Genomic DNA, 123,596 nt, shown 5'->3' with positions numbered 1-123,596 from the left:
AGATATAATTTCTTTTAGCTTTTGAGGAAGTTTCCGTAGCCGTCTAAATTGCAATTACTATGTGTCATCTGCATTCACGAGTTGGCTCACAGGAGCCTTTGATTCGTAAACTTTTCCGTTTTGTTGATTTTTAGTGTTTACAAAAATCAGCTTTCTTTGGTAGTAATCATTAGTAAGAACTATATCAACCAGATCGTCAACAAGATCTTGTTTCCATAAACCCCTGGGCCCACGCTTCGCCGTCTTCTTCTTCTTTTTGGGTGGTTCTTCTTCGTCTTCTTCTAGTGATTCATCATTGTCTGCACCGTCCCTTTCTGTTTCTAAAGACCTGAAAATACAATAAAGATTTACTATAGATATTCTGATATCGTTGTTCCTTCCTTTTTTATTTGTTTCAAATCAAAAAATTGAAATAGCTACAATTAAAACCACTTCCTTTGTTTCTTCCAATAGGCAACCATAATATCAAATACACTGAATTCTTTCGTGCATCTGTCTATTTGAGCGCGTGTGCGCGTTAATTACGTACATTGTATCAACCACGAAATACAACCAAAATGGAAATAAATATGCTTATAATGTTGTGGTAGAATATTTTTACCTGGTTTCTTCATTCGACCTGAAGTTGGCGATACTCTGCTCTTCAGACAACGGCAGACCTGGCGCCGTTCTCTTTAGGTCCCTGTCACAAACCTCGCAGTAGGCCGCGCTTTTACCCGCTGTCCATCCCTCAACGTCTTCGTTTTCTTCAAATACTGAGCATTTGTTGCAAATAGGCAATTCGCATCTCAAGCATTTGTATTTGGTGTTCATAAAACACGAAAAACACATTTCCATCACGCTGTGCGATGTTAGCAACGACTTGCGATAGCTCGCCATTCCCGGTACAATGAGGCCCTGCCAGGGTAAATTCCGACAAGCGACATGGCCCAAAAAGTAGCGACAGCGCATGAAATAAATTCGCGACAAAAGACCACTTTTCTCGACAAAACTCAGACAGTGACAATAAGGTCGAGAATTAACGACAAAGAACGGTGATTTCATATGTTTTTACGCTAATTTTAGTGTGATGTAAAGGCCAACAACGGGAAAGTTTGACCAATAAAAATAAAGACAGTGAAAAATCGAGCAAGGGCGATCCAGAGGATGGCGTGACTCGCGAGTGGTGAAGCCTTCGTCCATATACTTTTCCCGTTGATTTGCATTATTAGCAGACCTTTTCACAAGGTACGCGTGTGTGGGTCTGAGGTGATAAAGAACCTCGGCTTGCGATCTATTTTCCGCATCACGCACCGTTTTCCCTAACCTTAAATTCCGACAAGGACAAACTATTTTCATTAAATTTCCGACAGCGACATGAGGCACTGACAAAACACCGACACGGGACATTTTAAAATTCAGACAAGCGACACGGGAGCCCCCCCTGGCAGGGCCTCTACAATCTCGTCCCTCGAGTCTTCGTAACAAAGACTCTGGGTCCCTGTTGCGAAATTGTCTTTGTACAGCGCATGCTCGTCAGGGGGGGAAATAGCGTTTGGCAGATGGGGGAGTCAGTATTTTTGTGACGTTTGTGCAGTCCATCACATTTGAATCAATTATTTTGTAATTTGCATAATTTATGAATTGAGTTCAGCGCGTGTTTAGAACGGCGTTTGCTGTAACGCCGAACCACTGTCGCATTATCCGACTTGGCAAGTCGAACTTATGCTGGAGTCGAACCAATTAATTTGAGTCGAACTTAATTGCGGCAAACGTCGCACCATTCATGCGCCTATTTCAAAATTAATAGGTTCGACGAATTAAGTTCGACTAAGATTCGACGTTTGCCCTAGGCCTAAGTCGAATATTCGACTGTTTCAGTCGCAGATTCGACATAAGTCGAATTTAATTCGAAACTGTCGAATTTGATTGATTCAAACGTCGCATTTCACATGTGCCGAATAAAACTCGAGAATTAACTGCATGTCTTCTTCGGACCCGGAGCAGTCAGACTCGTCAATTTCTTCCTCTTCTCTTCCGAGGACCAAACAAATGAGGTTTGTACTAAGAGTTTCAATATCTGGGTCGTCCCATTCCTCGAAACTTTCAGCAATCTCCATACTAAATATTTTTACAGCCAAGTGTTTTAAATCGCTTGACGAGAACACGGCGATTGCTCTTTGTTTACATTTTGCAGGGGTTTTTATGACGTCACGAATTTCAACTCTGAGCGACGATGCGCTGACCAGAAAGATTTTTTGGGACCACTTTTCGACCACGCTTGGTAACCGTTCACAAAAATGACGGGAGTGACCTGGGCTCCAGTTATGTTTTCTATTCAAAATGGCGGCGGCTTCGAGTACTCTCTCTTTAGAGTTCTGTTTTATCTTGATCCATATATTTTTAAGGAAAAAAATGAACAAGGGAGCTCACACTGGTAAAACGCAGGGAAATTAAGCGTCCCTGAGTAATCAACGTAATTCTAGAACCCCAAACGTGAAGATGTGGTGAACAAAAAGTGGTCCCAAAGTATGCTTACAACCACACGAGCAATTATTTGGGACCACTTTTGAAATCTGATACATGGCTTATGACGTACTTTAACGTAATATTTGGCGGGAATTTCGCGCCCAACTCTTTGGATTTTACCTTCCTCAGTTGTAATTGCTGTTGCATTCAATTCAAGATGTGTCTAACACCAAAAGGCATTCAAAATTTAAACAATACTTGCTTTGCAAATAGTATTTTGCAAGCCATGCTTTCAGTGCAAAGGTTTTCAAAGGGTCTTGACAGCATTCAGCACAACAGAGAGAAATGTTTTGCTAAAAGAACAGGTGAGATGAAGCATAATAATGGGTACCCCTGCATTTTTGTCTCTTGTGTCTCTAGGTTTGAAATATGAAACCTGACTGGCATCTAGAATTCAAAATCTCCTCTGGATCTAGGTAGAAGGTCCAGTGATGTACAAAATTAGCTACACTGACCCAAGTATTTACATAAAAGAGTAAAAAATTAAATTGTATCCCAAAAGGTGATTTCCCTTGGGTAGAAAGACAAGCAAATGCAATGACACCAACATCCATTTTTATGTTATTTTTATTTACCAAGTTGTGGAAAAGCTCAGAAGAAGCCCACAAGAAAATAAGTTCACAGTCCTTACACATGTCTCTTGATAATAAGATCATAGACTGAAATGCAATGGTAAGATCAAAATTCAATAAAGTTCACGGATGTCCTTCAACGGAATGTGTGAAAGGTGGGGTAAATTCTGCGTAGGACAAGATACAGTGCTGTATTAAACATAGTCTGACTTTTTCAAAATACAGGCTGTATTAGCTATTAGCTAGGTTACATATTAAGCACCATGATTTGCAAGGGATGTATCTTAGGTACAAATAACATGATATTTAGAGAAATGCATTAAAACACAATTTAATATTTGCTCCACTGAGAAAGTTTGGTGTTTTGTCCCCACTGAAATGAGCCCATTCTGTAAGACATCTGTCCACCCCCTAGCCTGCTATTCTCCCCCTGTAAACCAAGTAAGGCAACCGAGTAAAAGTCTAACAACAAAAAAATGCATACAGGGTCTGGTAAACGTGTCACTGCACTTGAATGTACTCTCACCAGAATGAACTGTTCTTTACTCAGTTCTTGTTAGAATAATCAACCCTTGTAACTCAAATATGAATGTAGTGGTTTCAGAGTGGCTTACAAATCACCACTTGATCAAATATACATGCACAGGAGACTGGATGATGATTACCAAAGACAGCATAAATGACCTTGATGTTGAAACGAATTCTCCAATCGCCAACAATCACCACAGGAGAATGACAACAGTTAGGAGAATGTACTTGTTAACAATGAGAAAGACAGTAGCTATCCTTGGTTGGGAACAATGGATCCTCCGCAGAAAACAATGGGAGCTAAAGTAATAGGGGACCGATGAAAATAGACTGGTCTGGAAGAGGTACTGTACTATCCTTAATAATGGGGCTCATTGTTTTCCACCATCTTCAAAATCATTTTCTTATCACCAAGTAAAAGACATAAAATAATATTAATATCCATGTACAGTATTTACAGTACACTAGCTTATAAGTTAATCAATGTTCCACAGGAGAGTCTTGCATTTTGTGCAGTACCAAATCCTTCATCAGTACCTACAAGACTGCTCCAGGATTAGTTCATCCCATCTCTCTTATGGGCATGCTTCCCAGCATTAACAGCAGGCTTCAAAAAGGGGAACAGCAGTGTGCTTCTGAGTTTTTTCAGGAATTCTGCCGAATGCTGGTTCACAGTACCAGTGAATGCCAAAGCAATGGTTTGATCTCCCAACACTTTGATCTCTCATTTCTCAAAACATTTTTCTTCAACCTGAGAAGTGAAGTGCTGTGCTTAACTTGCAACAATGTGAGTTGCAACTCTACCATGGAAACACTGCTTCCTCTTCATCTTGTCAAGGTATAACCTGTGCAATAAGTAATAAAAGTTAGTTATTAGACATCAGTACCAAATTCTGGCTTAAAAGTAGTAATTTACCAATTAAATAGCCGACACATGATCAGAAAGATCATTAGCAAATACTTAATTCTGAACTTTTGCTTTTGCATTAGCTAATTTCATTGTACCCCACCCCTCCGATGAAAGCATAAAAAAGACTTTTATACCACTTAAACAATTTTTTGACTGACAGTTGATGATACTTCATAGAAAATGCCATGAAAATGACTAATTATGTGATCAAATAAAATGTTACAACACACGTAGATGTACTGCTATTACCCCCACTGATTGCAAGTACAACACTGCATTAAATGACAAAATTAACAGTTTAAAGGAAGGAGTCTATGTATTGTTTTCCCATTAGGGCTGTAGCTTGCAGCAACTTATTGAAGAACACAGCAAACCAGTACCCCTAGAGACACTATACATATGCCACAGGTATGTCCCACACTGTGCCTTGTCTTAAAAGACACTAATTACTCTTTAGATAATAATGTCAACTATGTCACTGCAATAAATTTACTTTATCGCACAAATCTATATACATGTACTTAAACTGCAACACCTTAAACGCAATTGATGTGTGTTTGAGGCAGTGTTAGTACTGGGGTGAGCAAATTTTGTTTTCAAGCCTTCCAGATCAGTGACACCAACATTACATGCAAGTTTAACACATGCATATTTACTTAATACCCCCTAGTTAAAGAAATTGTTAATATCTACCGGCACTTTCCCTGAAATCAGAAATGTATGACAGACTTTTCATTTTGTACATATCACATTTTCATTTTCTTCATTAGCTGCAACAGCCGAACAGAGGCTTGGAAACGGTTAGTCTTTGGAAAACTACCAGCAACAATCTGTCTACAGCTGATGCGGTTCAGATCCAATGGTGACAAGGTCCAGCACATGGTAGAATATGATGAAATGCTTAACCTTTGTGAGATACACACCTCCAATCAATCTGAGTCAACAGAAAAATTGAGAGTGTCCTACAACCTTGTTGCTGTAGTGGTGCACATTGGTGGTAAGCTTTCCTCTGGTCACTATGTGTGCTACATGAAGCGGAATGGCTTGTGGTATTGTGCTGATGATGCACACATCAAAGAGTGCACAGCATTTGAGGCCACAAATCAACAAGCATATCTGCTATTCTATGAGAGAGGTAATGCTAATGACCAAGAAGTGGAAACATCAGAAGGAAAAGGGTCTTTTACTCCACAAACCAAAACTGAAAAACATCCTTTAAGATTGGAGAGTGAGGTTTCCAAGGAAACAATCCAAATCCAACGGGCCACTCCTCCTTCCTTTTATGTCATGGAGCCATGGTGTGATGTGAGAGCTCCAGCAGTGCGTAAAACAGCAAAACACTGCCCAGGCCTTCAGTATATGCCGATATGTGACTCAGAGAAGGAGCAAGCAGAACTTATTGTCACCATGGGTCATGCCATCCAACACCACGCCAGAACAAAGGGCTGGGAAGCTGGAGACCTTCGCAGGCTTTTGCCAGGACAGGAGAGAAATGGCTCCTGGCTGAACAACTTCCTCCTTAACAAGATCTTTTTGCTTATTGAGGAAAAGGCCATGGCAGCAGGCAATAAAGTGAGCACTTTGAATTCTGACATCTTTTCAAGAATGGCAACACCCTCAACAGAAACCTTTCAAAGATACAAGTTTCACCAGCTCTATCCAAATGTCCTGGATTCAGAGGTGATTCTCGCTCCATTCAACCATGGTAGGCACTGGTGTCTGGTTCTTGTCAACCTTAAAGAGAAGATGTCAGTTTACATTGACTCCCTACAAGATGGGGTTGGTGCAAAAATGGCATTTACAAGACTCAACAATTTCCTTACATGTTCTGCCTCCCTTAAAGGGCAGACTTGGAACTTGCACAACTGGAGATATTTCGCAATTCCTTCCTCCCAAATTTCACAGCAGATCAACAGTGATGACTGTGGGGTGTTTGTGGCAAAATGGGCACAACACATTTCCCTGGGACTGCCTCTTGATTTTACCCAAGATCAAATGGCCACCTTCCGCTACTCACTCATCCTTGACATAAAGAGGAATTCCTTGTCACTGGACATACAAGCTCTAACTGCAACCCAAAAAGACATCCTAGGAACCAACGTGACAAAACCAACATTGCACACAGCAAGAAGATCAAAAACACTTAAACCAGCCCCTCACAAAAAGCCGACTGGTAGCTCAAACAACCAAGCCACACCAGCCCAACAAACCTCTGACTCTGGCAAAAGGCCAACTGATACATATACCACGGCCAAGCAAGCCACACAGGCCCAACAGTCCTCTGTGTCTAGCAAAACACCAACTGGTACACATACCACAAGCAAGCAAGCCACACCAGTCCAACAAACCTCTGTGTCTAGCAAAACACCACCTGGTACACATACCACAAGCAAGCAAGCCACACAGGCCCAACAAACCACTGTCTCTGGGAAAACCCCAACAGGTACAAATACCACAACCAAGCAAGCCACACCAGCCCAACAAACCACTGTCTCTGGGAAAACCCCAACAGGTACAAATACCACAACCAAGCAAGCCACACCAGCCCAACAAACCACTGTCTCTGGGAAAACCCCAACTGGTACACATACCACAACCAAGCAAGCAACACCAGCCCAACAAACCACTGTCTCTGGGAAAACCCCAACTGGTACACATACCACAACCAAGCAAGCCACACCAGCCCAACAAACCACTGTCTCTGGCAAAACCCCAACAGGTACAAATACAACAAGCAAGCAAGCCACACCAGTCCAACAGAACAGTGTCTCTGGGAAAACCCCAACTGGTACACATACCACAACCAAGCAAGCCACACCAGCCCAACAAACCACTGTCTCTGGCAAAACCCCAACAGGTACAAATACAACAAGCAGCAAGCCACACCAGTCCAACAGACCACTGTCTCTGGGAAAACCCCAACTGGTACAATTACCACAACCAAGCAAGCAACACCAGCCCAACAAACCACTGTCTCTGGCAAAACCCCAACAGGTACAAATACAACAAGCAAGCAAGCCACACAGGCCCATCAGACCTCTGTGCCTAACAAAACCCCAGTTGTTACTTCCCAAAACCCAGCCTCAACTACAGCTACAGGCTTAAAAAAGCCAAACCTACAATCCATCATTGTGAATCCACCAACTCTTGCAACCTCCCAAACTAGCATATATGAAGATCACTCTTATTCTGATGCTATCCCACCTAAAAGGAGAAGACTTGACCAAGCAGTTCTACCTGCCCCTGTTGCTGCCATTTTACCACAAGACTATAACTATAAATGCATGGAATTTGAAGATCTGCCAGTAACAATGCAAGACAGCTTTCGAGTGCGGTTTTGTATAAAAGATGTAACATGCAAGGAAGAGGTTGACAACTGGATGACCAAACTTGCCACATCATCAAACATAAAATATAACACAGAAAGTGGTGGACGCACAAGAACTGGAAAACGAGTTTCATTTGCAAGATGGTATATATGTCAGTGCAAACGCAAAAAATTAACAACAAAACAAGATGCTGCCAAGAGGAAAGCACAACCGAAAAAACAGCTACAAAGGCAATCTCATCCAATGAACAATGAATCTGAGCAACTTGATCTCTTGTCAAAAAACAGGGATAAGAAAACCGATTGTGAAAGCAGGATGTCAGTTAAAATATTTACTAAAAGAGCACACGATGAAATGTGTGAAGTTGAGTTGTGGTGGAATCACAACCACAGTGTAAACAGCTTCCACCTGCAGAGTTTCTGCCCTATTCTTTCATCAACAAAAGCCGCATTTGAAAATTATTTTGAGAGAGGTATGTCTGCTTCAGAGGCATTCCACCACCATGAAACACAACTTATGCAAGACCCTATGTCAATAATGCTGCTAGCAGATCGAAAGTACTGTCCTTCTCTCACTGACGTGAAAAACATGTATGCAAAATGGCAACTGGACAAAAAAGGGGCCCCAAATGGGCACAGCATGTTTTGCACTCTTGCAACCATTATTGATGATTATAATAGAACGAATGCTAGCAAAGGAGGAGAATGTTTCTTGCAGACTTAGCAACAATCTGGCGAGTGTGAACAGCCTTTGATTATTGCCATATGCACACCCCTTATGAGCAGAGTACATCAACTAAAACAAGCTGGAGAAATGGCTTTCCTTGATGCTTCAGGAAGCCTTGACAGGTGTAACAACCCTGTCTATTTTATGTGCACCAATCACCCTGCATTGGGGGTGTGGATTACATCTGGGCAATCCCAACAGATCACAAAACAGTGTCTAGAAAAGTTACAAAATCTCCTACCACAGCATGCCTTTGGTGGTTGAGGCCCAAAAACAGGACCACAGATTTTTATGACTGATGATGACTCTGGACAAAGAGGAGCTCTGTCAGACATCTGGAAGGAATTTATATTACTGCTCTGTACCTTCCACTTTCTGCAAGCTGCCTGGCGTTGGCTTTTTAACTCTAACAACAGCATTAATAAAGAGGACCGCCAACATTTAATGGAACATCTTCAGAAACTTGTTTTCTCAGGTTCTACAAAAGAATTTCTTTCTGCAACAAATGATGCATTAAATGATACCATTACCAAAAAGTATCCCAACTACCAGGAGTACCTCAAGAAGTCATTAAAACGTCAGAAAGAGTGGGCTCTCTGTCATTGAAAGAATCTGATTACTAGGGGAAACAACACTGATAATTACACTGAATCAATGATTAACATATTCAAGAGTGTAATTCTACACCGAATGAGGGCATACAAATTAATTGAACTCTTCAAGTTTATTACCGAAGACCTTGAAATGTACTTCCAACGAAAACTGCTTGCCCTTGCCTTTAGCAAAACTCAAAATCTTCATCTAGCTCCAAGATGTTTTGGTCTAACTGGGTCAACAGTCCAGCTGAGTGCTGTCACACAAAGCACTTCTGACTGATGCAAATTCTTTGTTCCAAGTAGAAGTGACTCAGAGGTCAACTATGAGGTGGACTGCAGAAGTGGAATTTGCACTTGCCCTTTGGGAAGCAATGGCAACCCTTGTGCTCATCAAGCTGCAGTGGCACTTAAATATGGTATTGCAGGGATAAACTTCATTCCACAGAGAGCAGAGGAAAGGCTCAATCTAGCTAAACTTGCAATAGGAGACCATAATGACCTGCAGTTACAAAAGTTTGTCCATCTACATCAAAACAAAGATGCTCAAACTGACATGGTCAATGATGACCATTCCGTCCCCCTGGATGTTGATTCTCTATCTCCAACCCCAGATGACACTTGCAAGATCCAATCTTTTGACAAAGAGAATGAGATTGAGACAGAAATAGAATTACAGGACGTACTCAGACTCCACAGACAAGTAAGCGATGATGTTGAACTGAAGCTAAAAACGGCTGATAACAATTTCCGTGCATGCTACATGAAATATTTGAAAGTTTACAGAAACATCATTTCAAAATCAAGAGGACAGGCCCCCCTAGCAGCACAGTTGCAACAGCTTTTGTAAATTTTGGGAAAGATCAAAATGGACTCGTTCTACCTATTCTCCACAATGGCAGGGCCAGAATCAGGGTACAACCCACTTCGATATCAAGAAGAAAATCAAAGATAAAAGCATCAACAGCACAAGCAACTGGTCCAAAGCCAAGATTTAAAGGGATAAAGGGAGGAGAAAGTAATGAAAAACATCAGTTAAAGTTAAGGAAGACTGCCTCCAACAAAAAGCGCCAGCGTAATCCAGCAAAAAATGTTAAACTAAATCTTCCTAATGCTGGGCACACTCGTTAGTTCATTATCTATTCTTACCAGGGGTTAATTATTGTGCACTCTCATTGGAAGCAACATGTCACCTGCAATAAAATCAGATGGCTTTAATCAGGCACTGATAGGCATCTGATTTGATATCTGACACTTGATTGTATTGACAAGAAAAAAAAATAAGAATGAAAGTCACATTTTTAGGTTGTTGCTGTTATTTGATTACAGTATTAATAATAAAATTAGGTAAAATAACAAAATTAATAGGCTGGCATTATTAATTGTATACTGGTAATGGTTATGAAGAAAATGGTTGACTTTACTAAGCTGAGATTCAGGGTTGATATTTAGGGTTTTTCTTCAGGAGGTAACAGAAGAAAGTAGGTAGACTTAGAGATGATTTCTAGGTGAGCTCATTTTTGCTCATGTCAAAGATTCCTGTAGTTTTTATTGTGGAAAATGTGCCCAGTTTTCTGTACATTATGTTCTTGCAAATCCAGTTAGTATATAATTTGCATCCATCATTTTTCAGTGGTGCCCATCTTCTCCTCCTCCTTCCCCACCCCCCTATTCCATCTCACCCATGGGGTACATTAAAAAACTAGTTGATTTCTTTGTTCCAGGGCTTACCTTCATATTTGTAAATGAAAGTTAAGTAAGGCTAAACTAAGCCTTATTTCTTATTGGTGTTCCAGTGACCTTTCATTCTGTGAAATCAATATACCATCTCATTTTTGCCTGCCATAGACATAGGTAATCACAAAAAAATATATTTTCTTTGCTGGTGAACTTATCACCAAAACAAAGTGAGAATGCTATAAAGCAAAAATCACAAGACCGTCAAATGTTCTGGGGTAGGCTAATACCCAGGGTAGAAAATGTGGAAAATGTATTACTAATACCCGGGGGGGGGGGGGGGGGTGGGAGGATGGGCACTGCTGTAATTAATTGACTAAAGAAATAAAAAACGCGCCGAGTGCATTGTTGAGTTATATAAGCACGCGGGAATTTTTAAGAACACGAGAGAAGTGCAGAGAGGCACGAGCCGTAGGCGAGTGCCTCTCTGCACTTCTCGAGTGTTCTTAAAAATTCCCAAGTGCTTATATAACTCAACAATGCACGACGAACAAGTTTTTTATTTCTTTTATAAAATATAAACAATCGCAACTCCTCAGACAAGTGCGAATTTTAATGAATCAACATCAAGTTTCTCCTTACACGAGATAACGCGTAATTTAATAGCGCGCGCTCTTGCCGATCACGACACGATCACGACAGGGCACGGACAGCGCGCGCAATCAAGTAAAAAGTCAAACTGTTTTAGTTTTTCGTCACGTCGTAAGCAAGTTCAAGAAGTTAACTCCAAGTCAAGTTTAAGTTTTAAGGTGTTGAGAGACAAGTTGAAGTTAATTAAAAGTCTGGAAACATCAGTACAAGAGACTGTTCTTTGCGAATCGCTGGAGTGACAGCGCATTCTGTCTCTGAATTTCTCAGATTTTTCACAGGCAAAAAATCTGACGTGTGCTCCTTGCATATGTACAATTATAATGCACGCACCATACGTATGCTTCGTGCATTGTGGAGTTATAAAGAACTCAGTTTGACCAATCACAGTGCTTGCTTGACCCTGGCTATTTTATAATGATGCATAAAGCATGTTTACCTCATGTACAGTTGGAAGATTAAAAAAGTGTAATTTTTGGAAAACATTTCAGTTTAACAGTTTATTGACATAAACAGTACATTTTAGTGAGTTTCTTTTGACGTTAAAAGTTTGACATCAAAGTGGTCCCAAAATGTGGTTACGGACCAACCTTTTGGGACCACTTTTTAGCATGTTTTTTTTTAGAAATAGGATAACGTCAAATGCAATGGGAAAGGTTTGCTTACCTTGCACTCTACCAGAATGAACCTCGCTTATTCGTTTTTCCCTCATTAAAATAAGAATCTGATGAAACGCGGTGAGCAGCTGCACGCGGTGACGCGTACAGCAGTGTTCAAGAATTCGATGCAAACAGCCGCCATTTTGAATAGAAAACATAACTGGAGCCCAGGTCACACCCGTAATTTTTGTGAACGGTTACCAAGCGCTTTGCAAAATACTCTTTCTGCAGCTAGCAGTGGTGGTTGGACACGGTCCGCAAAGCATGCTGGGGCGAGTTGTCGGTTCGAGGTCAGTTGTAACAAACTTTCGTGCTGTGCAGATCTCAAGGAATGACAAATTTCCGCTTCAAAAAGGCAGGAAATCGGTTAATTCGGTAATTTATTCGATAAGTTTTCTCCGGTTACCGTTAGCGCACATCGACTGACTAATTTAACGCTCAAAACGTTGGGTTTACACGGCGCGCGATTCTAGCTATCGATCGATCGAAAGCCGATACAACCGAAACTGCTCCATGTAAATTACATGGATAATTACCACTTCCGTACAATTGCAAAACCAATCCTGTCGTCCTTCTATGAAATCCTACCTTTTGAATTATAATGTACGATCACAGGCTCGAAAATCTGGCATTGAAATATTCAGAGTTCATAACTACTGGAATCCAATTATTCTGGTGGAAATAGCCGAATATTATAGTACGAAATGAAGTTAACAAGGATTGTAGGGAAAAGAAGATTTTCACGGCCTTACTGGAAAGGAATTTCGTTTAACCATTCTGTATACTAGTTGCCAATGAGACTGGGACATGGAAAAAAGCTCTCACACAAGTTCAGCTTGCAAGAGTCATAGATTTTAGCCACACAGGAGTACTAAATATATGTTTGATATAACAAGTTCTTCAATAATAATTTGTTTTATTACATCACATGTTGCATGAGGGAAATGAAAACATCAAATTGATCTTGAATGAAATAAGTCGAAAAAACCTTGTAAACAATGCCAAATACTTTACCTTCCTTTACTGGGCAGACCCTTACTTTGTATGAAAGAGTCAGTGTATTTGATCAAGGTGAGGGGCCCTGGGTGCATGCTCCCTCTTTAATTATATATTTAAAAGAAAATAAGGCCTTTCAATACAAACATCAATACACAAAACAATGTTATGGAGATTATGTACATTAGTACCCTCAAACATAGAGAGTGTGAAAGCCAAATAGTAAGGTGATAAGGAATCACAAATGAGCAATAAAAATTCAGAGTAAGTACAAGTAGCTGCTCAAAAATGATTACTCATTTCCATAGTCCAACAAACTATGATAGCACACAATATAAAAAATATTGACTTCACAAAAGGTTCCCCCCCCCCCCATCCCCCTTTCCCATTACTACAGTGGTCCAGCCTTATGAAAAACTCCAAAAAACCTGTGAGCAATATTCTCTTTGATCTTGGAAGATTTCTAGTTCAGTTGTAACAAGACAGACTACCAACTATCAAATCTATGTTTTTATTTTATTTTAATAATAACAATCACATTAATGGAAACTGCTGTACATATTGCACATGTAATTCATAACTTGGCAAAGGGGCACAGTATTATAGTCACACTAGATGTCCTCCTCTCCTTTACATTTACTAGTCACTTTAAATCTACAACATATCCATTATAATTATGTTTACTTATTGGATAATTTGGAGAAATATTGAAAATATACAAATTGAGGGGAACTCTGCTCACAAGGCATGCCCCCACTCATAAACTAAGGGCCTGTTTACATCAAAGTGTATTTTGTACACCAATGTGAAGGTGGATGACTCGACATAGTTTGCAGAGCATACCAGAGATTTCAGCCACAGACAATAGTCAAGTACAATTCAGGGGCACAGTATTATAGTCACACTAGATGTCCTCCTCTCCTTTACATGTACTTGTCACTTCAAATCTACAACATATCCAAATTATAATATTATGTAATTAGATTGGAGAAATATTGAAAACACAAATTGAGGGGAACTCTGCTCACAAGGCATGCCCCCCACTCATAAACTAAGGGCCTGTTTGCATCGAAGTGTATTTTGTACACCAATGTGACGGTGGATGACTCAACATAGTTTGCAGAGCATACCAGAGATTTCAGCCACAGGCAATAGTCAAGTACAATAATTATTGAGATCAAACTTGGCAAAGGGGCACAGTATTATAGTCACACTAGATGCCCCCCTCTCCTTAACATGTGCTTGTCACTTTAAAGCCTACAACACATCCAATAATTATGTAATTGGATTGGAGAAATATTGAAATACAAATTGAGGGGAACTCTGCTCACAAGGCATGCCTCCCCCCCCCCCTCATAAACTAAGAGCCTGTTTGCATCGAAGTGTATTTTGTACACCAATGTGAAGGTGGATGACTCAACATAGTTTGCAGAGCATACCAGAGATTTCAGCCACAGGCAATAGTCAAGTACAATAATTATTGAGATCTAACTTGGCAAAGGGGCACAGTATTATAGTCACACTAGATGCCCCCCTCTCCTTAACATGTGCTTGTCACTTTAAAGCCTACAACACATCCAATAATTATGTAATTGGATTGGAGAAATATTGAAATACAAATTGAGGGGAACTCTGCTCACAAGGCATGCCTCCCCCCCCCCCCCCCCTCATAAACTAAGAGCCTGTTTGCATCGAAGTGTATTTTGTACACCAATGTGAAGGTGGATGACTCCACATAGTTTGCAAAAAGAGCATACCAGAGATTTCAGCCACTGACAATAGTCAAGTACAATATTGAGATCAAACTTGGAAAAGGGGCACAGTATTATACTTGTAAAGGAGGAGACATCTGGTGTGACTACTTGTCACTTTAAATCTTCAACATATCCAATAATTATGAATTGGATTGGAGAAATATTGAAATACAAATTGAGGGGAACTCTGCTTACAAGGCATGCCCCCCCCCCCTCATTTTCTCAGGGCCTGTTTACATCGAAGTGTATCTTGTACACCAATGTGAAGGTGGATGACTCCACATAGTTTGCCGAGCATACCAGAGATTTTAGCTACTGACATAGTCAAGTGCAATTGAGATCAAATTAGCATACATCTACTTTGAAGGTCATCTTGCAAATCAGCTGTCAATCCCTTTTATTAACAACACAAATTACACACAATTTATACACAATTATATATTTATACAATAAACACAGAGGTAATAAGTCAAATCATCAATAGAAATTTCATATATGCTTGACTTTTGATGTAAAATATATGCCTGAAGTGGCCAAATATTTTTTTTGTATGGGAATATATGGAAATATATATGCAAATTGTTGTACAAGCATGCAAGATATACTTTAAAAGTATAAGTAGAATGTAATTTCTGCACAACTGATTCTTAATTTAAAGAACTAAGTCGCAAGTGTTTCCCCTTTTTAGTTATTAATTTTTCTGTGGATCTGTGCTTGTGATCATAATATTTCTGATATTTTAGTCGACATCTACCAACAGTCCATAGCCCTGAAGCCTCAACATTTTTGTCCTGAGGTGAAATAGCAGGTCATTTAGAACAGCTGGCTAGAGCTTTCACTTGAGCTTTAGTCGTAAACCTAGAGACAAATCAAGCAAAGAGGAAAACGTTACAATAAATCTTTATGTTACATCGTGACTCGCTCGTTGTTTGCTCCTCACAATCGCCAAACTTTAAACGCACATAGCAGAAAAACGGTGAGAGGTGCGATAGGGTGCGATGCCTTAAAATCCAATAGCAACTCTTTATTAAACAAATGGTGTAATTTTTTTTCTTGGAACCCTGACGATATAGCGTCAAAAAGCAAACGCGTTCATTGATCATTGCACGCGGAGAAAAGCCGCCATATTGAACAAGCTTGCGAGGAAATCGAATATTGACGACAATAACTAAGGAAATTATGAGAAAATACAATCACTGGTCACCTACATACCTCGTCACTTGTTGAATCCTTTCATTTGGAAGAAAACCCGTCTACACGGTGAATAAAACAGTAAATAAGACGAAGCAATTATTCGCGTGAAGATCCTTCCTAAAAACGCTAGTGAAAGAATACGGTGATGTGATTGGCCAATTACTGCTACCATGATGCTCTTCGGACCGTGTCCAACCACCACTGTGCAGCTAGTTTCCATTTCCAGATTGGTCTGACCAATCAGACGCAGAGGGCTCTCATATGGGGACAATTCTCAATTCTCCCGTTTGAAATTACAAAATAGAGGTACAGGCCGGGGGTACAGGGACGAGCCGTATATGCGTGTAGCTGTTAAGGTTTTAAGGGTTCAAGTGATTTCATTTGTAGGGGGAACTTTCTTCTCTTCCGCGTGAAACCTCACATAAACCATCAATGAGTTTATCTTTGAGAATCGAGCTCCCGTCTCACGATGAACCAAGGTCTGAAGGATATGACGAGTACTTCGATCCGCCACTGGAAAGCAAATACGGATGTCCAATCTGTCTTTTGGGGCTGCGAGAGCCGGTACAGACTAGCTGCGGCCACAGATTTTGTCAAGGATGTATCTTACGGTCAATAAGGTAATATTGTGTGGATCTAGGATATCTTTTTTCTTCGTTGTGGCAATATTCCCTTCATGAACATAAATATATGAAACTTGCATGTCTTTTGAGCTATATGTAGTGCCTTAGCGGCGGTTTTAATATGTTGTTATCTCAGTCGGAAAGATCCTCTCAGTTAGTACTGAAAATTGTTGCAAGCTTTCTTTTCACACAGATAGGAACGATAAACACTCTTGAGAGCATTCGATGTTTGTTTGGAAATACCAAGCGATTCTAAAAATTATTTGGTTTTTGTTGTGGACGAATTTTCCAAGCGCGAGCATACTTAGCCTGCGAACAGCGGACGTATTTCCATACTATAACCTCGCAATTTTTTTGACACAAAAGAAATTGTGGTCGGATTGCCGGGCATGATCTCAATATACACAGCATTACGACAGCCACGATCAAGTTTTTTGAGAGTATTCGATGTTTTTTCGGAAATGCCAAACGATTCTAAAAATTATTTGGATTTTGTTGTGGACGAATTTTCCCGCGAATCCCAGTTCAAGTTGAGATAACTTACATGTGAATAGCATAGCAACAGGTTGGAATTTTTTAGTGTATTTGAGATCCCAACGAGGAGGGTGCTGTTTTTATTGTCTACCTGTTTTTACAAGTGTGTGTAAATGGTCACTTCGTAAAAGGAAACCACTCAAACAACAAGTAGCCTGTGTATTTCCTATTTTCCTCGGAAAACGGACGTCTGCGCAACGGCGTTTCTAATCGTGTTCCAGCGTGACACTGTGCGGGTTTTTTTAAACTATAAATTTCGCATACATGTACAACTGAATTTCAGCCGAGCATATTCTTGAAACATTAAAGGTCTCTTCTCTTTTGACCCTCTTTATCCCGAGTAGAAAGAATACCTAAACCCTGTATGCAAGCCTTCCAACTGGGTATGGGAAATCTTTGATTTACTACGCGATTCCAATCGTCGCCAATGTCGTTTTTGATCATCCGCACGGAAGCAGTTATTAAAGATCATCATAATCTCTCCTTTGAGAACATTGATGAAGGTCAGGTACAACATTTGAAGGATATCAGACTCTCATTTGCGGAATCTTCTTGAGCTGGTCGCCCAACGATAGCAGGTCGTAGGACTCGTGGTTTTGACAGGAGTTGACGAAAGCACTATAGCGACCTTTGATCGGTCGGCAAAGAAGAAACTGAATTGTCTAATAGGATTTCTTCTCAGGAGAAGCCAATGTTACTAACGCGTCGATTCGAAGTGTCTCTTCTTCTTAACAGAAAGTCCTGCCTTGAAAACTTTACAACTGTAATATTGTTGGCGCAAAGCTGTCCACGTCGCTTCTGTTGTTTTCGAAGGCACTTTTCACAGATGTAACTTGATGTTGGATGCACCGCTAACTGTAAGAAAGAATTTCCTCGTAGACATTAAATGCTCCGAGATTTCTGTGGCCTAACTCTTCGATTGATGAAAACACAGCAAGCAATCGCTCATATTGTGAAGACCTCGGTGAATCATCGGTGAATTCAATTTCATGCTGAAATTTTTTCTGCACGGTGCGCCTACGAGACCAGTTTCGAATATGGCCAATCAGAATTCATTCGAACAATGCCTGTTGTCAGGCATCCAATCATAGTTTTTTTCTCAAGATCCGATGATTCGTGGGTGGGTACTTCATGTACGTCCCTTTTCCGAGGAAGGACACAGTCTATCTTGGTGTTTTATTTTATTAGCTCATTATTTTATTGGCTAATTTTTATACTCCTTCATCAATACCATTCTGTTCACTGCCCTTCATAATCGTCATACATTATTAAAAACTGCATCATTGTATAATGCAATTCGAGGGATTTGATTGGCTTAGCGGCCATGGTATATGAGCAATTATACCATGGCCGAGAAATGGCGACCATTAAATTGCATTCTGGTCGTTCTTGCACAGCGAAATCAGTAAGATCTAGCAATATTTCTCGGTTGTTTTTAATAAAACAATTATTCCACTTGCGCTTGTTGGATATGAGATGATTATAGCCAACTCGGCGCGTATCATCTCATATCCAACGCGCGCTCGTGGAATAATTGTTTTCAGTTAGCCTGCACACATACGTACAGGCTTTATAAATTGTTATTAAAAATGAATATCCTTTAATTATTTTCCAGAGATGCTGGTCCTAGGTGCCCTCTGGACAAAGAGGAATTAGATGAGAGACAGGTAATATTTTGATATTTAATGAGCAAGAATTTTCTATTGCTTCTGTGAATATCCTTTGCCAGAATTACAGTGTGCCATTTTGGCAAATAGTATCTAACTGGAGACTCGCAGGTTTTCTTAATCTTGTTGGTCATCCAAAACATAACGCAAGCATTACTGAGGAAATCTTTGTTGTGCTCCTCTATACATCATGAAAATGCTTCATGACATTTCTGCTGCAGATTGTTTGTGCCGTTTTGTAGGAAAACTAAATCTCATACATTTAGTTTGTATGAAGCGAGGGGAGAATCCAGAGAAAACTGCTTCAACAAAGTTGGGCTACATGTGACGCTGAGCTATAAAGCAGATCTTTGGTCACAGTAGTGGTATATATGTACTCTTAGAAATGGGACTGAACCAACAATTAAGCCATTATTTGAGAATTCACTGGTTGATCAAAGGCATAACATCATAGATTTTTGTGCTGGTTGGCGCTGGTGAAAACATTTTTAGGTCATCGTTAGTTTCTGACTGCTATGGCTCTGACCAAGAGCCCGAAATGGCATGTTTTGTCATTTCATTGCATTATTTATCAGTTTCTGCCACTCACTTGTAGGGATATATGTTTGCCTAGTTTATAATATCATTTTGCCAGTTTTTGAGCATTGTGATATTTGTAAAATATTAAATATTTAGGTTACACATGGGTTTTCTTGGTGAATATCATTCTTCAATTTGCCATTTTGAGACCTGCACTGGTACAGAAGTGACTGCAATAAAATTAATGTTAGTATAGGTGGTTTGCAACCAATCCCTTGAGATCCAAAAACACAGCATGGCAGCCATGCTTGGATGGCAAAATAAAAGGCTCTGTCATCCAACATGGTTGCTACACCATTGTCTTTTTGGATCTTTAGAGATTGGTTACAAACCACCTATATTTGCCAAAAATGCCATGTAACTAATCGTTTCAAGCTGGGTGTTTTCTTGTGTAATGATTATATTAAACAGACCCTTAATCTGCCAATAACATTCCGCATCCTTTTTCACACAAACAGTTTTAGGTTCTTTAATTGCTCTCTTCCGATCCCCTAGATGGGCACTCTTTTTGAAAGAAATTGTTACGCTGAATGGGTCTTCTGGAGTCACACACAAAAAAACCTTAAACCCCTTTCTTTTTCTTGTCTAAATATCATTAAAGTAAAATATACTAGCAGTATAAATATTAAAATGTTAGATAACTAGCTAGTGTATTTTCTATTTACATGGATCCAAACGGCATGACCTGAAGAGCTCCTGAAGGGACTATCCTGAGCTTAATGAATTAATGAAGGTGTATGTCTGTCTGACAGACATTCTTCTTTCCAAATGCCTGGGAAGGGCTTGGGGTCTATGTATTGGGGTCTTATCAATTTTCTCCTTAAATCATAGCTGTATCCAGACAATTTTGTTAAGCGAGAAGTGTTATCTCATGACGTCTTCTGCCGATTCAAAAAACAGCATGACTGCCCATGGAAAGGCCCTCTTTGTGAATTGGAGGTAAGTGTGTTGCTTTCAAGCTGTAGTTGCAATCAGGGTCTGTTGGCTAATGAAAACCCTGTTGAAATAAAAAAAATGTGAGTTTATTGAGCAAAATGTTTCCTGCAAATATTTCCCATTCAAGCAATTTATCAAAAAGTGTATTTTACTCCCAGTGCAATGCCAACTCCATGCAACTTTTGATAGGAATTTTGATACATTCACATACCTGCCAACCCCTGGAGTACAAAAATCTGGAGCCGTCTAGAAATCTTCAGGGGCACACAACGAGCTAAATTTTCAGAATTCATCAGGGGACAAACTCAACACGAAGTAAACAACAAAATAGTATTTTTTAGCCTATTTTTATTAATTTTTGCTGGGAAACTTTTATCTGTTCCACACTTCCAGCAGAACCATGTCAGCAACAGCCAAGAGCCTCAGAGGGCCATAGCATTAAGGCTACATTTAGGGCTTTGGGGGGGGGGGGGGGGGAGCTTGCACTGTAATTTCAACATTTTATTAGGTTCAACGGAAAAATGTTTCCAACTGAATGTTCCCAAAGAAAAAAGAAAGGCACAAATGTTATATACCATCCGAATGTTCTCAACGTCTGTCGATTAGAACACCTTTCACCTACCATGTATTGTGCAATTTGATTGACTGATTTCTGACTAATGACAATTCATACTTGTTAACTATATATAAATTTGATTGCTCTGTTTTACGTTTTGCGATAGAGAACAGCTCAAATAAGAACACTAAATCCACTTCTTGTTTTATTTTCCTTTTTGACATCTCGAAAATAATGAAATTAATGAAAATATTTGAAAAAGGCCACGGTAGGTATTTCCCGGGAGATTTGGTGCTCTAACCGGGAGACCTTGAGATTTGAGGAAAAACTTGGAGACTCCCGGGAAAACTGGAAGAGTTGACAGGTCTGCATTCAGCTGACACTCAGCATGTGCGTGACTAAAAACCATTTTGAGTAAACTATTTAGTCAAACTTTTTAAGAAGTTATTTTGATAAATTGCAAAAAACAAGTTAAAGTAAAAGCTGTCTGTATAAGAAATGTATTTTTTCCAATAAACATCAAAATAAGCGCAAGGCAAATTTTGATGTTTCTTGTAAGATCATTATAAAGACTAATAAAACACATTAACATTGGAACACAGCTGAAAGGCTCTCTGGAATTCCAGCAGGCCACAAGTTACATAAAAAAAAAACTTTTGCACATATAATGAGTCACATCCATTAAGTTCTTGAAAAAAAAGCATTTTTTGCAAAAAATCATTGCAAAATTGTTTAACACATTGTTCCATTTGTTCCATTGTTCCTGTTACAAGAGAAACTGAATACTGTATTAACCTGGCTTGAGTATTTAATAATTAAATTCGGGGTAAAATTAACCTGACATAGCATTGGTCTATAAAGGTCTTGACTAGTACTTTATAATAAATTAAGACAGCCTGAGTCCTCATAAAACAAAAGAAATACAATTATAATCTTCCAAATGTTTCTCCCTTACCTAAAATTTTATGCTTTTATTTCAGTAACATATCATTATTGACACATTCAAATAAAGATTATTCATGAATGCTTACTACTTATCAGTTGCTTGCTGAAATATCAAACTTAATAATAAAATAATAAAAAAAAGAATGGAAAACAAAGTTAACTTTCAGGATCCTGTGAGCTAATTTTGTTTTCCAATAGCCCTTTTCACGGTTAATTTTTCTCATTTGCATTACAATGTTATCCAATGTGGATGTGAGGCAATTTCGGGCTAAAACTACAAAATAGCCCGAAATTGCCTCACATACATGCTAGATTTCATTGTAATGCAAATGAGCAGAGTTAACTGTGAAAAGGGCCATTCTTTAAATGACAATTTAATGACAATTTATCGTCTTAATTTTGAAAAAAGATGTTTGATATTTCAGGTCTTATATGAATAATGGCAGGGGTATTTTGCGGAATGCCAAACGCCGAATCCATAGTAGTCCTGTAATGTCAAATGTCTGCCATGACAACAACTAAAAGCTAACTGTCTGTATAATCAGTGCTTAACCCTAAATAGTGAGAAAAGTGCTTAGACCTAAGTAATATCGTTTGTTGCTTAAATTAACTGGCAGGGGTATTTTGCAGAATGCCGAATGCCAAACATCGCATTTTATGCCACCTATAACAGTTAAGCATTAAAGCAACGAACGAAGTTATTTAGATCTAAGCACTTCTCTATACTGTTTATACAAGGGTTAAGCACTGATTATACAGAGGGTTAGCTTTAAGTTGGTTTTTTGGCAGCCATTGCATAAAAGGACTTTTGTGGATTTGGCGTTCGGCATTCAGCGTTCTGCAAAATACCCCTGCTGGGTACCTAGTAGATGATGTACAATTAAGGAATTAACTTAAAAATCTTGCAATAATATTATTAATATATAAAGTCATTAGCTACAAGATTTAAAATACAAGAGTATAAAAATTAACTTGACTTTCCTTGCTTGATAGGATCACCTGAAGGAGTGTGAGTTTGTTGACATTAACTGTGTTAAGAATTGTGGCAAGCAGATGAAAAAGAAAGATCTTGCAGAACATTTGGAGAAAGAATGCCCTAACAGGACAGTGCCTTGTGACTTCTGCAAAGAGGAGATCATTTGGAATGGCTTGGAGGTTTGTTGATCAATGCATTTTGTTAACCATTTCTGTTCAGTGGTTTGGTGGAAATTTATTGGTGAATGGAAATCTCAACTTCAGTACAGACTAGTTTTCATGTAAGAAAGGTGGCAAATAACCAAATTATTTTTCTTTTCTTCTTCTTCTTTCTTTCAGTACTAAATTGTTTTTCTTGAATGATGCTTTAAATTTTTAGAATTGACTTCTATTTTTGTACCAGCCGGTCAAGTTATATTAGGTGATGGATAAATGTATTTTTTGCTATTATTTCTTCAGAGTCATCATGAAGCTTGCCCAAAATACCCACTACCATGTGGAACCTGTGGAAAGGAGAACATACTTAGGGACATGGTGAGTGATTTTTCACCCACTTTAGTGAAGCAGGGATTGGCGCAGGGGTGAGAGCACTTGCCTGCTGCCAATGTGGCCCGGGTTTGATTCCCAAACTGATCTGCATTTACATATGTGAGTTAAGTTTGTTTTTGTTACTTGCCCCTGCTCTGAGATCTTTTCTCTGGGTACTCTGGTTTTCCCCTTTCCTCAAAAACCAACATTTCCAAATTCCAATTTGATTGCTTTAAACATTAGACTAAAGTGTTAATTTCTGGAGACCTATGAACCAGCCTTACACAACTGAGGGTAAATAAAGTGATTTGTTTTTATTCTCGGCCTTACATGCCCATCAAATAATGAACAAGATACTTGAAAGATATCCAACATTTGTTTGAAAATTGCTAAGAGAGCAATTTGACAAACTGAAGGTGTGTGATTTTTTTCATTCACAAAGGCTTCAGAGAGTAATGTTAGCATTCAGTAAGTCATAAAAGGTGTGTATATAAATGTATGGGATCTACTGCATGTTAGAAGAATGGCCGTTTTATTCAAGAATAGTATAAACTTTCATGTTTATTTTTTAGTGTTTATGGAGCTAATAATAAGAGTTGCTTTTTAGATGGAGCAGTGAAAGATGTTGCTTTTTATTTGTCAGATGCAAGAGCACTTGGATAATGAGTGCCCTAAAGCAGAAATCAAATGCCCTTTCAACATCTTTGGATGCAAATTCATGGTATGAACACTTCTCATTGTAGATATAAGAAACTTTGGTTGTTTGGTTGTCTGAAAAATGTTTGCTTTCAAAAAAGGTAAAGATTGTGAGTGGTACTGTGTCTTAGTAATTTGCAGTCAGATATAATCCTTGCAGAGATTTAAAGTATAGCTGACGATTCAGTACAGGCCTTATTTCAAACTGGCTACCATGATTTTAATATTCTTTTTTTTTTTTGTATTCAAACAATTCCTTCTAACCTCGTTCTTAAGCTCAAAAATCAAAAGAATATTTTATCTTGAACGAGGCGAGAAAAGCTAATTTGAATGCAAACAAAAGGATACTAAAGTGGAAGTGATTTTGGAATAAGGTTTGTGTCCTGTGTAGGACAACGCCCTCTTTAAGATCCTATTTAGGACAAAGAACAACATCTATCTCTTGTTTTACACAAGACTTAGTGTTTATTTGCAATAGAAATTACATTTGAAGGCCCACTGTCACTTACCCGATGTGATGTTCCCATATTGAAACGTGAAACAGATAAAAAAATACATAACTTAAAGTGATGGTAAAAAATCCAAAATTTCGCATTAACAGCGGTGAACCTTAGGTGAAGCACTGTTCACTTACATAAATACAGACATGTGTCTCTGATTTCGGATTGCCAAATACTCGACAATAGTCTTGCAACCATACCCTGTCTAGGATGGGATCAGGACAGACTCGCTTGAAATTATATACCTTGTTCAGGGCAAAGGGGCCAAAATCCACACCCTATCCAGCGGCACGTCCCCATATAGCCCATATAGGGGAGTGCCCCGCCCCCCACTGAGAAGTAGATTGAAAAAAAAAGATGCAGCCAAGTCTTTTCTTTTCATAAACCAACTTTGAGTTGTTAAGAAATCGGATGAAACAATACTTTGATATACTCTCAAACCATTATTCTTGGAGAAATTCAAAGCAAACATTCACCAAATTTGCTAATTAATTTCAAACCCCAACATCCCTCACAGTAGTGATTTCCTTTTTTTCCTGCTCATGAATTATTGATAAGGTGGAGGGTTCATCTAATAACCAGTATAATTTCCATGTTTAATCAGGGCCTGCGAGTAGCAGTGAATGAACACATTCATGAGCAGCTAACCAATCATTTGGTGGATTTGACGAGGGCAGTAGCAGAGGCCAGACGTGAAATTGAAAATCTGAAACGAAACCAAGAGGAATTGTTGGCGATGCTGGAAGAGTTCCTGCCAGTGGATATACTCTCAATTTCTTCAATCCGGTAGTGCTTAAATAATGCTGAATTGACGGAAAGTCGTTCTGTTAGTGTAAACACCTCTTTTTAGTAAAAGCATGTTAAGATTGATGTTAAGTGATAAAAAGACAGGCAGAATGTTTTAAATTCCATAGGTTGGTTTTATGCCTTTGTAGCTAATGAAGTGCCTTTTCTACGTTTCCTGGTAGATGTGGTGACTAAACAATATTATTTATTTCCTTAATCAAATTTTGTTTAAGCACTCTTTGGTTGTAAGGAAATGGTTTGTTTACTTTGGATACGTTAGATTTGTTGTGAAAAACTTGTTATTGCGGTAGTCCTGAAAATTCTTGTTTGGGATACTTCACACCAAAGGTGCCCTTGCGTGTCAATTAATGAAGAGTGCTTTGTTTAATGTGGTTTAAAAGTGGCCATGTCTAATCGAAGGTGCTTTTGTAATGTTGCTATAGGAAGGACGTGTATTCTAGCGAGCTGTCCTCAAGCTTGTGATATATTTTCCTTGTAGTTTTGGAATATAAGCTTAGGTTTTGCAATAACTTTTAATCTGCAGTTTTTGTCATATTTAAGTAAGATTATTTAGTGTCACTAGAACATTAAAAATTGATGTACAAATTAAAAATTACATTTATTGTAATTTTTACTTTGCTCATGTTCTTTTGTTTTGGTGTGACCTGTGTGGTTGATGTTAAAATTTATTCGCAAGAGAACTTTTTGTTATTGTGTTTAAACTTGATTAAAACTATGCTAATCCTTTTCAAACAGAGGCATACTCTCGTTAGCACCCTGTCGTGTATGTGTGCGGATTGATCAGGGAAAATCAATAGCAGCAGGGCAGCATTCCTGGTCGACCATTCTAAAAACAGCATGAGCGAAGTTTTCACAGCCAAGCTGTAATCTTGAGTCATGTTGAGGCTATAAGCAGTGTTTAACAGTTAAAGTGACTAGTACAGGCTAGAAGGAGTCTACTTGCTGGTTGAAGAGTCTGTCAAGCCGAAAGAGCCTGCTCCCCCAGGGAGTACTTCCTCATCAAAATGACGGGGGTAAAATTTATGGATTGGTTCCTCCCAGGATTAAGGTTCTCCATCTAAAAAATTACCAGCGGTAGGTAATTTGTTGGTTTAGAATTGGTAATGATAGTAGAAGTAGTAGTAGCAGCAGCAACAGCAGTAATAGTAGTAGTAGTAGTAGTAGTAGTAGTAGTAGCAGCAGCAGCAGCAGCAGCAGCAGCAGCAGCAGCAGCAGTAGTAGTAGTAGCAGTAGAAATAGGAGTAGCAGTAGCAGTGGTAGTAGCAGTAGTAGTAGCAGTAACAGTAGCAGTAGCAGTAGTAATAGCAGTAGCAGTAGTAGTAGTGGTAGCAGTAGTAGTAGTAGAAGTAGTAGTAGCAGTAGTAGAAGTAGTAGTAGTAGCAGTAGTAGTAGTAGTAGCGGTAGTAGTAGTAGAAGTAGTAGTAGCAGTAGTAGAAGTAGTAGTAGTAGTAATTATTTATATAGCGCCTATTCAGTCCTGCTCTAGGCAATTCACAAAAGGCGAGAGTTAACTAAATTGATATATAAACAAACTAAAATCGGTAGGAATAATAGGCTTAAAAAAAAAAAAAAAAGCGACGGTAGTAAGCTTAGATTTGAAAAGTATTATCTCTTAGGACCTCTTAGGGGTGATTAGGAATTTGGGCCACGCCCACAAAACTAGACTCTGTTACCTTTTTAGAACTTTTTGGTAATTTTCTGATAGGATCCCATTTTTGTAGGGGAGTACACCCCCCCCCCCCCCTCCAAACATTGAATCTTACAAACACATTTCACTGTTTTTTTTTTTTTTTTTCATGGAAAAAGGTTACAACTAGTTGTACTTGTAGTATTAGCAGTAATTACATAACTTTCACAGTAAGTTTACTTTTTTCGTCATGTTAGTATTAGTTTCTTATTGATAAAATTTTTCATTGTAATTTTTGTGTTGCTCTCGCTGTGTTGTTGCACTTCAGTAATGTTTCAGAAATTTTGTGTGAAAGATCTCGACGTGGTCACGACTCCAACGGAAATATGCAAATCATCTGTAAACGTTGGCAGATTTTACAGTTGTATACTGCCATCACATTACGTTAGATTACATTTTGATTTGAAGTGTTAGTTTGTTACAGACGTGCTGACAACCAACTGTTATTTTAAATGGAACACAAGGAAAGCTTTTGTTTAGATGCTGTTGAATTAAAATTTGAGTAACTATAATAGCTTTGAAGTGGTCTTTTTTACCCAGTTGCTGAATCTTGTTGTCTTACAACAACACCTAGCTGAAGGGCGATTTTTCAAGGAAAGGGGCACTTGTCTAGAAACACGGGCACTTTGCTGAAAAATGGAAAAAAAAATCATCTCTATGCTACACGCTAACTTAAAAGGACTCCAGACACCTTCCTCTTCCTAACAAGGGTGTGTTACACATTACCAGAGTCAATTTCCTATATTCTTTGAACAAATTACACTAATGCGCCAATCCCGCCAAACCATCAACACGGTATTTTGTTTTGGTTCCACGTTCTGATTCAAGAGAAAAAGTTACACCTTTGGTGTTAACGGAAGAAAATAACTGAAATCTCTATGAGATGGCCCCTAATTTATTTATTCATTTATCTCTGCTGAAAATTGAACGTGTAGAAAATGCCTACATTAAAAAGGCACAACTTTACATGGAATGGTGACGTAATTTCTGATACGTCAAGGAGGGGGCTGGGTGCTAGTAGGCTGTTGGGGCGGGTCGTCCGATCCGATAAGGTGGGTTTACGTGCGGGGGGGGGGGGGGGGGGGGGCGTTTAGATTCCTATATAAAAGTGACGGGGGTGATCGTCGTACCTCAAATGAAGGGGTTAAAATTCGTGGTTTGGTACCCCTTACGGTACTAAAATCTAAAATGACCCGTAGGTGGTACTGAGCCCAAAAATATGAGAAGAAGTAACTGTGTCAGTCAACTGATTTGGTACCACTTAAAGGTAAAAAAAAAAAAAGCGTTCCGACCATCCCCACAAAACTGAACTATGGTACCTTTTACGGGTTCCTTTCAAAATTTCGGACGATCACTCCCATCACTGTTATGTGGGAGATCCGCCCCGGGGATTTGCAGCCCATTTCTCAATCTTGAGTGCGTCTCACTCGAGAAAGAGGTTTTGTCGAATGGTCAGTCGTGATTACTGGAAAAGAGAAACTGAGCGGTATAGAGTGTTTTCGTTCACGTGACTACCGGCCATATTGGTTTACTGAAACAAAAGAAAGTATTTACATAAAAATAGAGTTCAATTCCCAGAGGTTTAGTTTGGGACACCAACATGGCCGCCATTTTTTTTTGGGACACCAACATGGCCGCCGTGACGTCATGTGAAAACACTCTATACTGACAAATTGGTAAAAAGAATAAATAAAAATTCCACGCAAGAATTCAGTTCTATCTTTCGACGTAACGACTGAAACAGTACAGTTATGTAAGGGTCTGTCAACAGGAGCCTGGGCGCTTATTTTAGGCCCCTGAGGGGGGGCGCTTACTATCTTCCAGCTTCTTCCCAACATTTTCAGCAAGTGAGGACATCTTTAGAGAATAACAAAACAAGGGATAACAAGTTTATTTCGCTTCAACGAGCGGACAAAAAATCTAGTGCTAGTGCAAAATCTAACATAAACAGTATAAAAGTTCATTGACTACCGTATCTAAAACCAATTTTGGAACACAACTGACGCTCCTCTCACTTCACGCTGGGCTAGTAAGAAATGTTTTTTGTTGGGAGGGGGTGGGGTGGGCGCTTATTTGAGGGTGGGAATTCAGTTGGGCCAGTTCAGGATGAGCGCTTATTCGAAGGTGGGCGGTTAATCGAATAAATATAAACTTTTCGATGAGTCTCTGCCTATTACGGAATTTTGTCATGAAAAACTACCGTCAACTTTCGCCTCACGGACACCCCGATAATACGGGCCGGGCAGCAGCTAAATCCCCGGCAAAAATCAGATTTACAGAAGTTTGACCAACCTCGTTCCCAGGGTCTCTCTTGACACTAATGCGCGGGCCGTTCCCGAGGGTGTCTGCAATAAAGGGAGTTGCCTGGCCTGCTGAACCAGATATACATAAAAATTTCAGCTCGCGTAGCTGGGATTTGGGCATCACTTTGCCAGGATCCCATTTTGACCTGCCGCTGGTAAGGGGGAACGCTGGGCAGGTTATTACCCTTTCGTAGAAAAGATGACCCTCTCATATACCTTCCAAAAGAGAATAGTGCCCCTTTCGCACACATGCTTCTGCACGAGTCCATGAGTTTTCTCGTTGTCTTGATCAGATGTTAGAAAAGCTTGGTACCTGTTTTGTTTTGGACTCGACTGGCCTCTGTACAAGTGTTAAGATTCTGGGTTCTGTCCTTTTAAAACCTCCCAGTAAGCTCTCTCGGTATTCACCTGCACCACTATCGAGATCTATGCTTTGTGTTTTTTTGGGAGTTGCCGATGGTAAGGCTACATATTAGCGTTATGAAATGTTCGCCGTTTGTCTGGCTTAATTGCAAACACCCAGTAAACAGTGAAGAAATTCAGGATGAAAATGAAATATTTATGTATGCACAAATTGATCGTGACGTCACAACATGCGGGGTATCGCGTTATCACGCGTGAAGCAGCGAGAAATACTCACGCCTGGAGGCGGTTTGCCGTAGAAAATGCTCGTAGATTTGGTTGATTTTTCATGGATGGTTTGCCCACGGATGTGGTCGTCACAATGTTGTTGTGCATAAAACAGTGTCGTTGTGGATATAGTTGCGGTGTAAACTAAAAGCAATGGGCTCAGGAACTCGCAACATGCCTACAAGGCTTTTAGACTATCTTGTTGTTGTTGGTGCACGGAAACCGACTGTGGATTCTACCGAAACGCCGGAGCTTTTACGGCGTTTTCCACAGAAAGATCATAAAGACTTCGTGCTTCCGGGAGACGTAGTTTTCTTTTGCCAGCCTGAAGGATGTAGCACCGTGTCGAAAAAGTTTTCTCTTCGAGAAGCGAACTCGTTTGCTTTTACGCTGACTGAGAAAGATTCTGGCAAGGTTCGCTATGGGATTTGCGTGAATGTCTTTCGCCCTTGTTCGAATTTTTTTCCCAAAGACAGAACCGATTACAAAGAAAGAAAGCTGATCGTTAACAGGAAAAAGTCTCGACACAAGCGGGATTTTTGCATGAGTTTGACATCGTTGTGCATTATATCACATCATCCTTTCCTTCCAACATTCAGGGAGTGCCTATTTTTCCTCCGCAAGATGATCGACTCGAGAACGGGTCGCATTGGCAAGTTGGACAAAAACGACAACATTGTACCAGGCTTAAACAGCTGGTCTGTGTTTACGTGCACGGAAGACCAGAAAACAAGCCATTTGGCCGACGACATGGAAGAAGTAGAAACATGGATTCAGCGTCTTCTACTCGCACAAGCTCCCGTAGCAGGCAGAACTCGTGTACAACTGCATCTTCACTCTCCAGACGCTTACCCACCTTTAACCTTTGCTGTGCCAGAATCGAATCGATTTCCACTCATTGATTTTCCAATTCATATTCCCTTGGAACTTCTTGGAGTGGAGACATGTTTGAAAGTTTTAACGTGCATTTTGCTCGAACACAAGGTGAGTCAGTCGAGTCAATGCGATAAGCTTACAAAAACAAATAAATTTCGTAGCAGGTGTAAGCCTTAAAACTAAGTTTTGAGGTTGAAAATGCGAAAAATCCTAGCACTCGATCCGTGGTTTTATTGAATCGAAGAGTAAACTTGTCGGAAACGAATTTAACAAACATACTTGCTCGTGAAATCCCTTGGGGGATTTAACACCAAAGAAAGGGATTTGTAAACTGTCTACTTTTTTTTTCAAACTTCGGCTTCAAATTTTGTCATTCGGTGTTGTCCCGAATATAAAACTTTTATCAGGGGTTAAGTCTTCTATTCATAGAATCTTTTGATCTTCATTCCATTTAGAAATGTCAGTTTTCACCGAAGAGGAGTTGGTGTTTTATACCAGAGTTTTCGTGAAAATATAGTTTGATTTGTTGACAAGGATGTGGGACCGCTGCATTTGTTGACAAAGTGAATATGTTGATCTTGCAGAATTAAATGACCAGTATTAGTTTTTCGTTTGCTTTTATAGTAAATATTCGACTGCGGATAAGTTCTATAAAGGCAAAAAATTCGGCAGAGTTAAATGATGAAAGAAATTATCTGGGTTCAAATTTGTTACAGAAAAAAGTATAGAAATGGATTTTTTGTAAATTTCTCCTCAGTTTTAAATATGCAGTGTTATTTAGAAAGGCTGTCTGTAATTACTTATTCAAATCGTGAAAATGTTTAATGGCTTCATCAACGCTAATTATAATCTGGGATCTTGGATCGAAAACGGATATTTAGTTTTTAGTTTACCTGGCACACACATTTAAGGACAGTGGTCTTCATGTGATTGGCAGCAATTGCAATCAGCTGTCAAGAATTCTCTGATCAAGAGAAAACAAACTTCATGTTGTAATCATTGTGATTCTGAAATCCTGATCACAGATGATCACAAACAAACTCAAAAAATTCAACCATGTTCAGTATCTCTTCTGATTGTCTGCGGTCAGTTTCAATCAACTGCAACATACACTCATATAGAAACCAGTGTTTTATAATAATTTGTGTGACATTCATCCATTATTGGTTTTTGTCCAGAAAAAATGCAGGGGGGGAGGAAATCGTTATTTTTTGCGATTATTCACAATCCTTTGCGAACATATGGAAACACAGCTCTTTATGATCATTTGCAATAATTATTGAGCTGTGTGGTCCTGAGATTTATGGACATATTAAAACTATAAGAAGCTCTGCTCCGTGGTCCCAAGATTGGCGGTCATATTAAAATTATCAAAACCTCTGCTCTGTGTAAATGAGACTTGGACAACATATTAGGTGGTTTTCGTGCAAGATCTCTATATTAAAATCAGCTCATATTGCAACAACTATACAAGATTAAAAGAGCAATTAAAATCTTTCAGATCGATATGTTGCTTAGTAATTTTAGGGAGCCAATTTTCCTTCCTTAGAATGGTTTTGGACACGGTTAAAAAATTCATTTTGTGAGGTCATTGATTGTGATGTCACAAAATTGAAAGTTGAGCTTTTGAGTCGGACAAATTTTACCGTTTTATTTGTGCAGGATGTCGTGAATGAAGGTTAAAGAATTAAGAGGGAGAAAACTTGAGAAGTTAAAAAATTCAAACTGGTTAACATGCCGTTACTTTACCAATAATAATGATACTTTCCAACCTGAAATATTTGTGGAACCACTTTCCCACTCATGCAAGTTTTGTTTTGATACCCTCAATAGAATGCAGGTTACAACTTTGAGAATTCAAATACCTTATCATGCCCCTACCTCAGCTATCTAATAGGCCCATTTAGGCCAAAATATCCCAGGTGTGCTTAGAAGGATGGAAAATGTTTCCACTCCTCAGAATTCTGCTAAAATTGTACCAATTTATAAATCTGTAGAATTATAGACAAAATAATAGTCATTGTTGGGTAGCTTGTGAACCCTGGGGCATGTTCTGCCACAGGAAAGCACAATGATTGCCTGAAAAAGTTGGGTGAGTGGTGGAGAAATGCCAAAAATTTGAAGACATTTGAGATGTTTTTAGACCTATAGCCCTTCATCAGTGGTATTCAAGTGACTTTCAGGCCAGTGAAGTCACGTGAATAGCTAACCTCAAAACGTCTGGAATGTTTTCAAGTTTTTGGCACTTCTCTAACACTTACCCAACTTTTACAGCTTTTATATGAGAGCCATTCAGCACACAAGAAAAATTTTGTTTTTAACTCATTGCCCCCTGAGAGTGTGACGCGTGACATTATGCTAATTTCCTAGAAATTTTGGAGTAAAGACTGCGTGATCCAAACGCTTGAAATAAACCATATGCGCAGTAGCACTATAGACGGGGTCAGGTTTCAAAGCAAAGCTCACCCGAAAGAGGAGGAATTCTGCTGCCGGAAAGTGTAAAAATTTTATCATATGATGCATGGACATATAGGGCAGGGAGAAAAACACAAATCAAATTAATTTTTTTTGTGTTTTACGCGCGGCGAGCTCCAAATATGAATAATTAGCGGCCGCATAAAACTGTCAAGACAGGTCATGTCAAGAACCGAAAATGGATAAAATCACTGTTGTATACATCAAATATGAGTTTTAACAGTATTTATTGAAGTTTTCTTACAGATTCAAGGCCATTTAAAGGCAGGCAAGGATAAGAGAAGGAGAGAATGGCTCGAGCCGCACGAAAACTCTTCGTGAAAAGCAAAGTACAAACGCATCGCATCGCAAACAAAAACTCACGCAGCGCAAGGAACGACAAAACAAGCAAGTGGAGATTCCAAACAAGTTTTATTTACAAGATAAAGAATTCGGCAGCCAAAATGTGACAAAAGACGCTAAATAAAAACTAAAATCGTGCCAAATAAAGGCCAAAATTGTGTGACCGGTCCAATCCAAAATGAGATTCAAAATACTATATTCTACGCATCATTGAAAAAGAATTCGCAGCGAATTGCAAACTAGTGAAACGTGTCACTATTAGCGGCCAAAGGTTATATTTACCAAGAAAAGATCTCAAATATTGATTAGGCCAAAATGCAATGAAATCATGATCATATATACATTTGAAACTCACCGATAGTTCATAGATCGCTGCGTCGAAGATAGGGACTCGGGTTATAAAGAATGCAATTTCAAGCCGCGTGGTCAAGAAAGCAAGTTTTGCAAAGCGCTACACTACATTGTAAACACTGAAAAGTGTGTCTCTACTGAACGCCCCCCACTTGTTTTCCTACCCACCCTCTTACAATGCCCACAAACTTTCTTCCTACCTTCAATTTTAACAATAAAATGCTTCCCAATATTTTCTGGGGCGACCGACAAATTTTCAATCTTGCGGCGCTTAGCTGACTTTGAAAAGGCGATCGAAATTGTCAGCACCGCGAGCGGGCTCCTTAGTTGAATCGTTAAAATGCAAATATTGACTTGTTTCCTCAAACCTGTTCTTAGTCATTACCCTTTTGATACCCTGGTTGCCAAAAAATAATCGTTAGACCAAAATAAAGCGTAATTTGGGAGGCGATTTATCCCCATGATCAAATTTATCCCGATAAAAGCCTTTCATTCCGTGCGCGTGATTTGATGAAAACTAGCAAATCGATCGCCTAACTTTTGCTGCGTGTAGCGATTACTTTCCTCTACAACTCTATCCCACAAACCATCTCCTAAAAAATTCAAAAAAACATCTAATTCGGAAGGATTATCTAAGGATATATTAGGACCAGAAGCTGCCACGAACGGAGGAACTTGAACATCTGAGAGGTGAGCCGTCCATCTCGCTTCTTCTTCTTCGTCGTCTGTCAATGGCTTGGCTGTGGAACTTGGGCTTCTTCTTGATCAGGAGCATCTTCTTCGTCTTCTTCAGCGTCTAGGCCCTCGAAATCTAAATCCGAATTATCGTCACTACTAGATCCTTCCTCCATAAACCCATCAAAGCTTTCTTCATCCCCCAAGTCCCCCAAAAGCGCCGCTCATTTTTTAACGCATTCGCCATTGTCTTGTAAATTTCGATTGCCTCGCGCGACGAAAAAAATTTTTTTTTTACTGACCTTGTGGTGCTTGACATGACCTGTCAAAAAATGCGCAGAAGATGGCATTTGATTGGTTAACCATCTCTTTTGATCTCCATGACAACAAAATAACGAAAAAGCTACCAGGGGGAGGTAGAGAGGCGAAAAACCAGCCGCCATTTTGGACGGGCGGTCTCGGGCGTTTCAGGAAATTCGGGGGTTGTCGGCGCACGGGCGGTTACGGGCGTTTGAGGGGTCAATGGGTTAATTACCTTTTTACATTTACCAGTAGTATTCAAGTTAACAGAGCAATACTTTTAGAATGGGGTTTTGAAATTTAGTAATTTTCTAGAACAGGTTGTTATGAAGATTACCTATTACCAGAATGGTGTATCATTTTGAATGAATGACCCTTTTCAAATTAAAATGAGGTCCAAATTTAGAGAATGGATGGCCCATACTTGTCTTGAGTACCCCTCACAAAATCCAGAGGTGAGATCTGACTGTGTGGGCCTTGTTTATTTAACCCTCCAGGTTGTAATCCAATCCAGAGATTACAATGCTCTGACCATGAGTGTCATGGCACTGACGTCTCTCCTCTACCCCTTGGAATACATGTTTCCTGTCATTCCACTGTTACCGACATGCATGAACAGTGCCGAGCAGTTGTTACTGGCTCCTACGCCATTTGTGATTGGTGTTCCAGCAAGCTTCTTTCGGTACAAGTCTGAAGGATTTCATATGCCTGGAGATGTGTGGATTGTTGATCTGGACTCTAATAAGGTTGAAAAAAAAGCTTTAAATTTCTTACTTTTGTTATGTGGAAGTTATAGTACATGTACCAACCTGAAACTGTCCCATGCAATGTTAGTTTTCATGTTTTTGAAGGGCTTGGTCAAACACTATGTGTAGTGGAAATTTGGCGAGGAAATTATATGAAACTCCTCCAACTATCACTGCCAAATTTCCACTTAGCACAGGATTTGATGAAGCCCTTCTGTTAAAAAGCTGTCTCCTACTCAGAAAATCATTGTTGTTGTTGATTTTATTTGTTGGGGGTGGGAGGCCAGGGGAGGGAGTGGAATTGTTTCTACAAGTATTTTAGAGATAAGGCTATGAAAATTTCAAGATCTCACTCCAGATAAATGGCAGTTTCACCGTCTCACATAGTCCTGGAAGTGCCATTCCTCATCCTTGCTTCTAAAAAGGTTGTTTTGGTTCCCTTTGTACACAGATCACCGTTCCTCTGACTGCAGATGAATTGCCTCCTCTGCCGCAACCGGAAGGAACTGTACTCATCAAGAACTTGAAGGTGGTAAGTATCTCTATGATTAAGCATCTTCTACAGCATATGGATATGTTGTGGTTCAATTTTATCCTTGGTTTAAAATTTATTTTTCATTGTTTCAAACTCATTATCATATATTACCATACTCAAGAACAATGGAAAATAAAATTTAAACCAAGGATAAAATTGAACCACAAGGAACCAGCCACAAGAACCAAAGAACATTATAGGGCAAATTAGAGAGTTTAAATTATAACACAGATAAGAGATGACGTGTACAGGCAAGAGACACAAATAAGATAATTATTATAACACTCATCTAAATAAATCTTGTTGTATAAACTAGAGAGTTACATATTAAAGACAAACACTAGAATATTTTTTACAATGTTTAGTTGTCGTAAAGAAAATGCAAGATGAATAAACTGTGAGTCATAAGAATGATCATTGCCAAAGTAACTGTGGGGGTTTCATGTGTGGTTGTTTGAGCCACAATTAGCAGTAAAAGTGTGAAGTCAAATCCTGGTGTTAATGTTTTTTTGTGTCCTTTCCAGGTAATCATACACATTTTCAATTGTTTTTACTTTAAAATGGAAATTTAAAAAAAGTTATGCAAGTTTTTCATCCATGCATATACATTTTTATTGTGTTGTTTTGCTGTCCATACATGTGATTGAAATATATTGATTGAAGGTGCTACTTTTTAGGGATTTCTATTAATGTTATGTTGTCATTATTTTTTTAAATAGAACTCTGTTGTCTTTTATTTTTTGCCGATAAATCTGTTTTAAAAAATCTCCATTTTGGGTAGCTTTTTTTTAATCTCCATTTTTGTAGCATTTTGTTTTGTTCTCATTCAAATACATATCAGTGTTTTCAAAATAATATAATAACTGGTTCATTTGGATGGCCCTTTGATTCACATGCTCATTAAATAAATGTGACTATGCATATAAGTCCTTCTCTTGAAAATCCCTAATAACTTAATGGCTCTGAAAAATATTTCATGTGCACAGTGTTCCTCAACAAAGATTCAATCTATGACTGATTTCAAAACGAAATTTTAAAGTCAGTCTACATCACGTGTGACCAGCATTTCCGAGAATGAAATGTGCATTTCAATTCCTCTTTGCAAAGTCTGGCATTTGAATGGAATCTTGAACATTTCTCTGGAAATCTTTCCGACGCATTAATTGAAAAAAAAAAAAAAAAAAGATTCAAAATACTTGGGAAACAATAACTGTTTATTTATTGTAAATTATCTGTTCTATTTTGAGGGAGCCTAATGTTATAGTAGCCTTATGGTTACCTTTGAGGCTTCCTCGCTTCTTTTTTCTTTTATGTAACCATGTATTTTTTGTGAGACGCACCGCAAGGCCTTTGCATTTGTTGTCTAGTAATGTCATGAAATTTATCCCAAAAAAAGTAAAACTTCTACATGCCAAAAACCTTTTTTTGTTAGATCTTGTTGTATATGGAACACTCTAGCCAATCACATGGACCATGAATCAGTTAACCTGGGCACTTTTAAGAATATGACGTTCAATTACTATCTGGATGTATTAGCTACTAGTTACAACCCAGACAATCCAAAGACATACGAGACAATATGCCTCAAATGTAATGCTGCTAGACCCCTTAACTGCCCTATTTCTTGTTGTTTGTGATTCATGTCGTTTACTGTTTTATAGTCTTTTTAATCTCCTGGGACTGCAGTAATTGGCATGTCTTGTTGTAGTGTTCCTGCCTTTGTAAAAGTGGTTTGTCCCCTGTTACCTTATTCTCCTTAATTTTCGCTGGTTCTTAAATTCGCGATTTTAAAAAATTCGCTAACTTAAAGATCCGTGAAAAATAACGACCACGAACTTTAATCTCGCGAAATTTAATGGACATAGAAAAATCATGTATTTGTGTTTTCAAGGGTCCTAAACAATTTTTAACACAAGGTGTTAGTACAAGAAGGAGTTATCATCTATCAACTTTAGATGTTAATCAATGTCAAGATTCGCCTCAAGTTCTTCTTCGGGCATCTGAGTAATCATCTTCGCACAGTTCCTCCAATACATCCTTTGTACAGTCGTCAAATTGATGATTCAGAATCGTTTAGTCTTCCCCCTGAGGATCCTTTTGAAGAGATTGAAGATTCTGTTGAGATCTCCTAGAAAAGACATGTAACGATACTCTTGATACTCGATAATGACTCGGAAGAACAAGAACACTTTTTTTATTACTGTAAGACTGACTTTTAGAGGAATACAACTGCCTCTGAGGGACAGCATATTCATTTGGTTTTGTTTCGCTTGTTGATAAAAACGTACAATTTTTTAAAAAAAGAAAAAATAAAGTCACTTAATTGTCAATTTCGCGAAATTAAATTCTCTGCAAACACAATTTTTTTTCCTCAAAACTCACTAAATGTGCCAAGAAAATTTTCGCGAAATTTAAGTCCCATGAAAATAAAGGAGAATAAGGTATGTTGTATTTTTTTGTGAGTGTGTGGCTATAGTTGTTAGGCCAAGCTAATAAAGTATAATAAATTAAAGTAAATTTTGTGTTCTTTTGTTTTGTTTAGGCTCTTCAAGCACTTAGCATGCCCCCTCAGACTGTTACAAATCTAGATGAATCTGCCCCTCTGGAGGACCTTGAATCTTTGACCCTAGATGATGGAAACGGCTTGGCTGGACCGCTAGTGTACGGGAATGATGTGGATGCAGTGGATATTGCAGTGAGAGTTGCAATGGTCAAGTTTTTTACATCGCAGAACCTTCTTGGTGGGATAAAAGAGCACACAAGAACACTGAGGCTTTATTCTCGGCCAGTGGTGGCTCTACAGAGGGGACCATTCTTGAAATCACGGCCAGAGCTCTCAGAGTTTGTTCTGAGGCTTGCAGAATCCCAGGTGAATAAATGCCAATAGTGAAGAGATCTAGAATTTTGTTTACAGAAACAGCAGAAATGATCACCTGATCGTGTTTGCTGTATATATAATTTGCTGCTCACTGTTTTCAGTTTCTCAGTAAAACTGAGTAGTTTTGCATTTAAGCCTCAAAGGCCAGAATTATTTTGCACTATTCTCAACTATGTACTGATCATCTCACATTTGCCATTTGTTGTAAACATGGTTCTTGTCATAGACATGACCTTCAAATGCCTATATTTCCCGGTTAGTTATAATCCCATTCAATAAAGGTTTGGTTAGAAGTATTGCACAACATTTTATCATTAGATTTCATTTCTCCTCCAGTAATACACATGTTGGTTATAATTTATAGACTAACTAGATAGTGTGTTCAATGATAATCTATAATCTTGAGTAATGGTAAATAAATATACCTGTAACAAGCTGTACAATCAAATTTAAATCACATATTAATAGGTTCTTTGTGACAATAATACTTGCAAAAAATTTATTGTAAGTGATAACATATTTTGATTTTGATTTTTCAGTCATTGGAATATTATGGGGAGTGGCTTGTTTATCCATCAAACACAGTTTTTAGCAAGGTTATCAAAGGTAAGATTCTGAAATTAATTTAAATTTAACGGTTAAATTTTAGGTTGATGTTTTGTTTCACTCAAAAAGTGCCATAGATTTGCATCTGGTTTTCAATTTAATCAAAGAACATCCTTCTTTTTTCTTCTTCTTCTTTTTGTTTTGGCCCCAAAGTGACTGTTGTCCCACTTCTTTGTTTGGTTTTCTTTGTTTTGCTTTGTTTGGATTTCCTCTTTTTATTCCTAGGTTATCCTTAGAACATTTTTTAAAATCTATTTAATTCCTATTAGAATACCATTCTCTATAAGCTTCTGAATGACATTTTTAACTGTATCTTTTTAAATAGTTAGCTTAGATAGATATACATAATTTATTCATACTTTTTATTTTATGTTATACAGGGCTCCCATTGATACCAGTCCCGCTACTGAAGGGATCACCCTGTTTAAATATCTATTATTATTATTATTATTATTATTATTATTATTATTATTATTATTATTATTATTATTATTATTATTATTATTATTATTATTATTATTATTATTATGTTTTCTTATGCTGACTTGGAATGTTGGCCTTGTTTTTCTCAAAACCTGAGCATAAGCCAACAGAAAAAACACAGAACAATGTAATTAACTTCTCTGACCAGACTGAAGCCCACATACAAAAATTCAGAGGCACTTTTGGGCGAAAGGAAAAATTGTGATAAAATTTGACATAAGACAGTTATGCTCTCAACCCCTTAACATTGATCAGAACAGCATCTGTAGGATTGACTATAACATCCTGGCTAATGTTCCAAATTCTTCTTTAGGAATCTATGACCCTCAGATTATTGGAGACAAAGCCAAATGGTTTGCCGATGACCTCGAACCTGTTGTTTACCAAGTGTTTGACTTGGATTCAAAGATCTTCACAGAGCCTTGGATCGATGTTGACTATGAACCCAGTCTGATTTTTGACGAAGATGAAGTGACACCAAACAATGATGAAGATGATGACAGTAGCAGTTGTCACAGTTCTGTTGGTGACCTTGTTCAAAGAATGATCAGTGGTGACATTAATGGGGCCACACCCACTGGACCCCACTTGCCTCCGTTTGCCCCTGTGAGGGCATCCTCCCCCATGCCAGATTTACAGGCTTCTTTTAGTCTACCAGGAATACCAACGGTGAAGGGTAATATGCTGGATACACAAGGTGTTCGTAACAACAAGGGAAGACCAAGGTAATGAAAGCAGCAACTGCAAACTTACATTGCCAAGGTCTAAAATGATTTGCAAAGAATAGAAAAATGCACATGTTTAACAAAATCATTAGTGGACAAGTGTGTGAAAGTCATGAACTCTGTCTGAAAAAGATGTTAGTAGTTGTTAGATCAAGGCGCAATTTCTGCAGATGTTCTCAAATAGTGAAGTTGTATGTGCACACAGGCATGTGGTTTCTTTGTTTGATTTTTGATGGCAGAGTTACAGTATGTACATGTGTTACAAAAGTTCCATGAAAATTGGTAGGGGTCTCATTAAGGGCCGGGCTTGGGGCAAATTGGCTGTCTGTGAACATGACTTTGCCCAGCTGCTTTTAACATCTTGTCTAACGTTTTCCACAAAAAAAAAATTATATATCTGAGTTAACTATCCTGTTCAGGTGTACTAACCTTTTGCCCACCTGTTTAAAATCTTAATGAAACCCCTGGACCAGGTTGTTGCAAATGATCCACTAGTCAGAGACACATACATGTGTGGCTCTCCTGTAGCTCCATGGTGGAGCATCCAAACTAGTAATCAGAAGGTCATAGGTTCGACTCCTGCTGGAAGAACTCGATTTTCTTTTTGCGAGCATGCCTGTGTCACTGATTGAAAAAAATGCATCTATCATTTACTCACCAGGCTAAAAACATAACTTCACAGTTCCTTCTGTAGTCTATTCTTTGAGTAAGTGGAAGAAAATGGTAGGCCAGCATTGTTTTTTTTTTGTTATTACAACAAGGTCTCTGTGCCTTGGCCAAGAGCCAAATTCCTGTTCTGAGTCTCGCTTACTAAGTAAATGAGTATTTTTTCATATGCGCTTGATGTTTTACTGATGTCTTGATAATTACTGGATGTGCATTGAATTGTATGCATGTTGCATGAACAGGAGTTGTAAGTACTGTAGGTGGGAAAATGACGATGTTAATTACTAATAGATGATTATAGTTCATCTCTGTGTTTTTTCTATCAAGCCACAAATAACGATAAGGGGACCCACCTTGGCTTGGGTAGGGGGTTATTGAAGACACCAACTATCTCGTGAACATCACCGAAAAACTTATATTTGCTTTAAAATTTGAGTTGACACAAAAATATTCAGCTAGTGAGAGTCAGCATTGCTAGATAATCAAGAAAAGTGAGGTTTGAATCTTATGTTCATTTTTCACTCCTTGATAGAGGGGCGGCTATGCAGTGACCACCATCTATTTTGGGGTTTGGTGGGTCCTGTTTGAGTATAGTAGTTTTGACCACTTCCCTTACCCTTTTCTTGGTGATTGAAAGCTGAGACTGAAGTTCTTTTTTTCCATTTTCACCAAGGCGTGATCCATCTGAATCTGGAACTCCAGATTCAGCAGCATGTTCCCTCAGCAGTGGGGACTCCTGCTCTGTTCAGGATGACGACAGTGAAGACTTTTCATATTCGGTATCAAACCCACCTACTCCTCATCCGGCAAGACGAAAACTTACATCGGACACTGATAGTGAAAACACGTTTGTGACAGGGAGGTCATCACAATCCAGCTCTTCAACAAACACAGCATCTCCAGAAAAGCAAAACAGCATGTTTATTAACAGTACTGAAGCTGTCCTAGGTAAGGTGTTTATGCCATTCGATTTAAATGTTCTTAAATCATAGCCAGTCTTAACGTCTTATTGATGCTGACAGTTTGAATTTCTTCAAGAAAAAGTGTTTATGCCATATTGTGTGGATCCAGAAAATAATGATGCCCTCCCCCACCCCCCCCCCCCTTCATGAAAGGAAATCCCAAGGGGGTGGATCTTAAGCCAGAGTTTAAGGAGGGAAAGTCTGAAGCAAAACAAGAATTTCCAGAGAGGGGTAGGGAGGGAACCAATAAACCTAGTGAGGGAGGGATGTGGGTATTTACTGTGTACTTATCATTTTGATAATTGCATGCCTTCATTACTTGTTAAACGTAGTTCATTTCCAATTTCATAGTGTACTAGAGCACCAGAGAGATTTGGTGTTTGTCTCAGTCTGAACTGCACCATTACTTACTTAAGGACGGTGCCTACTAATACGGAGGCATTTTTGCATGGTTTATGACTATGTGGGAAAAGCAGATTTTAGCACAGGCTACTGGAATCCGAAAAGAAAATTGGGGGCTACCACACATTTTTCAGAGATAATTAAGCAACAGTAATTCAAAAACACAGTAAAATACAAAGCAATGTATGGCATTTTTGCCATTTCGAAGCTTTATTATCTCTGAAAAATGCATGGTTACCCCCAATTTTCCTTTTGGATAGGAAACCCGAGTATCTCGAGATGCGTATGACGTATGCGCAGTAACAAAAGTAGGCACAGTCCTTTTAATTAAAGGAAGATATTAGCTAATAAAGAAGAAAGATGCTTTGGACAGTTATTGCATTAGACCTTCATGTGTTTCAGATGATGACAAATAAAGCCTAAGGACATTCCTATCCCAAATTTTGGGGCATAAAAGAAGCACACTGGGCATGTATCCAACCTTGTCTTGGTGCCAGCAGGTGTCTGGCTTGGCTTGGCAATGTTTTCTCTCAAAGACTTCTTTAGTTAGTAGATAAAATTGACCACAACTACTGTCAAAGTATACGGGATTTTGGCAAGTGTGTAAAATTCTTTGCCATCTAGAGTAAAACTGTTTGAAGGAGTTAATAAAAAGACTGAGTTTTCTAGTGCAGCTTTAAGGGAGATGTCACTTAAAACAGTAGAAACTATAGCTTAGAAGTATCTGTGATAAAAAATCAAAGTGCCAAAGTGCAGTTGAAGGAAAATCTGTACGTTTCGGGCTTAGCCGTTCTTCAGTGGATCAATGTTAAGTTGACATTGTTTGTACAAGTGCCAGACAGCACATGACCTTTGCAGTCCACAATGAAACTATAACTTTCTGTTTTGTGCTTTGTCATTTTTAGTCGATTAAGATCTACTGTATTATTAACTAAGATGAGATACTTTTTAGATAGATTGAAAACCTTTATATTTTTCAACTGGATAAATTTCAACTGGTTTAAACTTGAAAGAAATATGATGGTATATTTCCAGCCTGGTGAATGAATGAGAATGATGATTATTCTAGAAAGTGACGCAGGCATACTCGGAAAAAAGAAATCCGAGTGCTCCTATCAGGAGTCGAACCTAAGACCTTCTGATTTAAACTTGTTTAGTATTTGACATTTTGTATTTAGGCCTATGGAACAGTTTCAAGAAATCCACCATCAATGTTACAAAACCAGCACAGCAAGAAACTTCTGAGAAACCAACTGTGAATGGCTTTGCCAAGAGAATCCCAACCAATCCAGTCCCACCCTCCACAGTCTCTCCACAAGAGGAAAAATCTGCTTTCTTCCCCTTTCCAGGTAAGTTGATGGTTCTTAAGTGAACTCCAGCCCTTCTTTCATTTTTCCACTGCAAGTGTTGGTCACAAGTCATGCATGGAGATCTGAAAATCTGTTTTTATCCTTGTGTTCTACACCCTCCAGCATCAAACCTCTCTCCCAAACTGACCCACCCCCACCCCCTGCAAAAATGGACCCAAATCAACACATCAACCCCCCCCCCCCCCCCACAAACGTGGATAGGATAGAATAGGATATGACAATGTTATTTAGACATGGTATTTCCATCAGCTACTTAATTATCATTATCAACTAACTATCTATCTACCTAACTAGGATTATAAATAGTTAAAAATAATAAAACAATAAATGCTGCTTTTCTTGGAGGCCGTGTTTAAAATCTTACAACTGTGGCGTCTCAATCTAGTCTTAAAAATTATTCAAGGAAGTTGCTTGCCGTAATTCTATTATTCTACAACTGAGCTCCACTGTACGAGAAACTTTTCTTCAAATAATCAGTGCGCAGTTGTGGAAGAGTTAGCGTGTTTTCAGTATTCCTTAAATGATAAGAATTCAAATTATCGCGAAAAACAAAGCTTGATCTTAAAATATTCTGGTGTCATCCCATTTAAAGTTTTATACATCATAATTGATTTCTTATCCAATGACAGAGTTCTCGCCACCCTAGTGCCCTGAACAAATCATCCAAATGACTATCATATCCAGCGGACATCAAAATGCGGGCTGCGCGATTTTGAAGCTTTTGAAGCTTATCAGAAAGGCCTTTGTTACAGTTTCAAAAATAAATAAATAAATAAATAACCTTTATTTACCCTCGGCAGTGTTTATAGCACAAGTGCAAGTGGGGCCGAGCATTAAACTTCATAAAGAAATAATACAAATTGAAAATGACATGGTTAAAAATCCCAATCGGCAGGAGGCAGACCAGCTGGCTATTTACAAGCGCGTCCGAGGAGTTGAACTTGGGGCTACCGAGAAACAACTCCAGCTAGCGGTCAGAGCGAGACTTGAACCCGGGACCACCGGATTTCAAGTCCGGCGCCCTAACCACTCGACCACGCTGCCTCCTCCTCACACCTCATTACAATAATCAAAGTGAGGTTTGAACAAGGCTATGATAAACATTGATTAAAATATTAAATGGCATTACATGTCTTATGTGCTTAATTGCACCAATGGCGGAAGCAATCTTTTTAGAGATATTTCAAGAACATGCGCACTGCAAGAACATGTACACCATACCCCCATGTTCCTGCAAAATCCATCTGCTTCGTTTGGTTTCTGTACATGCAAATATCTTGTGGGGATTGATGTACAACAATGTATTGTGGATTTTGCGAAAATTGGTGCTTAACTTATACAGTGTAGTTGATTGTGGAGAACAAGGCCCGGTTGTTTGAAAGCTGATTTATTTAACACTAATCCCCGATTAAAAATTAACCAACTTTTTCATCTCACTTATAATTTTAAATGTTTTCAAGAGCTAATTTTGAGCTAATAGTAAAGAAAAGTGTAAGTCAAAACTAAAGAAAATAAAAATCTTTTGGAAGAATCTTCACTGATTAAGTCATTAAACTTGAATCAAAGTTTATGTTAACCCAGGATTAGCTTAACCAGGCTTTGAACAACTGCAGGGCCCAGTACTGTAAAGTGTTGCTTTTGTCAAGGCGCTTTGGTGACCTGTACAGACCTGCCAACTGTCCTGGTTTCTCCCTGTACAGGACACTGGGTGATTTGGTCCATATCCAGGAGAGTTCCAGGCAGCTCTGTATCTCACTCATGGAAGCCCCCCCCCTCCCCCCCTCCCCTTTTTATTTTCGGTTTGGGTGCCATTCAGGATATTTTTCGTGTTGCATTGTGTGACCATTAATTTTGTTTATCAAGTGGAAGCAGTTGCTCCGAACTTTTCTCTTAAGCTGCCATTTGTTCTCTCTTTGCTACAAGTCAAAATTGTGCTAAAGTGCAGATGATATGTTAAGAAGGAAATCTGAATTCTCTTGTTGTCAGGAATGAGACAGAAACCACCAGTGCCCGGAGAGAGAGTGCCTGGAAGACCTCCATTGACCAAACAAACTTCTATGGAAAAGCAAATTCAAAGGTAACGATGAGTGAGTGAATTATTAGCAAACAAGGGTAAATATTTTCACTTTAGTGTGTGTTACAATAAATTGCTACATAGTCAATCACCATGTTTTTAATACAAAGGTAGAGCTTACCTAATTGCTGGCATGGCAGATCCATAGTAATGCATAAGATGCTGCTATCCAGTTAGACAACAGTTGTCTTACTGGATAGCAGCATGTCATTCAAGGGCCTGCTCAATGGCTAGCATTATCAGTTGAGAAGGTTACAAGGTGAAAATTTTTACTCAAAGACATTTCTTAAACAAATGGTAATTATGATTTAAAATTCTTTTGCAGTGATAATCAACAGTTTCTGAAGGAAGTTGTCCGCAGTGTCATGAAGGGAGATGGTGTGGGTTGGCTTGTATCAAAGAAGCTCCGTAGGTTGATGTGTGATGAGGCTCTGAGAGCTATGGTGGCTAGTCGTCTTTACAATGCTCCCTCTGCCGACAGGAACACAGATGCTGTGGATGATATGGTAAGTTGGTTATGTCGTATGTTTGAGAGCTTGTTTATTCTCTGCAGCAGAGAACTGAAATAAATAATAATAAAAAAAACAGTTACTGTTAAAAAGGTGCATATTGACTGTTTGTCACTCAATCCTTCCTGATCTTATGCACTCAGTCTATTATTTTTCAAGTTGTTTCACCACCCTAGTAAATGACCTGCATTTGTGGAAACTTCCACAACATGATAGCCTTCCCCATTGAATTACTGCAATGAGTTCAACTGCATGTGTATTGTCAGACTACAGTCATGGAGAATGTATATTGAACTCCACACACGATATACCCTACCCCTTAGCTAGCAGGAGTCACATGTTTTCAATAACCACAACAATAAGTTCTACTGTAGACACGTGTAATGCTTAAAGTTAGTCACAGTACAGTGTACAATAAAATTAAACTCACAGCACACTTGTTTGCAACTTCTCTTTTGCCATTGCATCATTGTAATGCCATTTTATAATTTTAAAGTTCTATTTCTCACTGTACAGCTCTTCAGTAACATAATTCCTCCATCCTTCCTTCTGGCGCAGTATAAGCAGGGGCAAAGTGGGTTCTCTAAGACGAATCTTGACTCAAAACAAGAATCACATAATGCTGTTGTTAGTAATCTGCCTTCCTTTACATTTCAATTCTTTAAAATGCGAGTAGTTACTTGAAAATAATTTAGTTAAAATTTATGTTGCTACAAATACTAATAAATAAATTTAATATCTTAATTAATTCTAATTTTGATTTGTAGTAACTTTAGAATATTATTTTGATGGGCTACTCAGTGCATTACAGATCTATGTCGCTTTTGAGATTGCTTTTTGTTGTTTTAGTGCATGTGGCCTTGAATTCCTTCAGGAAATGTTGCTGCAATGTTTTATCCTCTGCTTTGTACTTCATTTATGGATAAAGTGGAAATCTTGCCCATAATAATATTAGATTTTTGTTGCAAACAAGGAGCAAAGCAGCGGATCCATAAAACATTGGAGTTACTGCAGTGTTTGCTGTAGGATTTCAAGGCTGCATGCAAAAACTCCAGTGAATCTGAGCTAAAAAAAACAAAACAAAACAAAAAGTAATCTGCAACATAGGTCGGTTATCCACTCTGCCCTTCATTTATTGGGATCTTCCTCCTTGACACTTACGGTACTTCAACACACGTTTTACTAATTCATATAACTCTTTCTTCTCTGTTACTGGATGAGTTTTTGCTTTTGTTCCACTTTGTCTGTTCTGGTTTCTTTTTGGTAGCATGTTGTTTTTGTTTGCTTTCACTGTGTGCTGTTTTGCCACTCACACTTTCTGTTGTTTATATCTAACCTGTGAAGTTGCTATGATCACCATCCTGTTTTTGTTTCTGTTTTGTTTTGAGAAGCTTAATAGACTTGACATCATATTGTTTAAAATTTGTCTAAAAATGATTAATTAATAATTTATATTATTGGACTGAATTCTAAACAGCGCTACATAAGATAAACCTAAGCACATCTTAAAATCAAGAGAGACCACATACAACTCACTCAGATCAAACAAATTTATAACAAATAATAATGATAATCAACAAAATAAAGGAAACAAATCTATTTCAACCTGTGTGTCTATAAGCAAGCAATGCTAAAAGAAAGAAATGCTTTTCTAGAATTTACAGTCGGAGGGGTATGGAATGGTCTCAAAAAATCACCTTTTTTATAGTCCAAACTGGATCCAGAAGGGCTGATTTACACACTTGACAACTTTCATTTACATCTGTGTTTTCTACAGTTCTGATTATGTGCCATTTGTCAGGGCTGTCATCGTCATGAGTTTAAAAATGAAATAAAATAATTGAAATGCAATTATACAAAAAAGATATACCACAGCGCTAGCCCTAACTGTACTTTTTTTTATGTGCAGTGCAGTATCAGGCTGTTATTCTAGGCCTGTGGGGAAAAAGCAAACAAAATGGAATTTGTCTTGCACAATCTCCAAATGCATCAAACATGTCATAGAACAGTGTTCAAACCTCATTTGTGAATAGGTTTGGCAATCATGTGCATTTGTCTTGAAAAAGAGTTGGAACTGCAGGGATACATTGTTGAGTGTAACAGTTAGATTGTGGATTGGCCAGGTTAAATGAGCAAATTCATTTTGTAGCTATGACATGACCTTGTAATAAGCTGAAGTTGTGCAGTGTAAATTGGTTCTTCAGACATGAAAACAAGGGTGCTTAAACTCCTTAAGTAGTCATAAATTTTGCCATTCTGTACCCCTTGTCATGAACGCTTACTGTTACAAGTTTGTCGCTTCTGTCCTTTACACTATCCTGTTACTAAGCTAGGTCTTTACTCTACTGTACATGTCACAGCCTAAACTCTGGTGGAATACCTTGTCCTCACTCTCTCTCGGATGGTCTGCACCGTCTCCTTCTTCTTCTACTTGGGGCACTGGGACTGACTCGACCCAGTCTCCTGTCCCTGAAGCCAAGGTAGGGGACCATTCTTGCTTGCTCGGTCACCATGGCAACATATTCATTTTCCTTATCTAAATAAATAAAGTTATTATTATGAAAATTACTTATAAATGTTCCAAGTGGTCATGCAGTACTTCATTGTGTGACAGTCTAGGAATAACAGATGTTAAGAAGGTTATATTACTAAAAACAATATGGCATAAATTGGCTCTTTTTGATATTCCGTCAACAACCATTGAACATTTAGCATTCTATGAATAAAACGTCTGAATGTAAAAGCAGAAATTAATATAAGAATGGATAAAACAACGATCTAAAATTTGTTGTATTTCATTTTGTTGTCGATATGTTGAGAAGCTCCCCATGAATTGTATAACATTAGCCATAAAAAAAATAGGCACTCGAAGGAGTGCATGTGGTTTCAGCTACCATAATGAAAAGTTATTGCCTGTGTTCGAGTGACCCTCAAAAGTCATTGTAAGAAAATGAAAAGGAATCTCCTCAAAGATCAATAAATTATGTGTGACTGTTACATTTACTGTAGGTTTTTTTTGTGCATTTATGAAAAAGTTGCAAAGCTGGGGTGTTACTTCGGTAGGTGTATGTTATATGTTAGTGGGGTTGCAAATTTGTAGGGAGATTATTTTCCAAATGAAAAAGGGGAATTTTTAGACTGCCATTATAGGCATCTCTCTAGCAATCACAAGTTTTGTGTATAACTATGCAGGTTTCAAACTATGATCTGTAGCAAAGTCAGCGACCAAAGGAATTCTAAAAATGCGGTCCATTTTAAATCAGCCAATCGATGCTTTGGGCCCGTGCAACGATTGTTGAATATTGCAGTAAGAAAACAATGTTGTATAAAATTCAGAGGGGTAAATGAACAGCTCTAGTCAGTGCCAAAATTGTGCAGCCTAATTTGATCGTGTTGTCATATGGGCGAATTTGGTATGTGCTGGAGGATTTCGGTTTGTTTACACTTTAACACACAGGGAACAGTAATAGATATGGTTTAGCTCTCCCATGGTTCGCATGGTGAAGAAGTTCCGTTAGGATCAAGACACGCAGATAAACAGACAATAAGCTTTCTTAATTAAAAAATTTATTCAGACAGACCCGTGTTCACCCTTGAAAAGCAAATACGTTCAATTTTCGCCTCGAATGAAGGCTACGTGATCCAAGCGCACCGCGAGTCACTAAAGCACAATTTCTCGATTCTAATAAATTGAGTACGTTTTTCGAAAATTTCGCCAAAGCTATTTGAAATATGACAAATCGATCAATTTAACATAAAGCACGATAAAATTCAAATTCAAACCTGTAGTATTTTGTGGATTGTCAGGAGCACACAAAAATTTCCGAGAACGTCTACAGCTCATGTGATGATTTGCAGATCTTGTTTGCGATCGCACGTGTTTCGCCTTGACACAATCTCGAACAGGAATTTCTTCGCTATGAACTCACTGGTTTCCTCTTTTTAAGCAGCCGAGTGTTCCTTAGAAGTTGCTCTTTTGATTTACAGTATTGAAAGCCTGTGTTTTCCTTCCAAGAATCACAAACGGCCACCTTGAAAATCCACGCAATAGAGATGCGGCAGCCATTTTGAATTGAATACAAGGATCTTCCGTACGAATAAAGCCGACTGAGACTCGTAAACCTGTTGTGGTGAACCTTCGGCATTCCGAACCTTTACGGAAAATGGACTTACTTACTTACTTTCTTACTTACTTACTTACACTACACGATGACAATGTAGGTTTCAGCTTCTACAAAGCTGAAACCACAATAAATGCAAATACTTGTCAAAAATTCAGTTAATTTTGTGCACATTGCTTTTCTACAGTCAGCCCAAGAGTCCAAACTTTAAATTAATGAATTAAGATAACTGTTGAAAATATCACCAGCCTATTCACCATCGAGTCTCTGCTTTGTTCTCTCTAAGTTTCTAGCGTGCTCAGTAATCAGCCATGTTAAAATCTTAAAAGCGGTCCTTGAATTACAACTCACTCACAGGCTTGTCTCTTATCTACAGTTATGTAAATAAAATATTAATAGCAATTATGAGGGGAGAATGAAAGTTTTCTGCATATGTTTTATGGATTCTGTCCATTAAACCTGACAGTACCGAGAGCTCAGAATAATTTAATTTACCAAATTTCTATTTCATAGAAAATCTTTGTAAGCCTTTTATCATTAAATGTCTTTTGGTAGATTTTTTTTAAGAAAAGAACATTTTCCTCGTCTTATGCTATTTTTGTTCTGAGAAACTATGTGCGTGTAACTGCATGCATGCTCTCTGCTTCGTGAGAACAATATTTTATGTTCTGGTCTGCTTATACCTCTGTTTACATTTTAGCGAGTCTCTCGCAGTGTCTATAGAGGAATGTTGGAAGTGTTGAAAGCAGCAGTTTATGGCTTAGAAGTAAGTGTGGAGAACCAGGGCATTGGAGGAATTGCTTCTGCATTCCAGTTTCTTGAGATTGCACACACTCATTATCATGGCCGGGACCTTAAGGAGCAGATGGCGAAGCTTCGTGATGATGACGAGCTGTCGGTTATTTCCAGCAGTGAAAGCACAATCTCGAATCTGTCAGACCACTCACGGGACATGTCAGCGGTACACTCCTGGGTTGCTGAAACAGGTCAGTTTGTGCCTAAGGGTTTATAAATCAGAATTAATTTGATACACTTATGACAAATTTATACAATAGTTGGTTGGACATGGCATCGTTAAGAAAAAATGCCAGGACAAAACAAAAACATAGGGCTGTAAATCAAGTTAATTTTAAAAAATACATTTCTGTTTAAGAAATGGAAAGTGTCAGTTTATTTTGTTTTGTTGTCGCTGTTGCTTGGTCCAGCCATGTTTTCCTTTCTTTATTGGGAGGAGGATAAGGAAGGGGGGGGGGATGAATGCTGGTGGGGGGGGGGGGGAGGGTGAGTGCTGGCAGGGTGTAGTGAGTGTAATTTGTGGTGGAAAAGTGCATGTTTTTCATTTGGGAAGACAGGGGAGGTGAAGAATTGCTCCTTATCAGTTCACACTATGTAATCAGAGAAATGTGTCTCAAAGCATGCTGCCTAATCAAGGCATTTATCATACTACCCATAATAATATTGAAGAGTCTGGTGTTAAAAGGACTTGAGTGATGATTTGGCTTTGGCATCCAAATGGCTCTGAATTTGCTCTAATTTCACATGCATGCAGACTGGTTGCTTTTAGTGATAATCATGGACTGTTTCATATTTACTGTGTGATGTGAGGGCTCGCTCAAATTCACCCAGCAAACTTATGACTTTAGCCTTAAAAACTGAATTAACAGTTTCTGTTAAGTGTTATTTGAAATTATTTATAACATGATAACAACTCTCTTAGCCAATGTAGAGCCTTGTTATCACATTAGAACTTTAGTGTAGTCTTAACAGTGATCAGCATCAAACATCTCCACATAACATCAATGCATATTCAACCCCTGAGGAAATAAGAATTTAGGATATGATCACATGAGGTGAATTTTATTGATTTTTTACTAACTTCTCCCCAGTAATTTTATAAGAAAAGTATGGGGACAAGAGGGGAGAATTTGTTCTTTGATATTAGGGGTTAAAGGGTTTGACAGAGAAGAAAAGAAATCATTGAACATTGTTCTGCAGGCAAGAGGCATGCCCTGCTGAATGGTAAGGGTGACCGAGACAGCGGACATGGGGAAATGAGCGACACAAACAGTGAATTTGAGACCATCATGTCATCTGCCTCGCACAGCAGCGAGAACACACGTGTTACTCCCGAGCCACTTACTCGTTCAAACAGTGACGTTGCAGCACTGTTTAGTAAGAGAGGAAGAGAACTGAAGGACAAAGTAACCAGGAGCAGATCTATTGACCCAACAAGAATACAGGTCAGCCATGACTTACTTTACATTGTAGTTGAATGCTAGTCTCTTTACTTGTCAAGACATGTTATGCTATTTTTTTCAGGTTGACTCATTTAGCAACAGAGGTGATATCCATAGAGGCCTTAATTAAATTATTTAAGATATATACAATGAACTTACAAATAGAACAATGTTTAAAATAGAGATTAAAAATATCATTTTAAGGTATACTGTGCAAATAGTGGTTAAACCACAGCACTGAAAGAACATACTTTTCAACAGCCTTCTGTTTAGATGTTCTACCACTGAGCTACAGGAGACTTGAGGCAGCTACATAGACCATTAAACTAGGTTCATGTGACATCCTGAATACATCTAGGATTTTGAGAGTATGTAAGACATTTGTTATATTGGCTGCTAGTCTTCTGTGGCTCAGTGTGAGAGAAATATCTGAATTAGATGTCAGAAGGTCATAAGTTTGACTTGATGGGAGAACTAATAAATTATGTTGTTCCAAGTATGCCTGTGTCACGGACTAATAAATACACCCTTGTTATTTAATCACCAAACTAAAAGCATACCAGGACTTTTCTTTTTCTGTGTACATACCACTCATCAACTTTCAAATCCCAGCAGTATTCAGGATGTTTGTCACATGAATCTAGTTTACATGAGTCCTCTATAGTTCAGTGATAGAGCATCTGAACTATTAGAAAGGTCATGGGTTCAACCCCTGATGGGAGAACTTGGGATTATTCTGTTAGTAAACAGTTTTGGAAAATAATCACTATGAGGCAGGTACAGTGAATACATGACAGTCTAGTGCACAAAAATTTAGACTTTCTTAAAGTCTGTTTTTGTGGGAGTCCAGTCAGGCGGAAAAACGTCGCTCATTGATCACTCTTCGGGTGCGTAAGAAGATGACTTAAGGCAAGTCTAACAATAATCCTTTCATTTAAATGCCAGTTGACCCTCCTCCAAAATGGCGGCCAAAAATTGAAATAAGTCAAAATTAAAAACTTATACCAGCACTAGAAAGAGCACTTTTACTTTAGTAACCGTGCAAGGTTCAGCGTATCAGGTGTAACATCAGCTGAGAAAATGTAAGTTGAAAGATGAAAAAATTACGGATGTTTGTATGTTTGGGGGTATGACGTATACCCCCAGTCATTCAAACGTCTGTAAATTTGTCAAATTTCATCTTACATTTCCTAAGCTGATATAACACCTAATATGCTGAAAGTTTGCAAGGTTACTAAAGTAAATCTGCTCTTTCCGTTGCTGGTATCAGTTTTTCATTCAGTTCAATTTTAACTCATTCAAATCTGTTGCCGCCATTTGGGGAAGGGTCTATTGTGCCAATTTGTTTTGGTTGCCTGTCATTTGCAGGGTTATGAATTGAAATAGGTAATAATAATTTAAAAATAATATTACAGTCACTCTTTATTGCATAAAAAGATTTCCTTGTAAATCACGTAGTCATGTATGTGTAGACATATGTAACAGCATGTTTGCAGATGTCACATAAGCCAAGCTCGCTTTAAAGTGAACCTATTTTCACAGGAGCTGGTAAGAGCAAACAGAGACGATAAACTGAGACAAGAGAGGAGTAAGAGCCCAGCTCTTGCTCACATGAAGTTACATGATACCACGGCACGCCGCAACTCATTTGACCGCTTGAGCCAAACATCTTCCTCCATTCCTCCAAGTCCACTGCTGAGAAAAAGTAACTTGAATAAAGGTAACAGTTCGAGAGATTGGTTGATTGTTTTTTGCCTAGGATTTCCGAGCCTGTGGCTCTTGATTCCAGATCCAATTGAGATGGGGAAGAGGAACAATGAAACAATGAAAACTTACAGGAAAGTCAGTTCAATCCGCATTTGCCTGTCACTTCAGGATTTAAATCTGGCTGACACCAGAAGAAGATAAGCACACATTGGGGCCGGGTAGTCATTGACCTTTTGAGTAGTGGTGTGTCGTGGGAACTATTCAATTTCAATTCAATTCAATTTCATTCACACTTATTACAACGAAATGCAATATGTTTTATAGGAAGAAAAAAAATTAAACGTGCAGAGCAATTTATGTAATGATTTTACATTCTACGGAAGAAGTGCGTAGTGGCCAAAGGAGCAAGGCTTTCGTGTTGGCCACTACCTCAGTGCAGTTAAATAAAATAGGGGGAAATAGAATTTATAACACTGGTTGAAGAGTTCTGCTAGTTAAATTAGGCTTAGGAGAGGAAACTACAACAGTAAGGAAAAACGTGTTTACAGCAAATATATAAGTATATAGTATACGAAACAAGACCATGTTCAACTGCATTTTGCAACTCTACTCATTCTCTAGACTAAATCACGAAACCCAAGACTATCCCAGACTTTCTTTTTTGCAGCTCCTATTCTGCAATAAATTCTTTATTCCATGTATCAATTTCCAGTTAATTGATATCCTTTAAAATGAAACTCGCTGATGTCTATACTTAATCTCAGGAAAAACCACTTGATAACCATACCTTTCACATCGGCACTTACCCAATGGCATAGAGCTTACCATGTGTAGGGAAGTGGGGGAGGGGGACAAAAGCACTTTGGCATGCAAGCTCTCGCACTATACCATTTGTGCATTCCTTTACTAAAGAACGTGAAATATCGTGGCTTTTTGTTTTATATTAATCTTGTTTTGCGGGTGTGTTATCATTTTACTATTTAAGGTTTTCGTTATTACAATGGTGACATCTTTCCTGTGGAGGGTGAGGAGGGGCGGAAGACCACAGGACGGCGTTATTTGTTTGAGGGATTGCTGAATGAAAGGTCATCTTTGTGGGACAACATGGACTTTTGGGAAAATGTCTTTCTTGATGCTGTTGCTGCTGAAAGGGATGCAGTGGGAATGGATCAGGGACCATCAGAAATGATTGACAGGTGCGGCACGGCATGGTCTACTCTGTGTAACCACTGTAGAGCCAGTAACAAAAACAATGTTACTATGTTATTGGAAAGATGCCCAGAGAATGCCCATTTGTACATACAGGCCTTTTTACGTCTGTCAAACATGACTTTTATGCAGTGTTGATTTAAAACCCTAAACATATCTGTTTGAATGTGAATTTTGTAAACTTTGTTAAGAAAATAATATGACAGGACAATGGTTTATTTCCTTGGCCAAAATAATCACTTCACCCCGCTTGCATATTTGTCCTTCATTTTTGTCCGTTGTTACTTGCAAACAACTTGTCAACTTTTAAATAACTGCTCGAAGAAACAGCACCTTATATCCAGGGTTTCCTGAAAATTGAAGGGCTTGTTGCATAATCGACCCAAATGACTTTTCAGATCGCGTTTTGTTGTTTTAGCTCAGTTTTACTGGAGGGTTTAGTGTGACCTTGAATTTCTTCAGAAAACAACAAATATTTATTCGTTCTTTTGTGCTTCGTGTACAATAAAAACCCTTGATTATGGGCAATATTTCCGTTTTTATCACAAAACGAAGAGGAAAGCTGCGAAAAAAACATTGGAGCAACGTTTTCTGAAGGAATTCAAGGCCGCACGCAAAAACTCCGATGAATGATGAATGATGAAACTCCGATGAAACGCAATATGAAAAGTATTTTGGTCGGTTATACTCCCAGCCCTTCAACAGTTTTTAGAGTACCCACATTAATTTTCAAACACACCATAAAAATGTTGTTTACATAGTTTATTTTTTGCTTCGATATATCCAGGTACAGCTCACTAGGACCTGCCGAGAAGAAGCGACTTGAGGAAGATGAAGACAGACTTCTGGCAACGATGCTGTACAACTTGGTTGCATTCATGACTGCCTTGAATGTCGAGAAAGATGCTTTGAAAAAGAAAGTGCGAAGGCTGTTAGGAAAGGCACACATTGGATTGCTACAGAGCCAGCAAGTGAATGACTTGCTTGATAACATCAGTAGTCTGGTGAGTTTAATTTAGCTGAAAATGTAAATTGGCTTTAAGGCGATGTTTCACAGGGTGATTTTTTCTGCAGCTTGGAATGCAATGCGGACAAGAGCATTGCGTTGCAAGTTTTATAAAACTTGTTACGTGCTGCAATTTATCTCGTGACGTTGCAAAAAGTAGACGACTAGTCTATCTTCTCTGCAACTTGCAATGCAGTTTTTTTTAAAAGGCAAGTGGTAAAGAGGGGATGCTATACACACACTTTTGAACCAGTATACAATAACTATAAAAGTTAACGCTAAAAGAGAACGACGTTTCGACCGTCCGACAGTCATTTTCAAGTTCAAGATGAGAAGTAAAAATATGTGCTTATATACAATTGTGAAAAAACTAGTGAGATACTGACTTAAAAAGCTCTTAGATATGAATATCTTAAAGCTTTTTAAGTCAGTATCTCATTAGTTTTTTTCACGATTGTATACAAGCACATATTTTTACTTCTCATCTTGAACTTGAAAATGACCGTCGGACGGTCGAAACGTCGTTCTCTTTTAGCATTAACTTTTATAGTTAAATCCATTTCGAAAAAATTGTTGATTCAGTATATTATAGACTACAGATATAGTGACCACATTGCAAGCACAACGAAAAAAAAACTCGGTATAATCTCGTCAAGGCTTATCTTTTTAGAATAAAAGTATATTTTTACAATGCCATAACAAATGAAGTAATATCAAAAGGCTGATACATTTTCTTGAAAATGTATTTACGATTAACTCAATGTTAGTTTTGGTGCAAAAAAAAAAAAAAAAAAAGACGAAAGATCAAGAGCTTCAAGGGCTGTAAGTCTTATTTGTCTGAACCTTTCTTCTGGCAAATGCTCTTATGCCAAAAGTTGTTGTTATTTAGTGAAAATGTTTTAAGTAATAGATCAAACACGAGGAAGAGTGTTTCCGCCGATTTCCAAACACCGAGAAGTAGGTTGGAAAAACGAGGCGCAGCCGAGTTTTTTTAACCAACTTCTCGGTGTTTGGAAATAGGAGGAAACACTCTTTCGAGTGTTTGATATAGCTTCTCAAACTATTGATAATTCTTGGAGAAATTCGAAGCAAAAGTTCACAAAATTTTTTAATAATTAAGATCACATTTCCAAACCTCCTTCACGGTAGTGATTTCCTTTGTTTTCTCTTCATGAATTATTAATGATTTGAGAACACGTGATATTTGTAATAATGGCGCTAGATACCGATTATATTCGTATAACAGATTAAGCACCTCTCGGTGAGTGCTTTACTCAAAATGTTTTACCTGCTTACTTGGACATCTGGGCCGGGTTGTTCGAAAGCCGATTAACGCTAATCCCCGATTAAAAATTAACCGAGGTTTTCATCTCGCTCGTTAAAAATGTTTAGAAAAGCTTATTTTAAGCTAGTGGTGAAGAAAAATCTAAGTCAAAACTGAGGAACAAAAATCCTTTTGAAGAGTCTTTATTGATTAGAAATTAAACTCATAACCACGTTCACGTTAACCCTGGATTAGCTTAATCGGGCTTTGAACAACTGGGCCCTGCATTCTAAACGGAGGCCGCCAAACCGTCATAATACATCGGAGGTTAATAATTTTTGTTATGGTGCCACAAACATAAATCATCTTTATGTAAACACAGAAATCTCCACATTTAAAAACACTGCCCTTCTCAGTTAAAAGCCGTGTCTAAATTATATTACGTGACTAAAAGGTGATACCAATAAGCCCAGTGTATGTCAGATTTCACCTGCACTCTGTTCTTGAAGGGCTCCCACTCCTGCATTGGCTTGTCCAGCCACCTGATGCTGTATTGGATTGAACATCCAGAGCGTGACTCCACAGTCTTGTTTGACTGACGGATACCTACAAATGTCATCATCATAACATTGCAAATTCTCACCCAGAAAATAACGCTTCATAATACAGATTTAGCCTGAATGTTTTTAATGAAATTATTTTAAAAGTGATGATGATGATGATGATGATGATGATGATGATAATATTAAAAATAAACTTTATTCAAATATCAACTATATAAAAGACATCACAAAAATGTATTCATATTTTCTTCAAAACATGGAGAGATCGAAAAACAAGTTTCAAATGCATCAAAACATAAAATGTAATTTCCGTTGGAAAAACAGCCAACGTAACTGTAAACAGATCAGTTGCGAAATTCCAAACGCCTTGTTCCGATGAAAAGCCTAAGAACTATTCACAAGGAAAGATGGTGATGATGATGATAATCTGCATTGTATGGACTATTGTTTTAAGTTAAGTTGTGCAGCTAAGTTACATTCGTTAAAACGTGTTAAAAATAATTAGGAAGTGTCAACTAAAAACCTGCTGTTTCGTAAGGCTTGAGATGAAAGGCGCCTGAATTCACAAATTAGATCGAATTATTAAATGTGGCTAACTTTCAATCTGGAATAATAGCATTTACTTTAAAATGTTTGTAAAATAATGTTCCTTTTCTTTAAAAATGAAAGGACTTTTAAAATAAACCGGCGTGACCATAGAAACGCAACTCACTGGGAAATATTTCAGACAAAGGCTTTGTTCTGAGCACCTACTGAACAATCAAAGACATTCGGATTATTAATTTTAAAATGAAGAACAAGCAAGCGTGTATGGAAGGTATTGAAAGTTGAAATTAAGATAAAGCAGATTGAGCAATCATCGGAACGACAATCAATTAGAATGTGGACTTGTTTGAACTTATTTTTCACTGGAGGATCTGAACAGGTGAACAAATGTGATGTTGGCAGATATGTCCTTGGAATTGAGTCCTGCAGATTGCTTTTTATTTACACTTCTACACTTGCCACAACGTCTCTTATCGTTATTCCAGCTCTTTATTTTCAAAAGCGTTTTAATTTCTGTTGAGCGCGTGATGTGATAATTTTAAACTTGCAATTGACTATAATTCATTTCCGCGTACCGCCGGCTTGTTATCATGTCTTGTACTTGTGGCGTAAACCACAGTTCATGAAGTTTTTTCGAATTTTAGTTCATGAGAGTGATTTATTTGACAGAATTGTGCAAATCAGAGAGGATAAAATTGTTTTCTAAAAAAATCTGCGCTTGTTAACACCTTAACATCTTTGGAGAGTGATGTAGCTGTTCTCAGTGGTTAACAAAGGCTTTTGAATTTGCACTTCTGTTTTGAAATGCTAATATCGAAACGATATTGTTACTTTTCTAGCTTATATCTTTCCGCTCATTTTGTGTACCACATCTGACCTGCTTCTGTGTAATTTAACATTAGGAATTTTTTTTCAGTCCTTTTGATGCGTAAATTTCATATGCAAGCAAATTCATTCAACAAGCTCTCTAATCTTATTTCTTATTCCGCTTTAACTCTGTATAAGTGTCTGCTTCCAGCCAGTCCGGCCAGATTTTTTTAAGAGCAATCGTGATGATACAAATAATTATCTTCTTCTCCAGATAGTGCATTCTTTCAGTTATGATCCAACTACATAATCATCTTGGTCAATAGAAAGCTTTACTCTGTGTTTGTTTTTCATTTATTAGAATGGAAATGACATTGATCTCAAGCCCGCTGGCAGTCGGCAGATGTTGAAGCATTCTTTTGTTGTCCATTCTGGTGACTCGATGAACGGAGATGTGTTCTTCATGGAGGTAGGTATTACTCGTTTAGCTTGGTCATTTGGAACAAAAATGGAAAAGACAAATTAACAGTGATTTGTTTACATTTTGTAAAAAGGGAAAGTGGTGCTATTATTTTTGAGAATGGTAAAGGTCTAATTTCGTGAGCTTTGAATTGCCTTATTACTTGAGTTAAATTCTGGTTATTTGTTTTTCCTTGTGTTTCCTGATGATTAAATGAATAACAAATAACTGGCATGAGCCTGCTTTTGGATCAGCCTCATTCACGATATGGGAATTAAGTTTCTGATTTGTCATGAACTGTGAATTTTCAGCAGTCATCCACAGTCATTTGAATTTACATGATCTGGCGGCTGTGTGGAAAAAACTGCTATTTATTCCTTTCAAATGTGTCCTGAAGCCAGCTCGCTCAAACCCACTGCTTCTCTATTTTGGCCATTTCTTTTTATTCTCTTCAGTGCTAACACACGCTGCAGTGACACCTTTAGTCATATAAGGAACTGCTGGTGTAACATTTCAGTGTGCAGGAAAAAGAACTCTCAGTGTTGCTATTTATATAAGATCGATTGAGAACTACCGTAGTTAGCTTTGATACTGTTTATTTCTACATATCTACTATGTGGAATCTTAAGAAAATTTTCAAACCTCTTCTTTGATAGTTTGCGGTAGCATTTCAATATACATGTATAGGAAAAAAAAACTCTTAAGTGTTCCAATTTAACTAAGAGCGATTGAGAAGTACCATAGTAAACGTTGTTACAGTTTATTTCTACATATCTACTCAGTGGAAACTTAAGAAACTTTTCAAACTTTTTCTTCGATAGATGTAGGTTAATACTTCTCAGGGGGTGTCAATTTGTGATAACATAAATGAACTTAAAATCAATTAAAGTTCCATTGCAGAGTTGTATGTTCAAATCTAGTATTTGTATGTACAGGTTTGCGATGACTGTATTCTACTACGAACTGGAATGGGGGCGATAGTGGAGAGATGGTGGTATGAAAAACTGGTCAACATCACCTACTGTCCCAAGACCAAAGTGCTGTGTTTGTGGTGCAGACAAAAAGATGAGACCATCCTCAACAAGTTTTGCACCAAAAAGGTAAGTCGCAGAAGGGTGTAGGTAATTTCGAGCGTCATGGCGCAGGAACTCCGACTATTATGCAAATCGGATTCGTTACACAAGGGTGGTCTTATTTGCGTTTAAAGTCGTTACAAAGCTGAAAAATTGCTAAATCGCAGTTGCGCAAAGTCGCGTATACGATTTGCGCGTCTGTTTCTGTTTACACGGTGCTTTGTGAGGCGTTTATTATCTAGTGTAAGCGTACGTATATTATATAATCTTTCCCTTGAAAACCAATAATATATGATCCTTGTTTTTGTTTTTTTTTTTCATCTTTAGGGCTAAGTATTAGTCTTTCTATTTTTTGCCCCTTCTCTGTTTTCGTAATACCTTTATTCTCCTTATGTATATTTTGGAGATGACTGGAGAAGAATAAAAACATATATCCCGTTAATCCCCGTCTACACGAGATATTTTTATGTGGCAACTGTATGTGGCAGTTTTTATTTGCCTGTGTAGATGGCTCGACAAATATTTGTTGTTAATTTGCGTCAGTAATAATTTCGCACAGCGGAGATGTCGATGGAAAGACAAAACGCAAGATGGCGCCATGCTGGATGCGCAAATGTTAGGGAGTGTAGGGACTGGGTTCTACAGATGACCTTAAAAAAAATTGTCACATTTTATGTGGCATCTCGTCTAAACGGACATTTTTTTTTATGTGGCAATTTTTATTTGCCACATAAAAACTAACACGCCAGCTTTTCAGCAAATGCAGTTGTCACATAAAAATTGGTCATTTCTCATCATCTACACGGGCAAATAAAAATTGCCTCATAAAAATTGCCATATAAAAATTACTCGTGTAGACGGGGCTTTAGCGTAAGCGCCTTTGTCACTTGATAGGATTTCTTCGCACTGAAGAAGGGCTAACGATCGAAATGTCAGCGCTCAAATCTCTTCACGGTGGCCATATTACTTTTTCAACTCTGGTGATAAAACCAAGCATTCACTTCTACTCTTCTTTCCAGCGACGCAGCAGCACATTTTCTTTAGAAAGTAACCTTCCCATATATTTGAACTCTTAGTTCATTTGTCTGTCCGACGCAGCACCGCAGTAGAATCTAACCCTCTTTTATTTGTTGTTAGGGAGCTCAAAGGTGCAATGTCACGGAGATTTTGCTGTATTTTGCTCAAGACCGCTCAAATATTTGACGAAAAAACTTTTTGCCAACATGAAATTGCTCTTAGAACACCGGCAAGAAAATATAAAGGGATTTCTGCAAGGGAGAACTAACTATAATTGGTTTTAAGCAACGTCTCTAAAATACACAGAAAGAACTTGAAAAAATGGGCTAATTTTTTTCAAGTTGCAATCCATTTCCATCCTAGCCATCCGCAGCCAAATTTAACTAATACTAGTTTCTGTGCATAAGTAGGGCTATTGTTAACAAAACTGAAGCATTATTTTAACGATTCCACCGACTCAAATATGTTTTTTGGCCACTCCAAGTGACACTTAAGATAGGTGACACTGCCCCTTTAAGCAACGACGACGGCAACGGCAACGGAAACGTTACCTGGAAATATAACTATTTCATTTGTGCTACTTGGCGATTATTTCAACTCGCTCAACTTTTACAAAAATGGCGAACTATCCAGGAACCAAATTGGTAGGAGTGGCTTACAAGTTAAGAAAGAAAACGAAACATTCACCGTCGTGTGTTCACGTTCTCCACAAAACCTTGAATTTGGTCATTTCACGTTGTTGTTTTGCAGAGGACGGCAAAGAAATGTACCAAAATGTAAAACGCACGTGCAGAGCGATTGGTTTTGCTCATGGGGTTGTGGTTGCCGTTGCCGTCGTCGTAACTTAAGCTCCCTATCAATTTATTTATTTATACAGGAAGTCTGGTTTAGCATAGCTAGTTTAAACAGAGTCCTGATTAAATAGGAAGAAAGAAGTTAGTTAATTTGTCCCATCAAACAAATCTAAAACATTGATTACGACTTTGTAAACAGCTGTTTTTCTTTTACACAAAAATCTTGAGTTGTGTATTCGTTTTTCAACAGTGTAAAGCTTTGTATAACTGCATCAAGGAAAGTTTGCAGAGAGCAGCGGACAGACTCAGCAACAAGGGAACAGGTCAGTCAGTCGTCAGTCAGTCAGTCAGTCAGACAGACAGTCAGACAGACAGTCAGTCAAGTCAGTCAGTCAAGTCAGTCAGTCAGTGAGTCAGTCAGTCAGTCAGTCAGTCAAACAGACAGTCAGTCAAGTCAGTCAAATCAGTCAGTCAGTCAGTCAAGTCAGTCAGTGAGTCAGTCAGTCAATGCTGTATTGAAAGGCACACTTTATGGCGTTATATAGCTTGCGTTTCTGTAATGTATGTTCTGATGTTGGTGCATCGATCGTAATTTGTTAAAGTCAGAAATAAACGTATATTTTAACGTATTTCTTGTATTCCGTATGAATTAGGTACTGCTCTCCGACGATTCATCAGGCAGTAATCATTCAATTCGTTGATGGTTTTTAGTCTTTTCCTTGAACTGATTTCGGTTCACGATAATTGGTTCCTCAGATTCGTTCTTAACCAACTAGAGCAAAGGTTTCTTTGTACTCAGCCAATCATGGTAAATCCAAAACCACGTGACTTTACGCTTATCCTCCTGTGAGTGTGGTCGGTTACTAGTTTTCCCGCGCTTGGCTTTGGTTAGATGTTTTGTTTCAGTTCTGATTGGCTCTTGGTGTTATTTTCAACTGTTGTGATTGGCCAGCTACGTGTGCAAACAAGTCGCGATTGGTTGATTTCTACTTGGTTAAATGGAATAAGGCCAAACCCAAAGTAAAATTACTTTCAACCCTTAATGGCAAACTTCTGTATTGTGTTAGTGCATCTTGTGAATACTTGTTTTTTTATTGTCTGATTTGTTGTTTTGTTGTTTGCAGATGTGCTTTCATTGCGTGTGGCTTGTCCTGTGTTGATGTTGTATTGTTGTCATTCACTTGTAGCTTGTCTTCACGCGTGCTCTGTTGTCAAGTTGTTGTTGTCATTTAGTACTTCATGTTATTTGCATCCACGTTGAACTATATTTATTGACAGTTATCATAATTATTAATTATCGCCCTTGAGGGGAGAGTTGGGATACCGCAGTGATGAGACCTCCTCTTCCACCAGTCCGACCCTTGTTTCAAACGCGCCAATCGCCATATGTTGTTTGAATTAAATGTTAATTTCCCATACCTGGTTTCATGGCTCTCTCCAGTTGTTCCGCTTTTTCTCCCTCCAAAGATAATCAGCATTTCCAAATTCCAATAGACCATTTCCGAGTTGCTTTGAACCTCCTCACGAAAGCGAGGCTAAGTGCAAAGCTTTTCATGTCAAAATTAGTTTTGTTTGAATATGGTTGGAAAGCCTCCCTTTCATAATGAGGTTCAGGGCAACTCGGAAATGACCTATTTGAACTGAATGACAAACCAATCTTGGGCACTGATGGCGTTCTTTATATTAGGGTCTCGTCGTTTCCGTCACTGGTTTGTTTGTATCGTTTTAAGTAATCTCGGCGGCCCTCGGATTTTACAGTTCAACTACTATTGCCAGGGTCACTTAACAGTGGCCAATCAGATCACAGTAGGATAAGAACAGTGAACAATTCCAGACTTTTGGGTTTTAATACTGTTGTTTCTGTCTACTCGTGGTTGGTTCAATCGGCTTTGGTTGAAATTCATTGTTTTTATCCTGCAATCCCCAGTGACCCCGGTTACAGTAGTTACACTGTAATATGAATTTTCGAGTCATAAATAAAAAATAAATAAATCACCTTATTTAAGTATCAATGTATTTAGCGCAGAGCACTAATTGAGGACACTTTCTAGTACGAAGTGGAATTTTAAAATGTTGGTTTTTGAGGAGAGGGGAAAACCGGAGCATCCGGAGAAAACCTCCCGGAGCAAGGACGAGAACCAACGACAAACTCAACCCACATATGACGCCGAGTCCGGGAATCGAACCCGGGCCACATTGGTTGGAGGCGAGTGCTCTCACCACTGCGCCATCCCTGCTATCTTATTGTCATCATATAACGAGAGCCCACAGTGTTTAGTTTACGTTTGTTTGCTGTCCTTTAATGTAAAGAGTGATGGTTTTTACACTGCACCTAATGTAATAAGGGAATATTTTGTGTTGGGAGAGGGAGGGAAACTCGTTTCTACCGTTAGTGATCCAAAACGTAATAGAGATTGTTCGATTTAATTTGAACAAATCAATAAAATCAGGCGATTATTGCCGAGTAACCATGACTGGGCGAAACGAGCCTGATATAGCAGTGAATGTTCTTACTGATTTGCTTTTTATTATGTTTGTAAATTCTTGCAGGAGTTCAGCTTGGTGGAGAGTTTCCTGTAAAGGTCAGCTACTGCAATGTCTTGTATTATTAAAAACTAGATTGTTGGATTATTCAATTCCAGAGATTTGATTGTTTTAGTGACCATGGCATATCATCCATTATTAAAAACTGGATCATTGTATAATGCAATTCTAGGGATTTGATTGGCTTAGCGGCCATGGCATATGAGCCATTATACAATGCCCGAGAAATAGCGACCATTAAATTGTTTTCTGGTTGTTGTTGCAAAACGAGATCAGCAAAATATAGCAATTTTCTTGATCGTTTTTAATATAAAACATAATAATAATTTCACTCACGCATTTTGGATATGAGCTGATGAATAGCCAACAAGGTTAGTAGCGCCGAGTTGCCTATCAAACGCGCGCTCGTGTAATAATTGTAAACAAGCGACCTCCACTTCGGTGAATAGTTGTTAGTTATATCATGTCCGAGAAGTGGCGGTCATTCAAACAAACAAACAATTTTACCTGCGGGAGTTCTTGAACGAGCTAGGGAGATGTGGCGTGCGCTTCGGTTGGCTTGGAAGGCTACATAAACGTTAGAACTGACAAGGATCCATCTAACCCAGTCCCTCGACACGTCAATCTACCTGACCTTTCTCACAAAGATATTGCAGTCTGTGGCATTTCTCTTCGCGATGGTAACACAGAAAGCCGCAAAACTTTAGAACAAAAATTCATCTCCCAAACCGGCACTCATAATCCCCACGGAATCAACGAACGTTTTTCATTCGACAAATTTATTTTTGTTTACCATGTTACCATGCTCCCACCAATAGCTTAGCTCCACTGCTCGCTATATAAACTCAAACAATCCACAAATCCCTGATTCACTCTGACGAAGGGCTTATGCTTTACATGTAAACGTCAGCACTCGAATCTCTTTCAGTGGCCAATTTACCTTAAGTTATCAACTCTGTTGATAAACCAAACATTCGTTTCTGCTCCCACCGAGCACCGCAGTTTCTTTAGAAACTAACTCCTTTTTCCATACGTAAACTTACATTTGTTTGTTGTGAATTTGATTGCAGGATCTCAGTACCGGTGAAGGTGGTCTTCTGCAAGTCACACTCGAAGGAATCGGCTTAAAATTCGCCACAAGAAGAGTGAGTTCAGCATTTGCTTAAACTGTCAATACTCAGATAATTCAGAAGCGCTGTTACTTGCGACCGAGTGCTCCGATTAATGAGAAAGTTTACTGTTTTTAGGTTCACATCGACTTGTGTCACATCAGAAACTGCTCGACACAGAAAGGCGTGTTTCTTTTGGAAGAATTTGGTGAGTACCGGCTCAGGCTCTTTTCTAACAAGCATCACCCCTATAGTAAAGCTAGTGTTACACGACAGAGGTAAGGTTTCCTGAAAATTGCAGCGCAACGCCGTAGTAAAACAAGTTAAGGCGAAATTGTATGTGTAACTATTCGGTCCCTCTCTTTGCAACTGGTAGACTACTCCTCGACTTTTCGTAACGTTGCCTGGTAAGTGTGTAACATGTTCTCTGCAACTTTGAACGTAATGCTGACGAGAGCATTGCGTTGCAGATTGCAAAAAAAAAAAAAAATGCGTCGTGTAATTCTCAAATGTCCGCTTAAAGGCGCTGTTACACTAGGTAATTTTTCTTGCAACTTGTCTCCCAATTTCGTTGCGCCGTTGTGACACAAGTTGCACGGAACGTTGCCTAGTGTGACACTCCCTGAAATTAACATGCGTCGTAACGTTTTTGTTGCAGTTACCGTTGCACGAAGTAGAACCGACTTCTACTTCTCGCAACGATTGCGACAACAAAAAAATTGCGAGACTTGTTCGTTTCAGTGCATGTTACACTGGGCAACGATCCGTTCAACTTGTGTCGCAACAAAATTGCGAGACAAGTTGCAAGAAAACTTGCTTAGTGTAACAGCTCTTAAATCTTTCGTAAAAAAATGGAAGACACCATATGAAGTGATCACTTGTGTAGATTAGCGGCTGTTTATTTGAACGAAATTGAGAGAGCGGTTATGAAGATGCCTTGATCACAACCAGGTCCAGCGTGGTTTGCCGTTTTCGTCGGACCTCAGGTAAATATGGTCTTGGACGGTTGCGGCTCGTCAGTGTTCAGTCCTAGAATACAAGTAGAGACCCGCTAACGGGTGGTTTAAGAAGTCACAGTGTTTGCCTTGATCACCCACTCTTCGAGGACTTGTTTTCGCCGCTACGCCGTTCTTTCAAAAACTCGTAGTAAAGTGATGACGACTATCTCGTGTTCCCGCCAAAATGACACTGGTTCACCCTCACGCAATCTTCCTCTTTTGGAAAAAAATGGTCCTCGTACTCGTTTTAGAATCGAAAGATCTCTTACGGCGCTGTTACAGTAGACACTTTTTCTTGCAACTTGCCTCGGAATTTTGTTGCGACACAAATTGCAAGTTGCACGAACCGATACCTAGTGTAACATCCTCTGAAATTTTCGGCATGTCTCGCAATTTTTTGGTTGCCGCAACAGCAGAAGTCGGTTTTACTTCGTGCAATGGTGATTGCAACAAAAATATTGCGAGGCAAGTTCATTTGAGGGAATTGTACACTAAGCAACGCTTCGTGGAACTTGTGTTGCAGCGGCGCAATGAAATTGCGAGATAAGTTGCAAGAGAAATGGTCTGGTTTAACAGCGCCTTAAGTGGCCCTAGAAACGTCAATGATTGTAAACACTCAAGGCCGCTGGAGAACCTAGCTGCTGTTGGTGTTTGGATGCAATGACATATCGAATGAAATCAGTGTTTGATTTCCTCGAAAGTGCGCGTATTAACTGAAAGTTATAATACATCGAGGCTTTGCCAGCGTTTTAATCCAAAGATTCAAGAGGGCTGGGTTAGCAGCAGCTGGGCTTAAACGTTTCTGTGTTTCGTTTTAGTACCAGCAACACAAGGAACAGTCCAGCACAGATTTGGTTCACAAATGGTATGTTATTCTGTGCATGTATATATTTCATTCATTGTACCCCTCACATTCACATTGCTGCAACTACCACCGTAATCACCCACGACTTGCTCCCGTCTGGCCTCGTAGCCGGTAGGGCAACGAAGATCCGTAGTGTGGGGTAAAAGAGTTTATCTTTGGCTCGTTCGGTCTCCCATTTCCTTACCAGGGCTGTCGTTAGTGGGAAATTCATGAGTTCACGTAGCACTACAACATACACCGCAGACTTAATTCTGTTATCCATCATTTGTATATTTATAGGCACTTTCATCTCTCCAAATAGAAGAAAGATCCTCGCAGTTAGTACGCAACTTAATCGGTTGCAAATAGAAAGCCTGAAAAAGTTCAGGCTTGAACGGGATTCGAACCCATGACCTCTGTGATACCGGTGCAGTGCTCTACCGAATGAGCTATCAAGCCAACTGGGAGCTGGTCATATTGTGAGATCGTAATGTACCCGTGAAGGATGAATAACTAAATGTAAACATATGAAACATATGTTTTGAACTTCATGTTTTACCAACGAGGCAGGAAATGACAAATTTTTGACGCGGTGCTCGGATCAGCCCGCATTCCCCTTTCTCCACAGCGGTCTTTTATCACCCCTTTATAGTACTTCATATAAATACTTTTTTTGTGACTTTGTTTCTAGTGCAACCAGATCTGCTACGCCGTCCTCTGTTTGTTTTCTTACGTGGCAGCTTCAAGGAATTCAAACAGCACTGGATGAAGTACCATGCTACGCGTGCACGCGTGTCAGCAACGGTTGATGCAGACAGTGTCGATAACGCCTGACCATCCCCTCCCCTAGTGAACGCAGCTAGTGGTGTTCATCACGCCACGGCACACTCCGAGTGAGTGAATGAAGCAGATGATGTGTAGAGCCACGTGATCTGATGATAGAACAGAAGCTTTTGAGAAGGACTCTCCAGATTTCTTGATTCGGAAGGGAAAATTTTGGAGAACTTCGATATGTTCACGGGCTAGACAACTGTTGTCCTGGCATTAGAGAGATTTAAAATCGTGTTTACGGTAAACGGAAAACGTGAGATTCGCGTTTATGTTTTCTTGAAAAAATGAGTACATAGATGAGAATAGTGCAAAACAATTATGGCCTTGCTGCTAATGCAAAAATTACTCAATTTTACTGAGAAACTGAATACAGCGAGCGGCAAATGAAGGATAAACATAGTCACGTGGTCACTGGTTTCTGCCGTTTGCCGTGAACGCAATTGTAAATCTCTCTATTGTATAATTTAACTCTACCGCAGGCAAATATTCTATGTTAACTTTGCAGATATATCTTTTCTCGATTTCTTAGGTAAACAATACATCTTCAAAAGAGAATGGGCAGAATTTGCGAGTTCTTGCTCTGTTTTCTACTTTAAACGAATTGTAAACTGGTAGTAGACGCGTGCAAACTGTGGAAAGAGAACGTCAGCTTGACTTAAGTTGAAGCACAGCCCAGAGTTAGTTACAGGGCTGCAATAACAAAGCGTAACTTGATGTTGTTGCACTGTACATCGGATAAAACGAAGCAAATGTGACACGTCGAACGTCGCTAATTTAGTCGCAAAATTTTACTTAGCGTGTATCTCATGACGACTAACAAGGCAGTGAGTCAATAATTGATTCCCTTGTCTTTTGAATTGGATCTCTTTAGTGTTTTCAAATACAAACAATTTAGCTAAGAGGGGGGTGAAGGAAATGAAGTACGATAGGAACCCAGCTACAAGTTTCATCGTAGGGCATTGTGGTCCGCCTTAGCGAGGTGTCTGTCAGCGTCACGCCCTAAAGCGTAATTAATTCACATTTTTTCGTGACATAAACAGCCCAAATCAGAATTAACAAGCTTTTTTTTCTTGAATCGAAGCTTTTCTTGAATTTTAATAGGACATTCGATGTGGGGTTAATTGAAAGTGGTTTCACTTTCGGGTGTACCGCTGAAAGATTAGCGTCCCTCGTAGACGCTCTTCTGGCTCGTCACGCAATCTTTCCAGGGGAGGAAAGATTGCGTGACGAATCAAAAGAGCGTCTGCGAGGAAGGCTACTGAAAGAAAGTTGATTTTAAAACTACAAACACTTCATTGATGTCCAAAATTTGTGCCCCTAATCACATTCTTACCTATGGCAAATCTTAAAACCAAAATGACCAGATTAGAAAACAAGGATTTGGGGAAGAGAAGCGTACGTTGCTTATGTCACAGTATGTAATATTTACCTGGGAGTTGGCTCTTAGGGAATAGAATGACATACAGTAGATAAAATATAAGGTGTTCATTATAGTCGTGTTGTAGGACTTAATTTAAAAAACCCATATTTATTGAATGCTGTAAACCTTAAGTTAAAGCGACTAACAAAGTTAAGTTACCCTTGTACTAAACTAAATTAAATTGTGTATAACTTAACTTTACTCCTATGTCCCATAAATCAGAATGTGAGGAAAACAACAAAAATAACAGCAAATAATTCTTGTAAAAACATGCAGCGGGACTGTAAATAAAAAATGGCTTTTGTATTTGGTGTACATTCATGATTTATACGATGAGCTAACAGCGAGTTTTTTAATATATACATTCTTTTTATTGATTCGTCAATATTCGACCTACAGCATTACGTACACACACACAAATCAACAACACTATTGATAAACACAAATTCCATTCATTAGTTACAGCACCGCTTCCCCTGTTGTTGGTGCTATTCACCTTAAATTAGGCATGCTCACAATAAAAAGTTTCATCGCCTAGAGCAATTTTGATACCTTTAGATACTTTAGAAAGGATTATGATTATCGCTACAAAGAGGACAGGCAGGTTACGAAGTTAGTTTCTAAACTGTCAACATACTTTCTCCATTAAGATTGTGACTGTCCCTTTTGTTATTGGATTTCACTGAATCAAAAGTCGAACCTGTATTAAGCGGTCACCCTCTATTAAGCGGTCAGTTGTCAAAGTCCCGAAAATTACTTCCCTTTATTACTGTTATCCTGACCTGTATTAAACGGTCACCTCTATTAAGCGGTCGCGGTCACACAAAACTAAGTCCCATCAAGCTGATTTCTATTGTCTTGACCTGTTTTAAACGGTCACTTTGTAAAAGGCAATTGAGTTTCTAATGAGCTGCACAATCGTGCCGTTAATGTTTTACTAGTCCGTTTCAATACCATGCTCTCCTTTGTCATACCATTTTAGCGCCGAACTTTCTTAACCAAGTAAGTGATGTATTCTGTGCAACCTGTATTAAGCGGTCACTTGGCCATTCCCCGAGGGTGACCGCTTAATACAGGTTCGACTATAACTGAGTTAACACTCAAACACGAATGCGTCCAGGCTGATTAATTCTTTGTGAGGTTGTTCTCCTTTTTGAACACCTCAGTTTTAATTTCGATTTTAAGCCTTGTAACCTTTCCAACTTCAAGCTGCACTACTGCCACTTAGCCAAGAGAGAGATGAGACGAGTGTCGTGTACAAATGCGTGTGAAGTGGACTACAGGTTAAACCCTGCTGTGATATATAATCTGTACATTTGTCTCTTGTGTTTCAGTTATTTTTCCAAGGCTGCAACTGCTGATTTGCAGTGTTTTTCAAAACTGGAAACTAGACACGTTTGGAGTTCAGAAATCTATGACAGTGAAGTTATTCTTAATGCATTTTATTTTCAAGTGAGTATGACTTTTTTTACGCAACATTTTTGCTACCAGGAGCCCATGCCGTACTTGGCTATTAACGGTATTCTCGAATTCTAAACTTCAGGAAAAATAGGGTGCAATAAACCCGCCCCTGCAAGCAGAGTCTCTGACTTGGAGGCACTGCTCACAGGGTGCGATAAACCGAGGCAGCCATAACAAGACCTTTTTTCATATCTTATTTATGGATTTATAAAAAAAAAAATTCATTTACATTGTATTCCGACGGCTCCGCCTGTACAAAAAGCAAAGGACCCATTACTAAGAGTCCATTGGGTATAATTTCTGCGAGGTTTGAAAACCAATTTACATTGTGTAAAATGACCGTGAAAATGGCGAAAGCGAAAACACGCGAAATAAAGAAACATTTGGTTAAGGGCGCAGTGCCTCACATTACGCTGTGAAACAAACGTAAGCTACAGTTTGACCACGACAAAACTCTCAAAACTCATGAAAAGAAATTTATCGAATTCAATAAGGAGAACTTGCACTTTGACCGCGGGATTGCGACGGAATGGGTTTAAATTTTGTCAAAAGTAGTATAAAATAAAAAATAATATTTTGGTGTGTCCTTTGTTTTAACTTTACACTGTCAGAGTCGTGTGACCATTCAATTAAAGCTACTAATTAAAGCTACTCAGCGAGCAGTATTAATAAAAGCTACTAATAAAAGCTACTGAGCAGTACTTTCCTGTAGTGCTGTTTTTTATAATCAGAATGTGCTTAATTTAATTTGTAATTTCTATTTCTTTTTTTTTATGCATTGTAAAGCGCCATGAACTGTTAGGATGTGTTACGCTATATAAGTTCTTGCTTCTTATGCTGTACAAGGTGATTGCAAAGTTTGAGTGTGGATACTGAATCCTAAACTGTGACCATTAAAATGCAAGGTACTGAGCAGTACTTTCCTGTGGTGCTGTTTATGATACTGTACAAGGTGGTTCTGACGTTTGAGTGCGGATAAAATCCTAAAGTATTACCAATCAAATAAAAGCTTCTGAGCAGTACTTTCCTGTAGCGCTGTTATTATGCTAGGCAAGATGTTTCTCAAAAACTTTTCCAATCAGTAGATGAAATCCTAAAGTGAACTGAACCATTCAAGCCAAAGTAGCCATTGACAAGTATTTTCTCATAGCCTTGTTTAATTTTTTTAAAAATAGAATTAAGGTTTTTTTCTCCGCTTGAACTTGAGGCAGCATTGCCATTGAAATGTCTTCAGTTAAACCTTTTGTGCCTGATTTTTGTCCTGTTCAATCAGTGTTCAGTTCTCTTGAAAAATAATCGGATGTTTGCCATCGGAGGGAACTACAGAGTTCCGCTCCCGTCAATTCTTCTTTTCAACTTAAGAATAGCGGCTGACGCCATGAAAGCATCACCTGCAAAAATTCAAAAATTGTTGATCAAGTCCTGTTTGCATATCAAACCACAGCTTTTACTTCCATTAACCAGCTGATGTTAAGAAATTTTAAAAATTAAAATCATCGAGAAATGGCGAATTAACTCGGCAACGTGTTATAAACGATCTGTTCGGGTTGTTTCCACTCGTCAGGTATAGGTGCGTGTTTTGTTCATTGAGAGTGCTATATGGACAACGAGAAAGAGAGAGAGAAGGCTGAAATGTGTTACTTTTGAAATTACATGTGCTTTTTCTTTTTGTTGTCAAAAATAATTCAAGGAAATAAAACACAGCAAGCTTCGTTGGTGTGTTTTGAATCTTTCAGGCAATGACCTCGTCGCACACCTGCTTCTGTCAAATGGAAAACATTAAAAGCGGATATTCTGTCAACAGTTCATACTGAGAATGAATTTGATTGGCGCAATACCTTGTCCATATTGAAATCAAGCAGTTGTCAATCAAATTGTATGTTAATTTCAACTGAGTATTTAAAGGGAGAAAATTTATGCGAGTTCGATTTGCAAAAAAGGAAAACATTTAGTAAACGCAATCTTTATACTGTATTGGGAGGTGGCTGGCGAACGAGTGAGCCGTAGCAGAGGTTGTGTTTGTGGTATTTAAAGCCAGTTGAAAGGTGAAATGACGCGAACTGTTTACCATCTGTGGCTCGATCGGGAGGCACCGATCGCTCCTATCTTTAATATTTGATCTTTATTCTGTTAAAGGTCTTGGAAAAAACCTTCACAAAATGGGGCTCGATTGCGGAATGAAGTGTTTGAAGTTTATGCTATGCGTCTTCAATCTTGTGTTTTGGGTAAGTGAAGGTTCTAACTTTTGGGGGATTTTGTCGCGACCTACCTTTTTCTAAGACTGTATTACCGTTTTGTCTTCATTTTCAACTGAAAACAAAACCTTGGATTCGGCTTTTTGATCACTGTATGCGGCTTTAACCGCTCATTAATGTTTAAGAGTCTTGACACTTCTATAGCTCATATTTATTATTTGGAATCAAATTTTCGTCTGAGATTTCGTTTTTATTCCGAGCCGGTTCAAATAAACTGTGGAAATCCCAGAAGAGAAGCTTTTAAATTGACAGAACGTTTCGGCAAGAAATATCTTTGTATTTGTATTTATCAGACTGTGAAAATTACAGTTGCTCAACTGTTTTCTGTTGGTTTTATTTTGTTTTCTTGCGAAAGATATACGTTTGTGTAAGTAACAACATGTAACTTCGCCCGAATAGACAACGAAAACCCCGCCAACGGGACACCCGTTGACTAAGCTTCGCTTCAGTGCGGGTTTCTAAGCCTATCTCAGACAACGGGAATTGCAGGACTATCTTTGCTTCAACTTGAAAAAATAACGCACACTTATTTATAAATTCATTAGTCTATTTCACACTGAGAATTTTCCTTCAGCTTCAAAAACTTGCTCAAGAAAGAACAAATTTCTGTCGAAGAAGACGGAGATCTCGGACGCCATATTTACTCAGTTAGATTTCTTCTTTGAAGAAAGAACACATGTCTTCATTTCCGGCCTTGAATAGAATTTTGAGAACTGAATTTAGCACATTAGAAATGTTTTTGTTTTGTTTTCTTAAAAATCAATTTTATCACACAAGATAGCGAGTTTAAGTCTAGCTCCCTTTCGCTGTTGACAAGAAAGTGACTCATCAGTTCATTTTTTTTCGGACTATCTGCGTGCGTTTTCTGTGATATTGCCCACCTAACCCAGAGAAAATCTTTTACACAATGCAATGTACGAGAATAGCTGTGATGCCTAATTCCCAAAAGGTCAACCTAAATATATGAACACTGACAGAAAGGAACGTTTATTCAGAGGCGAAACCGTCACAAATGAGTATAGCGACCAACAAGTCTTATTTGATTATCAGTTGCGTAGCCACGGCAGCCGGGCAAAGCCAGAAAAATGTCAACTTCAATTACAGAGTGAATCAAATCTTGTCTTTTTTATTGGTCCCGAACGCTCAGTAAAGTGTTAGTTTGTCACCCATCGATGAACCTCTCCTTTTTTGTTCTTAATAAATTCTATTGTTAGAATGGCTCACACTTCGCGAACACGCAGAATCGTTTTGATACTGAGGTTGTAATGTTGGTTTAAGAGTTAAAACACACTAATTTTTTAAATTTCCATTGTTGCTGTTTCATTACGGAGAGTTACGAGCAAAAAAAGCAAAATGGAACAGTTATTGAACGCCGAATCTCAACACCGCGGTAATTGTTTACGTTTTCGTATTTTATTTGATCAGAAGTTGAGAAAATGAACAGATAATTAAAAGTGTGGCAAACGTGGTAGATATTTTTTCAGATGTTCTCACCTACATGTGAGGCACGTTAGGAACCACTTGGGGTTTTTAATCTTGTGGTTTAGGGATTCACTCAGGATTATCTCGTATTAGCAGTCGATCGGCCGCTAAGACTCACACAAAAAGTCCTTCGTAACTCGGATTAAGAAGCTCTAGGAACTCGCTCTTGTCTGCTTTTATGTTAATCGTTTTCTTTGTTTGTGCAGGAGCGGATTTAATATACAGAATAGTGACCAGAGAAAACCAAAAATGTCAACTTAAGTCGGCTGCAGGATATTCAATTCTTACTTGGTCATGGAAAAAGACTAGGAATTATCGCTAAGCTTCGTCACCTTGCCCCACGACATGTATTACACCCATTTTGAAATCACTGGTGATCCTTGCAATCTGATTGGCTCTGAACAGTGCGATTTATTCACGAATCGCGATTTATTCACGAACCTGTCAAACTCGCGCAGCGCGCTCGTTCGATTTTGAAATCACGCGTATGATTTCAGACCAAATTGCACGACACGATGTTCCCCGTATCATTCTTGAGTTTTGAGCAAATTAGTTAACTAAAATAATGTACGATGTACACTACAACCTAGTCCTGGAAAATATCCTTAACATGTTTCAGAAAGTGACTTGCACATGAATATAGAGCTAGGTCGACAACGGATGAAAATTTCTATGTCAAATAATAAGAACTGAAAAAACAAAAAGATCTTTTTCAAGATATGGGCACAGTTTTTCAAAGGGCGGATATTATTTTATTCACTGGATAGTTCGCTATCTGGCAAATAAAACGTGTGCAAGATTTTCTTGAAAGTCCTATAATTTGTGAATAGAGTAGAAGCATATGCCAAATTTAAGAATGGGATTGTGTGAAAAACTTGCCCAAAACATTGGTTGGAGTACATTTGCTCCGCTGGATAGCGACTTGTCCAGTGGATAAAGTTATCCGCTCTTTGAACAATTGGGGCCTGGTGTCCAACATTCAATGACACCAAATAGGGCTCCATCGAAGAGCACTCTGGTGTGATATGTATATCACTTCGTTAAAAAGAGATTTACTACTGTCTCTATTTACTATGCGATCGCGATCTACGAAATCGTATCTTCCTGAAATTGTACCGTGTACTCTTCCCGTGATACATATTGATCAGTGCTGTGTTAACCCACAAGGACGGTCTGGTATATTTGCATAATTCACTTTTACCTTTTCACTACCCAAGGAGATAATTTAAACTGTACATTGACTATCTCTTACCTGGCTTGATATCTCACTTTGAAGCCTAATTTCAATTCTTATTGTTTTCAACCTTTAAGTTCCAACTTAAAGCTGTATCTCCGGTTGCTTAGCTGCTAACATTACAACAGCAGTCATATACGGACCGCAAAAAACATCAAACGTATTTTCTTAGCTGTATCTCCGGTAGAAAGTAACTTAAAGGTTGTTTGGCTGGCTATGTAATTGTGATATATAATCTAGGCAATCTAGCGTGATGTTTTTGGCGAACGCAAAGTAACATGAGAGGTTGTAATCGAATGGTCCTTCAGACAACAACATCTACAGCGAAGACTGCAATTGCAACTACAACTTATAACAACAACAATTTATTTGGTATTCCCACATGAGTACATGGTATTACCTATAATAAAATATGGCTAATATAGTACAATCTAATAACAAAAGGGTTTCTCGCTAAATTAAATAATTAAAGTATGTCTATAATCCATACATGAATGGATAAAGGCAGCTGCAAGTCTGCATATAGTAGGATCAACATTGTTAAAAAGAAAAATAATTTTACAATTATCGTCAAAATCATTCAATTGGGGATATTTTCTTATTATGTCTTCGAAGAGTTTTGAACGTAAATTATCGTAAAGGTGGCAATGGAGTATAAAATGCATTTCATGTTCAACTTTATTTAAGTGGCAGAAAAGGCAAATTCGGAGATTTTCTGGGATTTTGGGTATAACAAGCACTCTTCAGTCTGTCTATTTCTTACTGTTACATATTACTTTCTCTCTCTCTGCCTTCCCTATGCCGTGTGTACACCTTGTAAGCCGTGTATACCAAAGTTTTTTCACTTTGCCTCCTGACTCGACTGGCCCACGGTAAAAGCGGGTAGTAAAATATTTTTACCAAAAGAATTTCACTTATATCACCACGGGTTAGTTCTAGTAGTTTTTGATCAATGTTTCGTTTTAAGCACTACCGCCTTATATGGAAATGTGACCAATATACGATCGCTTGCTGTTTATATCTCCGCACTTTGGTAGTACTGACAGCAGTCTAAACCGGATATCGTGTCCAAAATATATACGTAATTAGCTGTCAACCGTCAATATATGTAAATGGTGATTACAACGGACTGATAATCAATCCTCTTCAGCCATACTAAGCCTCTAACTGTTGAACTAAACCCACCAAACCTATCGAGTGGATTCTTTATTTCATATGCTTTGAAATAGTTTTGTGCACTTGATTGATCATAAGACGCTTCTGTTTTTTCGTTCCCAGGCCGCCGGTATTGCAGTGATGGCCGTGGGGATCTTCGCGCGAGTGAGCGCCAGCGACTACTCGGCGCTGATGGACGAAGGCGGGTTCAAGTCAGCGGCAAACATTCTGATTGCCGCGGGCGCCTTGGTAATGATCATCGGTGCTATCGGGTGCTGTGGAGTAATGAAGGAGAAAAAATGGCTCCTACTGTTAGTAAGTCACAAATGTAGTGTTAGTAACTCAATAAACGATGGAAAAATAGGTACCCGTAGATTCATGTGCCTGAATGGCTTGTAGATAACAGTAAGCAAAAAAGGTACACATGTCTACGTGTACATGTGTGCCAATGTTACTAGACAAGATATCGTAAAAGCTCTCTCCCCTGGGGGTATTGATTTTCAAGCCTTAAGAAAGAAGGCAGGGGGGATTATTTCAAATCGTGAGTTTTACAGTTTTAAACTGATATTTAACTTTTACACATAACTGATCTACAAATCTACAGTGTCAATTTTTACGTACCTTTGCACAACAACGCTTCTGCTCAGTGAGGACCAATTTAAGTTCCCTTATAGTCCAACCGAGTTACGTTTTCACCACTATTACAACTGTGACATGAAGTATTTCTTTAATGCTTTGTAACAGCAGAAAAGGGGGACAGGGGCTTAAAAGAGGGCGCGAGGAAGAGGGGATCTATTAAAAATCCAACCTCCAAACGAGGGGCGTTTTAGAAAGGGAGCTTAAGGGGTGGGGACGGACTCATGTAGCAGGAATATGAAGCGGAAAGGTCCCTTTGTGTGCACTGCATTCAGAGGAGGCACGATGCAGGGACAGAACACATGGGATAATAAATAAGGAATAACGTTTATTAATGGGTTCGTTTCCATTTTAAGCGTGGACAGTTTGCATGCTTTAATTCTTAGAGAGTCATAAATCAGAGAGATAACTCCTTAAAATTCTTCTGTTTTCTTGGAAATTTAGTATGCCTTCCTGGTGTTGATGATTTTCATTTTGGAGATCGCTTCTGGAATCATGGCGTACTCTGAAAAGGATGAGGTAAACACTGAAACATAACTCATACAACAAGCAACGATTGTGATCAACTGCGCACAGCATTCAGAATTCCGAAACAAACGTTGACTTCCTTATAGCAAAACGGCTGCAGCTTCAAAAGTTCCCGATTGCCGAGAATGACCCGACACATCCAGGACTTTTATGCACTATACGCGCAAAAAATGGAAAAATTAATCAGGACCCCAGAAAAAATGATCTAAAAATGGCTAATAGCGAGTTTAAGGAATATATCGTTTTGTTTTCACTAGTCAGGATACGATTTTTGTAGGTAAGATAAGATTTTGATAAAAAGAATGCGACCTTTTTTGAGCCTTAGTAGAGTGTTTAGCCCTAGTAGAGTGTTTTTTGTTTGGAGAATATTTCGAGGCTGGTACCATGAGTACGTCTCAAAAGACAATAGCATCCTGGGCGATGTGAAGAAGTTCGCGCTGAATTAAGAGGATCTCTCAAGTCTGGTACATTTTCTGTGACCTTTTTAACACTGAATTATTTAATGGTTCTTTCAATTCATTGATCAGGTGATCAGCAATATAGAAAATGCGGTGAACAAGACCATTACTTTTGACTATGGACAGACAGATAAGGACAAACTTACCGAGGCAGTGGACAAGGCACAACAGAAGGTGAGAAAATGACTTCAAATCTTTTAGCCACGGATGGGCGCCGGGAGAAAAGCTACAATCCTGGCCAATTGGCTTCGGGACACTTGACGTTTTTTTCAAAGTTTTGTTGTGAAATCAGACAATTTTCCATAGTTTTAAGTCCCACATAGAATCTTAGAAACTTATTTCCCCCCCACCCCCCCCCCCCCAAAAAAAAAAACAATGTTGAAGTCGATAAAGAATACAAGATTTTCGAGACATTTTTACCCCCGACTCTCAACATTGTTTGGGGGGGGGAGGAGGAGAAATGACTTTTTCTCAACAATCTTTGGGGGGGGGGGGGGGGGAGGATAAAGAGTTTCATATCTTAAGGTAAAAAAAAGTCCAAGTGTCCCGAACGCTTTGGCCAGGATTATAGGTGAAACAAGAAAACAATAACGGGTTGCAACATTTAAAGTGGATTATTTTGGGCAAGTTGCTTAGCTCTAACGAGAAACACAAGGACTGTGGATGTCTTCTGATTGACTGACCAAATTAATTCTTCTTGGGCTGGATATTCCACTTTACAAAGTTCCCTCCCTTCCTCTTTTTTTTTTAATAATTTTTAATTAATTATAACCATACAGTTCTGAGACACTACTTACAATCTCGTAAATACATTAAACATACTCTTTACGTACATTGCGTTACAATATTAACAATTAAATATTTATGCTACTTACATTACATTACATTACATTATTCTGAAATTCCTATTTGAAATAGAGAGAAATTTGTTGCTATACGTCTGTGGAGAAATTTGAACTGGAAGTTCCTAATCTTAGTACTGAGCGTACACAACTTTCAAACAGACTCATTCTTCTTGGTCTGGATATTTCACTTTACAAACTCCCCTCTCGTCCTCTTGGTCCACCCTTCAGGGGATGAAAAGTGCGTTAGTAAGAATATTTGTCGTTGTCTGTTTCATCTTTTTTGCTCTCTCTGTCTACAAAGCCTCTCTCTCTTTATTTCTACTACAAACTTCTACGGCTTATCTTTTGTTGTCCTGGAAACAAGTCCATCTCGACACGAACTAGATGGTGGCCTAAATAGTTAAGGACTAAGGAAAGCCGAAACACACACAAAACAGAGACTAACAGCACAACTTGTCTAGGGAAATAAATAAATAAATAAATAAATAAATAAATAAATAAATAACTACTGGACAACCGATCGTATGTTTTCCTGGTGTCGTTCTTCAAGGACACCCTGTGCAAGATCCAGAGGAAGTCGCAAATCTGCCCACAACATAACAATAAGTTTCTTGGAAAAACAGGACATCGGACATCACTTAACTAAAAAAGACTGAGAATAACTCGACGAAAACCATCCCTTCAATGTTCAAAACTTATGGCAGCTAAATCAATATTTTAGATTTAGCAACACAGCATTAATGTCAAATGTGATGTTGCACGAAGAGTTCCCGTACAACTCATTCATCATTACTGCCAACAGTCTCTTTCTTCTCCCAAGTTCTGTAGCGCGCGAATCGCGCGTTATGTATCTAGCGAGCGGCGGAGGCGCGAGCCGCGACAAACGCGGGCGCCCAGGGAATCCCTCCTCGTTCACTTTCAAAATTTGCATAATTTTACCGTCACTTTGCGCGCGTGATCTGAGGACAACAACAACAACAACAACAACAATTTATTTGAAAAACAACAGAATGAATGGCTTGTCCCGCAAATAGTTACAAAACTAATCGATGCGGGACAAGACGAATACAGGAATACTTGAGAAATTAAGTAACAAGAACTTACAAATGAAGGGGTGCCTGTAAAAAAGCCCTAAGTGACTTCTGGTAAATTGCTGGAATCTCCTTCCAAATTTTCTTGTTTTCGCTTGTGAAATAAAAGGAGAATTTGACCTTATATTAAAAGGCACTTAGGGCCTTATTCAACGCACCCCTTCAAATGCAGACGTGCGAAAACTTTACGTAGAAACAGATTTAAAGCATTTTATACTAGTTTACAGAATAAAAGTAATAATAGTAAATGGAACAATTATTATTATCTACATTTATCGGCGCGGTGGGTATTTTATTTTCATATCTTCTTTCCGTGACGTGCTGACATTATACATGCATTGTTTGACAGTTAAAGTGCTGCGGAGTCAAGGGCCCGTCTGACTGGAATAATTCAGAATGGTACCAGAGTACTGGAAGGAAAGCGAGTGTACCCGATTCCTGCTGCGTTACAAAGGCTGATAAATGTAGTGCAGCAGCCAATCCAGATATCTACCAAAAAGTAAGTATGACGGCGTTGATTTCATAAGGATGCTAAGTTAAGAAGTAATCGTCATAAGCAGATATGTTGTTAAACGAGATGCAAAAACAGTTTTTTAAACGTGAAACATCTTAGTGGTTTAATATGAATTCACGTGCTTTGGTATTATTATTGTGAATCGCAATACAGTTCCAAAGTGATGACGTCACAAAAACTAAATTTGTGAAAAATTTGCTGAGATATTTTGAAAGAGCATCACAAAAAATGCCTACTTGCCAAAAATCAGAATCTTATTGCAATTTGGGGGTGAGATATTGGCCCTGTAACGCTTCGATGACTCCATACCTCAGTTAATTAGAAGGTCATCAGAGCCGTAACCTTGCTAAAATCTCACCCCCAAATTGCAATAAGATTGATCTTTGGCAACACTTTAGTACTGGTTGGTCTTCGGTATTGTGAAGCAACTAAGGAACGTGCAGCAAATCCCAAAAAGCTTCAACTGAACTCCTACCACAGCTGCAAACATCACCAGGTTCATTCTTTTGTCCCAGGTTTTCATACGCAGTTCACGATTGTTCTTTGTTTCCATGATGACAAACCACGTGACAGTAAGTTAGCAGTGAATCATTGTAACACTAACCGTTTGATTTGAATTGCTTCAGGGTTGTTCTGAAGCGCTCCAAGCCTTTGTGAGAAGTAACATTGCCGTTCTTGGAGGAATAGGAGTTGGAATCGCCGTTTTGCAGGTAGACTGAACGGGAATTCTCCTGTTGAGGTTATTAACATGTTACGTTCGATTTGATTATTATTTGTTTCTCGTTATTTCTGAGTGGAATGTCTGTAAACTAGCTTTGGGTAGCTAAGTGGATTTCCACTATAAACAAAGCATCTATTATTTTATTATTTTTTATTTCGCGTCTGCGCAACCTTGCCTAGTTCCTAGGCCTCTCTCTGTCTTTCGTCTCGGTCAATCCGTTTCGGGTCACGAGGTCCGATACATTCAATTCAATTTTTATTTGCACGCGGTTAAAAAAAATCATATTCCCAATACAATAGACAACTACAAGATAAACCATCAATATCAAAATGTATAAATATGTAGAAATCCTAATCCTAAACAATTATACTAAAACGTAACGAAAACTTGACCTGCTTTCCATGAATGTCGTGTCTCAAGCTCACCTAAATTAAAATGGGACCAATCCTTGCTTCGGTGAGGGAGAAAGCCATACAAAATACCAGGCAAGACACAAGAACTCTGTATAGACTGTGTGCACGACGGCCATGTTGGAGGACCGAAACAATACAATGATTTTCCTTTGGGAAATATATTCTATTTTTATGCAAATATCTTCTATTGTTTTAGTCCTGCAACATGGCCGCCGTGCACACACTCTATATTTTGTCTTGGTACATTCAGGTTTGCCAGATTGCAGCAGTATTTGTTACTGTAATGTTAGTATAAATAAGAAAACATTTTCGGGAAATAATTATGACCTATCCGTTATATTCTGCGAGTCTGTGCGATATTATTTTAACACGCAATTGTCTCATCCGGGAGAGCTCGAATTCGAATTATACGGGGCGGATAAGTCAAGGAAGGTACCTAATAATACAAAGGTATTTTTGCGGGAAAAGCAGATCTTAGCAAGGGTTACGTTAATGGCATCCAAAAGGAAAACTAGGGGTGACTGCGCATTTTTCGGAACAAAGTAACGATAAATTCTCAAAAGCTTTAAAACACATAATTAAGAATGTATGGCATTTGATTTCCAAACTCAAACTTAATAATCTCTGAGAAATGCTTGGTACCCCCAATCTTCTTTTTGGATTCCAGCAGCAGTCCCTTGGCAAGATCTGCTTAAACTGATATCTCTAGACACCCGAGTCTGCGGGTCTCGCACCTTCCCGAGATGCGAGTAGCAAAAGGAGGGACCTTCAGTAACCGGGTTAACATAAATGCTCTTTAATAATAATAATAATAATAATAATAATAATAATAATAATAATAATAATAATAATAATAATAATAATAATAATAATAATACTACTACTACTACTAATAATAATAATAATAATAATAATAACAACAACAACAACAACAACAATAATAATAATGATACTAATACTAATACTACTACTACTACTACTAATAATAATAATAACAGCAACAACAACAACAACAACAACAACAACAATAATAATAATAATAATGTAATGTTTAACACACAAGCAGCAGTGTTTTATCGGGATTTAAAACCACGAGGCGCAGCCGAGTGGTTTTAGACCCGATAAAACACGTGCTGCGAGTTTTTTGAACGGCTTCAAAAACATTTCTGGAAAAGCGTGTGTCAAGAGAGTTCATACCAATGATGCTTTTGTGAACTTTGGAAATAAGCATACGAAAAAAACATTAATACTAATAAGGAGGAGGTTTTATCGGGTTTTAAAACCACTGCACATGATGTTTCATCGACCATTTGATAGGTCAATCGGCTTATGAATTATTAATAGTGTTTTTGAAAATAATAATAATAATAATAATAAAAATAATAATAATAATAATAATAATAATAATAATAATAATAATAATAATAATAATAATAATAATAATAACAATAACAATAATAAAACGAGAGAATGCACAGTAATAAATAAGACTCTAATGATGAATTTATCGCTTCTCTACACCTGTCCGACGAATCATGTACTACTACTGTAAGGAGAAGTTAGATATCGATCACTTTTTTTCTTGCAGGTTCTGGGAATAGTTTTCGCCATCTGCCTTTACCGGTCCATTGGATATGAGAAGATATAACACTCTCTAAGAATGTGCAAGAAGGGGGGAATAAGTGTTCAGTGAATGGGATTAAGTGGGGAAAAGTGTGTTGGATAATAATTATGGAAGTTATTTTTCGTTTTGGCCTAGTGGCAATTATTTAAATTATAAAATATCCATTTTCGGTTTAAATCAAACGCTAACTTGTTCTTTAAGATTTGATATTTTTCTTGAAAAAATGACTCTCAGTGAATACCAACTTAAGTTTGCACGTGCAAAATGAAACAATAGAAACATACTTTCACGTTCGTCGTTTGCAATCTGCTTTTATCTTCAGAATCTTTCACAATTTAACCGCCTTAGTGAACTATTAATAGGATTTACTCAAATTTTAAGTAATTTATGTACACTGCAGATTCCACTTTATGTTGCCGAGAAGGCCATTTACTAAGTAGCAATCTTTGACTTACTTAGGAACCAAAAAAAGAAGCTTTAGTTTAAGGGTAGCTCCTTAACTAGGAAACAACAATGTGCATAACTCAGTAGGACATTTTCGAGTTGCTTTAAACCTCATTAAGAAAGCAAGGCTACGTGCAAAGTTTTTATTATGAAAATTAGTTTTAATTCATATACAAACAAAACTAATTCTTATCAGAAAAACTTTTCACTTAGCCGCGTTTTCAAAATGAGGGTCACAGAAACTCGAAAACGGATTATTCTAAATAGGCCAGTTTTTTTCAGCCTCGTTCCCAAGGGTCTCTAGGAACAAGGTTGGCCATTTTCATGATGGTGTTGTTTTACAACTACCAGAAAAGAAAACCAGAAAAGGCTTCTGCTCTCACAGTCTGGCTAGAATTCAATACGTTTCCCTTACAAATTCCAATTTTATTATCCCAGTAGGGAGTAAATAACAGAAGCTCTAATATTAGCACGAAGGATTCTGGTGGTTGGACCTCAAATGATGCCAAACTGAAAATGTCCTTTTTGTCTGTTTGAACGAGCCTCGTTTTTCATGACAATCCCGTCCTAGGCAGTTTTTATGAGCCGATAATCCTCATAAACAAACAGCATTTCTTCAGACGAACTATGCTAATATATCAACTCTCCTGTTTGCTCCTGTTTGTGAGTGTTCGAGCTGGTTTCCAGACTGTTTCCCTGTTTGTGGAAGTGTACCAAAAACGAAACTTGTTTATACCCACAGTAAATCAAGAACAATTTCTCACTTAGTTATTTTAATCATTTATTTATTTTTATTGATCTAGCAATATTTATTTCCTTTTGGTTAACCTAAAACTTAAAATTAACAGCGAACAACGCTCTTAAATGAGAAAAAAGAACCCTTGGTTCAGCTTTCGAACAGAGCATGTTAAAAGTGAAGACTTGTTTGTTGTCTTTTGTCATCAGTCGTGGAGCAACTGGAAACTTCAACCCTAGACCAATCTCCCTGGGTACGTATCACGCATGACCGGCTGCCTTGTATCCAAACCTCTCCGTCATTATGCAAATCAGAACGCCTTCCCATGATACCTTGCGCTTGTTCGAATGCGAAGGGCCTGTGGAAGAGGCGTGTGAACGGCACTCACCATCACTCACCACAATAACCACGGTCAAACGGGAAAGAAAAAAAGAAGAAAAGTCAGTTAAACTAAAGATGAGGGTTTTACTTTGAGAGCTTAAAGATAATAAGTTGTTTGGGAGTCACTGAGTTTGCTAAATCATTTTAACATTTACTGAAAAAGTTTCAAGTTTTTTAACGTGAAGTACGTCAAGTATTTAAACAGTTAACACAGATACAGTGTGAATCAGTCTCCACACGCTTCGATCACTTAAGAAAAAAGCAATGTATGCCATTTATTTTTCCAAATTAAATCTCAATTATCTCTGAAAAATGCATGGTTGCCCCCAATTTTCTTTTTGGATACCAACAACCATCGCTAAGATGTGCTTTTCCTATATAGTTACAAGCCGTGCAAAAATATCCCTGTGCGCCCATAGAAACCTCGAGTCTCTCGGACCATCCCGACATGCGCAGAACGTATGCGAAGCAACAAAGGCAGGCACCGTCGTTGAATTGTGTACGTAACGTTCTGCGATTGCCTCTCATCAATCTACCAGTCACAGTCCACACACTTAATATTCGCAAACTTTTCATTGTATCAGAAATGGCCAGTAGCCGACTAGGCCAAGTTATTCCCTGACAAAGCATCCTGAGGATCACCGTAACATGTAAACTCATTTCAACCCGAAACTTTCTCGTCTCGGTATACATCAATTTCAACGAGGACGTTCGCCGAGGAAAAGATCTTGTAGTTGTAATCAAATTTCGTATTGAACGCTGGCACTGGTTTCCACTACTGTTCAGAACTTATACTTTCATGGATCAATACTACCTCTCTTTAAAATCACAGTTCCGAAATGGCTTATTTCAGCATGCGCATGACGATATGCTCCGATGTACAATTTTACACACCCATCCATATAACTTTTGGCTGGAGTTTGACTTCAAGGAACCCGATTTCTATGTCCTGTGAACAAATCTTCTAAACGGTATTTTTTAATCCGTGATATCTTCTGCGGTCTATGAAGCACCCGAACTCGATATCTTAAAATGAAGTTTTTAGGAACATTAGTGATGTGAAACGGAAGACGCGTTTAACAAACAGAGGTAATTTAAAATCAATGAAAACCGAGAGATCTCCTTTTACCGGGTGTCAGTAAAACGCGGGGTCGGGACCGGGGTCGGGGTCGGGGTCGGGGTCTCTTTTTTTTATTTATTTATTTTTTTATTTCTCTTTTTTTTTTTCATCATCACAGGTCATTTGTGGGTCAAATAAGGATTAAAGCCAAAATATAAAAGTTAAGTCTTTCCATACATTAACCTGTATTTTTTTCCGCGAACTATTTTTAGTAGCAGTTCACGGCTGGTTCGCTTTACAGACAAATGTATGGAAAGTTCAAAACACGACTGGACGCTTTCTGGCACAGTTACATCCCTCCAATTTTTTTTCTTAAAATCCTTTTCCTAATGCCAAAAGTTTCCAATTCATGAATTTTTCAGCAGCAATGTTTTATAAAAAATATTTGACATCGGATTTCCATACAAACACTGTTATTTCAAGCCTGTTTGCCTACTCGTCAAACAGTGATAAGGCCTATTTACATGTCAGTTTTAATGTCGGCAATAGTTTATTGACGGTATAAAACTATGAATTTTGCTTTACATTACAGCACAAGTATTTCAAGAATAACAATTGTCTCTCAAGTATTTTGAATCTTTTTTTTTTGCGGGTTAATGCGTCTTTTTCGGAAAGATTTCCAGAGACGCATGTTTATTTTATTCTCGGAAATAATAGTCACGCGTGACATGGATTGACTGTAACAAACGAGCACGATCATGGAAGGCGGCGGGGGTGTTCATGCACATTCTAGTTCAAGAATTTGTTAATTCAAGGAAATATATTGCCTCGTACCTTGTATTTTTTGCCTCATTTCGTTTCTTAGAAGAATAACAGGTAGTCAATTCACGGAACCAATGTCCGCCAGAATACGGAACTGCATCGAGCGTTGTCACCGATGACCTATCCTAAGCTAGTAATTTTTAGAGACTTTTAAAACTTTTTTATATTGGCTTTAATCCTTATTTGACCCACAAATGACCTGTGATGTTGAAAATAAAAAAAAAGAAAAAAAAAAAAAAAGAAAAAGAAAAAGAAAAAGAAAAAAGAAGAAGAAAAAAAAAGAGACCCCGACCCCGACCCCGACCCCGACCCCGACCCCGACCCCGACCCCGACCCCGACCCCGACCCCGACCCCGCGTTTTACTGACACCCCCTTTTACCGGTCAGTGAAAATTCACTCTCTGGACTTTTAAAATCTTTATGAAACGAATCGTCACCTTCAGGCCCGTAGCGGGGGGAGGGGCAGGGGGGGGGGGCTTGAGCCCCCCCAGAATTTTTGGAAGTTAGAAAGCAATGTGCCCAAAAATATATAATTACTAGAAATACGTGACTCGCAAAACCTCGCGAAGCTGGGGCTGGGTGGAAAGCCCTCTTTCGTGTTGTAGCATCAAATGAGGAGATTAAAAGGTTTCTGAACATAGCAACTATTTTGATGAGCATGGTCTTTTCGTAGTTCCACGGGCTAGTTTGCGGTTAAAAATCTATTTCTGACGCGATGAAATGCACAACGGGCGTGAAGCGCTGTCGTGTTCGATGAATTTATTTCCCATGGAAAATTATTTTACCGCGGCCACAAAACGTGTAATTTCTTCAATGCAATCTTTCACAAAAAAAGATTTCTGGAAGAAAGGGAAAAGATTCTGGAGAGATAGTTCTGCATCAGTGAATATTGATGAACACTGCAGTTGAAATTTGATCATGCACGCATATTTTTTCCGATGTATGCAAATTTTTTTCAGACGACGCCAGACAGTCTGACGTCATTGCGGACACCTTCAACTAAATATACAAACATACATATATATAAATATATTTTTCGCTCGCGCGCGGCTTAGCTCCACTCGGGCCGGCTCGGCCCGACAAATTTATTAACCTCCCTTCGCGAGGAAAAACAAATTAACGTTGAATTCTGACGCTGCAAGTGCCTTTTCACAACCTTTAATAGTCTGTTTACCATAGCTGTTAGTTTCCTTCGCTAACAGGCACTCCTATCTTGTGAATCGCAAATAAGAATTAAAATGGATTTAAATCAACCAATCCAAAGCCGCAAAAGCTGTCGAAATAAACTACTTGTTTGCTAAGACATCCGCTCATTCTAAGCAATACAAATGTCCTTAGTTTATAACAATTTAGTGTTCTCGCGTTGTCATACAAAAAAGCCACACAAATATGTCCTCAAGACTAGAGAAAAAAAATTCTCCTGCAGTCGGATTGTTACTGCCCAATTCTAAATTTAAAAAGAGGAACAAAAATTTGTCGTCGTTTGTTTACGTCCTCCTTCAAACGTGAAATTAGGAAACTTCACGTAAAAGTACACGTTAAAGAAAAGGCAAAAACATGTACCTAAGAGTGTGATCCAGGTGCAAAGTTATTGTTTTACTTACTAAATCTACCAGGTTTTTTGATGTTCTCGTTGCATCCTAAACTCCCAAATCAGTCTGTTTTTAAGTGACGGGGGGAGGGGGGGGGGGGGGTAGTGTTTTGTTTCACCATTTTGCTAAGCCCCTTCAGTTGTTTTAGCTTTGCTACGGGCCTGACCTTGAACCACCTTTGCGTATTAGGGTCAAGCCTTTTCATGTGGTCTAACCCTTTTGCTGGAGCAAAGCCCAGCAAACCGTTCAGCCATTTTTGAAATTACAACATTAAAGACCATGTGTTAAAGGTTATACAGCAAGCTTCATCAAGTTTCCTCTTCCAATTGTTTTCGTAGCTAAAAATCTAGCAAAACAATCAAGATAATAGGCGTTATCACGGTTTTCGACGCCATTTTGACGAGTAGGCAAACAGGCTTGAACCAACAGTGTTTGTATTGAAATCCGATATCAAATAATTTTCATAAAACATTACTTCTGAAAAATTCATGAATTGGAAACTTTTAGCACTAGGAAAAGGATTTTAAGAAAAAAATTGGAGGGATGTAGCTGTGCAAGAAAGCGTCCAGTCGTGTTTTAACTTTCCATACATTTCCCCGTATTTTTTCCCGCGAGCTACTTTTAGTAGCAGTTCACGGCTGGTTTGCTGCACAAACAAATGTATGGAAAGTTCAAAACACGACTGGACGCTTTCTGGCACAGCTACATCCGTCCAATTTTTCCTTGAAATCCTTTTCCTAGTGCCAAAAGTTTCCAATTCATGAATTTTTCAGAAGCGATGTTCTATGAAAATTATTTGACATCGGATTTCCTTGCAAACACTGTTACTTCATACCTGTTTGCCTACTCGTCAAAATGGCGTCGAAAACCGTGATAAGGCCTATCAGTCACGTCAACTTTCAGTTCAGCGCTGTTTTTCTGATACTAGTAATACTCGTTCGCGTATGTTTTGGCCCGACTATAGATCCATACTGTAAAATAACCTCAAATAAGTCACTTCATTTTTATCGCCCTTACGTCTTTATTTGTAACTATATCTAGCAACCGCTTCCTTTATAAATGTTGCAACTAGAACTTGCGTTCACTACAAAATTAAGGACCCACTACAACGTATACAATTAGAAAGCTTTTTCTATAAACTCGTATGTTTCATAAACTGGCAACATTAAATTTCTTCGCAACAAGGCCAAACTGTCTCCGGTCAGTCATCTGGGAAAGATCGGCGTTAGCCGACATTGAATGAAGCCCAAGTCCCTCACGGCGAATGAATGTCTTGTTGGTAAAATGAATGCCCTTCCCAAGAAGATTGCTTCAAGATGGCAGCCGATCAACTCTAATTTTTTTAAACCAGATTATTATTATCTTTCCCAGATTATTACCTTTTTTCTTGGTTCTCATAAACCTTTTTTGAACTTCTTTCCTTTTCTCTTCCATAGTTACAGGGGCAAGTTGTTAATTGGGGTTAACAGTGTCTCCTTAAACCCAAGAACTTAAAGAGGCAGTGTCATGGCGATCTTGCTGTGTTCAAAATAACTCAAAGAACCTTTTTTCTAACATGGAATTGCTGTTAGAACGCCGGGAAGAAAATTCTCCGAGGAAGAACAAATCAGTTTTTAGCGACATTTCTACATTATACAGGAAGAACTTAAAAACATGGTCAATTTTTGGTTGCAATCCATTTCCATCCTAGCCATCCGCAGCCAAACCTAACACTAGTTCCTGTGTACTGTACTAGTATTTTATTTATTTTATTTATTTAATTCAATATTTATTCAGGGGCATCCAATTTAGCAGAGCTAGTTTAAATGGAGCCCTGACACAGTACAAGACAAACATTGAAACATAAAAAAACTAGACAAATAATTTAGTAGGTTATAGTTAACAAAACTGATCCATTATTTTGACGATTCTATAGATTCAAATCACCGTGTTTCTTTTTTTTTGGCCATTCAAAGTGACACAAAAAATAGGTGACACCGCCCCTTTAAGCCTTGTAATTTATATCGCATTCCCCACGGTCCGTCTTGAAAGACGGACCACCATTGGTCGATTCTTGCAGTAACTATGGAGACCAACTCTTTTTAAGCAGCCCCTACTAATGTATGCAGTTGTTTCAACAAAATGCAAATGTAAATAACCACCATATTGAAGTGGGATTATTGAAGAACACGACGGCAGTTGAAGTGTAGACAATGTTTGAGTGTGTGGTGACTACCATGACTCCCAACCCTGGAACACCAGTGGCTGTTCTTTGTCAGGTCTCTCCTCTTCGACCAATCCGGCAAGGTTGGACCTACCAAGAGAAAACGCCCCCAGCCGGCAAAGCTCTTGGAATCGTTGAGACACGCAAGCTACACTACCACGACAAGGTGACATGACCAGAGTGTAGAATTAACAAATCGAATGTGGTTTGCCGTTGTCTGTACTCTTATCGACAACGATATTCGTCTTCTCAGTGGTCAAAATGTTGTGGAGGCCGAGTGAGTCCACAACAAATTTTGACCACTGTGATGACGAATATCGTTGTCGATAAGAGTGCAGACAACGCTAAACCACATTCCATTTGTTTCTTACCACAATATCAACGTCAAAGGAAATTTTTTCAATAATTGTTAAAATTTCCGCGCGCTGATTGACGCGAGCAGCGTTGTCTATACTCTTATCGACAACAGAAAATTAGCCAATCAGATTGCGAGATTAGAAACAATTGTGGTAAAAAAGGGATGGATTCCAAGTATGGGGTGGGGGAAGTGGCATTCATACTACCAACAAGATACCCATTGGCAGCGGGAAGCTTGAGCTTCACCCGATCTCAAGTCTGAAGCTACGTCATGATGGCGATCGATGAAACTGGTCCTAAAGGTCAACGAATTGTAACATTTTATATTAGCTAGGTTGCGAGGAAATTTAACTTTGCTTACAGGGTAAAATTAAATCATTGCATTATAAATACTAATTTAGAATCAAAATCAAAATCAGCGGAAAACTACTTGCTACAAAAAATTTCCAAATAACAGTTTAAATCAGTAAAGGCTTATAATAATTTAAAAGAGCCACGGTCCTGTTACTCTTGATATGACTGGCCAAAGTTGATTAGCTTAGATAATTCATGCTTTGTTATTTTCCTTCTATTCTTCTTTCGTGGCGACTATTGAATAACTTTAGGTTCCCACTGCATTTTTTTGCTATAACTTGTTAAATACTAGGAAACACTGAATATTTGTACTTTATGAGCTGCTGATATAAGAGCATGTTTCATGTACTGCTCTGCTTTTTTTCCCCCTACGATGACATTTGACGTCCATAGTACGTGTTAGTCCCATTTGTTACTTAACCCCTATTAGGCTGGTTATACCAGTTATAAAGAACAAGCAAACTACACTACTGAAAAGAAATGAGCAAAGTAAAGGTACCTTGCAGAAAACCGACAACGATACGAACTACATCCAATCAATGAAACGAAGTCCAATAAAGTTATTGTTTTAAACTGATATTTATAAGCAAGGGTCTAAGGCTTCTTATAGGGATGATTTAGAAGTTACCGCTACTCCTCCGGATTAAAGGAATACAAATTACTATTCTTGACGCTAGGTTAAAAAAAAAAACTAGATATTCAGGACAAAATTCAAAACGTTGCACTGATATTCTTCTTCCAAAGTTGGCCTCCAATGTTCTTTCTCCCTCCAAGAAGACATCTGTTTTCTGGAGCAGAGTGTTTTCTGCGCGACAAAGGCGAGAATTTAAAACGGTTGCCAGGTTTTCGTAATTTCCTCGTTTATCACCAATTTCCTTTCTGCGAGGTATTTATCGAAAGATTAAAGCACAGTTCAAAGTTTTTCACTGCTTTTCCTTTTGTCTTCGATTTCCTTTCGATCGTAACTGCTCTTTGGCGATCTTCTTCAACTTTTGCCAGCAGCTGAAAGATGGAACCTAAACAAACTTGGAATCCGAGCCTCTTACGCCCCAACTGTAGATACAACATGAGTTCATTCATGCATTTTATCGCACATGAGAAAGTATTGGTGAATCAGTGAAAACACATCTTTGATCAGTGATGGCAAGACAGCAACCCTTCAGTTTTACATCGTAAGGTAAGCTCCCATAACGGCTGACCCCACAAGAGTTACATTTTTCCTTTCACAACTCGATAACTCAAACCAACTTTAAACACAACTTTAAAGACTCAATTTTCAACTTCAAACGTCTACATAGTCAAGATTACTGCTGTTTCATAACTGTTAGACAAACTAGTTCGAAAGGGAAATGGTGATTTTCCTGTAATCTCCTTGCCAACCACTACACATTCGTTGGTCCAGCGTCACGCAATTCTTTTATTGTTTAACTTCCCATGATGACGGAAGGGATCTTGGTTACGAGTTAGATTGTCCCTGTCTTCGTAAGTACACAGTGCGAAATATCAGTAGGGTTGCGCTTCAAAAGATCTCACTGAACGCGTGTTTCCAGTGCCAAACTACGATTTCTGACATTAAATCTTATTTTACGTAAGTATTCCGGTGTCGTTTACGCGCTTCTTCTTTTTTACCCTAGTACAGAAATACCATAATTACTACCGCCAATTTCATTTTTGTAAACAAATTTGCTTCTTCTTGATAAGGAAATTCTTGATCGGCTGAGCTATTAATTGATTAGCCTTCTCTCGCAGGCTAACCAATTTAGTGAAAAATTTGAATGCGAACTAACATGGTATTATTCTTCACGTACTGTGGGTCACGAATCTGCTCGATGGGAGCAAATTCGACATAGCCATACCCTTTGTAGTTGCGGGGCGCTGTTGGCCTCTGGAATGCAAGCAGATTCGGTTTGGCCACCAAGGTTTCACTGATATGATGACGGAACTCCGAACCCTCCGACTGATCCAAGATGGACAGAGCGATCCTCCCGGTAAACGGCCACTCAAGGATGTTGTCATAATCACCCTGCATCATGTGAACAAACAGAGCAATGTGTTTTCCAACTCCGCTGTCCACACCATTCAGGTTGATCCTCATGCATAGCTTGTATCCATACAGGCTGGTGTGGAAGGCAGGGCTGTGTATTGCAGTCATCACTCCGTTGATGGCATCTTGACGGCATTGACGGTAATTTTCAATCCGCCAGATGTATGATCCATTGCACACACGGCCTTCATATTCAAGCAGTTTTGTCTCGTAGCGGTTAAACCTGAGCAAAAGAGAAAATTGATATTTTTCAGTAAAGAGGATTCAAAGTTCCCTTCAATCAGTTGGATTCTTCTTGGAGAAATTTCATCGTTTCACACATTTAGGAGCGATTTTCAATTGAGCGTCGAAAGTAATTTCGTGTTTGCGTTGGTTTTGCCTCTGTAATCGGTTGAAAAAACTCCAAACAAATTCTCAACCAATCAGAAGCAAAATCAAATCACAGAAAATAGGTCTAGCTTGTTAGTTACAACTCGTTAATTTTCAACTTTTCTGTTTTCCTCGGGATTTCTTTACCTTTCTTAAACTCCGTTTTCTATCGTTCCAAATGTCTTTGATCGTAATAATAATAATAATAATAATAATAATAATAATAATAATAATAATAATAATGATAACGATAATGATAATGATAATGATAATAATAATGATAATGATAATGATAATAATAATAATAATAAATAATCTCTTTATTAACATATACTAAGCAAATTGTTATTTACAAGTTAAAAGTTGAAAAAAGAACTATTAAAACGTATTTACAATTCATTTCGATTTCAAGACTAATTTTCAAGCACAAATTTTTTAAAGAAAAAACAAATGTCATAATAATAATAATAATAATAATAATAATAATAATAACAATTTTTTATCCTTTTAGTTTAACAGGCCCATAGATTAGCTCTCGCTACCTGCGGGCCAGTTTACTTCGTTTTTCTTGGTTAGATTTTTTAATTAATTTGAATGAACTTTTACGATACTCAATTGAAAGTCCATATCTATCGTGTGGGTATACGGTACGTTTCTTGATATAGCCTCAGGAGGACTGGTGAGGTTCTACAGGCACCAAAACTAATGTTTAGGCCCTATATGCTTTTAAGGCAATAGCTGACTGAAGGAAATTATTTGGAAGGGTCAGAGTATAAGTATAAAACAACAACAAAAACAATATCAACCAGACATTTTTAACTCGTGAATGCGCGCATGCGCAATGAACAAGTTATAGCGATGGCTGACTGTCGACTTGGTTGGTTGGTTGGTCGGTTCTGTCGTTAACTTTCGGGCGTGCGCAGTGAATGAGTTTTAAATTCACGGCGCATCAGGATACTCTTATTCAAGATGTAGAGAATAATTTGACGATCATTTAGTGCAAGAATGGTAAGTGTAGAGTTTGGAGCAAAGTTACAAGTTTTTTCAGTTTTTCAGAAAGTCCGGGGTCGTAAACTCAATTTGTGAAAAAAAAAAAAAAAAAAAAGTGATATTTTTTTTGGCGACGCATCAGAATTCTCTTATTCATTCTGTAGAGAATAATAAGAATGGAGATTTTTCGTTGAATCTGAGCAAAGTTATAGTTTTTCGTTTTTTTTTTTCACAAAGTGCGGTGTCTTTTAAGAATTAAAAATAATTTAATTTAGAAATAATTTAATTAAAAAATAATTTAATTTAAAAGTAATTGTCGGCATGGACTTTGAATAAACAAGACGCTTTTTAGAGCTTTTACCTTTAGCACTAGTGGCCTTATTTATTGTAGGCCTCACCGACTTTTTTAACCTATCCTCCCTTCGCAATTGAACTAACTGAATCGTTTTAGTCCGAAAGAATGCGTGATATTGCGTTGCGCAACTTGACATTTTGCCGCCGAAAATATTTCCCGCCAGAAAATGTCTTCAGCTGAAAGAAGCACTCTTATCAACTGAAAAGTTCACTGCTAATCATAACTTTTTGCATACATGAAAACTCGACATCTTTCATCATATTTTTCCTTCTCATACAAAAGTATTACATCAAGTAGACTAGTTTGCTAAAAAAAACTAGTTTTGCTGTCAGTTTTTACGCGAAAGCGGAACGAGCCATGTCACGCATCAGTGACGTCATAAACAAAATTATGCAAATTTCTGGTGAAATGAACACGTTAAGATCTTGTCAGCTTTCATAGAGGTTTCAAAGGGAAAAATGTTTCATTTTCGCAATTTACAACTGGTAATTTATGGGAAAGCAAAAGGACGCGGTCGATAAATAATTCTTATTTAGCAAGAGCTTGTCATATTTCATTATTTTTACTTGAGGATTGCGTGGACTGAACTCCAAAGGAAAAATTTCACGCATTTATGTCGGGCATGAAATGTCATGCGATACTTTGTTGAACAGATTTCCCTTTGTGAGATCGGCTTGAAAAACACAAATCTACCTGGAAGTTAAAAACAGTATGCCCTACAGTAATTTTGTAATTTTAATTCCCCAGAAAACTTCACTTTCCCATCGGGCAAGTGATGGTCAGAATCCACTAGCCCGATCACAAAATCCAGTAGCCCCGGACTATCGGACACGAATTTGCATGACGTAGCTGCACATGGCGTGCTTCTTTGAATAAAAAAACACGTCATTTTTTTTAATCGGCGCATCGGAATAATCTTATTCAATCTGTAGAGAATAATTTGGCAATCATTTTTTATAGTACAAGAATGATTATTTTTCGTTACATAATCGGGCAAAGATATAATTTCTTTTAGCTTTCAAGGAAGTTTCCGTAGCCGTCTAAATTTCAATTACTGATGCGTCATCTGCATTCACGAGTTGGCTCACAGGAGCCTTTGATTATGTTTTTCATATGTTAACCTCTGCGACGACTAAAGTCAACCACCATGACCTCAACTAGCAAGACCTCTCACTTCTCTACGACATGGACAACCTCTGTGACCTCTACCACTTCTACAACTTCAAAACCTCTAGACTTCCACAATATCCCCGACCTCCACCACCTCGATGACCTCTACAACGTTTAAGGCAATTCTCCCCAAAATTCCTTACTGTAAAGTGTCGTTGCTTTTTCTTAAACCCTCATTGTTATCAGCCTTACAGAAGTCGTAGAGTTCTCGAGAAATCGTAGAGCGTGTAAAGTTTGTAGAATTTATAGAATTTGTGTAAGTCGCAGAAGTTGAAGAGGTCAGAGCTTGAAGAAGTTGCAGAGTTTGTGGAGGGCCCAAAGATTGTAGAGGTCGTAACGTTTGCTGAGAGTGTAAAGGTTGAGGGCGTAGAGTTTGTAGAGATTATGAAGTATGTGGAGGTCAGTTAGTTTGTGAAGGTCGCAGAGTTTGTGGAGATCGTACAGGTTGACGAGGTCAGAGACTGAAGAAGTCGTAGACTCAGAATTTGAGGGTGTCGCAGAGTTAGCGGAGGCTGTAAAGTTTGTAGAGGTTGGAGAGATCGTAAAGTCTGTAGAGGTCAAAGAATTTGAGGTCGTAAAGGTGAGAGTTTGAAGAAGCCGTAAAGTTTGTGGAGGTCAAAGTTTGTCAACGGCGTAGTTTATACGGAGGTCAGAGCTTGAAGAGGTTGTAAAAGTCAGAGTTTGTGGAAGGCAAAAACGTCGAGGAGGTCAGAGTTTGTGGAAGTCGTAGAGTTGGTAGAGGTTAAGGATTGAAGAAGTGGTAGAGTTTGTATAAGCCGGTTTGTATAAGGTCGTGGAGGGTGTAGAGTTTGTAGAGGTCTGAGTTTGCGGAAGGCGTAGGAGCTTAAGAGGTCAGAGTCTGTGGAAGACGTAGAGGTTGAACAGGCCAGAGGTTGAAGGAGTCGTAGAGTTTGTACAGGTCAGGGGTTGCGGAGGCAAAGGGTTGAAGAAGTCCTAGAGTTTGCAGAAGGCGTAGAGGTTGAAGAGGTCAGAGTTTGTAGTAAAACGTAGAGGTTGAAGAGGTCAGAGTTTTTAGAGGTTAGAGGTTGTGGACGGCATAGAGGTTAAAGAGGTCAGAGTTTGCAGAAGGCGTAGAAGTTGAAGAGGTCAGAGTTTTTAGAGGTTAGAGTTTGTGGACGGCGTAGACGTTGAAAAGCCGTAGAGTTTCAAGAGGTCATTGGTTCATATATGTCCAGAAATGCACGCAATAGCTAATTTAAAATTTTGACGAAATCTTGCCACAGAGTTGACGATCTTGGCGGATTTGGCAACTGTGACGAATTTGGCGAAATTTTTATCAAATTACCTGACTTATGTGAATTAGTTCAACACACAGAAACCAGCCATGTTGACGGATTTGAATTTTTTGGCGAAATTTCGTCAAATTGCTAAAATTGTGCACATTGGCTAAACACATGGGAAGCCCACCATGTTGACGGATTTGACGATTTTGGCGAATATGGCAAAATTTCGTCAAATTGCCAAACGTATGCAAATTAGCTAAAAACAAGGAAACGAGCCATGTTGACGGATTTGACTATTTTGGCAAATTTGTAAAGGTCAGAGTTTGTAAAGGTCAGAGTTCAAGGAAGGCGTGGAGTTTGTGGAGTGCGAAGAGGTTGAAGAAGTTGTAGAGTTTGTAAACGTCGTAAAATTCAAAGAGTCATTGGTTGAAAAGGTCGTAGAGTTTAAAAGGTCATTGGTTGAAGAATTCGTAGAGTTTGTGGAGGCCATAGTGTTTGAAGAGGTCACAGGTTGATGAGATCATTGAGTTGCACGACTGATAGTAATGGCGCTTGAGGAATTAAATGGAGTTTGCTTGCATATGGGTTTTTTAGAGGAGGTTCAAGAGGTAGTAGATTATTAACCTCATAAGACAGTGAAAGCTTCTAATATACTATGTTGATAGTCAACCAAAATATTCTGCATCAAGTATTTATTTCTTTTGCCTCATCTGCGTGACTTTAGAGTTTACAAGGCATGATTACCAAGGTTAGTGCCACACTTATCTTGCGTGAAAAAACTGGCAGAGGTCGTAGAACCTCAACAGCCACCTCTGTGGTTGAGACTATCAAGAAACGTTCAGTATTTGTGTGGAACACTGCAACCAACACCCGGAACTCCCAGCTACACCGTTAGTACCCCAGACATCAAAGCAAGAGAATAAGGAAAATTTCCTGCGTGGTGGTACAGTCTTTTCACCTCATCTTTCTAGCATAAGCAGCTAGAAATGTTTCCAGTGACTTACCTAAGAGTGAGTTCTTGCATGGGTCTCTCATGCCTCACACGCGCCTCTTCAAGCCTGCGCTCCAGATGTTGAACCGTGCTAGACAGTGCAGTAACAAGACGTCTCATCTCATCAATCTCATTGCGTTGTTCTTGACAAAGTGTTGCCAAATTAGTCACATAATCTTCATGGCTGGCCTGTTCTTGAGGGCGAGCCTCCGTACCACCCCTGGTACGCCTTGGTGGATACTTTGGTGTCTCTGACTCAGCAGCTTGTGTTGCTCTCAAGGCAGCAAACGCCTTTGTCATGTCTATCATATGACTGGTAAGTTGCTCATGAACATGGTCATCCACTGCTGGACGTAAACCCTGGTGAACGATTAAAATATTCATATTACATAGCTTTCATGGACAGTTGAAATGCTCACGTCACTCGATAGATCCAAAAGGTGGTTACTGGAATGGCGGAAAATCTACTCATTTCACCCATTGTGACCAATCCCGGGGCAGGCGTTTATTTCGACGAATCTTCAACATAACAGAACAAAAAGCCTCGGCTAATGAAAACCACAAATGTGCGTTATACATACCTGTACATGTCGCAAGGGAAATTTGTTTCAAACAATCAGAATTTCTACCCAGATTTGGGTGGTAATTACGTCATCAATAGGGTATTTTCCAGTTATTACTCAGACGTCACTTCTCCTGGGAAACCCAGTGCTGACACAAGAGGCATTGAGATGCAACCTTTTGGCTGCTCACACATGGCAATAGCCATTCATTTATTCATTCATTTATTTAAAATTAAGACTCAGATTTGGGTAGTAATTACGTCATCAATAGGGTATTTTGCAGTCATTACTCAGACGTCACTTCTCCTGGGAAACCCAGTGCTGGCACAAGAGGCATTGAGATGCAACTTTTTGGCTGCTCACACATGGCACGGACGCATTCATTTATTCGTAGTAAATTCTGATTGCTTCTTCAGGTTCTCAAAATCCCCAATTGTGGATCAGAGTTATACCCTTCAAAGTGATATGCTTCTCGTAGTACAGTCGAACCTGTATTAAGCGGTCACCCTCGGAGAATGGCTAAGTGACTGCTTAATACAGGTTGTACAGAATACATCACTTACAGTGATGTACTTGGTTAAGAAAGTTCTGCGATAAAATGGTATGACAAAGGAGAGCATGGTATTGAAACGGACTAGTACAACATTAACGCCACGATTGTGCAGCTCATTAGAAACTTGATTGCCTGGCACGCTATTTGTTACCATATTTAAGTGGTTTCCTTTTACCATGTGACCGTTTAAAACAGGTCAAGACAATAGAAATCAGCTTGTTGGGACTTTTGGGTGACCGTGACCGCTTAATAGAGGTGACCTTTTAATACAGGTCAGGATTACAGTAAATAAGGGAAGCAACTTTCGGGACTTTGACAACTGACCGCTTAATAGATGGTGACTGCTTAATACAGTGCCGCTTAATACAGGTTCGACTGTATTTATATGCTTTGTGAAGCTCATTCAGTACCTCATATGCGCATCCCACGATGCTGAAAGGACATTTAATTTCTTTTCTTGGGCACTCTTTATCCAAGTGATCGTCCATCTGACAGAAAAAAACACCCAACATGCTTCATCACAAGAAAACAGTGCCTTATTCTTGAGCAAAAAGGACATTCTTCCACAAGCAATCAGTAGCAATGGTATTTATTTTAAAAGCCCTGCACACTTTTCTAGATTATATAAAATGCATAGTAATCATTGTAGCCTTCAGGAACAAAAGTAAAATCTGAAACTTTCCTTCTATCAAACTGAATCTTAGAAATTTCTGAAAGTTTACTATGACTTGAATACCTTTAACATCTCTTGTTCATCAATCATGCTCATTGACCAATTTTCAATGGCTGTACAAGAAACAAGTTTATTTTCCACGACCTTCACGACTTTAAAATTCAATGAAGTTTTTATGAGTTTCCATGATTTGCGAACCCAGTTACCAAGGTTACTGTTTGTGGGGATATTACATATTTTTCAATGCATTCAAAATCACTCACCATGTCTCTTGGTATGTTCTCCTTTCCACAGGATCCACATGGCAGTGGGTATTTTGGGCACGTTTCATAATGACTCTAAAGAAATAACAGAAAAGTGACAATTATTGAATGCAACAACTGAATTATGACGTGGCATTGTGTTTTTCTCTTCGAAAAGTGGCAACCTATCGACATTTTCACAATTAGGAAAAACACCTTGACCAACTAAAAAAATGAGCATTGAATCCTTGGTTGACTAATCTGTTTGAAAGTCGCTTGCATTTATTTAGTTTTTCAGCAAAATAATAATAATAATAATAATAATAATAATAATAATAATAATAGTAATAATAATAATAATAATGATAATATTAATAATAATAATAATAATAATAATAATAGTAATAATAATAATAATAATAATAATATTAATAATAATAATAATAATAATAATAGTAATAATAATAATAATAATAATAATAATAATAATAATGAGCAATTTCTCCTAATTTAAGCATCAGGTGAAACATAAACATGCAGCATTTCTTATAATAATAATATTATTTTCTATTGTGCCTACAAGAGCAGACCCTTCTTCTGACTCTTGCTTCACTCAGTGGGTTAAGTAATATATCAAACATGAGGAAGAGTGTTTCCTTCAATTTCCAAACACCGAGAACTAGGTTGGAAAAATGAGGCATAGCCGAGTTTTTTTAACCAACTTTGAGGTGTTTGGAAATAGGAGGAAACCCTCTTTCGAGTGTTTGATATGGCTTCTCAAACTATTGATAACTCTTGGAGAAATTCGAAGCAAAAGTTCACAAAATTTGACGATAATTAAGATCACATTTCAACCTCCTTCACGGTAGTGATTTGCATTGCTTTGGCTTGATGAATTATTAATGAGTTTGGCTAATGCAGGGACATATCTTTGTTACTGGTCCACCTTTTAAGCATTACTCTTGTTAAACAAAGTTGATTTGTCTGCATGCCAAAGCAGAGTTAATTTGTGGCAATCTGGATAATTTTTAAAGCCAAAAAAAATTTCTACTTCAACAATTGAGTATACCAGGGGGCTATCAACTGATACCGCAGCTGCCCCACAATATATAAATTTGATGTTCATAAAACAGACATTTGTCTGAGAAGGGAACCTTCAACAGCTAATATATGTTAGTACCAAGAACATCAAATTTCAAAGGCAGAACTATCAGATTTATAGTCCCTGGAGGGATACACTCATTTTTTTTGTTGTTCACCACTAAATTGTCTTCCACAGAAGAGCCACCAAATTTAAAGTTCACCAATTGCATGAACAAGATTAAAATACAAAGTAAGCAACCTGTTTGCCAGTAGAAAGTTTTTGTTGTAAATGAGTACTATCCCTCAGGTGATTTCTGCCCAATGGCCTCTATTGCCTGATGGTGTCTTCCTGTAAACACCATCAATTTAAACCAGTCAGACTAAAAGAACATTTTATTAGTAAACTGTACTAAACCAACAGTTTTCATCCAACCTTTCAAATAAAAAAACATAATGCATTGATCAACAAACCTCCAAGCCATTCCACCTGATCTCCTCTTTGCAGAAATTACAAGGTACTGTCCTGTTAGGACATTCTTTTTTCAAATGTTCTTCCAGATCTTTCTTTTTCATCTGCTTCCCACAATTCTTGGGACAACTGATGTCAACAAAAGGACATTCCTTCATATGCTCCTAATACAAGGAATACCAGTTTAATTTGTAGTGAAATTCCTCAAGAAACCAACTAAGCTGAATATTAAGCCAAAATTGTGATTATCTAAAAAAACATTTCCCCCCACCTTCTCCCCCACCCCCTCCCAAATGCAAAGCTTTTATCTTTCCTTGCTCACAGTCAGAATTCACATTGCTATCAACAATGTCTGGACAAGGGGTGGAGAGGGGGGGGGGGCATACGCTAACAGTTGGCTTACTGTGACTGCTACTACAGGGACAGAGGTCCAAGGATATAATTCCACCCACCACCCACAAGATGGATTGCTCTAACCCCACCAAAAACCCCACTTCCTGGGGTTAATATAGTTAAATGATTTCCAACAGAATTCAAGAACTGCTGCCTCCTCAAAGAGTGTTGTTTCTACTGAGTTTTCAAGATAACAGAATTTGACTGTCTGCAGTTTGAAAGCTGCACACTCACCTCCAATTCACAAAGAGGGCCTTTCCACGGGCAACCATGCAGTTTTTTTAGTCGGCAGAAGACATTATGCTGCAGCATTTCTCGTTTGGCAAAATTGTCTGGATACAGCTATAATTAAAAAGAAAAACAACCCGATTGTTAGGTCTCTAGCCTTGTTTAAGCCTTAGAGAAGAAGGGCGTTTGGACATCCTGCAGCAAATTGTTTACATGTTTACACTCTAAGCCCTAGTGTCTGTTGGAGGGCTTGACGCATAACCAACCTTAACTGCATTTTAGTTTTTGCACATGCCTTTCAAATCCTTCAAGCTACAGATAGCTCCAAAGCTATCTGCACGTTTTGGAGTGTTTTCTGTGAAATATGTTTGTTTCCAAGAGTCTTTCTGTTGTTTTCTGCTTCATTTTGGAATAAATATGAAAAACTTGCCTATACAGTGGAACCTTGATTTAACGAATTCGCTGGGGACCGGCCAAATTTGTTCGTTAAATCGAGGGTTCATTATATCGAAAACCTCGATATAACGAACTTTAGGGTAAACAACGAAAATGTTTGTTATATGGAGGTCATAGTTAATGATTGATTTTCAACACAGGTGACTTCTGTCATGCAATTCAATGCAATTTTCGTCACCCAAAAGTGCCGCGTTTTGAGATGCAATTCATTAAGCAGTTATTTTCACTTTTGAGCAGATGCGCAGCTTTTGTTTACAAAAAAAACGAAACTTTCAGAGTGTTGATCTGCTCAGCGTTTATCTTCTGTCGCGTGTTGACATTGTAATTTGTTATATCGAGGTAGATTTTACGTTTGGGCTTCCGGATTATGTTCGTTATGTCAAAGAATTAATTATATTGAGGTTCTATTCCATACATTTTACTGTAACTTTGGCCGGGACATAGAATATTGTTCGTTATACTGAGGACTTCGTTAAATAGCGGTTCGTTAAATCGAGGTTCCACTGTAATCGTCGATTTTCACTCTAAACAAAGCACAAGAAAGAGAAAAAAAAAATCCCTGAGAGACCTTGTGCAAAGGAATGGAAGGACACATACAAAATCAGACAAATTCCAACCAGGACAACAACAAAAGACAAGCTCAAATGAACTAGAGGTCAGTTATGCACCAAGCCATTTAATTTTCATAATCTCCCCACTGCTGTCCATGTATTCGTTATAGCATTGGTTGGGAGGATTTGTTTGAACATGAAAGACAATGTTGTACCACTGGAGAATGTTGAGTGGGAACGAGTTAGAAAAAGGAGAACACTTTAAAAGAAGGGAGAGAATGACAATCTATTACCATCATCAGACTTAAATGCCCCCTCTGAAATACATGTAAGTTATGATAATTCTTAAATGCAAATGCTTATACATGTATCTTATACTATTTCCAGACATTTTGATGCCTTTGATTAACCTCTACATTCTGACAGATCACAACTTGATGCAATCACTAAATCCACAAGTGTGACTTGTTGAAGCTACATATAACATATGTGTTGATTGTGTTGTTTTTTTTTTACTTGCTTTGAAGATTTTTCCAAGGATACCCTCCTCTCTTCAAACAAACCACTCGTAGACAACATCACCCAACAGAAAACCATCTAAAAGATGTGATTTTCTAGCCAAAAAGCATGAACAATCTGCAGTGGAAAAGTCACAACAGGCACAATAATGACTTCCTCATTAGTACTGGCATTATGATTTGAATGGGTAAAAGAATCAGAAAACAAAGAAAATTCAGAAAATAGCAAAATTGGGATTACTTTCAATTCCTTGAAAATTTGATGGAAAATCCAAAAAATAGCAAAATTGGCATCACTTTCAATTCCTTGAAAATTTGAGAGATAGCATTACAGTATTCTAAGTCAATTACCTGGTGAGTTTGAGCTGGGAATCCTCAATGTGCCCTACACAACACCATGTTACTAAGGATACAGAGAACGTTTTGGCAATGGAATCAGAAGCAAAAAGTGGTCCTGACGGCATGTCTGGTAGTGAGGAGAGTTAACTAGACCATTAGCCCAAAAACGAAAGTGAAGAATCAAGGTAAGGGATAAGTAAACACGTACTACACCATCACAAGGGTTTTACAAGTGCAGTCTTAAAATGGAATGAAATTATATTTAGATTTGCTTTTTACATTCAAAACCTTGCCTACTGCTTCCAATAGGCTCCAGGTTTCTACAGTATTTGAGGTTGAGAGATACATTTTATGTGGATGAAAACATCTTTTTGGAACAACTAAGGAAAATTTCTTACATATTCTCACTGGGGGCCACCAAGCACAAATACCCCCTATTCCTATGTGACCTGTGTATTTAAATCCTCAGGGGAACCAGTTATGTATAAATAGGCCTGTTTTATCCTGTTTATTTCCCTCTTCGTTAAAATGGACACAAGATATCACATTGTCGTTTGGTTTCCTGTCATCCCTGCGCCGTGTTTTGTTCTCTAATTATTTTTCAGCACTTTAATACATGTATGGCCCAAGTCCCCATAAATCCCGAGGCTGGTGTGGTTTTTGGCAGCTGTGCATGAAGCTGAAAACAAACCCGCTCCTGTGCACGTGGCTGCGGCTGCTCCAGCTCCTGAGGAAAACAATGCTGTCCCTGCTGCTCCGCCTCTGGCTCAAAAGTTACATTTTTCTTTCGTGTTTTGGTAAGTTTCATGGTGTGTCTTATCATAGTTTAGATTTTTCCACTTCATTTCCTTTTACACTTATATTTTCACCCAGTATGCCTGGGCACATAATTTCTTGGTTTGCGAGTTCTAGCCATGTGTTACTAGTCTGTACGTGTCGCTAGTTGTTTGTCTGTGTGGAAAATTTACTTTTTTGTGTTCTCTGTGACTTGGCTTCTGTGTACAGCTTCTGTTTCCAGGAAGGTCTGGGTGACCAGTTTTTTGCTTTTTGCGTCTGTGTGACAGGTTTTAGTAAGCACCACCTTGGAACCATGTTCTTGGTGTCTTTGCATGGAGATATACATGTGTTGTACTTTTTATTACAGCGGTTTAGTTTTTTGTCTGTGTGATGGACGGCCTTTTAATCCTTTTATCTGTTTTACAGATTCAGCTTTGCTTCTGTGTGGTGAGTGTGTGAGGGATGTCATTTGTCTGTGTGATGAGTTTATCCTTTCGTGTCTTCGTGACTAGTGTTGTCACAACGTCTGTGTGACGGATGTCGTTTGTCTGTGTAACGAGTTTATTCTTTTGTGTCTTCATGACTTCTGTTGTCACCAGGTCTGTGTGATGGCTGCCGTTTGTCGGTGTGACGAGTTTTTCCTTTCGTGTCTTCGTGACTGGTGTTGTCATGACGTCTGTGTGACAAGTCTATTCTTTCGTGTCTTTGTGACTCATGTTGTCATGTTGTTACGGTTGGCTTTCCCCTTTTCTGCAATTTTTATATAGGCTTCTGTTTCTCTTGTTTTTCCTTATGTAGGCGTCACCCTGTTTGAACTCTTGTTATGATTTTCTCCCGGATTAGGTATTACTTCATACTATCCAATGGTGTTACTGGAGAGGGGAAAAGGTCACACGTTGCAGGCCCTCGTCTAATGTTGCCAAGCGTTCCGTTGGCTTGGTAGATTATTATGACGATTTAGCAAAGATTTTACAGCCCAGACATCCAGCTGAAATTTCAGTGTCTACTTCTTGTTCCTCACCCGATGTCCCAGGTGCAATTTCCTCGTATAGAGCTTTTCACGAACTTAAGAGTTTAAAGCCAGTCTTTACATAAGCTTGACATAATTTTGCTTGGCCTCTTGTCTTTTGTTTGAGGATTGTTTAAAATTTTAGCAATAAACGTTTTTTGAGTTTTGGGGAGAGTTAGTGTTCTCTGTATGTTTTTCTAGCTCTGGACTTTTTATTTGCCTGTGGTTCTTGGGAAGTGGCCGCAGTAGGGCTCGTCTCTTCCCATAACCTATCTCAACCTGAAGCGTATGGGAGTGGGGACTCCCAGTGAGAATCTATTACTATTCTCACTGCAGGCTGCCAAGCACAAACGCCCCCTATTCCTATGAGATCTGTGTATCAAATTCCCGTGCATCTGTGGATCCTCAGGGAACCGGTTGTGCACAATATTTATAGTTTTAGTATAAATAGGCCTGTTTTATCCTGTTCATTCCTCTCTTCGTTAAAACGGACATGAGATATCAGGTTGTCGCCCCACCCGCCTCCCCGCAGCGATGGCTCACTTTCGTACTTGGCTCTTGGTCCTTTCTACCTCCGGGCTGGTCTCTTCCCATAACTTATCTCAACCTGGGGCGTTTGGGAGTGGGGGCTCCCGGTGAGAATCTCTTACTATTCTCTGTTCTTTTTCAGCCACATTTGCTGGATTTGTTGCCAATATAACAAGGAACATTTCAGCTTTCAACTTTACCTGATGACCATGTGACATTGTTTTGAAATGTCCAAAATTTAATGTTGCGAGCAATTCATGCTAATTTATGTACATTGCAGTAATTAAGAACAAATGTGGTGAATTTTGATTGTTTTTGATTTCAACAAGAATGAATTGATAAGTGATCTGTCAAAACTACACATAAAGGGTATCACAACAACAGCGAAAATACTTCATATTAAATATTACCTGTGTCTCATTTAAATGTTCATTATCCACGGGGCACTTGGGACCAGCATCTCTGAAAAAAAAATTTAAGTAGGAACAATATCACTAAAAGTCCATTAACGAAAACTAGTGTGGCACCCAGTGAAGAAAATTAACAGCAGGACAAAAACATGTCCATCTTTTTTCTTGTGAACATTGTGTTCTGGGTCCTAAACCTAGCGGTAATCAAAGATCAAAGGACTTCATTTAATTTTAATGTTTATTCACTTACGATTGTTATTCACTTACGATTGTTTATTTACTTACGAATTAAGCTTTTTCTTGTATTAGTAGGGGGTCAGATTGCAATAGGGACGCAAGTTCTGTTTCTTTCCCCTGTCACAGCCTGTATTTTTATTGTATTTCTGTTGAATAATATCCTCCGTGACAAATTCATTAAATTAAAATTAAACTCTTTACTCCTAATATCATCATCTTTACAGAATATTAGAAGTTTGCTCTCCAAATTAATAACACAGCTTTAATGTAGCTCGTCTAGCCTGTGCACAGCCACCCAATCACTGACAAAAAATACTCCCATGCACAGGCTACAGCTAGCAAAGAATGCCATAACATAATCCAAGTAGAAATATAGAACAAAATGCAAAGACAAAAATGCTTCAAAATTTAATGTGAAGAAAAGAAGCTTTAATTCCTCGCGAAGCGAGGTTAATAAATTTGTGGAGCTAATCCGCATGAATTCGAGCGAAAAATATATTTATATATGTTTATGTATTTCATGGAAGGTGTCCGCACTGTTGCCTAGCGCAACAGTGAAAAACAAAGTATGAATGACGTCAGACTGTCTGGCGTCGTCTGGAGCAAAATTTGCATACATTGGGAAAGTTTGAGTGCTGGATCAAATTTCAACTGCAATGTTCATCAATATTCACTGATACAGAACTATCTCTCCAGAATCTTTTCCTTTTCTTCCAGAAATCTTTTTTGTGAAAGATTGCATTGAAGAAATTACACGTTTTGTGACCGCCGTAAAATAATTTTCTGTGTGAAATAAATTCATCAAACACGACAGCGCTTCACGCACATTGTACATTTCGTCTCGTCAGAAATAGATTTTCAACCGCAATTAAACTAGCCTGTGAAACCTCGAAAAGACCATGCTCATTAAAATAGTTGCTATGTTCAGAAACCTTTATTAATCTCCTCATTTGATGCTAGTATACGAGTAAAGAGAGCTTTCCACCCAGCCCCAGCTTCACGAGGTTTTGCGAGTCACGTATTTCTAGTTTTAAATATAAAGGGACAGAGGTGAATGTAATTCTTAAATAAAGGGAATAATGGATTGCTTTTGTGATTTCACTGATTTAGGGAAATCTAGCTGTTCTTTAACAAGAATAAAGGAGCACACTTTAATTGGAGTCTCACTCGGGTCTGCGAAATCTGCGAGCCAGCGAGCCATGCGAGCCACCGTGCGAGCCATGCGAGTCACGCGAGTCATGCGAGCCACAGTGCAAATGTTAAGAATTTTTATTTGTTTTATTTACATTCGCGTGAGAAAATTTTGGACGAATTTTTTTCTTTGTTTTGTTTTTTTTTTTTTTTCGTTTTTGTTATAATTTTGGAGAGAATTTTGCCTATTCAAAATTGCCCAAGATGCGCAAAAAAAATAAAAACAATACGCAAAAATTTATTAAGGTTCAAGACTTCAGAAAAAAAATCCGAGAAAAACATACGGCAGCACCACTACTCGAATAGGTATCTATTGATACATGTCATTCATTGATATCCACGTGGAACTTCATTCAAGAAAAAAAAAACAATGCTTCTGTTACGCTGCTTCTTTTCAAATTGAATTTAGTGCGACAATATTGACTTCGCTCATCTTTGAGTGCTCATTTATCATACTTTACAAGTTTGGAATGACACTGACATTCAGCCCTGACATGTCAATTACAGTCAACCCAGGTCACGCGTGAACAGTATTTCCAAGAATGAAATGAACATTCGAATTTCTCTTTGTAATGTCCGACGTGTGAATGGAATGTTGGACATTTCTCTGGAAATTGTTCCGAAAAAGACGCATTAACTGAAAAAAAAAAAAAGATTCAAAATACTTGGGAAACAATTGTTATTCTTGAAATATTCAATTTTGCAGTGTAAAGAAAAATTCATAGCTTTATACCGTCAATAAGCTAGGGAAATTTATACGGGAACTCTGAAATCTCGTTGGCGACTTTCAAAACTGACATGTAAATTTCAAAACTCCGTTCAAATTTCAAAAATATCGTTCACGCGTGACCTGGGTTGACTGGAACAAAAAGTATCATGGTTTGCGTTGTCCCACTGTAAGAATTAAATATTGCGATGTTATTCATCTTGTTCCGATGCTCTTGTTCTTGTTCTTATGTGAATGTAAATACAACAAATAAAAATTCTTAACATTTATACTGTGGCTCGCATGACTCGCGTGACTCGCATGGCTCGCATGGCTCACACCTTGGCTCGCATGGCTCGCTGGCTCGCAGATTTTTATCGCTCGTCTCACTCTGTTGTGTGCCCCTTGCCACTATACTATCTTATCTTGATTGGTGAAAATTTTTAATGAATTACAGTAACTGTGTGCTCAAGCCATAAAAAGCACAGGCAACAAGTAACTGCATCAGTGGGCATCAGTTCTTGCATGATCTATTATTATTTTGTTTTAATTTTTTGCATTCCGATGGGCAACCACTTTTTGACACGATCTGATTACAAGACAAGTTTGACTTAGCTTATGCAATGTCATACAACCAAATATTTGTGTGACATTTTTCTGGCAAAAAAGCATGGTAGTGGACGTTGCACCACAATATTCTACTTATTTAATTTTCTCTTACCCAGCTGCTTTAAAGAACGAATGCGCATACTTATCTACTTACTTATATTTATATTCACTAATTTATTCTAATTTTATTCATGTTTGTTATAATTATTAAGTTACACAGCCCGCCTTGATTAGCTCCGCTATATGCAGGCTGTGTATTCCTGTAAAAGATGTAAATATAAATAGTTGTTGCTGCTATGTGCAAAAAAGGTGGAACCCAATAACAGGGCTGTTCCATTGAGACACACTGCTAAAACCATTAACAGACAGTTGATATGGTCCATTACACTACAGACATCTCATTATGCACATCCCGATAAGCTTCAATATTACGATCACGCACTACTGAATAGATGTCCCTCTTGGACTAATATCAACAAAAATGGAGTTCTGGACTGTTTCCACACTGTCAGATTTTACAATGATTTTCTTAGCCACTTTGCCTATGTCAAAACTTTCTCTGCTAGTCTCAACTAGAAAAGCAACATAATTTTGCATCAAGTGACACAAATGGTTCTGGTTCAATACATCTACACAATGTACACACTCAACCCTTTCCTCTCTGTTGTTCAAGTTTTAAATTGTACATTAATTACACGAACACAACATTTATCCAAGTTTTTCAACCCTCCAATAAGTATGTCGGATCCCTTGGACACAATAATTTGATCTGTACATGAACCAAAGTTTAATTACACAGCCAGAATCTTCCTCAAACAGAATGTTTGGGGACATTTTTTAAGAGAGTTGATGTAGATGGGATCTAAGCGGACAACTGAGACTGCTCAAAGAACAAGAAAATTGTTCATACAAAATAATTCGCTTCTTGGGGGTAGCCAATGTTTTCACAGTGTCCTTTACAAGTGTTTGGTCTCCTTCTTTACTGGTTAACCTGCTTTGAAACTTTAATATTTACATTTCCCACCAAGATTTTTCAAAAGTTGTCGTCTTGTTGCTGATGGACAGCAATGTAAAGAATATAGCAAACTGTAAAGAAAGGATTTCTCTGCACAGCTTAAACGGAAGATTTCTGTGTCACATTATGCTTTATGATAGCAGGAAAACACAGCATACAAATTAATCATAGTTTTGATCTGTCAGAGGAAAACCCTGCGGAATGCCTCCTGTCAAGCAACCACTAAAGGTACTTGCATTACACATTTGACATTTCCTCACACAGTGAGGTTACAAGTTGTTTAAAGTTGCTTTCTTAGCTAACTTTTATGTCCAAAATCTTGTCCATTCTGTTGTCACACTAAACTTGTTCATCTGACATGGCTTGTTCATCTAAAAAGGTTGTCTATCCGTTGTCTGTCTTGTAGTGTAAAAATTGATACACACTATGAGAAGCAGTTGAGAAAATTTTTCAGCTGAACTCCTTTTGAAGCAAAGTAATCACATTTTTGACACTTAACGTTGCAGTAAAATGCCAATGTAGCGAACCTTAGTAGCAAAACATCCAGATAATTGAGGAAGACATAGAATTTTTTTTAGTTAGCTTGTGACAACCACAAATAAAAATAAGTACAAAAAGTGAAAGAAACCTTTCCCTTCAGTTTCTGAACTTGTGATTGATCAGCAATATGGAAACTGACATGGAATAAGCATATTTGTTAATAATGTCATTACATGTATATGACGCATGTATAAGGAACTATTATTATCATTATATTCAATGCTCTCTTTGTGCAGTCCCATTGAAGGGTATGAACACTACAGGTGTTTTGCTATTGTAAAGTGCCTAGAACAGTGATGTATAAGCACTATATAAATATAATATTATATAATATTGTTATATTATTATATTTTACACAACAACATTTCAGAGTTTAGCTTTTTAGGAGACTCAGTTATTTGGAGACTCAGATAATTTTCTATCTTTTTTTTGCTTTTCAAGTAATAGATCAAACACAAGGAAGAGCGTTTCCCCCAATTTCCAAACACCAAGAAGTTGCACCTCGTTTTTCCAACCAACTTCGAGGTGTTTGAAAATAGGAGGAAACACTCTTTCGAGTGTTTGATATAGCTTCTCAAACTATTGATAATTCTTGGAGAACTTTGAAGCAAAAGTTCACAAAATTTCATTATAATTAACAACAAATTTCTAAACCTCTTTCACAGTGGTGATTTGCTTTGTTTTGGCTTGAATTGTTAATGAGTTTGAGAAGTTTATAGGAACAAGGAATACACACATTTGTCTCTCATGGGATAGGCATTTCCCCATACCAGACTATATAGAAAACAAATACTGTGGCAGTGTTACAGGGTATTCTCGTGTTAAACCATTTTATATTAATGATTGCCAACCATAGCAGAAATCTGAGAGACATTAGGAAAAGAAAAAGAAAATTAAAGTTCCGTAAAACACTGAAATAAATCAGCTCAATAAAATAGCACTATGTTGATGTATAAAATTACTTTGTTTCCAGAGTCATATATTGCTGATACAGAACCACAAAAACACTAATACTATTCAATCAAGACCTTAAAGATGGACAAATACAAAATTTAACCTCCATGCCAACTAGAAAAAAGCAAAATTTTTACAGTGCATGCGAGAACATATCACTTAATTCTAAACATTTTTAAAATGTAGACAAATTAAAATGCGTAAAATTGCTAAAATTGTCCAATTTTGTTTAGATTTTCCATATTTTTACCCAAAATTCGAAAATTTTGGCAAAGCCCACATAGACTTAGAAAGAAAATATAAGAGGAACAAAGCAAAGTAATCCCAACGGCGCACCACTGTTATCCTTATTGTTTCCTTTGAACAAAGACTGTATGCATAATAAATGTATGGGGCTGCGGGGAAATCTTGCCAAAGATCCGATTAACTTCCGAACAAGGACCGTCAATCACACATTCTCTGCAGGCAAAACCCAAGCGGGAAAATTTGGCAGGAACTGCCGATCAGCCATTGGTTAATTTTCATTTGGTCAAAGGGACTTGCCCTGGCACGAACAGTTCTTTCGAAGGATCAAGCACAATTTTCAAGGGACTGTAGGACAGGTCACAGGGACCTGATGTTGGTCACTGCGACAAATTTCGTAGTCCGGGTAGCCTGCGGGGCAGTCGTTTCCGTTTCCTTCAAGCCTAGCGGGGTAAGCGTGCGAGGGCATTGGGCAAAAAGGAACAAAAAAGTAGCAGCGGGGGGTGGGGCGGGGAAGGAAAGGAAACGCCTGCCGCTGAGCCCAGACATTTTACCGAACACCCCCAAATGGCTTTGCTCCCTTGGGGCCTACACTGCCACGTCAAATGTCACATGAGAACCAATCATTTTTAACTTCTGGTAACTTTCTGTTGCTCGAACAAAGCGTAGATAAAATTACCCAAGACAAATTTTACTTGTGTTTTAGAATATCAACTTGTTTGCTTACAGCTGCAATTACAGACAGAATGAGCTTGTCCCACATGGCTAAAATACTTCCTCGCGTTTCCAGGATAAATTTGTATTTCGCGTAGCCTGAAATACAAAGTCGTTCTAAATATTGAATACTTCCTTTTCAGACCGTGGTTAGAACTGAAATTTTGCCTGAAAAGTCTTAAAGCAGTCCTTTGCTCCGGTTTCAACTGAATTAACGTATCTTCCTGTGAAAGTAGTTTAGTCGTTTCCAAAGCAAAGCAAACTCGAAATCAAAAGGACACTCGAGAGAGGTTAACCGGATGTCGTTTTGGTCAATGAGTTTGATTGACAGACGATTGGCCAATGGTAACGCATCATTGCCTCCCGTTCGCTCCCTCCCGCTCCTACTTTTTTTGCTCTTTTTTGCCCAATGCCCTCGCGCGCTTACCCCGCTTGGCTTGAAGGAATCGGAAACGACTGCTACGCAGGCTATAGTCCGCGGGGCTCGAAAACCAAGTCGCAGGGACTAGTCCGTTCGTAAGTTATGGCCTCAGACGAGTCGAACCGCGCCCTACGGAAACTCGCAAGCTTCCTTGGAAAAATTCTTGGCTTTTAATATTTATTGGTTGCAAATTTAAAACTTAAGCTTCAATTCAAGCTTTAACTTACATACAGTGAGTTCGTTCATGCCGGACTGTAGACTTCGCTCCTCGAGAGACTTCAATTAATCAGGCTTACCTTATTGACCGTAAGATACATCCTTTACAAAATCTGTGGCCACAGCTAGTCTGTACAGGTTCTCGCAGCCCCAAAAGACAGATTGGACATTCGTATTTACTTTCCAACGGCGGGTCGAAGTACTCGTCATATCCTTCTGACCTTGGTTCGTCAAAAGATGGGAGTTCGCTTCTCAAAAATAAACTCACAGAACCTGGGTCATAAGAAGTTTCACGTGAGGCAAAAGACTGCTCGTCCCTAGAAAAAGAGCGAGTCATGACTACTTAGCATATTTTTGCGCTGACACGGACAAATTCAACAATTACTTGTAGCCCAAAACTGAAATTGCACGGCGTGGTAATTAAGGGACAGTCCCCTATCCCATAATTCCTTTCGAAACGGAAGGGAAATTTCCCTCACTTAGTTTCGTTTGACGATTGCAGAAACGTTGACACCTAAAAAGCATAAACCGTAAACGATGAGACCCAATGGCTTTATGGGTATAAGTGTACTAAATATATTTGCATAATATTCTATTCTGGTGCGACGGCTGACGACCAAAATTAGTTGCACGTGGTGAATGAAAGCTTTCCTTAAAGTGTCCAAGTTGGCCAACAAGGGCCGATTTGAGTGATATTCAATTCGCGATTTGCCTAAGTTCAAAACAGGCAATGAACTTTGGCAGTATTTGGTAGAAAATAAATCGGAAGAATAAGTAAGCACTGTATTATTTATTGCAAAGAACGAGAATAGAAATTATTGATTATGGAAATGAGATTGTTTTTTAAACACTACCCACAAATATGTTGGGTCTCATCGTTCACGGTTTATGCTTTTTAGGTGTCAACGTTTTTGCAATTGAGTGTATATATAGTCCGGACAGGTAAACAAGCAAGTAATCCCACTTGACAGGAGTGATGGGCTCCTGCCCTTTTAGAGTCCAAGGACCAAATAAACTGGTCCCAGTTGTTCAAAGAGCGGATAACTTTATCCAGTGGATAAATCGCTATCCAGCGATTAGTTGGAGTACGTTTGACAATATATATTGGCTATATTGGACATATTGGGCAATACTGAAATTTTTTTGGCTGTCCGATCAGCCTTGATTTAACTTTGCAATAAGAATTTTACTAATGCGGCAGCAGATGGTGAGAAACAACAAACCCGAACTTTGCATAGAAGTCCAACTGGCGAATGTGTCGGTCGAACAAGAAAGCCCAAAACTTTTCTAAAATGGGGGATTGAAATTAGGTAAATACTAGAACGGGGTATAAACAAAATGTCTATTTCCAAAACGAGAAAACTCTTGGATACAAAACCTTTCTCCTTCTACACACCCACCCAAAACCTGCCCGAGATAGTCGATGCATATACTTAAATTCAATCTAAATTGTTTATGAAATTGAAACATTTTGATCGGTGTTTGGCTACAAAAATAACTTATACGCGCGTGACCGCACTGAAAACCTAAACTATTCGGTCTATTCGGTGAAACCATACATTCTATATAGATCTAAAGTTTTAAAAAATGCGATCATGTTTCCTTTTCGTCCGCTTTATAGGTATTTTTTGGCAACATTTCTTCATAACACCAGTTTCTGACTCAAACTCTATTTTGATTCTCATCGTTTTTGGAAGAGGATTAGAATGACAGTGATGCATGTTTAATTAATGTATGGGGCAATGCGGAGATCTTTCCCTTTTCCCGTTTCCCGTTTCCCGGCCTTATCCTGACCATTCTTGTTGTATAAAATACAAAGTAGTTATGGTAGACGCACTGGTACCTCGAAGGGTTGTTAAGCTAGCTCGTTCCCAGACTCTTTGGTGGCTTGACGTCGAAAACTATTTTAGGGAGCAGAGACGTTCGTGAGCCACGGACGGCAACCGGAAGTCGATTCTTTTCCTTTTTGGAGCGTTTTGATGCCATCACGTTTGTAACGTCAAGCCACAAACGTCCAACAAGAGCTTTTCCCGTCCGTTGTGAGGAGCAAAAACGCGCCAAAAAAGAAAACATTATTTTGTCACGACAAGGACTTGTTCGCACAAAATTTATTATTAGTATGTAGGGAATTTGAATTGTTGCAGAGTTAAGCTGTTCACCATTTTTTATGTACTATTGAGCAGTGCTATTACATCTCAGAATCTCAAGTTAGCCAAGCATAAGAAGTAGGCCAAGCATCTCAAGTATGCCAAGCACGTCACTCAAGTCAAGCATATCAAGTTACCAAAGCATGTCGAGTATTTCAAGTTAATTAGCAGGCGAAGTTAGTCAAGCAGCACAAGTGCCGCCGGTGAATCATAGTAAGCAGGAGCGGTTATAAGCTCCTGTAGTAAGTAATTAAGCAAGACTTTGTTTTATGAGCGTGACATCTGACAGTAATGAAACTGATAAACTAATGACCCTCAAAATAATTATACATTTTCGGTATACAATTTATTTTTTTTATCAATGTCCTATAAATTTAATTGAGTAATTTTTTTTTCTTATTTTTAACTGAGTATTGTAAAGCGTTATGAACTGTTAGGATATAATGCTCTATAAAAGTACTTGATTATTATTATTATCATTATTATTATTATTATTATTATTATTATTATTATTATTATTATTATTATTATTATTATTATTATTATTATTATTATTATTGAAACAAGAAATATGAGTGATAGGAACCGACGTTTCGGTGCATCCTGCGCCATTATCTAGGTTCCTATCACTCATATTTCTTGTTTCATGTATTTCTAAATCATTGTTATTATTATTATTATTATTATTATTATTATTATTATTATTATTATTATTATTATTATTACTATTATTGTTATTATTACCACAACCAACTAGCTGAACTACTCGCCATTAAGAAGGGAGAGGACTACGCCAGCACCGTGTCTTGGCTAAGAGCAAAAGTGTCTTTTGCTTTCCTCCGCTCGGCTTTCCTCTGCCTTAGAGGTTTCAGAGGAAGAAGAAGAAATGTAGACCTTCAGGACACAGACATTAGAATCAAGAAAGTGACGGCTAGAATTTCTTAGTTTTTCTTTTCTTTATTTTCGTAATTTCAGTTTTTTTTTTTGTAATGACTGATATTATCCGCATATATTTTTAATAATAGTTGTTTTTCTGTAAGGACCTTATTTTTATTTCCAAATATTGTTTAGCCAAAACACGATCATGATATGATTTTTTGATTACAAATAAAAATATTATTGTGACTTTATGAAATTTATTAAAAAAATTGTGCTTGAAAATAGCTCTGTTGTGCTTGAAAATAGTCTCCTTTTTAATCGAAATGAATTGTAAATAGGTTTTAATAGTTCCTTTTTCTACTTTGAACTTGTAAATAGCAATTTGCTTAGAATATGTTAATAAAGAGTTCCTTTTATTATAAAAATTAAACATAAAAAATATTATTGTTATTATTATTATTATTATTATTATTATTATTACTATTATTATTATTATTATTATTAGTAGTAGTAGTATTATTTAGTAATTATTAAGTACAAGTCATTAAGTAGTGTGGAGAGTGAAGCATGGGAAGACTATGTGGAGTTCTATAGAAGGGAGACTATATGGTCCTTTAACACGAAGTATATATTCACGACTGAGAAGAGAACAACTTGTGTACCAGCAACTCAACTTTAGTTACGTGTCAAATCAGTTAAGAGTAGCAAGAATAAAGGTCAAATTTGACTCTACTGCACCCTACGCGGTGGCTCGTAATCGCTCATTAGGACAAAACACTTCCCAGAATTGAAGAATAGGCGCCTAGTAAGTGCGCCTGTGGCTACTGCTGCTGTAAATGGAAATGAGTGGAAGACAGCTTGTACTCGGAGAACTTCATTTGGCAACTTAGTCCTGAACTTGAAAAAAGAAAACGCAACAACTGTGACTCGCAAAAGCAGCACGTGAACTAGATTTGCCGATTCTTTGCATCGCAAGGAAGTACAATGACCGATCAGTGGATAAAAAAAAAAACTAATCAACAAAATTTAGAATGACTTCAGTTCTAAAAACGTCATGTATGGGGTGTCTTATATTTGCTAAAATTGGCCGCGCAAGCTTACATCAAATTTCAAGTAGTTCTGATATGCAAATTGTCAATGTTTGCACTTCGCTTTCCAAATTTAAGCAAACATATATTACCAAAAACAGAATAATTCGTGAAAACTTCTCCAGCCCGTAACGGCCGAACGTGCCTGAAAGGCAACCACAAAAACACGTCACTGAATAGTTATCTGAATTATTTACAAGGCGACATGCCAAACACGACTTCTTGTTCTGTATTTGAAAAAAGATTAAAAAAAAAAAAACTCCGGTAGGCCTTCCTTTGTAAACGATGTAATCGGACGAAACGTACCGAAAACAGAAATGACCTGTTGCCGAAACGTGCGTGTGGGTAGCCAAGAACGGATATGTCCAAGGACAATTTGAAAATAAGGACCTATCGAAGGAATGGATTCGATAAGAAAATTTTTGGGTAGCCGTTTGCGTCTCAGTACCGGTATCTGTTCTTCCGACTTTAAATTTCCATTTTTAGTGTGTTTTTTATCGTTCGCGTTTGGACAGGAAAAAGGTTCCGAGTGGACTGTTTTGGATCGTTTTTCAAATTACGCAAATAAAGATTTCTTACTTATACGTTTAAGAGTTGTGTTCCGTTGCCAGGTATTTTCGCTGTGGGATTTTACAAGCGTGTTCGTTATAGTTCGCCGCGTCTTGTGATTTTTTTGTCTTTATATATGATATGAAACCTACGAAAGCCGAGGAGGGACTTCCGACTTCTGACTTCCGACTTCGGACTTCGGACTTCTGACTTCCGACTTCCGACTTCCGACTTCCGACTTCCGACTTCCGACTTCCGACTTCCGACTTCCAACTTTTTTTTTAATTTTTAATTTTTTTTATTTTTTTTTATTTTTTTTTTTAAATAAACTCTAGTGAGCAGCACACAGCAACAGATCTTGTAAACTTTTTTATTATCTACTAGCGGTTTCGTCTGATAACAGAGACTTCGTCAGGGAGTTAGAACAAGACAGTGAAGGAACATATTTTATACCTAATCATTGTAGTACAAATCACGTTCCAACAAGGGTGTGAACAGCGAAAAAACACCCAAAAAGCATTACGTGCAGGATATGACGGAAATACCGAGTGACGCTGAAAATGCGCAATGTTTAATTTTGGGGCTCACGGATTTAACGTTACAGTCAATCTAGGTCACGCGTGAACACTATTTCTAAGAATGAAATGAACTTTCGAATTTCTCTTTGTAATGCCCGACCTGCGAATGGAATGTTGGACATTTCTCTGGAAATCGTTCCGAAAAAGACGCATTGACTGAAAAAAAGATTCAAAATACCGGTGGGAAACAATGGTTATTCTTGAAATATTCAATTTTGCAATGTATAGAAAAATTCATGGCTTTATACCGTCAATAAGCAGGGAAATTTATACGGGAACTCTGAAATCTCGTTGGTTCAAAACTCCGTTCAAATTTCAAAAATATCGTTCACGCGTGACCTGTGTTGACTGTAAATCTTAACGTTAAATCTTTAATAGAAAAAACTACCTCCAAAGATACGGGACCGCAATGGGTACAAAGATGGCAGTATCCTTTGCCAATATTTTCATGGCAGAGATCAAAACAGAAATAATTGGCCGTAGTGCTACAAAACCGCTTACATGGAAGAGATACATCGATGTGATGTCTTCTCTCTATGGAACGTAAGCAAAAATGAAATCCAAACTTTTATAGAGCTAGCCAACAACTATCATGCGACCATAAAATTCACGGCTGAAATTTCAGATATTGGAATCACTTTCCTTGACACATGTGTATACAAGGGCGAAAGATTCAAAAAAGAATCAAAACTTGACGTGCGCACGAACTTCAAACCGACAGAAACGTTCCAGTACACCGGTGAGGGTAAAAGACGGAAAGAGTTTGCGGAATGGTATGTGGAATGGCGTGCGGAATGGCATAATTATGCGAAATACGATTTACGCGGGGAATAAATTAACTGAAGAGCGCATCCTGTTTTCGCGCCAATTTTATAAGAGCAGCAGTTTTTTTGATGTTGCGGACTATTAAACAACCAAACAACAGATCGAAGATAAGAAAATATACGCCTGGGATAGAACATGTCTGATCGCTGGTTAGCAAGTGACAGTGAAGAAATCGATAAAGTTTCGCATTCAAGGAACTAAGAATAAATTAAATTTCTAGTTGACAAAAAGAACGTGGCAGCGAGTAGCCTAGACGAAAAGCAACACCAGACTGGAGAAATAACATCAGTCCAAGGCCAAAACTATTAAGTGAGAAATTTTAAATTTAAACTCGGTCATTTTATCAGACTCTTTGACGGTTACAATTTGTACAACTCATAGGAAAAATATGTTCTACTTTTTCTCACCTTACATTTTCGTCGAGCGACGAGTACGCAAGTCACTGTTGAGTTGCTGAGCTAGCTACCTAGCTATTTAATACGACGATTCAGGTAGCTATAGTTCAGTTACGCGTTATCGAACTAAACATATCCGTCTTTAATTAAGGTCTTTCAGTGCCAGACGTCCCAACCTAAAATGAGATTTAAAAGCGAAAAATCCCTGGAGCAAAAAAGCAGATGACAAGTATGGTGTCTAATTATTGACACTGGTTGTGTGAAAGGTTGTGAAACTATTCTTATCACAAATGCATTTTGGTCAAATTGTTGTTCATTTTTCCGCTCATGATAAATGAATCATTGAGCATACAGGGTATGAGAATTGATCTTTTACCGAGGGT

The 123,596-nt window shown here is 38.3% G+C and overlaps 5 protein-coding genes and 2 long non-coding RNA genes across 15 annotated transcripts in view; 3 read left to right on the top strand and 4 right to left on the bottom strand.

The window, feature by feature from the left end:
- Window positions 1-36: 36 nt before the first annotated feature.
- LOC146486142 (uncharacterized) lies at window positions 37-1,417 on the bottom strand. The gene is made up of 2 exons (XM_085098750.1): window positions 602-1,417; window positions 37-328 (listed from the first exon to the last, which is right to left on the bottom strand). The coding sequence occupies exons 1-2, from the start codon at window positions 1,042-1,044 to the stop codon at window positions 58-60; spliced, it is 714 nt and encodes a 237-aa protein (XP_084954876.1). The 5' UTR covers window positions 1,045-1,417; the 3' UTR covers window positions 37-57.
- Window positions 1,418-3,057: 1,640 nt separating this feature from the next.
- On the bottom strand, window positions 3,058-12,366 carry LOC146486141 (uncharacterized). Its single transcript, XR_014859961.1, has 3 exons — window positions 12,158-12,366; window positions 10,316-10,359; window positions 3,058-4,453 (listed from the first exon to the last, which is right to left on the bottom strand). It is a non-coding gene; the product is annotated as an uncharacterized LOC146486141 (long non-coding RNA).
- Window positions 12,367-13,654: 1,288 nt separating this feature from the next.
- Window positions 13,655-16,237, bottom strand: LOC146486140 (uncharacterized). The gene is made up of 2 exons (XR_014859990.1): window positions 16,113-16,237; window positions 13,655-15,758 (listed from the first exon to the last, which is right to left on the bottom strand). It is a non-coding gene; the product is annotated as an uncharacterized LOC146486140 (long non-coding RNA).
- A 289-nt stretch (window positions 16,238-16,526) lies between these two features.
- Window positions 16,527-27,639, top strand: LOC146486139 (TNF receptor-associated factor 6-like). Of its 2 annotated transcripts, none has more exons than XM_085098881.1 (7): window positions 16,527-16,714; window positions 18,867-18,918; window positions 20,329-20,436; window positions 22,928-23,089; window positions 23,369-23,443; window positions 24,081-24,158; window positions 25,238-27,639. In XM_085098881.1, the coding sequence occupies exons 1-7, from the start codon at window positions 16,527-16,529 to the stop codon at window positions 25,421-25,423; spliced, it is 849 nt and encodes a 282-aa protein (XP_084955007.1). In that variant the 3' UTR covers window positions 25,424-27,639. The 2 variants fall into 2 exon arrangements, with proteins under 2 accessions (XP_084955007.1, XP_084955012.1); XM_085098886.1 differs by lacking the exon at window positions 16,527-16,714 and adding an exon at window positions 18,431-18,656.
- Window positions 27,640-30,044: 2,405 nt separating this feature from the next.
- On the top strand, window positions 30,045-71,891 carry LOC146486138 (MAP kinase-activating death domain protein-like). 3 transcript variants are annotated; one of them, XM_085098813.1, is made up of 25 exons: window positions 30,045-31,044; window positions 35,577-35,825; window positions 36,277-36,357; window positions 38,903-39,229; window positions 39,778-39,844; window positions 40,641-41,052; window positions 42,392-42,666; window positions 44,261-44,431; window positions 46,439-46,529; window positions 46,852-47,032; window positions 47,552-47,662; window positions 49,396-49,515; window positions 51,857-52,142; window positions 53,152-53,396; window positions 54,936-55,113; window positions 56,086-56,296; window positions 57,097-57,313; window positions 60,857-60,964; window positions 61,891-62,055; window positions 64,090-64,162; window positions 66,390-66,421; window positions 67,454-67,528; window positions 67,631-67,700; window positions 69,309-69,355; window positions 70,026-71,891. In XM_085098813.1, exons 1-25 carry the CDS (start codon window positions 30,214-30,216, stop codon window positions 70,101-70,103), a joined length of 4,701 nt encoding a protein of 1,566 aa, XP_084954939.1. In that variant the 5' UTR covers window positions 30,045-30,213; the 3' UTR covers window positions 70,104-71,891. The 3 variants fall into 3 exon arrangements, with proteins under 3 accessions (XP_084954939.1, XP_084954947.1, XP_084954953.1); XM_085098821.1 differs by lacking the exon at window positions 47,552-47,662 and having other exon boundaries at window positions 30,046-31,044; XM_085098827.1 differs by lacking the exons at window positions 47,552-47,662; window positions 49,396-49,515 and having other exon boundaries at window positions 30,046-31,044.
- A 3,046-nt stretch (window positions 71,892-74,937) lies between these two features.
- Window positions 74,938-87,364, top strand: LOC146486137 (CD151 antigen-like). 2 transcript variants are annotated; one of them, XM_085098665.1, is made up of 8 exons: window positions 74,938-75,091; window positions 75,183-75,271; window positions 79,296-79,487; window positions 80,253-80,327; window positions 80,864-80,968; window positions 83,080-83,229; window positions 83,871-83,954; window positions 85,967-87,364. In XM_085098665.1, exons 2-8 carry the CDS (start codon window positions 75,206-75,208, stop codon window positions 86,024-86,026), a joined length of 732 nt encoding a protein of 243 aa, XP_084954791.1. In that variant the 5' UTR covers window positions 74,938-75,091; window positions 75,183-75,205; the 3' UTR covers window positions 86,027-87,364. The 2 variants fall into 2 exon arrangements, with proteins under 2 accessions (XP_084954791.1, XP_084954795.1); XM_085098669.1 differs by having other exon boundaries at window positions 74,995-75,070.
- A 4,652-nt stretch (window positions 87,365-92,016) lies between these two features.
- The window catches only part of LOC146486136 (TNF receptor-associated factor 6-like), a 51,129-nt gene continuing 19,549 nt past the window's right edge, over window positions 92,017-123,596 (bottom strand). For 2 of the 5 annotated variants that reach the window (XM_085098677.1, XM_085098684.1), the window contains 8 exons: window positions 116,833-117,069; window positions 109,907-109,958; window positions 105,325-105,432; window positions 104,700-104,861; window positions 103,167-103,241; window positions 102,641-102,718; window positions 101,128-101,474; window positions 92,017-96,218 (listed from right to left, as the gene is read on the bottom strand). In XM_085098677.1, coding sequence (XP_084954803.1) covers window positions 95,711-96,218; window positions 101,128-101,474; window positions 102,641-102,718; window positions 103,167-103,241; window positions 104,700-104,861; window positions 105,325-105,432; window positions 109,907-109,958; window positions 116,833-117,069 — 1,567 coding nt within the window. In that variant the 3' untranslated portion in view covers window positions 92,017-95,710. Of the gene's footprint in view, window positions 96,219-101,127; window positions 101,475-102,640; window positions 102,719-103,166; window positions 103,242-104,699; window positions 104,862-105,324; window positions 105,433-106,735; window positions 106,755-109,906; window positions 109,959-116,832; window positions 117,070-123,596 lie in introns of those variants that run through there. The other 3 variants (XM_085098692.1, XM_085098702.1, XM_085098712.1) reach the window with 3 other exon arrangements.

The sequence above is a fragment of the Pavona decussata genome, unplaced genomic scaffold (assembly GCF_977016875.1).
Source record: "Pavona decussata unplaced genomic scaffold, jaPavDecu1.1 SCAFFOLD_21, whole genome shotgun sequence".
NCBI lineage: Eukaryota > Metazoa > Cnidaria > Anthozoa > Scleractinia > Agariciidae > Pavona > Pavona decussata.
Note: the sequence above shows the minus strand (reverse complement) of the source record. Positions and strands in the feature narration are given on the sequence as shown.

Excerpts from the sequence above, each read along its gene's own strand:
- LOC146486142 (XM_085098750.1), bottom strand. The coding sequence starts at position 1,044 with ATGAAATCACCGTTCTTTGTCGTTAATTCTCGACCTTATTGTCACTGT. Across the intron at positions 329-601 it reads AGGTCGAATGAAGAAACCAG|GTCTTTAGAAACAGAAAGGG; the intron begins GTAAAAATATTC and ends TTGTATTTTCAG.
- LOC146486139 (XM_085098881.1), top strand. The coding sequence starts at position 16,527 with ATGAGTTTATCTTTGAGAATCGAGCTCCCGTCTCACGATGAACCAAGG. Across the intron at positions 16,715-18,866 it reads TGTATCTTACGGTCAATAAG|AGATGCTGGTCCTAGGTGCC; the intron begins GTAATATTGTGT and ends ATTATTTTCCAG. Across the intron at positions 23,090-23,368 it reads TCATTTGGAATGGCTTGGAG|AGTCATCATGAAGCTTGCCC; the intron begins GTTTGTTGATCA and ends TTATTTCTTCAG.
- LOC146486138 (XM_085098813.1), top strand. The coding sequence starts at position 30,214 with ATGGGCTCAGGAACTCGCAACATGCCTACAAGGCTTTTAGACTATCTT. Across the intron at positions 47,663-49,395 it reads AAGAATCACATAATGCTGTT|CCTAAACTCTGGTGGAATAC; the intron begins GTTAGTAATCTG and ends TACATGTCACAG. Across the intron at positions 52,143-53,151 it reads CTCCTGGGTTGCTGAAACAG|GCAAGAGGCATGCCCTGCTG; the intron begins GTCAGTTTGTGC and ends ATTGTTCTGCAG.
- LOC146486137 (XM_085098665.1), top strand. The coding sequence starts at position 75,206 with ATGGGGCTCGATTGCGGAATGAAGTGTTTGAAGTTTATGCTATGCGTC. Across the intron at positions 75,272-79,295 it reads TCTTCAATCTTGTGTTTTGG|GCCGCCGGTATTGCAGTGAT; the intron begins GTAAGTGAAGGT and ends TTTCGTTCCCAG. Across the intron at positions 83,955-85,966 it reads TTGGAATCGCCGTTTTGCAG|GTTCTGGGAATAGTTTTCGC; the intron begins GTAGACTGAACG and ends TTTTTCTTGCAG.